At 51.0% G+C, this 138,450-nt stretch overlaps 4 protein-coding genes, 1 long non-coding RNA gene and 1 other non-coding gene across 11 annotated transcripts in view; all 6 read left to right on the top strand.

The window, feature by feature from the left end:
* The window catches only part of RAPGEFL1 (Rap guanine nucleotide exchange factor like 1), an 11,631-nt gene extending 7,573 nt beyond the window's left edge, over nt 1-4,058 (top strand). For both annotated transcript variants that reach the window (XM_058676097.1, XM_058676096.1), the window contains 9 exons: nt 1,203-1,300; nt 1,378-1,500; nt 2,005-2,183; nt 2,281-2,371; nt 2,767-2,817; nt 3,112-3,199; nt 3,389-3,453; nt 3,618-3,672; nt 3,883-4,058. In XM_058676097.1, the coding sequence (XP_058532080.1) occupies nt 1,203-1,300; nt 1,378-1,500; nt 2,005-2,183; nt 2,281-2,371; nt 2,767-2,817; nt 3,112-3,199; nt 3,389-3,453; nt 3,618-3,672; nt 3,883-4,007 (875 nt within the window). In that variant the 3' untranslated portion in view covers nt 4,008-4,058. The remainder of the gene's footprint in view (nt 1-1,202; nt 1,301-1,377; nt 1,501-2,004; nt 2,184-2,280; nt 2,372-2,766; nt 2,818-3,111; nt 3,200-3,388; nt 3,454-3,617; nt 3,673-3,882) is intronic.
* Nucleotides 4,059-20,569: 16,511 nt separating this feature from the next.
* Nucleotides 20,570-69,610, top strand: WIPF2 (WAS/WASL interacting protein family member 2). 4 transcript variants are annotated; one of them, XM_058675223.1, is made up of 8 exons: nt 20,570-20,786; nt 44,911-45,042; nt 49,547-49,679; nt 51,616-51,735; nt 52,615-53,271; nt 61,276-61,485; nt 63,346-63,447; nt 65,986-69,610. In XM_058675223.1, the coding sequence occupies exons 2-8, from the start codon at nt 44,980-44,982 to the stop codon at nt 66,024-66,026; spliced, it is 1,326 nt and encodes a 441-aa protein (XP_058531206.1). In that variant the 5' UTR covers nt 20,570-20,786; nt 44,911-44,979; the 3' UTR covers nt 66,027-69,610. The 4 variants fall into 4 exon arrangements, with proteins under 4 accessions (XP_058531206.1, XP_058531205.1, XP_058531208.1 ...); XM_058675222.1 differs by having other exon boundaries at nt 20,570-20,803; XM_058675225.1 differs by lacking the exon at nt 20,570-20,786 and adding an exon at nt 20,920-21,060.
* A 2,649-nt stretch (nt 69,611-72,259) lies between these two features.
* Nucleotides 72,260-73,493, top strand: LOC131482303 (uncharacterized). Its single transcript, XR_009246887.1, has 3 exons — nt 72,260-72,317; nt 72,779-72,956; nt 73,396-73,493. It is a non-coding gene; the product is annotated as an uncharacterized LOC131482303 (long non-coding RNA).
* Nucleotides 73,494-74,588: 1,095 nt separating this feature from the next.
* CDC6 (cell division cycle 6) lies at nt 74,589-114,463 on the top strand. The gene is made up of 13 exons (XM_004591241.4): nt 74,589-74,693; nt 75,243-75,433; nt 76,274-76,555; nt 76,675-76,874; nt 77,130-77,305; nt 80,077-80,183; nt 81,345-81,484; nt 82,388-82,488; nt 83,651-83,715; nt 86,369-86,571; nt 87,938-88,078; nt 88,364-88,539; nt 114,336-114,463. The coding sequence occupies exons 2-12, from the start codon at nt 75,256-75,258 to the stop codon at nt 88,451-88,453; spliced, it is 1,683 nt and encodes a 560-aa protein (XP_004591298.2). The 5' UTR covers nt 74,589-74,693; nt 75,243-75,255; the 3' UTR covers nt 88,454-88,539; nt 114,336-114,463.
* On the top strand, nt 75,694-75,803 carry LOC118759699 (U6 spliceosomal RNA). The gene has a single exon (XR_004996355.2). It is a non-coding gene; the product is annotated as a U6 spliceosomal RNA (small nuclear RNA).
* Nucleotides 114,464-114,681: 218 nt separating the features above from the next.
* RARA (retinoic acid receptor alpha) lies at nt 114,682-135,820 on the top strand. 2 transcript variants are annotated; one of them, XM_004591173.3, is made up of 8 exons: nt 114,682-114,865; nt 128,723-128,871; nt 130,106-130,247; nt 132,028-132,188; nt 132,286-132,462; nt 133,137-133,341; nt 134,010-134,168; nt 134,332-135,820. In XM_004591173.3, the coding sequence occupies exons 1-8, from the start codon at nt 114,688-114,690 to the stop codon at nt 134,547-134,549; spliced, it is 1,389 nt and encodes a 462-aa protein (XP_004591230.1). In that variant the 5' UTR covers nt 114,682-114,687; the 3' UTR covers nt 134,550-135,820. The 2 variants fall into 2 exon arrangements, with proteins under 2 accessions (XP_004591230.1, XP_004591231.1); XM_004591174.2 differs by lacking the exon at nt 114,682-114,865 and adding an exon at nt 123,733-124,255.
* The last annotated feature ends 2,630 nt before the right edge of the window (nt 135,821-138,450 follow it).

Raw genomic sequence — 138,450 nt, 5'->3', positions numbered from 1 at the left:
ACACTGCACCTGTTAGAGCACAACCTGAGTTTGAACTAGGCTCTTGAAGGATTTCTGTGCATGCTGCACTTCAGGAAACACTGGTCCTAAGCTTAGTGCTGCCTCACCCTCCTGGGGAGGGGACTGTCTTACAATCTTCCAACATGTAAGACACTAGTTTTCTTTCTTCCTTCCTTCCTTCTTTTGCTTCTTTCATTCTTTCTTTGTCTTCTTTTCTTTGTCTTTCTTTCTTTCTCTCTTCCTTTCTAGATTAATTTATTCAAAAAGCAGAGGGACAGAAAGACATGGAGAGACAAAGATCTTGTATCCACTGGCTCACTCCCTCATTGGCTGCAACAATCAGGGCTGGGCCAGATCGAAGCTAGGAACCAAGGAACTCTACCCCTGTCTCCCACATGGGTAGCAGAGGCCCAAGCACTTGGGCCATCTTGTGTTCCCTTTGTAGGTGTTAGCAGGAAGCTGAATCAGAAGTGGAGCACACTAGTGCTCCACTATGTGTTTACTGCATTGCAGGCATCCGAGGCAGTAGCTTGACCTCTTGTGCCACAAGGCTGCATTTTTCAAGTTAAAGACACTGAGTCGGCCTGAAATCCCTGTGGAAAGACAAAAAAAGTCCTGCCTTTTCCATGTCCCAGGGATGACAGAATGAGAAAAAGCTGTGTAAAAATGTTGGTGGTTAAAAAACAAAAAAAGTTGTGCCCAGCTCAGTGGCCTAGAGGCTAATTCCTCACCTTGCAACTGCCAGGATCCCATATGGGCACTAGTTTGTGTCTTGGCTGCTCCATTTCACATCCAGCTCCCTGCTTGTGGCCTGGGAAAGCAGTGGAAGATGGTCCAAAGCCTTGGAACCCTGAACTCACATGGGAAGCCTGGAAGAAGCTCCTGGCTTTGGATCTGCTCAGCTCCAGGCGTTGTGGCCATTTGGGGAATGAACCAGTGGATAGATCTTTTTGTCTCTCTTTTCCGTAAATCTGCCTTTCCAATAAAAAATAAAATAAGTCTTTTAAAAAAAAGTTACAAATGCAAAAGAAATACTCCTTGGACAAATTCCATATACCTAAGGCACACATGACTCATGGGGATCACCTGAGTCCCCCTTATTTCGAGCTGTGAGGACTGGACTCAGAATTTCTGGCTGCCACAGCTGTGAGGGGGGGTATGCAGGTGCCAGCACAGCCACTGAGCAGCCGGCTCTCCTGCAGAGAAAGTCCTCCTCCAGCCCACTGAGGACTGTGTCTTCACCACGCTGGGCATCAACAGTCACCTGTTTGCCTGTACCCGGGACAGCTATGAGGCCCTGGTAAGCAAGAGCTGAGGGTGGGGGCGGCTCTGTGCAATCTCTTACCTGGTCATCCCTGAGACTCTGCCTGCCACCAGGTTCCCCTGCCCGAAGAGATCCAGGGGTCCCCTGGAGAGACAGAGATCCACCGGCTGGAGCCCGAGGATGTTGCCAACCACCTGACTGCCTTCCACTGGGAGCTGTTCCGCTGTGTGCACGAGGTGGGCACAGAGGGAGGCAGGTGCTGTGGGAGAGAGAGTGGGGATGAAGGGGCTGGAGGAAGAAATGCCCCAGTGGACGCGGTAACTGTGGGGACGTTAGAAGGGTCCTCTGGGGCATGCCTGTGGCCAATGCACAGCCAGCCTTGACCTCTGAGTCTTGGTTGCTCTTCTGAAAAACATGGCAAAGGGCTTTGGGGGCAGAGTGCTCTTTACACAGGACCTGGCTCAGGGTCAGCCACGGAGGATTGTGTCTTCACCGTGCTGGGCGCAAGTACTCACTATTAAGAAAATACAAAGAAGGCAGTAGAAATGCTGTGGGTCAGCAGGTTGCCTTGAGGCTAAGTCAGCCTCTAGTGATGCCTGCCTCCTCCCGGGAGGAAGAGAAGGTCATTCATGCTGGCTGTTCTCCGTTGTATCCTGTCCCCGCCTGGCTCTCCTCCGGGCTCTGCGCCGCCGCGTTCCCACCCACCGCGCACCCCTCGTTGACCTCCACCTCGGCTGCAGCTGGAGTTCGTGGACTATGTGTTCCATGGGGAGCGCGGCCGCCGGGAGACGGCTAACCTGGAGCTGCTGCTGCAGCGCTGCAGCGAGGTTGCGCACTGGGTGGCCACTGAGGTGCTGCTTTGTGAGGCCCCGGGCAAGCGCGCTCAACTGCTCAAGAAGTTCATTAAGATCGCCGCCATGTGAGTGCGTGGGGAGGAGCGTGGGGAGGACGGCCGCTGCGGGTGGGGGAGGGCTTCGCCAAAGCCACCTGCCTGACTCCATCTCCCGCCCTCGCAGCTGCAAGCAGAACCAGGACCTGCTCTCCTTCTACGCGGTGGTCATGGGGCTGGACAATGCTGCCGTCAGCCGCCTGCGGCTCACCTGGGAGGTGAGGGGGGCCTGCTCTCTGTCCTGTCCTCCCCCTGGCACCTCTGGGATCTACTGGGACCGCCTCCGGCAAGGCAGGCTCCCTTTTCTGGCAGCTGCCCTCCCAGAGGAGGGGGGTCGATCCTGCCTCTGTGGGGAAAGAGCTGGACGCAGGGGGCTCATACCCAGGTGGTAGGCGTGTCTGCAGGTAGCTGAGCTCTGCCTGCCTTCCCTGAGATCTGGAAAGATCTGGGTTACCGGGGAGGAATTCGTTTCTGTGGGCTCCTTCCTGCCAAGGTCAGACTGCCTTGCCACCTGCCAGCCCCACCCCCCCAACCCCTCCCAGATACACAGGCGCTTGCTCTAGGGACCCCACTCTGACAGGCTTTCCCCTTCTTCCCTTCCCTTCCTCTGTAGAAGCTGCCAGGGAAATTCAAGAACTTGTTCCGCAAATTCGAGAACCTCACGGTGAGTGGCCTTGGTGTCTCTCTCTCTCTCTCTCTCTCTCTCTCTCACACACACACACACACACACACACACACACTGACCTATTAGCTTCCTCTGTAAGTACCTGCGGGGAGCCTGCTCCCCTTCCCAGCCTCCAGTGGAAGGATTGCTATCTTGGCAAGCCTTCCCCACCGCACCCCTGTCCACACCCTTGTCCACACTCCTGTGTGGGGCCAGGAGGAAGGAGGGAATGGGGAACATCTTGGGGTCCAGGATGACTACCTGCTCCTTGACACATGCCCTGTGGAATGCCAGGACCCCTGCCGGAACCACAAAAGCTACCGAGAAGTCATCTCCAAGATGAAGCCACCTGTCATTCCCTTTGTGCCTCTGATCCTCAAAGGTGAGACCAGGGCGCCCAGGGCTCCCAGACATACCACTTTTGGCTCACACCATCCTCCCATGCCCAGAACCTGTCTGTCCCCCTTTCCATCCAGCCCCTGCATGTGCTCCAGGGTGGGGGAGGAGAGCCTGGGGTGTAGGGGGAGACATGGCTGCCTCTCTTACCTTTGGCTCTGTCTCCATCCACTAGACCTGACCTTTCTGCACGAGGGCAGTAAGACCCTCGTGGACGGTTTGGTGAATGTGGAGAAGCTGGTGAGTGGGCCTTGTCCTGGGGGGGAGGGGTCGCAAAGCCGACAGGCCACTGGGGGTCGCTTCACCTGCCCGCGCACCTGGCACCCCATTCCACCTTCTCCCTGGGTCCTTTCGGAACTGGGGCTGCAGGGGATAAAATCAACCCATCCCTTTTCATCTGCCAGCACTCAGTGGCCGAAAAAATAAGGACAATCCGCAGATACCGGAGCCGGCCCCTTTGTGAGTTATGGGGAGGGCGGGCCTGGCGAGGGTGGAGGCATGGGGTGTGGAGCAAGGGAGAGTTCTCCCTGCTCTGGACTTCCTTCTTCTCCCCTTGGCTTCCCGGAGGCTCCCCAGCCTAACCTTTTGCAGGCCAGTCCCTTGCTCAGAGGGTTTGCAGGGGAAGCAGGGTGGCCAGGGACCTAACGGCCTCTTTCTCCCTGCCCCTAGGCCTGGACATGGAGGCTTCCCCCCATCACCTGCAGACCAAAGCCTATGTGCGCCAGTTCCAGGTGATAGACAACCAGAACCTTCTCTTCGAGCTCTCCTATAAGTTGGAGACTAATAGTCAGTGAGGCCCAAGATGCTGTGTGGGTTGCCAGCGGGCTCTGTGGGCACCTGGCACACTCAGTCAAGCACTTTGCTTGACGTCCCAACTCATCTCTGACCTTCTTCCCATCCCTGTGGGACTGGCTGGACGGATGAACCACCTGCCCCCATCCCTGCTGAGGGCTTTGGAGCTGGGTGCCCTGCCTCTGCCAGGCCCACCCCACACTTGCTGGTTCCAGCCCTCCCTGAGGGAGGTGCCACACACCCCCTTGCTCTGCACCCTCCCTCAAAGGACTGTCAACTAGAAGGACAATCCAGGCTCTGTCTCTCAGAATAGCACTGTTTGAGACCTGGGCACTGGCCAGGGCTGGGAGCCCCTGGAATACTGTGTAACCGTGTGTGTGTGTGTGTGTGTGTGTGTGTGTGTGTGTGGTGTGTCCTTGTATGGAGCTTCTGGTACCTGAGGGAGGGTGCTGTTTGAGCTCGTGGGGAGAGAGTTCCTTCTGTTAGGTGCTACCCTTGCCTACCATGCCCCTCCTCCCCCACAGCCCCATCGCTCCCTGCTGGGCTCCTGCTGCCCCACATACCCAGTATTGTGGGGCAGGCTGCTCCCCAGGGCACAGAGCAAACAGCAGGTGGGAGGGGCTACCCATCAGCACTTGCGAGTCCCCCCTCAGGCCTCCTGAAGGTCCCTGAGTGGGTAAAAGATGCTCAGGGAAACATAGACTGAAGCTGCCTGGAGGACCCTCCCTCTGCCTGGTGGGGAGGGAAAAGGGAGGAGGGGTGCAGCAGTATGAGGATTTGGGGTACCTGTTGCCCTCCTATTTTTTTGAGGGAGAGAGTTGTACGTTTATGTCCAATGTCAGCAATATGGTTACTGTACCTGCCCCTTCTCACACTCCCCCTTGACCCTCCCTAAGGAGGAGTGGGAATGGGGTAGACCCATGCACCTGGGGCAGCCTGCCACCCATCTACACACCGCCGCAGTGGTGGAGAGATGACAGAGACCCTGAAGAACACTGGACTCTGACCAGGCCTTGGTTACCTCGCAGTCTCCCCTCCTGCTCCCATCGTGGGCCTCTAGGGTTGAGGTGCAGGGGTTCCCCAGCAGCAGCTCCTAGGTGAGGTTCCTGACCCAACTTCACCTTCCTTCTGGGCGCCGTCTCTTTCCCTCTGGAAGCGGCAGCAGCAGCAACTGAGGCTCCATTCTGAGGGTTGTGTATATTTTGTATCCAAAGCTCTGGAATTGTACATTTATTTTTTAAACCTCAAAGAGGGAAAGAGCCTTGTATCATATGTAAAAAAAAATTGTATCATAGGGTATCTTGTACAGTCCCTTTTATACAGCAGTCTGGTTCCTGTGGCCAAAAAAAAAAAAAAAAAAAAGCAGTCTGGGTCAGCCCTTCCAGCAAGCCTGGTGTCTCCTGCTCTTTTCCGGGTACCTGCAGGTGCACCATCTCTCCCAGCAGCCCCAGATGTTTTGCCCTTGGTTCTGACCCCTCGCAGCACTTTATTGCTTCTCACTCCTACTCCCCTAAACCTCCTTGAATCTTGTAACCTGCCAGCCCAGTCTTGGCTACTGCCTGCCCCCAGCCTTGAAGCCCTATCCCGCTGCCTCCTTGGCCCCCCTCTTCACCCCCATCCTGTGTCCCTGAAGCTTTACCAGAATGCAATGTGTGTGTTGTACAGGTTGTCTTTGCCGACATTTCCGTCTGGGGGAAAAGCTGATAAAGTCCATGGATCAACCCACCTGCTGTTCTCCATTCTGTTTCTTTGAGGTTGGGGAAGGGCGAGCAACAGGAGAGGAGATGGCCTTGCAGTATTGCTCAGGGCCTGCTCACAGGGCTCTTCTGGAATGACTTTGGCAATGTGTTGAGAAGAAAAGCATCACAAGATGCTTCACAGAGCGCCTGGAACTGGGCAGAGTGGATGTTATTGTTTCCAGGTTGCATAAGTATGAGATCCTTTACATTCTAACTTAGGGTGAGACAGAAGAAAGGAGCAAATCTGGTACCCTGACCAGGTCTGTCTGCTGCAGACAGCATGCAGATTCCCACAATCAGTATCATTTCCAGGAAGATATGGGGCGCAGAGAACCTAGCATTAGGCGCTAATAGCAGCTTAAGCTCCAGAGATGTCAGAGATCAAACAGTTACCTGGGAGCCCTTGATCTTCCTGGGTTCTGCCTCTGAAGCATTCCACCTAGATTTCCCTGAATGACTCTATGACACTCCCCATACCCCCCCCCCCCCGCCTGGCCCCTTTACTGATGGCATTAGCCAATCCCATTGCCTACAATTCTAGATCATTTCCTGATTGGTTCACTTCTCTGTTACTCCCCAATGACCACTTCACCCAAACCTTCCTGCATTCCCTGGATGACCACTCTGGTCTCCCAGCTGCCCCTCTCTGCCACCCAGACCCCCTCAGTACCAAACTGCAGCCAGGCTGGTGAGCAGTGGACAGTTGGCCTAAAAGTTAAGGCATTCATATCTCTTATCAAAGCAGCTAGTTTTAAGCCCACCTTCAGCTTCGTGCCAATGCAGACACTGGAGGCAGTGGTCACAGCCCAAATCACTGGATTCCTGGCACCTGCCCATCCACATGGGAGACCTGGATTATATTTGACTGCAGTTGGCATTTGGGTAGTGAACCAGCAGAGAAGAGTTCCCTGTCTGTTCATCCATTTAGATTTCCCTATCTTATTGCCTCTCAAATAAATAAATATTAGAATAAAAAAGACATGGGGCTGGCATCTTGACACTGTGGGTTAAGCTACCAATATCCCATATGATTCACGTGCTTCCCATCCAGTTCCTTGCTAATGGGACTGGGAAAGAAATGGAAGATGGTCCAAGTACCCAGGCCCCTGCCACCCATGTGGAAGAGCTTGGTGGAGTTCCTGGCTCCTAGACTTGGCCGGGCCCAGCCCTGGCTGTTTCAGGCATGTGAGGCATGAAGCAGCTGCTGGAAGGTCTCTTTCTTGTTGTTCTGCCTTTCAAATAAATTAAATATACACATTAAAGAAAAAAGAAATAGGTCCCAGCGCAGTAGCGTAGTGCCTAATGTCCTCACCTTGCATAAATATGGGTGCCAGTTCTAATTCCTGCAGCCCCACTTCTCATCCAGCTCCCTATTTATGGACTGAGAAAGCAATCAAGGACTACCCCAAACCTTGGACCCTGCACCTGCATGGGAGACCAGGAGGAAGCTCTGAGTTCCTAGCTTCAGATTGGCTTAATTCCAGCCATTGTGGCCACTTGGGGAGTGAATCATCGGACGGAAGATCTTCGTCTCTGTCTCTCCTCTCTGTATATCTGACTTTCCAATAAAAATAAATAAATCTTAAAACAAGAAAAAGGAAATATTTAGTTAGGATGTAGAGTAGTTGGAACTTAGAGAAAAAAGATTTATCTGTTTAATTATCTGAAAGTCAAATTTGCAGAGGCAGAGAGAGGAAGATTTTTCATCTGCTGGTTCACTTCCTGGATGGCTGCAATTGCCAGGGCTGGGCTCAGCTGATGCCAAGAACCAGGAACTTCATCTGAGTTTTCACATGGGTGCAGGTGCCTAAGCACTTAGGCCATGTGCTGCTGCATTTCCAGGCACACTAGCAGGGAGCAGGATGGGAAATGAGACAGCCAAGACTTGAACTGGGACCCATATGGGATGCTGGTTCTACAGGTGGCAGGTTTAGCTACAGCACCACAACACTAGCCCTACAATTGGAACTTTCGAACATTATTGCTGGTGTGTAGATTGGCATCACCAATTTGGAAAATGGCTTGGCAGGCCAGGCATGATGGCTTAGTGGCTAAATCCTTGCTTTGCATGCTTCGGGATCCCATATGGGTGCTGGTTCCTGTACCAGCTGCTCCAGTTTCCATCCAGCTCCCTGCTTGTGGCCTGGGAAAGCAGTCGAGGATGGACCAAAGCCTTGGGATCCTGCACCGTGTTGGAGACCCAGAAGAAGCTGCTGGCTCCTGGCTTTGGATCGGCTCAGTTCTGGCCCTTGTGGCTACTTGGGGAGTGAGTCATCGGACGGAAGATCATTCTCTCTGTTTCTCCTCCTTTCTGTATATTTGACTTTCCAATAAAAATAAATAAATTTTAAAAATAAATGAAAATAGCAATTACTCCCCATGGTGGGAGAGGAATTGGCAGGAAGTGGCATGAGGCAGTCCTCTGGGGTGTTAGGATGGCTCTAGGGGCCAGTGTTACTGTGCAGTTGATTAAACCACCACCTGTCATGCCAGCTTCCTATATCAGCTCACTGGCTTGAGTCCTGCCTTCTCTACTTCTGGTCCAGCTCCCTATTGAAACACCCAGGAAAGCAGTAAGAGTCGGTTGATGTCCTTGGGCCCTTGCCACCCATGTGGGAGGCTTGGATGAAGCGGCTGGCTCCTGCCCTCAGCCTGGTCCAGCCCTGGCTGTGGTAGCCTTTGGGTGAGTGAACTAGCAGGTGAAAGATCTCCCTCTGCCTCTCCCTCTCTCTGCAACTTTGTCTTTCAAATATAATCAAAATCTTTTGAAAATTATTTATTAAATTGTTTGAAAGGCAGTTATTTTTTACAATATTGATGGATTGGTTACAAAGTCAGATATACAGAGAGAAGGAGAGATAGAGAGGAGACCTTCTGTCCAATGATTCACTCCCCAAGTGGCTGCAATGGCTGAAACTGAGCCAATCTGAAGCCAGGAGCCAGGAGCTTCTTCCAGGTCACCCATGCAGGTACAGGGTCCCAAGGCTTTGGGCTGTCCTCTACTGCTTTCCCAGGCCACAAGTAGGAAGCTGGATGGGAAGCAGGGTTGCTGGGATTTGAACCAGCACTATATGGGATTCCAGCACATGCAAGGCAAAGACTTTAACTGCTAGGCTACCGCGCCGAGCCCAAGTAGTTATTTATTGGGGAGGTACTATTATGGGATGCTGTGTCACAACAGTGGTTCAACCAGATGAGTTCCAACTAGTCCCCAAATTGAGACCTTTTCGCTTGGGGAGTGAACCACCAGATAGAAGATCCTTCAGTCTCTCCTATCTGTACATCTGACTTTCCAGTAATAGAAATAATAATAATAATACACATCTTTTTTAAAAAATGGAAAAAAATCAGATTGCTTTATTTTGAACAAATGATATATGTCTGAGCAGTACATATACTTATGATCCTGATCCAATCACAGTGTATGCATGAATCCACATGTATGCGTATAGCACATGGTATACATGTGTTAAAATGCCACACTGTCCCCATGAGTACATCTAATTACAATGGAAATTAAAGGATGTAGTGTGAGGGTGGACATTTGGTGTGGTGGTCATGACGTCACTTGGGAACCTGCATCCCATGTGGGACTGCCTGGCTTGGAATCCCAGCCCCACTTCTGATTCCAGCTTCCTGCTGGTTTAAACCCTGGGAGATAGTAGATAATGCCTCAAGTCACAGGATCCATGCCACCCATGTGGGAAATTCAGGTTGAGTTTTTACGTTCTGTCTTTAGTATGGCCCAGCCCTAGCTGTTGTGGGCATTTAGGGAGTAAATTAAAGGTCTTTCTCTTTCTTTGCTTTTTAAATGGAAAATGAATTAAAATGCAGGGCGTGGCATGATAGCTTAGCAGCTAAAGTCCTCACCTTGAACATGCTGGGATCCCATGTGGGCATTGGTTCTAATTCCAGCAGGCCCACTTCCCATCCAGCGCCCTGCTTGTGGCCTGGGAAAGCAGTCGAGGACGGCCCAAAACCTTGGGACCCTGCACCTGTGTGGGAGACCTGGAAGAAGCTCCTGGCTCCTGACATCAGGTTGGCGCAGCTCCAGCTGTTGTGGCCACTTGCGGAGAGAGTCATTGGAAAGAAGGTCATCCTCTCTGACTCTCCTCCTCTCTGTATATCTGCCTTTCCAATAAATAAATACATCTTTCAAAAAATAAAAATGCAAAATATGTAATAATAAAAAAAAGTAGACTCCCTCCTCCTTAGCCACATCTCCTGCTCCCTTGTCCTTGCTCTCTCCCACCCAGCCACACTGACCACTGTACGTCAGGTCACTAATTCTTGGCCCAGAGATTTCCCCTTTATTGCTCCCTGAGCCTCTGCTGTCCACACTGACTACAAGATCCTCCTTTATTTTCTTCCAGCCATTGCCTCCCTCGATCCCATACACTATTTCCCTATGTGTTTGCTTAGCGCTTGCCTCCAGCACAAAACATCAGCTCCACAAAGGAACAGCTCCACAAGCCTGTCTCATTCACCAGTCAGAGTGGAATCCTAGCCTGGAAAAGACATTTGATACATATTTGTGGAATGAATAAATTAGGGCGGTTGAAACAGGAGCTGTAAGAGTAGAATTAGACACAGGATGAAAAGTGCTCTAGACATTCAACCAAGGGGAGCCACGACTGCTCTAGGGGTGCGGGGGAGGTGGCAAAGGAGAATAGGGGAATATTTCTTGGGGCTAGTGCTCTGTAGCCCCACTTTGGCACCAGCATTCCATAAGGAGTCTGGTTTGAGTCCCAACTGCTCCATTTCTGATAGAACTCCCTGCTTACGGCCTGGGACAGAAGTGGAGAATAGCTCAAGTTCTTGGCCACCACCCCCTACCCACAGAAGAGACCTGGAAGAAGCTTCTGGCCGCTGGGAACCAGCAGACAGAAGATCTCTCGTTTTCTATACCTCTGTTCTCTGTATCTTTGCCTTTTAAATAAACACAAGTCAACCATTAAAAGAGTAGAAAAGAATATTTTTTGGATGAGATGACCCAGGCCTCAAAGCAAGAGTAGGGAGTGTGAGGGTGAGGTAGTGGTAGGGGCTTACACGTGGAGCCCCAGTTCGTACAGAGTTGTTCCTGATTCATTGGACAGGGCCCTGGCCATGCGGAAGTGTGGGAGCTGAAAGGCTCAGTCCTTCTCAAAGGGCATCTTCAAGGACAGCAGGATCGTGGCTATCTGACCTAGGACACGTCCCCTCTGCCAGCCACCTTCACTCCTGTCACTGTGGGAGGACCTTGGTGTAGACTGCACTTGGCTCTCCGTGCCTTCTCTCACGGTATCTTCCCTGTGATCCCTGAGGTTGGTTCTGTGAGCTCCATTTTCCAGAGGACATGCAGAAACTGAGTTCTCAGGCCTGGATCTGACCCTAGCCAGGATTCACAGCCAGCGCCCACAGCTCCAGCTCTGTGAATTCCAGGAGCTACTGAGAAGTGCCTGCCTATGCTCCAAACGCTGGGGTCATCTGGCTACGGCTGGGGGGATGTCTTTTCCTACCCCTTCCTTCTCTTTCCCTGTTTTCAGAGACCCCAGTCAGGGTGGGAAAAAGGCCCTGTGGACCATGAGGAAGAGACTAGGGGCTGGTGGAGTAGTACCAGGTCTCTCCGGTTGGGCTGGCAGTGAGCAAAAGGGAGAAATAATCTCTGTGGTTGGAAGGCCGACATGGTCAGCAACCTCCAAAGTGCGGTGGGTGAACAGATTGAGGTAATAATTATTTGCTCCACTAGGTGTCACCAAATTACTCCTTCCTGGCCTTGAGGACGATCCTGAGACCAGAGGGACTTAGTGCCCCTGGGGAATCCAGAAGCCTGGAACAGTCTATGCTTGGTCCCCAGAAGAGTGGTTGAACCAGCATAAAGCCAGGAACCAAGCATTTCATCAGGGTCTCCCAGAGTGGCAGGGGTCCAAGCACTTGGCTGTGATCTATCGCCTTTCCTCACACATGAACAGGAAGCTGGATGGGAAGCAACAGGTCTGGAACTCACACTGGTGCACTGGTATAGGATAAAGGCATTCCAAGTCGCAGCTTAACTGGTTGTGACACAGGTTCACCCAAACTCATTTTTAAAAATATCTTATTTGGGCCCAGCACAGTAAGTGGCTTAGCGGCTAAGGTCCCATATAGGCACCAGTTCTAATCCTGGCAGCCCTACTTTCTATTCAGTTCTCTGCCTGTGGCCTGGGGAAAGCAGTTGAGGATGGCCCAAAGCCTTGGGACCCTGTACCTGCGTGGGAGACTTGGAAGAGGCTCTGGGCTCCTGGCTTTAGATCGGCTCAACTCCGACCATTACAGTCACTTTGGGAATGAATCATCGGACAGAAGATCTTCCTCTCTGTATCTCTGACTTTCCAATAAAAATAAATCTTTCTTCTTTTTTTTTTTTTTTTTAGTTCTGATTTACTGTCAATCTTGACGCTCCAAGCATAATGAAATTGCTCCAGAATCCACTGGTTGACACAGTCCACCTTAGAGTCTCCGTTTGCCCAGTTATTCACTGCCAACACTTGGCTGGGGTAGTTGATAAATTTGTTCTGTCCTCCGTCTCCTGTGTGGTACTTGGTGTCCTCTGCAGACTTCAGTGTACTGCCATATCCTCCATGTACACCTGGATATGCTGTCCACTGCTCCATCTGAGCCACTGAGGAGGCCCAGCTCTGACACATGCACACGACAGTCAGACCATGGAACCTGCAATTCTCTCCATGGTTGAAGTTCTGATTCCAGCAAATCAGCTGGGGGGAATTCCCAAAGAAACTTCATCTGAGGTGATCCCAGACCTGATTCTTGCGTGTGCTGGCCAAGACAGTCTAGCAAGGTCCATCACTCCAGTCAGCTTATGCACATGCTGGTGGTTGCAATTGCTGGGTCAGTTCTGTCTCCAGCCCTGTCTTACACAAACCAATGGGTGTTGCAGCCCAGCATGATCTTGCCCACCATATTCTTGGCCTTCAAATACAGTAATGGGAACTGCAGTCTAGTTGGAGTGACCTGGAATAACCCCTACCAAGTTTACCCTCTGCCCTGGTTCCCATACTTGCCAGTATGTATAGTAGACTGGTCCAGTCTGTCCCATATCCCATTCAGCTTTCATATATGACAATGGGTATTGAAGCCTAGTTCAACCCCCAACCAGCCCCACTATCCAGTCCATATACATGCTGCCACTTTCTGTCTCGCCATGTCTGCCCCAGTCCTGGTTCTCATTCTCACCAACGATAGTGACAACCCAAGAGGGAGGTGCCCGCTGTTTCCCTACTTGTCCCACTCCTGAATCATGCACTCTCCAGATGGTTCTGCAGTTTCACTGGACAGAATTTGTCCCCTGTGCCAGCATCTGCCAATGATGCTACAGCAAAATGTAACCAACCCACACTCACTCTGGCTTATGCATGTACCACAGGAACAGTCAACCCAATCTGACCCTCCCCTGATCCAGCTCACATGAGGCCAGCAGGTGTTGTAGCCCTACCAGGCCTGATCTACCCCCATCCCAACTCATGCTCTCCAGTGGGAATGGTGGTCCAACAGGGGAGCCTTCCACAGCCCGCCTATCAACTTTGCCCACTCCCCCCCTGGGTCTCACATGTGCTGGTTGGGTGCTGCAGCCTAGTCTGGCATGGTCTGCCTCACCTCGACATCTGCCAGTGTGTGCTGTAGCCCGGCTGGGCCTGGTCCACCCTAAATTCCAGCTCACGCTGGTGGGGGCTACAGTCTAGCCCAGACCAGATGCCCTTAGGCCTGGCCCTCATATAAACTGGTTTGTGTTGTGACCAACCTGGCCCGACCCACACTCCATTCTGGTGCTTGGATTTGCCAGCAGGTGATATGAACTGCCCCAGCCTGGTTCGCCTCTGACATGCGCCAAATGTGTGCCAGTGGGTACCATTATTGGACCTGGTCTGGGCTGCTCCCTATTATGGTTCTTGCGCTCACATGCATGAGTTCCCACATGCATGCTCAAACACTGATCTCCAATAAGATGGTCCCAGAACTAGGACTTAAAAGTCCTCGCTAGCTCTCAAGTGCCCCGGGAAGCTTCTCCAAGCCCCTTGTTTCTCTGTGATCTAGCTATGGCCAATAGCGGATCGCTCTCCCTCTGTTCCATGCCTTCCCTGAACCAACATGGCACCCACTGTCTGCTCGCACATGGTATGATCGAGGAGTATGGCTCCCTGGATGAAAAGCCAGTAGGAACAGCAGCCACGGCCCTGCTCAACTCCACTCTCTGCTGAAGAGGGTTCTGAGCACCTGCAGGGCAGATCACCTCTGGATTTTCTGGAAGCTTCCTCTGCTAGAAACTCTCCCTCCTTCTGCCATCTGGCCAAATCTTATCCATTCGTAAGTTCTTCCTTTTCTGTGAAACTTCTTGCAGGCATTTGGACCCCATGGACTTCCTTTCACAACCATAGAGAATTTGCATTCTATGCTCACTCTGTGTTTGACCACCCTGAACCTGTGATCAGGACAGGACCTGTCATGCCAGCAATGACTACTATGTATACGGTGTTGTCTGCAAGCAATGCACTGGTCTCCACACAAACCCACAGGTGAGCTTTACTGTTCGGCATTCAAGGGAGTAGTGTCCCCCAGAGTTCATGTAGCTTGGCCAAGGCCAGGTCACCATTAAGTGGTACAGGTGAGTTTTGAATGAAGGTTCCAGCAGCAAAACTACTGCTGCTCCAAAAAGTATTGCTTCAGCTGTTTTGAACATGCTGTAGGTTATGTGCCTAAAGGCCTACTATGTTATTATTGGACTGTATTTGGACACTGGTGTTTTGGCAGGTCTCTGCTATCTCTGATCACTAACGAGATTACAGGCTTCTTAACAACGGATCCACTTCCTCCCATCCATTCCCTCTTTCCTTCAGCCTTGTTTTTTGCCGTTTATTTCTGTTCTGTATCATGAAGCATATAACACAGATCTACACATCTTGATAGCTACTTGGTGAACTCAGAGACTTCTCTAGTTAGCTGGTTTATCAGCAGTGCTCCTGGTCAGAGCTCTTCCTGTCAGCATTGGACAGACACCGACTCTGTTCCCAGTGCCATGCCAGATCTGTGGGCATCAGCACAGGGAGGAGGCACACAAGTCTGTGACCTAGCAGCTTTCTACCCACACTTTCCATTTTCTTGAATATTCTACAGAGACTGTTCACAGTGACCAACCATATGAGGCATGTACGTGATGTCCAGTTTACAGATGACAAAACTGAGGTCCAGTTAGTTTTCGTGATCAGACTGAGGTTATGATATGTGGCGGCCACAACTGAAACGCATACTCAAGTCTTCTAAACCTTTGCGGCTAGTGTACTACTCGTCAAAATCCTGCATTAGACCCCACAAAATCATTGTTATGCCCTAGTTGCTATCCTTTCTCTAGAGAGAAATTCCAATGGTATGCCTCCTTCTGCTTCCCCATGGGTCAAAACAGTGCAGTTTTGAAAGTTATAACCCCTATACCATGCATACACACGTGCACGCACACCCCCCCCAGAAAGGAGCAATGCCAAGAGAGTGGAGAACCTCTGAAAATACAAGAATCTTCCAAATTCAAAAATGATGAAAAAGGGATTCCCAAAATCATTTTAAAAAAGATTCAGTTTATTCTTGAGCAAGCTTATTCTTTGGGAGACAAAGGGTGGTGGATATGAAGAGTTCCCATCCACTGGTTTCTTCCCTCGATGCCCATAATAGCCAGGGCTGGGTGGGGGCCAGGCCAGGAGCTGGAAACCCCATCCAGGAATACCCTGTGTGAGGCAGCGACTCAACTGCTGGCCTATCACCTGCTGCCTCTCAGGGCTTGCATTGGCGGGAAGCTGGAGTCAGGCACATCAGGCTAAACAGCCACTCCGTGAATGTATCTTTAATGTCATTTGCCCACGGTAGCTGCTGAACATCATCAGCATTCTTCAAGGATTACCCAATTGAGTGTTCGTCTGTATTGTCAAGAACAGAAAAATAACTGTCTCAAATTTGGTATCTTTCTAGAACCTTGCAAAATCTCAACATCTAGCTTTTTTAAAACAGGAAGCCAGATTGTTTACCACCTTAGAAGGGTTCGATGGGGCAGAATCTCCGCCTGGGGGAGATGAGACCTACGCTGCCACTGAACTCACCAAGAACTTAAATCAGCAGGTGCCAGTGGTCTGTCTTTTGTCCTCACGTGGGAGGGAACCGACCGGACCGAAATGCAGCAGTAAGTAGTTGCTGTAGAGAAGATGCTCTGGTCTGTTGTCAGGTGCCCAGGCAGTGTGTGCGGGAGTGAGGGGCCTGGGCAGGCGAAAGGCGGGTCCTCCAGGAGCTCTTGTGGCTCAGGGAGAGGAAGGAGGGCAGCCCACTGCAGCGCAGGGGGAGAATGGGACCAGCGCAGGAGAGGAAATCGCCTTATTCTCGATTCTGTAATTTGATTTTCTCTCTCCATCCCATACTCTGGTATCTTTGTTGCTCGTACTCATCCAAATTTGGCTCTTGATACTTCCCTGGAGCCACATTTTCTTGTTGCTTTTCCTGTACTTACACAAACTCTTGATGGAGCCTATGACCGTTCGAAAAGGATTAAACTTAGTAGTTGGCATTTATAGGTATAGACGTGCACAAAATAGTGAAAATTTGTATTTCCATATGTGAGTGCGCATGCATGCATGTGTGTATATATGAAGTACTTCAAGAAGACTGAGGACTATTCCTGACACATGATGATATGTGTTCTGGAAGCAGTATGCAAAATGCATTAAGAATCTCAGAAATATGATATCTGATAGAAATTGTACTTTGGAGAATCCAAAAAAAAAAAAAAAACTCCAAAAAATTTAAAAGACACTTTAGTAAATTTTTATCTCCTTGAAAGGCAGAGAGAGAGTGATCTCTTCCATCCCGATTCACTCGCCACGTGGCCACAACAGCCAGGGCAGGGGGAGACCAAGGTCAGGAGTCAGGAACTCCATCCAGGCCTCCCACGTGGATGCAGGGACCCAGGTAACTGTGCCAGCGTTTACGGCCCCCCAGGATACATCACCAAGAACCTGCATGGGAAATGGAGGTGCCAGGACTCCAACTGGCACACTCTGACATGGGATGTGGTATTCTAACTGGCAGTTGAACGCATATACCACAACAGCTACCCCAGAAAATAGCTTATACAGACAATAATTTTTATTATCGTATTACTTAAATAGTTCAGTTTGTCCTGTTAGAATAGTATCAAAATAAGGCAATAAAAATGGGGGAATCAGGAGTAATCCTAACAACCTCTTAACAAGAGGTCATGCGCATAGAGCAGGGAGGGGTCCCCAGAGTGGAGCAGGCGGACAGGAGGAGGCTTTTATCCCAAACCTGAAGACTCCTAGATCCTCACCAAGGACTATCAGTATGAGCACCAAGGACTACATCCCTACTGCCAAGGAGACCACAGGGAAATGGAGTGCCTTCGGAGACCAAGAACTCTGAGGTCATCCACCCCCAATTGGATCTACCACATGGGATGGAAGAAGCCCAAATCCTGCCTTGCAGGATCCAAGGACATTGGAACAACAACCAGGATCCCTGAGCGGTCTGCAGAAACAGAAGAACAGTAAACTTCCTTCAGGACTAGGGAGAGGAGTTTTCTCTGGTCCTTGTCTGCTTCCAATTTTGGGTCCCCACCCCCTCTCTTAATAAGCATCAGGAGCGCTCCAGAAACCCTTCAAAACAAATAAACAAAACTAGAATAGATAGACAGAGAACAACAAGGAAAGCTTAGAAACGGACAGGAAACGGTCAGCGGGGATGCACTTATAACTCACTGGGTGGGACATAAAGATTAGTTACTCCTCACTGGGGTATGGAAGATTTCTCTGCACACCCCTCCTAAACATGCTCACCTAAACTGTTGACATATATCCTGTTAGAATTACAGAGTTAGGGCCCGGCGGCGTGGCCTAGTGGCTAAAGTCCTTGCCTTGAAGGCCCCGGAATCCCATATGGGCGCAGGTTCTAATCCCAGCAGCTCCACTTCCCATCCAGCTCCCTGCTTGTGGCCTGGGAAAGCAGTTGAGGACGGCCCAATGCATTGGGACCCTGCACCCGCGTGGGAGACCCGGAAGAGGTTCCAGGTTCCCTGCTTCGGATCGGCGCAGCACCGGCCCGTTGTGGCTCACTTGGGGAGTGAATCATCGGACGGAAGCTCTTCCTCTCTGTCTCTCCTCCTCTCAGTATATCCAGCTTTCCAATAATAATAAATCTTTAAAAAAAAAAAAGAAAAAAAAGAAATAATAGCACAGTAAAATAAAATAAATCTTAAAATAAATAAATATTATCTAATGGGGACTGGCGCAGTAGCCTAGTGGCTAAAGTCCTCGTCTTGAACATGCCAGGATCTCATATGGGCACCGGTTCTAATCCAGGCAACCTCGCCTCCCATCCAGCTCCCTGCTTGTGGCCTGGGAAATAAGTCAAGGACAGCTCAAAGCTTTGGGACCCTGCACCCACGTAGGAAACCCAGAAGAGATTCCTGGCTACAGATCGGCTCAGTTCCAGTCATTGTGGTCACTTAAGGAGTGAACCAGAGGATGGAAGATCTTCCTCTCTGTCTTTCCTCCTCTCTGTATATCTGACTTTGCACTGAAAATAAATAAATCTTTAAAAAAAAATGCTACCTAATGTGCCCACAGCAGCAGCCTAGTGGCTACAGTCCTTACCTTGTATGCGGCAGGATCCCATATGGGTGCCAGTTCCTACTCTGGCCACTCCCCTTCCCATCCAGCTCCCTGCTTGTGGCTTGGGAATGCAATCAAGGAAGGTCCAAAGCCTTGGGACCCTGCACATGCTTGGGTGACTCAGAGGCAGCTCCTGTCTCCTGGCTTCGGATCATCTTTGGATCAGCTCTGGAGCGCCTTTCGTGGCTACTTGGGGAGTGAACCAGCAGATGGAAGATCTCTCTCTCCGTATCTCCTTCTCTCTGTAAACTAACTTTCCAATAAAAATAAATAAATCTTTAAAAAATAAATATAAGTTGTCTAGTAATAGTTTTTGGGTCTCCTTCATGAGTGGCAGAGGTCCAAGTACCCGGGCCGTCTTAAACTGCCTTCCTGGGTCATTAGCAGGTAGCTTAATAGGAAGCAGAGCAGCTGGGACTCCAATCAATATTGGTGTTGCAGCAGCGGCTTAACCTACTGCACAATGGTACTGGCCCAATACTCTGTTTTTCAAATAAATAAATAAACAAATCAGACAAAAAAGAGTACTGGGTTTGATGGGAGTAGAGTCATAATATAGATATTGAGAACAAGAGCTGGGACCCCTCTACTACTCTGTAGTTATGTCACTTTGGGAAAGATAGTTAACCCTGCTGTGTCTTAGATTGTGCCTCTCAAAGGGGTGGGGGGTGGATAAACCCTACTCCAGTCGGTGAGTTACAGCCTGTGAAGTTATGCCTGTCTCTAGTGCCTGGTAAATGTTAGTGTCAGAGCTTACCGTTCCTCCTGCGACCAGATCTACTGCTTCTCCGCCCCGTTCTACCTAGATCAAGTCATGTCAGAATGCTTTCAAGTCTAGGCAAACACAGTGGTGCTTCTGGTTTTCCATGGATGTCCCCTGAAACACACCTTTCTTCTCCTGGCCAATTCCCAGCTACTCATGAAGTGGATGGGCAGCGAGCAGCTAATGGATCTCAGTCACTGTCTTCGTGAAGGCAAGTTTGGGGGAGAAGAGGCTGCAAAGCAGGGAGATCCCAAGTCCCTGGCTGTCTCCCCACCTGCAGGCACACAAGCTACAGGCACTGGACAACTTGACCTCCACACCCACGGATGCCTAGGCCTGGAATGTTTCTTGCCTGCTCTGATTACTGGTAAGATCCTACTCATCCCCTAAGGCCCAGTTCAAAATCATTTGTGAAATCTCAGGAATTAATCACTTCCTTGTTGGCCACCCCACAGCCTGTGTGTCACCTGCTGATTTGTAACTCAGCTAGCTTGTTGACTTGCTACTAGCAGTTTCCTGGGGGCAAGGTTCTATCTGAATCACTCCTCTGATTGCCTCCCGGTGCCATTCCCACAGCAGGTAAGCAATGTGACATTTACTTGGAGTGGGCGGTGCCCAGTATTCCTGGAGGCAGAGCAGAAGGAAAAGAGAAATAATAACAACCTGTGACCTATCACGTGGTTTCCCCACTCCTTACTCGACCGGAGCAGCATCAAGGGCACACAGCTTAGCCAGTAGAGAACTGGATCTGTCCCTGTCCTTCGGAGTCTGCGTTAGGAATGGAGCTGGGAGCGACAACAGTCATCTTCCCTGGCCCAAGCATCACCCTGCCCTAGCCTTGGAGGTCGGGGACCCCCCCACCCACCCACCAAGAAGGAGAGACAGGTGTTGGGGTCTGGTGGCCCAGGTGAAGTCAAGAAGGACGTTAGCTCCCAGCTGGCCTCTCCATTGCTATGACAAACGGAGCCTGACTGCTTGTCTTTGCCAGGTTGTCTGAAGTATGTTAAGGGCATTTGTGGTGGAAGAAGTGTGCGTGTTCAGTGGAATATAGACGAAAATGAAATACATCCAAGAATGACTTCAATGGTTCTTCTAGGCAACACGTTAGAACCGCGTATGCAATTTTCAAAGTCACAATGCATACACGTAAACCCAGGCACTACAGGCTAGGCAAAGTTTTCCAGGTGATTCCAATTACAGACAAACTTGCCAACCCAGCTTTTGGCTGCTTAGCGGAACTCTGGTGACCTCACCAAGATGGTGGCCAACACGCTGCTTCCGCCTTTACGTGCTCCGGCAAGGGGCGGGCTTTGCAGCCGTGCATGCGCCTGGCGTCTCTCCGCTCTCTGCTCCCTCCTCCTCTCCCCACCCCCTCATCCCCGCCTCCATTTTGTTCGCGAACGCTGGGGACGGTGGGAGCATTTCCATTTCCGGGTTGGCAAAAGGGGCGGCGGCGGTGAGGAAGAGCTTGCGGAGGGCCGAGCGGGTCGGCTCGAAACTGGAGCTGAGGTGGTGGAGGCTTCGCTCCTGGAGCGGTTGCGTCCAGGCTGGAAGGAGGCTGGGACTCCTGGGTCGTTCGCCGAGGTGACCTGCAGACCTGAGTGCGAGGCAGCGCCGGGGGATGGGGATGGGAGGCGGGGTTTATGGGGGTGCGGGGGTGTTTGGAGGAGGGACCTGGAAGGGAGCGGAGTCGGGGGGCGGTGGGGTAGGGCTGGGTCCGGAGAGCCTGGAGGAGAGGAGAGAGGGAGAGCGGGGAATCCTGAGTAGGGAGGAGTGGTAGGGGACTGCTGTGGGCGAGCGCGCACTGTGAAAATGAGTGGGAAGACAGGAAATCAGAGATTTGGAAGGGCTGGGTGAGGTGAGTAACGCGGCACCTCGGGGTGAGGGTGCGCAGAGGTGGGAGATGGCCCGGGAAGGACCTGTTGGGATGCTTGTCCGGGTGACATGTTGGGGATGGGGAGGATGAAGCCGCTTGAGGGGCAGTCGGGAGGGAATGGGAGCTTGGATGAGCAGGGTTGAGATGGCGGGGGCGGGGGGCTGGGGGCAGCTGGTGTTGAGGGTTCTGTGGGAGTGGGGCAGCGGGTTGGGAGGTGGAAAGCTTCGGCGTTACCCAGGGGCAGTGGAGTGTAAGTGGAGTGACCAAAGAGGAAGGAAAATTCTGTGTCCTGGAATGCATAATTTTAAAGAGGATTGAGTAAGCTGCTTTGGACTCTCCACTTTCTTTTTGTTTTACTGTTTAGGTTTCTAGATAACCTGCTGATTGGTTTTGGTTGGTCTTCTTTCCTCACCATCCCCCTTTTTTTATATAAACTAGAAAAGAGCTTCGGGGTATAAGGACTGAGTTAACCCACCTACAGCTTGACCAAGTTTGAAGCAAATTATTAAGTTCTCTCTTTTTTGCTTTTTGAAGTATAGGGCTGGCCCCTTTTGCCTGTAACAGATTGTTTTAACCGAGTGAGATCTTGGGAGTGGTTGCAAAGACATGTTCTCCAAAGCCAGCTTGAGGTACCAGTGTTTAGATGACGTATTTCTAAGTGTCTTCCGCTCAGCTATGTGTGTGTGCCATAGAGGAATTTTGTGGTTTTTTAAAAAATCATTTATTTGAAAGGCAGCATTACACAGAGATGGAGAGACCCAGACAGAGAGGTCTTCCCTTTGCTGGTTCACTCCCCAGATGACTGCAATGACCAGGGCTGGGCCAGACCAAAGTCTGGAGCTAGGAGCTTCTTCAGATCTCCCACGTGGCAACAGGGGCTGAAGGACTTGTGGCATCTCCCTGCGCTTTAGCAGGGAGCTGGGTCAGAAGTGGAGCAGCTGGACTGGAACAGGCATCCCATGGAATGCCAGTGCAGTGGGCTGTGCTGTGCTACAGTGCCAGCCCTGTGTGTGTGTGTGTGTTTAAATAATGCAAGGATCCAGTCATGGGGCCATAAATAAAAATTTATTCTATTTAATTTGAAAGTCTTGAGTTACTAGGAGAAAGGGAGAGACAGATCTTCCATCTGCTGATTCACTTCACAGAGGGTTCTGATGGTTGGGACTTGGCCATGCGGAAGTGAGGAGCTGGGAGCTTCATCTCCCACATGGTGGCACTTGGTCCATCCTTTGTAGCTTTTCCTGGGCTGTTAGCATGGAGCTGAGTTGGAAGTGGAATAGCTGAAACTTGAACTGGGCACTCACATAGGATGCTTGCATTGTTGGTGCAAGTATAAGTCTCCACACCTTAATGCCAACCCTAAGCATTTCACTCTGGAAAGTTTTCTTCATGGGGCCCAGCACAGTAACCTAATGGCTAAAGTACTCTCCTGGCATACGCCAGGATCCTATATGGATGCTGGTTTGTGTCCCCGCTGCTGCACTTCCCATCCAGCTTCCTGCTTGTGCCCTGGAAAAGTAGTTGAGGATGGCTCTAAGCCTTGGGACCCTATGCCCTCATGGGAGACCTGGAAGAAGCTCCTGGCTTCAGATTGGCTCTGCTCTGGCTGTTGCAGCCACTTGCGGAGTGAACCAGCAGATGGAAAATCTTGCTCTCTGTGTCTCCTTCTCTTTGTAAATTTGACTTTCCAATAGAAGTAAATAAATTAATTTAAAAAAAAGGTTTCCTCATGAACCCCTTGAGAATTTACTAAGAAATAGTATTTTAGACAGTTTGTTTTTGGTCCAGACAGCGTAGACTTCCTGTCAATTGGTGACTACTGTGTTTGGACAGTTTTCGCTCTTTATTACTGTTTTTCTTTTAACTTATTTATTTGAAAAGCAGAATGAGAGAGAACGTGCACGGAATCTTCCATCCTCAGGTTCACTTCCCCGTGCATGGCAGCAACAGCCAGGAGTTGGCCAGGGCTGAGTCAGGAGTCCACAGCTCCACCTGGCTCTCCCCTGTAGGTGACGGGGCCTAGCTGCTGGGCTGTCCCCTGTGCCTCAGCAGGGTCAGAAGGAGAGCAGTTGGCACTTCCTTGTTGGCTCTGCCCTGCTGCAGCACACTTCACCCATTCCTTGGAAATTCTGACTCCTAACTTCTTTGGAGGCCTTGTACTCTTAATACTTTACCCATGGGAGAAGTGTTTGTCTTTTAAATCTTAAGAAGTGTTCCTAAAAGTCTTGGCATTTCTGAGGTCTGATGTGGATTTGCTAAGGAAGGGGCAGATTCCAACTCTGCCTCACTGGGTATCAGTGGTGTTTGCTGTTCTTGCTGGTGATTAGTTATGCGATGTCCGCACAAAGGTGAAACGCACGGAGGGGTTGGAGTTGTCAGCAACGGTCGAGTTCCCAAGTGTGGGAAGGGCAGAAAGTCCTGTGCTTTGGAACATGGAGTTACTGAGCTTTTCCTCTTGGGTTTTCTGGAGGGTACCCTGGTACGCTGGAGTCTGCCTTCCTGTTGGTGTGAGTTAATTCTGGAAATCAGAACTGTTGGTGGAGGCCAGCACAGAAGCCTCTTGAAGAACTGAAGGCTACAAAGTATATGTAGTTAGATAGGGGCCAAATCTGCCTCATCTGCTGTGGGTATTTCTATCTGCAGTGTGCCTTTTTTGGTTTGTTAAGAGGGTTCTGAGACTTCTTAGGGAAGCTGGGAGCTTCTGGAGCAGGATTTTGCTATAGCCTGCTGCTTCTGTAGCAGTGCTTGTCAGTTCCTGTCCTGTCATGGCTTCCCACTGCACTCCTGAAGCAGTTTGAAGTGGGAAATAGCCCGTTTCACATCCCTGCCCCCCCGCCCTGCTCCTTTTCAGTCTGGTGGACATCTTGTCTGTGTCACAGTTTGATATCAACAAATTGAAAGGACTCTTGACCGCTTCAGCTGGGGAGGGTGACAGAAGCTGGGCCGCGTTTCCTGGCCCGCAGAATAGATTGTCATGGCACAGAATGGCTGCAGGGACACCCACCGGCCCTCAAAGCAGGGACTAGCATTTTGGCAACATGCATCCTTTTGCCAAGTAACTTCTTTTCTTCTTGAGTGTGATTGTTGATCTCCTTCTCAAAGTAGGCTCTTGTTGCTGTGGCTCTGCACACAGCTCCCAAGCAGGAGTTGGCAGTGTTCCGGTTCACTGACCGACTCTCGGGGTATGGACTGGATTAGAGCGGATGGGGCATTCCGTGTCAAAATGGGGTTCGTTGGCAGATGCCGAGCTCTGTGCCCCAGAGAAATGGGATTTAGTGAATGGGCCTGAATCCTTTATTTTTCTACTAAATTCAAATCTGTTTTACTCTTTTCTGGTGATTAATAGCAAAACCGTTGCCCTTGGAGGTCCGGGGCATTGAGGAAGCAACACAGTGTTTCCTTCTCGCTTCCCTCCTCCCCTCCCTCCCGTGCCTTTGAGCCTGAGGGACCACAGGCTCAGTGCAGAGAGCATTTTTTTTCTCTCTCCTCTCCCCAATTTATTTGTTTATTTTAAAGTTTGACAAGATTGAGAGATACTTACAGCCATACATACATACATCTACGCATACATATATGACACCTCTGACTCACTGTTCAGATAGCTGCAACAGCCGGGACTGGGCCACGCCAAGGCCAGGAACTCTGGCCTGGTTGCCGCTTGGGTAGTAGATGCCCAAGTACTTGGGCCCCAAGAAGAATTAGTGGGAAGCTGGATCAAAAACAGAGCAGCCTGGACTTGAACTGGTGCCCTGATAGAATGTGCTGACATTGCAAAGTAGTGGCTTATCGCACTGCACCACAAAACTGAATAAGGAACTTTTCTTCATGTTGTCTTTGGTTGGGTATTTTTCTTTTCTTTAGAGTATTTTCTTTTCTTTTAAGATTTATTTTTTGGCCCGGCGGTGTGGCCTAGTAGTGGTTAAAGTCCATGCCTTGAATGCAGCGGGATGCCATATTGGTGCTGGTTCATATTCCGGCAGCCCCACTTCCCATCCAGCTCCCTGCTTTGGCCTGGGAAAGCAGCCGAGGACTACCTGAAGCCTTGGGACCCTACACCCACAGGGGAGACCTGGAGGAGGTTCCTGGCTCTTGGCTTCAGATTGTTGTAGCACCGGCCTTTGCGGTAACTTGGAGAATGGATCATTGGATGGAAGATCTTCCTCTCTGTCTCTCCTCTTCTCTGTATATCTGACTTGCCAATAAAAATAAATAAATATTTAAAAATAAGTAAAAAACTAAAACATCTATTTTTATTGGAAAGTCAGATTTACAGAGAGAAGGAGACACAGAGAAAAAGATTTTCTATCCACAGGTTCACTTCTGCAAGTGGCCTCAGTGGTTGGAGCTGAGACAATCTGAAGCCAGGAGCCTGCGGTTTCTTCCCATGTGGGAAGGGCCCATCACACTGGGCCCTTGGTTGGATATTTTTAAATTTCTGAAAGCTTTTTTAGAAAAAAATAAAATTAGTAGAGTAAAAGGTGATAGGTTTGCTAATGTCTGTGCTAGCTTTGATGCCTTCAGGTATGGCCTCGCGAGCAGAAAGAGCCTGTCAACGTTTGTCAGCTACTAAGTAGGGTTGACTCCCAGCTTCTGAGGCTTGGCACACTCACTGCAGTTTCTAGTGGCTCTCAAACATTGCATTCCACAGAGTCGATTCCCTTTTGTTCTGCGGAAGATAAAAACTGGGGCTCCCCTTGTCTCTGCTAGGTCTCCAGGTGGATTATGCTGATCATTATGACAGGGGGCCTTGTGACACTGGCGATCACCCTCAGGTGAATCCCCTCGTGTGTGTGTGTGTGTGTGCATGCGTGTGTGCACTAGAAGTTCACTGAACTGCTTTGGATGCTTGAAGAGAAACATGAATCCAGTAATCCCTTTTTAATCCCTTCTGATTGTGCAAATGTTCTTCACTTATCTTTAGAGATTTGAAAACAGATATATTGGGACAGTTGAATGTAAAAAAAGAATTTTCTTCTGAAGTTGCCTGTTCTGCTGTGGGGTATTGTGGATGAGTGGGTGTTCCTTCCCACTTCCTCTTTCCCAGTGCTCAGCCAGTAAGCAGGATATTTGTCATCTAAGGTGAGACACTGGATTCTTTATATCACTGCCTTGGAAGTAGAAACAGGAATGTTGTTAGCATCTTCCCAGAAGCAGCCAGGCAGCTAATATTGCCATTATAAGGTCCTTTGCAAAGATTCCAAATACACACAAAATCAATGTATATTTCTTCTTTGTTGAAACAAATATGTAACACCATTAATACTAGCTTCACTTTTTTTTCTATCTACTTTTTAAAAAAATATTTATTTTTTAAGATTTATTTATTTTTTACATTATTTTTTATTGATTAAATTGCATTATGTGACACTGTCTCATAGGCTCTGAGATTCCCCAGATTTATTTTATTTTTATTGGAAAGTCAGATATACAGAGAGGAGGAGAGACAGAGAGGAAGATCTTCTGTCCGATGATTCATTCCCCAAGTGAGCACAATGGTCGGTGCTGTACCGATCCAAAGCCAGGATCCAGGAGCTTCTTTCAGTTCTCCCACATGGATGCAGAGTCCCAAGGCTTTGGGCCGTCCTCGGCTGCTTTCCCAGGCCACAAGTAGGGAGCTGGATGGGAAGTGGAGCTGCTGGGATTAGAACCGACGCGCATATGGGATCTTGGCGCTTTCAAGGCGAGGACTTTAGCCACTAGGCCACGCCGCTGGGCCCAAAAGATTTATTTTTATTTTTTTTTTTTAAAGATTTATTATTATTGGAAAGCTGGATATACTGAGAGGAGGAGAGACAGAGAGGAAGAGCTTCCGTCCGATGATTCACTCCCCAAGTGAGCTGCAACGGGCCGGTGCTGCGCCGATCCGATGCCGGGAACCTGGAACCTCTTCCGGGTCTCCCACGCGGGTGCAGGGTCCCAATGCATTGGGCCGTCCTCAACTGCTTTCCCAGTCCACAAGCAGGGAGCTGGATGGGAAGTGGAGCTGCCGGGATTGGAACCGGCGCCCATATGGGATCCCGGCGCGTTCAAGGTGAGGATTTTAGCCGCTGGGCCCAAAAGATTTATTTTTAAAACCTTACTTGGAAGGCAGAATAAGGTAGAGAATACAAGACAGGGCTGCCGCTGAGCCAGGCAGAGGCCAGAAGCTCCCTGGGTTCCCAGGTGGGTTTCAGGACCCCAATTGGGCCATCTTCTGTTGCCTTCCCAGGCAACTTCTTGAACTTGAACTCAGATACGAGATGCTGGTGTTGCAAGTGACAACTTAACCTGCTGTGTCACTATGCTGGTCCCTGGCTTTTAGTTAATTATCACCTACCAGCAGTAATGAGATTGGCACTTGTCCTATGCTGATAGACATTTAAACTCTTTCCAGTCTTTTGCTGTTAAAAACTGTGCCCTAGTGAGTAACTGTAAGTATTTGACCTGGCATGTGTGACTGTAGATAAATTTTTAGGAAAAGAATTGTTGAATCTGAATTTTTTGGTTGTATATCATTTATCCAGAATGTTTCTGAGCTCCTGATGTGCCAAGGACTGTGCTAGGTTCAGCTGATAGAGCAGCTAAGGGTCTGACTGAGTCCTTGTGGCAGTTATGTTCTGGTGGAAGACACCCGTGAATGGTGTGAAGTTGGTGTTTGGTGCAGTTTTTGGGCCACTGCGCTGGATGCACACGTCCCATATCAGAGTCCCTGGGTGCAAGTCTTGGCTCCACTTCCTCTCCATCTTCCTGCTAATACACAGCTTGGGAAGCAGCAAATGATGACCCAGGTGCTTGCATCCTGTCACCCATGTGGGAGACCTGGATGGAACTGCAGGCTCTCCCCTGTGACTTAGCCCAGCTCCGCTGTTGAGGGCATCTGGAGAGTGAATCGCTGGATGAAAGATTTCTTTTTTTCTTTTTTTTTTTTTTAAGATTTATTTCTTTTCATTACAAAGTCATATACAGAGAGGAGGAGAGACAGAGAGGAAGATCCTGCGTCCGATGATTCACTCCCCAAGTGAATGCAGCGGCTGATGCTGTGCCAATCTGGAGCTAGGAGCCAGGAACTTTCTCCAGGGTCCCACACGTGGGTGCAGGGTCCCAAAACATTGGGCCACTCTGGACTGCTTTCCCAGGCCACAAGCAGGGAGCGGGATGGGAAGTCGGGCCACCGGGATTAGAACCGGCACCCACATGGGATCCCGGCGCTTTCAAGGCCAGGACTTTAGTCACTAGGCCATGGCGCTAGGCCCGGAAGATTTCTCTCTTTCATATAAGTAAACTAAATAGAATTTATTCAGTATTCAGTCCTGTGGAGATACTTAATGAGAAGCCCATCCAAGTTTGGAAAGAACTGTAGTTACAGAGGGTCTCTGAGGAATTGACTTTTTAAAGCTGAACTATAAAGATTAAGGGAGGACACGATTATTCTAGATGGAGGTGAAGGCCCTGGGGAGGGAAAAAAGGTGGACATTTTGAGGAAGTGACATCAAGTTTCAATGTGGCTGGAGCTTAGGAAGTGAGGAGAAAGAGGCAAGAGGCCAGGCTTCCAGCTTAGGACAGTGACTTGAGCTCAACCTCTGAGGGAGGGAGTTTTAGGTAGTTCTTTCCACTGTGTTAGTTCACCAGTGTTGATGAAAGCTGGTGCCTCCGCAGAGGAGCACGACTTCTCTGAGAACTTCCCTGGGAAAATCCTGTTGTTTTAGTCTTGATTTCTCTTAGGCCTTTCAAATTAAATTTGGCTGGTTGGCTAGATTAGGCCATAACTTTTTTTGTTTTTCTCTTTTGGTAAGATTTATTTATTGCTTGTGTATTTTGAAGATTTATTTTATTGGGAAGACAGATTTACGGAGAGAAGGAGAGAACCAGAGCTGTGGAGCATCTTTCAGGTCTTCCAGGCAGGTGCAGGGTCTAAGGCTTTGGAGCATCCTCTACTGCTTCCCAGGCCATAAGCACAGAACTGGACGGGAAGTGGAGCAACCGGATGCAAACTGGCGCCCATAGATTTTAGCCAATGAATCATTGTTCTGAACCCTATTTATTTGTTTTGAAAGTCAGTGTTAACAGAGAGAAAAGGAGATTCAGAGAAGGTTCTGTTTGCTGGTTCGCTCCCTAGATGGCTGCAAGAGACAGCTCTGGGTCAGGCTACTACCAGAAGGCAAGAACTTCACCTGGGGCTCTCACCTGAGTGGCAGGAGCCTGGACACTTGGGCCATCCTCAGCTAGTTGGGAGCTGAATCAGAAGTGGAGCATCTGGGCCTGCAGCTGCTGTGTCACAATGCTGGCCCCTAGACCTGCAACTTTTTAAGATCCTGGAACTTGGTTTGGAAATGAAAATTATTGTGGGACAGTTCTTAGATTATGAGGGATATTGGGATTGTTAACTTGCCAGATGTGCTACTTAAGAAACAGAAATGTGTTTACTTCTTGGGAATGTTGACTGTTGTTGTGTTATCCTCATGATGTTAGAGAACAGATGTTCTCACTATAAACTAGTCAGTATATATTCTGTCATGCCTGTCATGTAGGCTGTATGTCTTAAGATGACACATAAGTCTTGTTGGATGTGAACATGAATCGGTAGCCCAAGGGTCATTATAGCTTTGAATATATGAAAGTGTTTTTATCTAGAGTCATTATAACTCTGAACATGTGAACGCCTTTTTATCTGCAAGTATGTTGGCTTTTGTTCAGAAATCACAGTATTCAAAGCCCAGATGATCCTGTTTGATTTAGTACATTTCTTATGTAATTGGATCAGCTTGCCCTGTTCCATGCCTTAGAGCAGAGTCTTCCTTTAGCAGCCCATCACTAGTGATCAAGGAATGAAAATGTGCAAATTTTTCCTAGCATTTCAGCAAGGAGCATCTGTGTTGTGGATGGCTTAGGAGAGAACAGAAACTCCTCCACGGTGAAAGTCACAGCTTTGTTAGATTATCTGGTGACTTGGGACTTCATGTATTATCTTTGAAATGAGGCATGATGCGTCTCTCCCCATGAAGTCTGGATCAGCTTTTTATGGAGCATCTGCTGAAGTTTCCTTTCAGGCCTTTTCTTTTTTTTTTTTTTTTTTTTTTTTTTAAAGATTTATTCATTTTATTACAGCCAGATATACACAGAGGAGGAGAGACAGAGAGGAAGATCTTCCGTCCGATGATTCACTCCCCAAGTGAGCCGCAACGGGCCGATGCGCGCCGATCCGATGCCGGGAACCAGGAACCTCTTCCGGGTCTCCCACGCGGGTGCAGTGTCCCAAAGCATTGGGCCGTCCTCAACTGCTTTCCCAGGCCACAAGCAGGGAGCTGGATGGGAAGTGGAGCTGCCGGGATTAGAACCGGCTTTTCAGGCCTTTTCTTAATGGAGGCTGTCATCACTGGATTTTCCTAGTGATTGTTCGCTGTGAGTGCTTTCCTACGTTTTAGGTTGGAAACTGCAAATGAATGGCTCCTGGAGGCGCAAGGCTGGGAAGATGAGATATGGTCGGTTTGCAGTGTTAAGAGCCATTTTATGCCACCAGGGATCAGGTTTTGGTCTGTCTTGTAATAATAGCCTTTTTTTTCCTTTTTTTTAATTATATTTTTGACAATCTTTACATAGTTAATTAGGGTAAAAAGGTTCAAGTGCTATAGGAAAGTAGGTAAGACTATTATTTCCCTATTGTTTCCTTTATGTATCTGAGGTAAAGGGGGATATTAAGGGAGAAGCCCCACCCAATCTCCCACCCACCCCAGGTCCCAGATGTGGGGCATGCTCTGAGATACTTGCTCAAGTGGTTTCGATAGTTCACCAGTTATGAATCTCTGCCAATCTCTCCACTCCCAGCACGATGAGGTCGTTGAAGAATCCACTGATTGACATAGTCCATCATAGAGTCTCCATTTGCCCAGTATTTTGCTGCCAACATATAGCTCAGGTGGTTGATTGACTTGTTCTGGCTTCTGAATAATAGCCTTTTCAGCTAATAAAGTTTCTTAGAACTTCTAAAGATATTTTGACAACAGGTGTTGGTTGCTTTTTGTTTTTTCTACAGTAAATTAAATTGAAAGCAAGGTATAAAAAAGGTAATTGATTTTAAGATTTATCCCTCTGTTTTTGTGCTTGGCAAGTATTTTTGATCTTGGTTTACTTGTAGAGGCCTGGAAGTTGCTCACTGTGCTATTTGACCTCTGTTAGAATCAGCTCTGAGGTTGGTATTTACTGTGTGGTTACACCCAAGCAATGGCTGACATCCAGGTCATGTTAGACAGCTTGTCTCCAGTCAAGTTGCAGGTTCTAGAATTGGGGCTAATGGCCCTTTAAATTTTTTGGTCTAATTTTTCTTTATTAAGATTTGCTGGGCCTGGCGGCGTGGCCTAGCAGCTAAAGTCCTCGCCTTGAAAGCCCTGGGATCCTATATGGGTGCCGGTTCTAATCCCGGCAGCTCCACTTCCCATCCAGCTCCCTGCTTGTGGACTGGGAAAGCAGTTGAGGACGGCCCAATGCATTGGGACCCTGCACCCGCGTGGGAGACCCGGAAGAGGTTCCAGGTTCCCGGCATCGGATCGGCGTGCATCGGCCCGTTGCGGCTCACTTGGGGAGTGAATCATCGGACGGAAGCTCTTCCTCTCTGTCTCTCCTCCTCTGTGTATATCTGGCTGTAATAAAATGAATAAATCTTTAAAAAAAAAAAGATTTGCTTATTTTATTTGAAAATCAGAGCTACATACAGAGAAAAAGAGAGAGAGAGAAGAGAGAGATCCTCCATTCACTGGTTCACTCCTAATTTGGCTCATTGGGCAGGGCTATGTCAAGCCAAATCCAGAAGCCAGGTGTTTCATTTTGGTCTGCTGCATGGATGGCAGGGACCCACACACTTGAACCATCTGCTGATGCTTTTCCCTGGCCATTGGCCATTAACAGAGATGTAGATCAGAGGTGTAGTGACTAGGACATGAAACAACATGCATATGGGATGCCAGCATTGCTGGCCGCAGTTTTACCTGCTGTGCCATAACACCAGCCCTGATTTGTTCAAGTTTTCTGTTTTCCTTAACTGTGTTGATCAGAGATCATGTATTGACCTTCTCCCATTCCCCAAAATGTTGCTTATTATATGGTGCTTTTGCTTATACATTGTTAAGCTTTTTTATTTTACGAATATTTGTTGTCAGTAGAAAGTACACAATCATAATAAAGATAATAAAGCGATTGTTCCTTTTTTTTGTCCTCAACTATTTTTAATACTTCTAATATTTTTCCCTGCTGTGGATTATCTCTCTCTGTTTCTATAGTGTGCCTATGTTGTTATTCTTGATTTTATTATCATAGATAAGTATCTTTTTAAAAAAAGACTTTTTATTTAAAAGGCAGGCTTTACAGAGAGGACAGAGGGGTGGGTCTTCCATGTGCTGGTTCACTACCTAAATGGAAGTTAAGGTTGGGGCTGGGCCAAGCTGAAGCCAGGAGCCTGAAACTCCATCTGGATCTCTCGTGTGGATGTTAGGGGTCCCAGTGCTCGAACTTTCTGCTTTAAGGCACAGTAGCAGGGAGCTTCATTGGAAGCAGGACAACTGGGCTCAAATGGGTGCTCTGATGGTGGGGATGTTGGGCCTGCATGTGGCAGCTTAAGCTGTCATGCCACAGCTAAGCTCCCCAGCTTCACCAATTTTCTTTTTTTAAGATTATTTGAAAGTTGGGCTTGGCAGTGTGGCCTGGTGGCTAAGGTCCTCGCCTTGATCCCATATGGCTGCTGGTTCTAATCCCAGCAGCTCCACTTCCTCTCTATCTCTCCTCCTCTCAGTATATCTGACTTTGTAATAAAAATAAAATAAATCTTTAAAAAAAAAAAGATTATTTGAAAGTCGAAATAACAGACACACATACACACAGAGGTAGGGAGAGAAAAGAGAGACAGACAGACAGGGATAGATTTATTCCCCAGATGGTTGTAGCAGCCAGGTCTGGGCCAGGCTGAAGCGAGAAGCCCTACCCTGGGCTCCCACACGGGCACCAGGGGACATCTGCTGCTGCCTTCTCAGCATGTTAGTAGGAAGCTGGTTTGGAAGCAGACCAGCAGAGACAGGAACCAGCACTTCCGTATCGGATGCTGATGTCACAGGCAGTGGTTGGAACCGATGCACCAGTCTCCATCATCCAGTTTTGAATGAATGACTCCTGTTGGTAATATTTTTTTTTTTAAAGATTTATTTCTTTTCATTACAAAGTCAGATGTACAGAGGTGAGGAGAGGCAGAGTGGAAGATCTTCCATCCGATGATTCACTCCCCAGTTGTCCGCAACGGCCGGTGCTGCACTGATCCAAAGCCAGGAGCTAGGAAGTTCCTCCAGGTCTCCTCACGCAGGTGCAGGGTCCCAAGGTTTTGGGCAGTCTTCGACTGCTTTCCCAGGCCACAAGCAGGGGGCTGGATGGGAAGTAGGGCTGCCGGAACATGAACTCGCACCCATATGGGATCCCGGTGCATTCAAGGCAAGGACTTTAGCTGCTAGGCCATGGCACCGGGCCCAGTTTTTTTTTGTTTGTTTGTTTGTTTGTTTGTTTAAATCATCAGTGTGGTGGTATTTGGAGAAGGGACTTTTTTTTTTCTTTATTTACTATTATTGGAAAGGCAAATTTACACAGAGAAAGATCCTTTGTCCATTGATTTGCTGTCCAGGTGGCCACAATGGCCGCAACTGAGCCGATCTGAAGCCAGGAGTTTCTTCCAGGTCTCCATGCTGGTACAGGGTCTCAGGGCCCTGAGCTGTCCTCAACTGCTTTCCCAGGCCACAAGCAGGGAGCTGGAAGGGAAGTGGAGCAGCCCAGTGCATGCAAGGCAAGGACTCTAGCTATTAGGCCACCACACTGGGCCCCTGTTAGCAGAATTTAAGTGAAAGATTTTTGGGAAATGTTTCTAAGCACCTAGCCTCCACTCCCAAATGAGTTCAGAAAGGAATGGAGGTGAATGTTTTCAAAAGAAGAAAAAAAATCAGCACTCAGTCTAGGAACCAAGTGTGCAGAAATCACGTTGGCTTCTGTATACGGTCCCGTCTATACCGTAATTACTGTTTTCTTCTTCCTCAACTCCAGTTCTTTTTTTCCTTGACTTGCTTAAAATCATTCATTCAGACCTCACATCTGGCAGGATAATAGCCTAAATCTGCAAGACATCCAAGGAGTGTGGGGTGGGTGTTGTGGCTCAGCCAGCCTAACCACTGCTTGGGAGGTCTGCGTCCTATGTTGGGTGCCTGGTCCATGGTTCTGATCCAGAAGGTGGTGATTGATGGCTCAAGTACTTCGTTCCTGCCGACCACACAGCGGATCCAGATGGAGTTTTTAGGTTCTGATTTCAGCCTGGTCTGGTCCTATTGCAGCCATTTAGGGAAATTAATGTGTAAATAGAAAATACCTGTCTTCCACCTTTTCTCTGTCATCCTGCTTTTCCTTTTAAATAAGTATTTTTTTTTTTTTTTGAGGGAGATCTTCCATCTGTTGGTTTACGCCCCAAGTGGCTGCAACGGCCAGAGCTGAGCCAGTCTGACACCAGGAGCCAGGAATCTGCTCTTTTGAGTCTCCCTCGTGGGTGCAGGGTCCCAAGGCTTGGGCTGTCCTCAACCGCTTTCCCAGCCCACAGGTAGGGAGCTGGATTGGAAGTGGGGCAGCTGGGGTTAGAACTGGCGCCCATATGGGATCCTGGCACGTACAAAGTAAGGACTTTAGCTGCTAGGCTATCGCACTAGGCCCAAATAGGTAAATCTTTAAGAAGTAACAACAATAAAATCCAAATGTATTAGGGGAGAACTTTTTCCAGAAACTTAATGCAAAAGAACCCAGTGGGAGACAGTTTTTAAACTGTCATAATTTTTGTTAGTTTGATGTGAAATTGTATATTGGAGATTATTATTATTATTATTTTGAAAATCATAAGCCCTTTGTTGTATTCTATCAATGGTGATATTGTAATGGAATTCTGATTCTGATTATATGGCAACTATTTTTTTCTCTGGAAGATTTTAGGATTTTGGCCCTGGTGTTGTAAATATGGTGATGCTGTGTCTGCATGCGCTTGTATTTGAAGGTCAACCATTATGCTTAGTGAAATAAGTGAATCCCAGAAAGACAAATCTTATATTTTCTCTGATTTGGGACAACTGATAAAGTTAATAAGAAGATTGATTTATCCGGTCAGGCTTTGTGAGCCTTTTCAGTCTGGAAGCTTCCATCCATGTGTCCTGAGGGCTGCTCCTGGATGGATAATGCATTTCCTTTCTGGTTCATTGTTCCCCTTTCTCCGTCTGAGAACCCTGATTATCCAGAGAGTGAAACTCAGGTATTTTAGCACATTTTCTGGAATTGTGTTTTATTTATTGGGTTTAATTGCTGTTTTTCCTGTGGCTGGCAAGGGACTTAAGTGCTTGAGCCACCATCATCTGCTGCTTTCCAGATAGGTAAGTAGAGGACTGGATTGGACTCAAAGTGGGACTCAGATGTTAACTGTAGAATTCGTAAGGGGTAGGTTTATGCACTGTGCCACAACACCCGTGTGTGTGTGTGTGTGTATTTTAAACAAGTACCCTAAATGTATCTTACCCAGGCTGGTTTAGAAACCCTGCTTTAAAGAGTTCTGTGTAAACCATCTCATGTCTGCATGGTAAGGCTTTTGTAGTCGGAATGTGTTTCGCTCTAGCTTCGGGCTGTATTTCTAAATTAAAATACATGCTTTCCGTCTTGTGAACTCCTCTCTAGGTGTAAAGATGGGCTAGTGGTGTTACCTTGTTGGCCTGGTCAGGGAATGTGTAAGTGGGGAGGAAATGGCCTTTAATGAACACTGAGCTGCTCTCCACATCATGTCATTGTCTGGATCTAGGAATCTGTTTTTGGTGGAATTGAAAGTTGATTCAGAATCTGTCCTGAGGACACATGTAGTAACTATCTGCCTTGTATTTATGCAACGTTGCTTCTGAAGATGTTAAGCAGCGATTCGAAGTTTGTTTTTAATTTGGGCATTATGAGAGGGCCTCTTGTCCTTTCCTTTTTGTATTGTGTTGTAGATTCCCTAGGCCAAGAAACGAAAAGCAGGTGTGTGCTTTACTGTTAGTCTGGAACAGCTCTGTAGGAACAGTTCTGACACAGCTTTACAGCTTCCGCTGGAGCGATCTTGGTGAACAAAATCAGACAGTGTTCGATCAAAAAATGTGAGTGTGCAGCAGAGTGGTTCAGTTGCTGCTGAGTCGTCTGTGTTCCCTGCCTGACATTGCTTCCACTTCTGGTCTCCCAAGTGGATGACAGAGACACAAGAACATGGGCCGCCTTCCACTGTCGTCCCAGTTCTGGGTGCTGAATTCAAAGCACCCAGAACTGGAACCGACTTTTCCAGTATGGGATGCTGATGTTGCAGGCGGTGTGACTAAACCCCACTGCAGTGCGACACCAGCTCCAAGTGCAATATTTTCTGTACATGTTCCCCTCCCTTCCAACTGGTACTTCAGAATATTCTTCTCCCTGCAGGGGTACTGAAGATGTAGATGTTGGATGTGTGGAGGTCATTTGCTGATCTCGGTTTTGTGTGATTTTTCAGACGTTAAATTTATAGCTGTTATCTTTAGTCTTTTTTTGGGGGGGGTGAAGCCACTCTTTGCAGCTGTGGTTATTTAACTGAACGGAAGAGTAGACTTCTCATTGATTTGTCATCATTTTAGATGAGAGGGATTTGACTACTGGGTTGATATTTAAGTTTACCACATAAAGCAGTGTGTAACTAAATGGACTCCTGCATTTACATTTTGAGTGCTTCCAATCCAGAGATGGGCATTTGTTGCAGTGAATAGGATGCCATCTGGGGAGCCTGGTTCACATCCCAGCACCGCTCCCAGTTACAGCTTGTTTTTTTTTAAAAAAAGTATATATATATATATATATATATATATATTAAAGATTTATTTTATTTTTACTGCAAAATCAGATATACAGACAAGAGGAGAGACAGAGAGGAAGATCTTGTGTCTGAGGATTCACTCCCCAAATGGCCGCAACGGCTAGAACTGTGCTGATCAGAAGCCAAGATCCAGGAGCTTCTTCCGGGTCTCCCATGTGGGTGCAGGGTCCCAAGGCTTTGGGCCATCCTTGACTGCTTTCCCAGGTCACAAGCAGGGAGCTGCATGGGAAGAGGGCCTGTTGGGATTAGAACTGGCGCCGATATTGGGATCCCGGCGCGTTCAAGGCGAGGACTTTAGCCGATAGGCCACTGTGCAGGGCCCTCTTTTTTTTTTTTCGTGATTTATATTTATTGGGAAGGCAGAACTGTAGAGAGGAGAGACACAGAGAAATATCTTCCATCTGCTGGTTCACTTTCCAAGTAGCCGCAACAGACGGAGCTGATCTGATCTGGAGCCAGGAGCTGCTTCTGGGTCTCCTGCACTGGCGCAGGGCCACCTTGTTCTGCCTTCCCAAATCACAAGCAGGATGGGAAGTGGAGCAGTTGAGACACGAACTAGTGCGCATATGGAATCCGGGCACGTGAAAGGGGAGGATTAGCCAATTGAACCATTGCACCAGGCCACTGGTTCCACCTTTGCATTGATAGACACCCCGGGTGGCTGCAATGATGGCTGAAGTGGTTGGGACCTGCCACCCTTGTGGAAGACCTGCATTGAGTTCCTGGCTTCCGGCTTTGGACTGACACAATCCTAGTTGTTCTAGGCATTTGACAAGTAACCCAGCAGATGGAATTCTGTCTCTTTCCTCTCTACCTTTCAAATAAATGAATTTAAAACTTTATTGATTTTTTTTTTTTTTTTTAATTTGAAAGGTAGATTTTTTTTCAGAGAGAGGATAACAGAGAGAAAGTTCTTCCGTCTGCTGGTTCACTTTTCACAGATGACCACAACGGTAAAAGCTGAGCTGATCCTAAGCTGGGAACCAGGAGCCTTATTAGAGAAAATATTTATTTGCAAGGCAGAGTGAGCCAGCAGACAAGTACCCCTGTGTCTGCTGATTCACTCATCACATGCCTGAAGTGACTGGGCTGGGCTGGGCTGTGCTGACACTGGAGGCAGGGAGCCTGGTACCTGAGCCCAGGGTGTGTTGTCAGGAAGCTAGCCGGGAGCCAGAGCTGGGGATGGAACCCTCACGCTATGGATGGGGGAATCTGAGCATTTGATCTGCTAGGCTAACTTCCTGATCTGAAGAAATTTTGCCATATAGTTCTGTATCTTTGGCCTTCTTCATGTTCTTTTTCAGGGTTGTAGGCTGCGTGTAACAGGGAAAATGATTACTCTAAAGATTGTCCTAGATAGATGTAACTTTTAAAATTACTTTGAGATCAATCATATTTGCTGCGTGGTTGAATTTCCATGATGAAGAATTCTTATAGTGGGGGAAAAAATGTTCCCTTGATGAAGTAACCTTAGAATTTTAATTTCCTGTCAGTACATGATAGAAGTTTGCTTCACCAGAGATTTGATGGAATTGCATTTCAAAGAGGAGATAACACCTGCTCCACTGGGAGAAGAGAGCTGTGAACTATATAAAGCCTCTTTTTTTTTTTGAGTTGTGGCAAATTGATGATGTGAAACTTACTCTGGTCTCTTCCTGTATTTTAGAGAAACCTGAAATAACTTTAGTGTCAATCCTCTATCTGTATTCTGTCTTAGAATGCAGGAGGTGTGTTCTTAGTTTGTGTGGACCTTAGATCCCAAAGTAATTGCAAGGAATCTGTTTGGCTTCTGTTTGCTGTTGGTCAGTCTCCTCTGGTAATGCCTGCTGACTCTTAGGCAGCTCCTGGCTCTTCTCCAGCCTGGGGACTCGATGCTGACACCACGTGCCAGCTCCCCCCTCCCCCTACTGTAGTATTTTGCTCATCTTTTCTTCTCCTCCCTTCCCTTCTTCTTTCCCTTCTTCTTTCTTTCCTATTAAAGATTTATTTATTTGTTTGCAAGGTAGAGTTACTGAGAGAGACAGAGGTTGATAGATGTATCTTTTATCTGTTGGTTCACTCCCACCCAGATGGCTGCAACAACCTGAGCTAGGCTGATCTGAAGCCAGGAACCAGGAACTGCTTCCAGGTCTTCCATGTGGGGGCAAGGACCCAACTAAAGTGGGTCATCATGTGTTGTGTTCCCAGGCACATTTGCAGAGAGCTGAGCCAGAAGGGGAGCAGCAGGACTGAGACTGGTATCTGTGGAAACTGGTGTCCATATGGGATACTGGCACCTTAGGTGGAGGCTTTATGTGCTGTGCCACAGCGCTGACCCATATATGCTTTTCAGGAGCAAGGTTGAAGGACAGGTAGACAGGCAGGCATCACCAGGTGACTTTTAACCCTGGAAGGCTTCTAGTCAGAACCCACGTCTAGAGCCGCACTTAAGCCAGAGGTCAAGTGTGATCTGGAGGGTTAGTGAAATAACTGAATTTCAGGTTTACTTTAAGAGTGACTTTTGATTCATTGTGGCTGCTTGGAGCATGAATCAGAGGACGGAAAGATCTTCCTCTCTGCCTCTCCTCCTCTCTGTATATCTAACTCTCCAATATTTGAAAGACAAATTTACCGAGAGCGCAGTAGATCTTCCTTCTGCTGGTTTACTCCACAGATGGTTGCAGTGGCTGCGATGGCTGGAGCTGGGCCTGGGCCGATCCAAAAGTAAAAGCCTGAAGCTTTTTCTGGGTCTTCCACATGAATTTAGGGACCCAACGATTTGGACCATCCTCTGCTGCCTTCCCAGATTTATTAGCAAAGAGCTGGATCAGAAGTGGGTCCACCACTGGCACAGTGGTGCAGTGGGCTGATCCTCTGCCTGCATGCACCGGTATCCCCTGTGACCGCAACAGCCGTAGCTGCGCCACTCCAAAGCCAGGAGCCAGGAACTTCCTCCTAGTCTCCCAAGACTTGGGCCGTCCTGGACTACTTTCCCAGGCCACAAGCAGGGAGCTGGATGGAGATCGGGACTGCCGGGATTAGAACCAGTGCCCATAAGGGATCCCGGTGCATTCAAGAGGAGGACTTTAGCCAATAGGCCACGCCGCCAGGCCAGGAATTTCGTTTAAGACAATATCTTTAAGTGTGTAGTTGGTTGGTGGTCTTTTCCAGTGGATGGCTTTAGAACAAGGGTTGTCTTGGTAAAGAATTACTGCTTTACCTAAAGAAGCGGAGTTTACCATCAGAGATAAGGTTGTTTGTTTAAGTCATTTCTTATAGCATAAAAATTGCACCATCTTGATTGAATTTGAACTGTAATATTACATCAAGATGGAGGAATCCACCAGGGGGGAGGGGCGTGGGGAGGGGTGGGGGGATTCCCAGAGCCTATGAAACTGTCACATAATGCATAATAATTAATAAAAAAAGAAAAAGAAAAGAAAATTGCACCATCTGGGGGTATAGTAAGATCTAGGGACAAGTTTTTATAATTTTTTTTTTTAAGCTAATTCTGGGAGACCATTCCAACCTTGGCAGTGTCCAGTGGTCAGTGAAATTAGTAATCTGGAAAAGGCAGGAGGTGGGGTAGTTGGAATTAGTTGAATATGTTTCTGAATTTGTTTCCTGCCAGTTTTCTTTGAAAATGCTGTAGGGGCTTTGGAGTGGAGGTCATAGTAAACTCAAGTCAGAGAGGAGTTGATGTTGTTGTTGTTGTTTTTACTATTTTGTGTTGTGTTTCTTCTCTTTTAAACTTAACCCCTGGGGACAGATGTTCTGTTTACAAGGATTTACTGTTTTGATCAATTTTTAAAAGCCTTAGTGTGTTAGATCTCTGGCAAAGAAAAACTAATAGCTTTGAAACTAGAAATGAGAAGGTGTTTCCCCTGGACGTGAGCTGCCTGCTTGGTTTTGAACTGAGTTCAGATGCCATGCCCCTGGGGAACTGCCTCGCTAGAACAGTGTTCAGTTCTTTGTGCTTAAAGTGTACAGCTGTGTTGAGTAGCTGCCCTGTGCTGCCATTGCCCTAGCAGGAGTTGGAGCCTTAAAGCTTTTCAGGACATTTCTGATTAAATCCTGGTCTCATGAAAGAGTTCCTGGTTTCATAGAATACTTTCTTTTCCTTTTATCATTCCCTGGGAATTGAGAGAAGTGTTTAAGCTGCTCCTCTATTCACAGAGATTTTTGACCACCCTCATAAGGAATTTCGAACAAGGCCTGCCTCTGGGTTGCTATACTGGTTTAGTTTTCAGGCTTAGCTAGGCACACACCTGTGTCCCAATTTCATTAATCACTTTGCTTGGAAGCAGCTCATCCTTGGATTGATTGATGAAATTGTCTTCTCTGTCTTGTCATCTCTAAGTTGTAGTCATGGCAGCTGAATTATTTTGACTTCCATTTTTGGAGGGTCAGGAAATAGAATTTGCTCAGGACAGCTGATTGGTGCTGGTTGCTGTCCTTGAAGTCTGGTTTTCCCTTTGCTCTTTGATATCTTAGGGTAAGTCCCGGGTTTTAGTTTAGTCAGTAAAATGAGGATTTTTTTTGCAGACTGTAATAGCGGGATGACTGTGTAATGTTTGAATATTCAGTATTTTGTGACCTGATTAGTGACTGTGGTGTTGATGCTGTGGTCACATTCCAGGGTTAAGACTGAACCAGGGCTCAGTAAGCTATAGCTCATGAATACATGGGCCTCTTAGCATGTTTTTGAATGGCTCACTAAGTAAGATAGATTTTTATATTTTCGGAAAAGTTACAGAAGTGAAGAGAATGAGAAACAGACTATATTCTGGGGGAAAATAGTTACAGAACAGTGTTATCCAAAATACATAGAGATCTTAAAATTCAACCATAAGAAAACGGAAGCAGCCTGATTTTAAAATGGGCAGGCTTAAAACAGATACCTCACCAAAGATGATGAACAGATGGCCAATAAGCAGATGAAAAGATGTTCAACATAAGTCATTAGAGAACTGAAAATTGAGCAAAGATATCATTACAAACCTATTAGAATGGACAAAATCCAAAATAGTAGTTACATCGAATGCTGGTAAGGATGCAGAGCGGTGGGAACAATAGGAATTGCTGATGGGGCTGGGGAGTGATTCAGTCACTTTGGAAGATGTTTGGTAGTTCCAAATAGAACTTAACATATTCTTTTTTTTTTTTTTTAAGATTTATTCCATTTTTATTACAAAGTCAGATATACTGAGAGGAGGAGAGACAGAGAGGAAGTGGAGCCGCCGGGATTAGAACCAGTGGCCATATGGGATCAAGGCGAGGATCTTAGCCACCAGGCCACGCTGCTGAGCCCGAACTTAACATATTCTTACCCTGTGATTCAGCAGTTAGACTCCTTGGTGCTTATCCATTTAAGTTGGAAACTTAGGTCTTTTTGTCTACCCGTGTCAACTTGTAGCAGATTTATATGTAATTACCAAACTTGGAAGCAACCAAGATACATCCTTCAGTAGGTGAGTGAATAAGCAGACTGCAGTATATCTGAACAGTTGGATACTATTCAGTGCTAACAAGAAGTGGGTTTGAAAATAAGAAAAGAACTGTCAGAGGACTGGCATGATGGCTCAATTGATTAATCCTTCACCTACAAGCCCCTGCAACCCATGTGGGCACTGCTTCATGACCTGGCTGCTGCATTTCTGATCCAGCTCCCTGCTTATGGCCTGGGAAAGCAGTGAAGAATGGCCCAAAACCTTGAGAGGGAGATCTGGAAAAAGCTCCAGGCTCCTGGCTTCTGATTGACTCAACTTCAGCCATTGAGGCCATTTGGGGAAAGGACTGGCAGATGGAAGATCTTCCTGTCTTTCCTTCTCTGTAACTCTGCCTTTCCAATGAAAATAATGTCTTTAAAACAAAAAAGAGTTATCAAGACATGAAGGAAACGTAAATGCATATTACTAAATGTAAGAAGCCAATCTGAAAATGCCAAATTGTGTGTGATTTATTTTTTTTTTAAAGATTTATTTATTTTTTAATTACAAAGTCAGATATACAGAAAGGAGGAGAGACAGAGAGGAAGATCTTCCGTCCGATGACTCACTCCCCAAGTGAGCCGCAACGGGCCGGTGCTGCGCCGATCCGAAGCAGGGAACCTGGAACCTCCTCCGGGTCTCCCACGCGGGTGCAGTGTCCCAAGGCATTGGGCCGTCCTTGACTGCTTTCCCAGGCCATAAGCAGGGAGCTGGATGGAAAGTGGAGCTGCCGGGATTAGAACCGGTGCCCATATGGGATCCTGGGGCTTTCAAGGCGAGGACTTTAGCTGCTAGGCCACGCTGCCGGGCCCATGTGTGATTTCTTTTTTCTTTTTTCTTTTTTTTTTTTTAAAGATTTTATTATTATTGGAAAGCCGGATATACAGAGAAGAGGAGAGACAGAGAGGAAGATCTTCCATCTGATGTTTCACTCCCCAAATGAGCCGCAACAGGCTGGTACGCGCCAGTCCGATGCCAGGAACCAGGAACCTCTTCCGGGTCTCCCACGCGGGTGCAGGGTCCCAAAGCCTTGGGCTGTCCTCTCCTGCTTTCCCAGGCCACAAGCAGGGAGCTGGATGGGAAGTGGAGCTGGCGGGATTAGAACCGGCGCCCATATGGGATCCCGGGGCTTTCAAGGCGAGGACTTTAGCCGCTAGGCCACGCCGCCGGGCCCTTTTCTTTTTTTTTTTTTTTTTTTTTAAGATTTTTTTTTACAAAGTCAGATATACAGAGAGGAGGAGAGACAGAGAGGAAGATCTTCTGTCTGATGATTCACTACCCAAGTGACTGCAAAGGCTGGTGATGCGCTGATCTGAAGCCAGGAGCTTCTCCCAGGACTCCCACACAGGTGCAGGGTCCCAAGGCTTTGGGCTGCTCTCGACTGCTTTCCCAGGCCACAAGCAGGGAGCTGGATGGGAAGTGGAGCTGCTGGGATTTAGAACCGGCGCCCATATGGGATCCCGATGCATGCAAGGCGAGGACTTTAGCTGCTAGGCCACTGTGCCAGGCCCCATGTGTGATTTCAACTGTGTGACATTTGGAAAAGGAAAACTATGAAGGCATTATGAAGCTCTATGGTGGCTCAGAGTTGAGGGGAGGGAGCCATGAATAGGCAGGGCACAGAAGGATTTGAGGCAGTGAAACTGTTGTGTTTGCTACTGCAGTGGTGGTTACGTCATATGTTGTGAAGGCCTGTAGCACGTACAGTACCAAAAGTGAGCCTTAGTGTGGGCTGTGGGATGCAGGTGCTCCTGAGGTGCTGCTGAAAAGCCCCGAGTTGTAGCAGTGTATGGTGTGCTGCGGGATGTTGGGCTTGTGTAGGGACAGGGCTAAGAGGACCCTTTGTACTTTTTGTTCAGTTTTTCTGTAAATCTAAAACTACTCTAAAAAATAAAATTCATTCGGCCCGATGGCGTGGCCTAGCGGCTAAAGTCCTCGCCTTGAAAGCCCCGGGATCCCATATGGGCGCCGGTTCTAATCCTGGCAGCTCCACTTCCCATCCAGCTCCCTGCTTGTGGCCTGGGAAAGTAGTCAAGGACGGCCCAATGCATTGGGACACTGCACCCGCGTGGGAGACCTGGAAGAGGTTCCAGGTTCCCTGCTTCGGATCGGCGCAGCACCGGCCCCTTGCGGCTCACTTGGGGAGTGAATCATCGGACGGAAGATCTTCCTCTCTGTCTTTCCTCCTCTCTGTATATCTGACTTTGTAATAAATTGAATAAATCTTTAAAAAAAAATAAAATAAAATTCATTCATAAAACTCAGAGATTAGCAAAACAAAGAACAATAGGTAACAGAAATCCTTATGTCATACCTAAACCTAAAAACATGTACAGGGAGTTTGTCAGTCCTTGAGCTGTACCTCAGTGGAGTAAGGAGAGGCAATACTTACCTCTGGTGCCATGCTCGGCCCTCCTGGGTTCTCAGTGTCTTTAAAGGTAAAGTTGTTCTTACAAATTTGTGTTTTGTTTACAGGTATATGAGTGACCCAAAGCTGCAAATAAAGACGGGGCGAGAGCAGTGCGAACTGGGAGCAGGGCAAGGATGCCAATTCCTCCTCCCCCACCACCCCCTCCTGGTCCTCCTCCCCCTCCCACTTTTAATCAGGTAGGTAGTCCAAGCTATCTGAAAACCTTTGAGAAATGGATGCAGTCCTCTTACATACTTCTTTTTTACTTTGTCTCTGAAAATTGTGGATGTTTCTAGCTGTAGCATTTTTATTCTGAACTAGCCCTTTAATTCTGTTTTTAACATCCCAGATTGTTAGCCATAATACTCATCAGTGAGTACTTAAGAGTTCCATGTATAAGATGTAAGGTCTAGGGAGCTGATGAATTAACAATTCTGTCGGGCCCGGCATTCTTGCCTTGCTTGTACCAGGATCCCATATGGGTGCCAGTTTACGTCCAGCAGCTCCACTTCCCATCCAGCTCCCTGATTGTGGCCTGGGAAAGCAGTGGAGGATGGCCCAAGGCCTTGGGACTCTGCACCTAGATGGGAGACGCAGAAGAGGCTTCTGGCTTCTAGCTTCACATCAGCTTCGCTCTTGCCATTATGGCCACTTGGGGAGTGAGCCAGCAGACAGAAGATCTTTCTCTCTGTCTCTCCTTTCTCTGTGTATCTGCCTTCTGATAAAAATAAATCTTAAAACAAAAAATTAAATCCTCAACTAGTTGATTATTTCATATATTCATTTTTAGTTAGAATTAATTGTGAAAGACATTGTACCTTTCAGGTCTACAGCTTGAATGCTTGACCGTGGCTTTAATTGAATGCTTTAAAAAATTCCATGTTACATTTGCACTGATATTTGCAAATATATTATTAGCATCCCTTAACATTTCAAATCAACCAACTTATGATACATAAGAATTGTTCTCAACTCTTTTGAAGTGATACAAAGACTGAAAGAAGCCAATCCATCTTCACTCAACACTGACTAAGTCATCACTAGTGACCTTGTATGGGGAAACTTCAAGGTTGAGGGATGCAGGCCGCTTCCTGATCCTGCCAGAAGCATCACATTGTGCCCCATGGCCAGGGCGGTAGTAAGCACCACAATCTCCCCCAAAGAAACTTTGTCTGATGATGAGATGATCCCAGACCAGATCCCAGACTAGATTCCTGTGTGTACTTGCCAGTACAGGGCTCAGCACAGTCCGTTGCCCTCAATTCAGCTGGTGGTTGCAATTGCTGGGTCAGTTCTGTCCAGCCCTGTCTTCCACACGAACCAATGGTGTTGCAGTCCAGCCTGATTCTGCCCAGCACAAACCAGTGGGAGCTGCAGCGTAGTCGGAGCAACGTGCAATAACCCCCACTTGGTTCTTGTGCTTGCCTGTGTGTATCGTAAACTTGTCTGGTCTGTCCCACATCCCATTCAGCTCTTCTACATTTCAATGGGCATTGAAGCCTAGTTCAACCCAACCGGGCCCACTATCCAGTCCACATACATGCTGGTGCAAACCAGCGCCCTTGGGCTCGGCAGTGTGGCCTGGTGGCTAAGGCCCTCGCCTTGATCCCATATGGCCGCTGGTTCTAATCCCGGCAGCTCCACTTCCTCTCTATCTCTCCTCCTCTCAGTATATCTGACTTTGTAATAAAAATAAAATAAAGCTTTAAAAAAAAAAAAAAAGAATAACTCCAAAAAAAGAAAAACCAGCACCCTTAATGGGATGCTGGCATTTGGAGTTTGGGGATTAGCCAGTTGAACATTCACATGGCCCAATGTTTTGAACAGATAAAAAATTATGTCCTTAAGAGGAAAAACAACTTGCCTAGCTCATGTGTTTCATAACTAGAATTGTTTCATAACTGGAATTCAGATCTGCCAACTTTAGATTTCTTCCCATATCTCTGCTTTTCAGACATTTTGCAGGTACCCCATGTTAGATACAGTTTTATGTGGAAGCCCATAAGTGAAGTAGATGAAAGCAGAGCTGCTCTTGCTATAGTGGAAGGAAGAAGAGAAGGCAGTGGATGAGAGGAGTGAGTCTGCAGGTGGAAGATTTCTGTCACTCTGTGTCTCTCCTCTCTCTAATTTTGCCTTTCCAATAAAAGTAATAAATCTTTAAGACTTATTTGTTTCTATTGAAAAGGCAAATACACAGAGAGGAGGAGAGACAGAAAGATCTTCCATCTGCTGATTTACTCCCCAAGTGGCTACAACAGCAGGAGCTGAGTCAATCCGAAGCCAGAATCTTCAACCGGGTCTCCCACATGGGTGCAGGGTCCCAAGGTTTTGGGCCATCCTTGACTGCCTTCCCAGGCCACAGGCAGGGAGCTGGATGGGAAGTAGAGCTGCCGGGATTAGAACCGGTGCCCATATGGGATCCCGGGGCTTTTAAGGCGAGGACTTTAGCCGCTAGGCCACGCCGCCGGGCCCTTAAGTTTTTTTTTTTTTTTTTTTTTTTTAAGATTTATTTTATTTTTTTTATTACAAAGTCAGATATACTGAGAGGAGGAGAGATAGAGAGGAAGTGGAGCTGCCGGGATTAGAACCAGCAGCCATATGGGATCAAGGCGAGGACTTTAGCCACTAGGCCATGCTGCCGAGCCCAAGTTTTTTTTTTTAAAAGGCTTATGGTATCCCAGCATATGCAAGGCAAGGACTTTAGCTACTAGGCTACTGCACCGGGCCTTTAAAAAAAAAAACTTAAGGGCCCGGCGGCGTGGCCTAGTGGCTAAAGTCCTCGCCTTGAAAGCCCCGGGATCCCATATGGGCACCGGTTCTAATCCCGGCAGCTCCACTTCCCATCCAGCTCCCTGCCTGTGGCCTGGGAAGGCAGTCAAGGATGGCCCAAAACCTTGGGACCCTGCACCCGCGTGGGAGACCTGGAAGAGGTTCCTGGTTCCCGGCATCGGATCGGCACACACCGGCCCGTTGCGGCTCACTTGGGGAGTGAATCATCGGACGGAAGATCTGCCTCTCAGTCTCTCCTCCTTTCTGTATATCTGACTTTGTAATAAAATGAATAAATCTTTAAAAAAAAAAAAAACTTAAACAGTGAGTTCAGTCAAAACACAGAAAGGAGGAAACTTAATTAAATGGAGGAGGCAGAACCTAGAAAGGGTGCTGATGAGTGAGACAGGTTGCAGAAGTTTGTGTTAGTGTTTGGAGGACAAGTGGTGGGAGATGAAGATAGAGATTTTTGCTAAGGGTTTTCAATGTTTCTTTTTCAGAGTGGTGAGAGATGATGAAATACTTTTAATAGTGGTAATAATTGGTTTGGACTTAGATAAATTTTTTTTTAAAGATTTATTTTTGTTAGGCAAACTTACAGAGAAGGAGATATGGAGGATGATCTTCCATCTTATGGTTCAACCCCCAAGTGGTTACAGTAGCTGGAGCTGAGCTGATTTGAAGCCAGAAACCAGGCGCTTCCTCCTAGTATCCCACATCAGGGTCCCAAGGATTTGGGCTGTTCTCTACTGCTTTTCCAGGCCACAAGCAGGGAGCTTTATGGGAAGTGGAGCTGCTGGGATACTAAACAATGCTCATATGGGATCTGAGCACATGCAAGACAACGACTTCAGCCACTAGACTACAGTGCCGGGCCTAAAAAATCACTTTTTAACAGTATGGAAAATAGACTGGAGATTGAGAAGGCTGTTGTCATTGAAAACTGAGAGTTTCAGCTAAAGCAATGAGGATGAAGAGTGAAAACAGAGATATTCAGAAAGTAAAATCTTGTAAGAGTTTGGTGACAGGTATATGATAATGAGAAAAGAGGAGATTAAAAGGAACAAATTACCTGTAATTCAGCCATTCACAGAGGTTTGTCTTCTCCTTCTTTCCTTGTTTTTTGTGTTTTAAAAAATGAAGGGAATATTCCATATGCAAATTGATCTCTAACTTGTTTTCCTTATGTGTTAGTATACCATGAATGGCTTGTCATTGTCATTTAATGTGTTAGGATTTTACTATCCTGAAAATCATGCATGTGGAAAACTTAGCATCAGTAACAGAAAATATTAAAGTATATGTAGTTCAGCTTTGTTCCCAGTTTCAGAAAATGTTAATAATACCTTTCTCATTGCAAGAATTAATTGAGATAATGCAAGTAATGTACTTGGCACCATGCTTGAGGAAGCCTAGTGTTTGCCTTGGTGGTGCAGATGTGTTTAAGGGCTCTTACACAAAGAACTGTGCCTTATATGGATACTCTGTGCCAGTGCAGACTTCCCATGAGAAACACCTAAAGAGGAGGGAGACCTGAGCCCGTCACAGAATGTAGAGTATGTAGAGAGGAAGACTGGGAGCGAGAATACGTGTTGCTAGTGTTATTTGGTACACATATCTGGTTAGGTTGGAATGGAGTGGGGAACGTCCAGCCTTTTATGAACCAGGAAATCATTCAGTCTGGCTCTGTCAAGGCAACTGTGGGTGCGACTTGAAATTCAATGCATTATACCAGGCTAATTTTTGATTTAATAATTTCATATAGCCTTCAAATGGTGTTATAAATGTCCATATGGCTGTAGGTGGAGAAAAGGTTTCTTCCTCCTGTGTTAGACAGACATCTCCTGAAATCCAGTTCGTCTTAGATCATTATCCTTGACTTCTGAAGGAGGTAGCCATTGGGGTGAACTTAACATTTCCTTCTTCCTTCAGGCAAACACAGAACCGCCCAAGCTGAGTCGAGATGAGCAGCGGGGTCGAGGCGCCCTCTTACAGGACATATGCAAAGGGACCAAACTGAAGAAGGTGACCAACATTAATGACCGGAGTGCACCCATCCTAGAAAGTGAGTCTCGGCTTTGTTTCTCAGTCAACCACCAGGATCCCAAGGTGGACTCAGAGATTGGTTGGGCTATCACTTTTAAAATGTTTAAAATATATTTCGGGAAAGAAGAAGCAGAGAGGGGAGGCAGAGAGAGAGAAAAAGTAAACCCTTCATCTGCTGGTTCACTCCCCACATGCCCACAACAGCCAGGCCTGGGTCAGGCCAAAAACTCAGTCTGGTGTCTGGTGTCTCATGTGGGTGGCAGGGACCCAGCTTCCCAAGACATCACCTACTGCCTCTCAGAGTGCACATCCGTAGGATGCTGGAAATGAGAGTGGAACAGAGACAAACCCAGGTACCCCAGTTTTCTCTAAGTACGGTAAGGTTGACTGCTTGGTGCTATTTTGTCACAGGAGTTTGACAGCATGAAGCTGCAGAGCAGAGGCGCAACATGTTCCATTTCTTAAAGATTTATTTATTTATTTGAGAATCAGACTTCCAGGGAAGGGAAGGAGATTTTCTGTTTGCTGGTTTACTCTGCAGATAGCTGCTGTGGGCCAGTACTGGGTCTGGACAGAGCCCAGGCACTTCATCTGAGAGTCTCTCCTGGGCCCAGGTACTTGAACTGTCTTGTGCTGCTGCTTTTCACAGGCTAGTAATAGGGAGTTGGATAAGAAGTGGAGCAGCTGAGACTCAAACTTCTGCCTATATGGGATGCCAGCCTCACAAGCAGCAGCTTTACTGGCTGTCACAATGCTGACACCAACTGGTTTTTTGTTTGTTTTTTAACTTGAAGGCAGAATTAGAGAGACAGGGAGAGATGGGAGAGAGAAGAGAGGGATCTGCTGGTTCATTCCCCAAATGGACACAATGGCCAGAGCTGAGCTGATCTAGAGCTAAGAGCTTTTTCTAGGTCTCCCACATGGGTGCAGGAGACCAAGAATTTGGGTCATGGTTTGCTGCTTTCCAAGGCCATAAGCAGGGAGCTGGATCGGAAGTGCCGCTAGGACATGAACCCATGCCCATATTAGATGCCAGTGCTATAGGCAGAGGTTTAACCTGATACACTATCACGACAACCCCTACTTCTTTTCTTCTTCTTTTTTTTTTTTTTTTAAGTTTTTTTTTTTTTTTAAGATTTATTTTATTTTTATTACAAAGTCAGATATACTGAGAGGAGGAGAGATAGAGAGGAAGTGGAGCTGCCGGGGCTAGAACCAGCGGCCATATGGGATCAAGGCGAGGACCTTAGCCACTAGGCCACGCCGCCGAGCCCACTTCTTTTCTTCTTAATTGAAGTTTTTTTGTTTATTTACTTTGGCAGCTGAGAGAAAGTTTCAGTTCTCCAGTACAGATGTCCACAGTAGCCATGGGCAGATCAGGCTGAAACTGGGATGTAGGAACTGTGTCTGGCCCCTCTCGTGGATAGAGAGAGGAGCCTGGCTACTTAGGCCACTATCCCTGCCTCTGTGGGGCTGCAGCCGAAAACTGAGTTGGGAGCCAGAGTTGGTCACTGAACCCAGGCACTTTGATTTGGGCTGCAGCCATCCCGACTGTTAGGCTAAACACCTGCCCCAAGTTTACTTTTTAAAATTGAAGGGCAAGGGCCCAGCAAGATAGCTTAGTGTTTAAATTCCTCGCCTTGAATGCGCCAGGATCCCATATGGGCACTGGTTCTAATCCTGGAGGCTTCAGACTGGCTCAGCTCCAGCTGTTGCGGCTGCTTGGGGAGTGAACCATGGAAAGGAAGATCTTCCTCTAACCTCTGTGTATATCTGCCTTTCCAATAAAAATAAATAAATATTTAAAAAAAAAATTGAAGGGCAAAGCCAAAATGTTTTTTTTTTTTTTTTTTTTTTGCAAATTAAAGCCTTGGTAAGGCAGTAGTTTCTTCTCAGGACTAACTTTGTACCAGCTCAGAGCCTGTGAAGTGAAAACTGTAATGATGTGCTTCCAGAGCCGAAAGGGAGCAGCGGTGGCTACAGCGGCGGTGGAGCAGCTGCCCTGCAGCCCATGGGAGGGCTTTTCCAAGGAGGCGTTCCGAAACTGAGACCTGTGGGAGCCAAGGATGCTTCAGGTACCTGATGGATGCTTCCTTAGGCCATTTACTGAGTGCCTTCACTCAGACTTGTCCCTAGTGGGTCATTGTGGATTGAGGCCTATGGTTGAGGTGGGAGGAAGGAGGAGTGGGAGCAGGGGAGGAATTTATAATCAAAAGCAAAAACTGAGGAATTCAATAAAGGTGTATCCAAACTTGATAAAAAAGAATAGGTATAGATATGTAAGAAGAAGAAAAGTCTGTCATTTATGTTAACATGGATAAACCTGTAGGACTTCATACTCATAGAAATAAGCCAGACAAACTGGTCAGCTCTGCGTGATTTCAGTTTTTCATGGGAGTGCAGACAGTTGAAGTCAGCAGAGAGTAGGATGGTGGTTGTCAGAGGCTGGGTGGTGGGGAGGGAGATACTGGCAAGGAGAGGGAGAGAAAGGGCACAGAGCTTCAGTTAGATGGGGGGATTCAGGGTTAGTGATCTAGCACACAGCACAGGAGCGGTTAGTAGTTAACTGAAGGTTTGTTTGACATACATAAAATGATTTCTGGGGGCTTCCATGGGGTAGGGGAATAAGATTTTAAATATTTTCACCACAAAGCATGTGAAGTGACAAACATGCTAATCAGCATGATTTAAGTCATTCTGTGGTATATGTTATATCCCATGGATATATAATTATCATTTGTCAATTAAAAGTAAAATTTCTAAAATAGGGAATAAATGAAAATGTCTGTAACTTGTACCAGCGGTATTTGTTAGTAGGTCATGAGCCTGAGCCCAGGTTGCAGCAGAACTGTCCTTGCTGTTGCGGAGCTTGCCCGAAGCAGGCTCGGTGAAGTGGAGGTGCTAAGACATGCCGAGCTCTGTTGACCCAGTGTTGTCGTCTGGTGTATTTGTAGAGAATCCAGCTGGTAAGCCGGCCCTGCAAGTTCCCAGTTCTCGAGCTGCTGCCCCTAGGCATCCGGGGTCTGCAGCCAGCGCGCGTCCTCAGGATGATACCGACAGCAGTCGAGCCTCGCTCCCAGAGCTGCCGCGGACGCAGAGACCCTCATTGCCGGACCTCTCTCGGCCCACCACCACCAGCAGCACGGGCATGAAGCACAGCTCCTCCGCCCCGCCCCCACCCCCCCCAGGGCGGCGTGCCAACGCCCCCCCTACGCCTCTGCCGGTGCACAGCAACAAGGCCCCAGCCTACAACCGAGAGAAGCCCTTGCCACCGACGCCTGCACAGAGGCTTCACCCTGGCCGAGAGGGCCCTCCTGCTCCACCCCCTGTCAAACCACCTCCTTCCCCTGTGAATGTCAGAACGGGACCAAGCAGCCAGGCTCTGGCTCCTCCTCCGCCGCCTTACCGCCAGCCTCCCGGGGTCCCCAACGGACCCTCCAGTCCCACCAACGAGTCTGCCCCTGAGCTTCCACAGAGACACAATTCTTTGCATAGGAAGACCCCCGGGCCTGTCAGAGGCCTAGCACCTGCTCCACCCTCTGCAGCCTCCCCTTCCTTAATGAGTACCAGGCCACCTCCCCCAGCGCGGGACCCACCGAGTCGGGGAGCAGGTAAGTGCTTGGAAGCCTTTCCTGCCCCCTGTCATGCTCTGACTTGAGTTTAGCTTTTCTGTTTAGCCTTTTCCCATAGCACTCCTTTAGTAATTGGAGAAGATAAAAGGTTCATTCATTCACTGGTTTATTAAGTGCCTTTTTGTGTCAGACTCACTTGTTAGGGAAACGGCCATAAATTGTAAAAGAACTTTCCTATTCTGGATGGCAAACATACTAGTAAAATCTGAAGATACGTAGCACATAGTATACTTCGCAAAAATGCTGGGGTAGAGGTGGGTAATGAGACTGTTTCATTGGGAGGCAAAGCAGCAACTCTGAGCTGTTGAGAGCTGGAGGCAGGAGCCTGAGCGGGCAGTGGAACCAGGCTCTAGGATGTGTGCGGTGTAGATGTTTACCTACCAGGCCAAACCCCACTCTGGAAATGATAGTTTAAAGTGGTGTTGGTGCTGCGGGATAGAATCAAGAAGGGGCTTAATCTTCTGGTGACAGTTGGTTATTTGAAGAGAGTGGTGAGTAACAGAAGTAGTTATTCAGCGGAATAGCTGTTACAAGCAGTAGGAGTGAAGAATGCAATGACTGAGAGTGAGGAGTTTGTTGGTTTTTTTTGAAAGAGTTACAGAGAGGCTGAGTTGGAGAGATCGTTTATCCACTGATTCACTCCCCCGATGGCCACAATAGCCAGGGCAGGACAAGGCCAAAGCCAGGAGCTGGAACTATATCAGGCTCTCCCACTGGGGTGGCAGAAATTAGACATTTGGGACATCTACTGTTTTTTCTCAAGCCATTTACAGGGTGCTGGATTAGAAGTGGAACAGCCAGGACTTGAACTGGAACCCATAAGGGATGCTGGCACCTCAGACAGAGGCTTAACCTATTGTGCCATGGTGGTGGACACCAAAGGGATGAGTAATCTTGACACATCTTAGAAATAACAAGGAGACCACCATGGTGGCAATGAAAAGACTAAGGGGAAGAATGGGGCCTAGCACAGTAGCCTAGCAGCTGAAATTCTCGTCTTACACGTGCTGAGATCCCATATGGGCGCTGGTGCTAATCCCAGCGACCCCTGTGCTCATCCAGCTCCCTACTTGTGGCTTGGGAAAGCAGTCGAAGCTGACCCAAAGCCTTGGGACACTGCATGGGAGACCCAGAAGAGGTTCCTGTTTCCTGGCTTCAGAACCACTCATCTACAGCCATTGCAGCCACTTAGGGAGTGAATCATCAAATGGAAGATCTTCCTCTCTGTCTCTCCTCTGTATATCTGACTGTCCAATAAAAATAAAATCTTTTTTTTAAAAAGATTTATTTATTTTATTACAGCCAGATATACACAGAGGAGGAGAGACAGAGAGGAAGATCTTCCGTCCGATGATTCACTCCCCAAGTGAGCCGCAACGGCCGGTGCTGCGCCGATCCGAAGCAGGGAACCTGGAACCTCTTCCGGGTCCCCACGTGGGTGTAGTGTCCCAAAGCATTGGGCCGTCCTCAGCTGCTTTCCCAGGCCACAAGCAGGGAGCTGGATGGGAAGTGGAGCTGCCGGGATTAGAACCCCATTCCTTTTTTTAAGATTTTATTTTCGGGCCCGGCGGCATGGCCTAGTGGCTAAAGTCCTCTCCTTGAAAGCCCCGGGATCCCATATGGGCACCGGTTCTAATCCCGGCAGCTCCACTTCCCATCCAGCTCCCTGCTTGTGGCCTGGGAAAGCAGTCGAGAACAGCCCAATGCATTGGGACCCTGCACCCACGTGGGAGACCTGGAAAGAAGTTCCTGGTACCCAGCTATGGATCGGCGCGCACCAGCAGTTGCGGTCACTTGGGGAGTGAGTCATCGGACAGAAGATCTTTCTCTCTGTCTCTCCTCCTCTCTGTGTATCTGTCTTTGTAATAAGAATAAAATAAATCTTTAAAAGAAAGGGATGGGATGGGGAAAGAGTGACTGGATACAGAGGTCAGAAAGCTAGATTTCTATGGTAACTCATTAAAAAAAACTGTAAAGCTTTGAGTTATTTTTTGCTTCTTAAGATTTATTGTACTTATTTGAAAGAGTTAGAGAGGAAAAGAGATAAATATTTCATCTGTTGGTTTACTGCCCCAAGTGGCTGTAATGGATAGAGTTGGGGCAAGCTGAAGCCAGGAGCTGGATCTTCAGGGCTCCCACATGGCTGCCGGGGCCCAAGCAGTTGGACCCATCCTCTTCTGCTTTCCCAGGCGCATTAACAGGAAGCTAGATCGGATGGAGCTGCCTGGTCTCAAGCCAGTGCCCATATGGAATGCCAGATCACAGAGGCTTAACCAACTGTACCAAAGCGCCAGTCAGAGTTTAATGCTAAATGAGATGAGAAGTTGCTGAAAGAGTTTTGCAGTTTTTTTTTGTTTTTTTTTTTAATTTTATGTATCTGAGAGGCAGAGAAAGAGATGTCCCGTGCAATAGTTTACTGCCAAGATGCTTTCAACAAAGCAGCCAAAGGCAGACCTCTAGACCTGCCCATCGCCTGCTGCCTCCCAGTGTGCATAAGCAAGAAGCCGCAGCTGGGGTGGAGCAGGGGCCTGAATCCGGGCATTCTGATGCAGTTACCTCGGTGGCATCCTGGTTACAATACCAATTACTTGCCCTACTGAATAGTTTTAGATAAGATTAATATTTTTATTGGAAAGATAATTACAGAAAAAAGGAAAGATTGAGAGAAAGGTCTTTCATCTGCTGGTTTACTTCCCAAGTGACCTCAATGACTGGAGCTGAACTGATTGGAAGCCAGGAGCTGTACCAAGCAAACAAGGGACCACATCCAGGTCTCTCACGTGGTTGGCAGGAGCCCACGTGCTTGAACCATCATCTGCTGTCGCCCATGTCGCTCATTGTATGTGTGTGTGTACATTAGCAGGAAGCAGCGTCACAAGTAGAGCAGGGTTTTGGCAAGGCGCTTTTCTTACAGGATACAACCCTCCAAGCAGCAGTTTGAATTGCTGAGCCATACAGCACGCTGTAGTAAGAAATTACTATTATTCATAAAGTTTAGTTAAAGGGCCAGGAAACCACAGGTACACTTGGGTCATGTTCAGGGATAGAGTGATCCAGGATGGGAAAGATAGGGGAGGGAGAAGTGTGTTTTAACTTGGACCCTGTGTGTGTCGGAAGAGAGACTGCACCTGCAAAGGGGAATGGTTACATAATAACACCCCCAGGGTCTGGGGGAGGGGGACACATATCCTGGGGGAAGCAGAATGTGATTGATGGGTAGGAAGGGTGTGGCTTTAAGTTCCTTACCTAACTGTCCATTTCGTTTCCCCTTTCGGAGATTTCTGACCTTCAGTCTCAATGGGTTGCTGAAAGATGCAGATTCATCACATCTTCTGTAGTCGCTTGTGTGGATTCAGGACACAGGGTTTGCCTGTCCCATGCTCAGCAATCTCCCCCTATCATCATACTTTCCTTAAACTTCAGGTTGTCTTATATTCCAAAAGGCACTCTATTGCAGGGCTTCCTTTGTAATCTCATTGTTTTGTAGGGTCCTTGAATTCCAGCTGTGTCACTTGAAACCTTACAAGTGGATGTGACCGAGTTCTTCCTAGAGCTAGCACTGCTTGTGATGGCCTGTCCTCAGGGAGGAGCCTGGGAAGCCAGGCAGGTTGTTTGGCCTGTCCGGATTGGCGTTGTTCACTGTCACCTGCTCAGTGTCTCATCGTGTCAATGTGAACTTCGTTAACCGTGTCTTACTTCTCTGGCTGAAGGAGTAAACAGACTGTCAGAGCCTAAGAAAGCTGTTTTCTTTCAGAGTGACCTGAAAGAGCTTTCATTTGGGTAGGCTTGGAATGAAAAATGGCTCAGAGATCTGCCAAGCGGTATTGATGAGATTTTTCTTCGGTCATTGCCCTAGCCAAACTTTGCGACTTTAATAAGAGCGAGTCTTAGAGGAAACAAAACTTAACACATTTGGGCCCAGCATGGTAGCCTAGCGACTAAAGTCCTCGCCTTGAGCGTGCTGGGATCTCATGGGATTCCCATATGGATGCTGGTTCTAATCCTGGTGGCCCCGCTTCCACATCCAGCTCCCTGCTTGTAGCCTGGGAAGGCAGTCAAGGACAGCCCAAAGCCTTGGGGCCCTGCTCCTGTGTAGAAGACCCGGAAGAGCTCCTGCCTCCTGGCTTCGGATTGGCTCAGCACTGGTTGTCGTGGTCATTTGGGGAATCAGTGGACAGAAGATCTTCCTCTTTATTTCTTCTGTCTGTATATCTCACTTTGCAATAAAAAAGTAAATCTTAAAAAAAAAGAAAAAGCACCACACATTAATTGGGCCTGCTTGGCTAGGCCACGTTTATGCACAAAATATATCTCATTACTTTACTACAGCAAGCAATTCAGGAGGAATAATACTGTGTTATTAGAACACTGCTACCTACAGAGGAACTTTCCCATACACTATTTTGGTAACAGATGTTGCATATGACTTAGGTACCAAAGACACATTTCTGAATCACTGGGTTGCAAATATAGTTGGGGAGATAAGATGTGTAATATTTGGAATAGTTAAGAAAAGCTAGTGTGTGTTTTGGGGGTGGTAGCTGGCATTGTGGCAGTGGTTAAACTGCTACTTGCTTCCAGAAAGCAGTGAGTGCTTGGGTCCCTCCTGCCCCTGGGAGAGACCCAACTGGAGTTCAGGCTCCTGATGTTAGTTCTGTTCCAGCCGTTGGAGTTATGTGAGGAATGAGCCCTCAGATATGAGATATCTGTGTGTGTGTGTGTGTCTGTCTGCCTGTCTCCCCGCACTCTGCTTTTAAATTAATAAAGTGTGGTCTGTTTGTATTAGATCTGTGACCCTAGACAGATTACTCAAATCCCAGTCTTCTCATTTGTGAGTGGGGATAATACATCATGCTTTATAGGGGTGGAGTAAGAATTTTAAAGATTTAGTAAATATGAAATGCCTGGAACATTTTGGGTACCCAGTGAATTATAACAGCTATTAATTGTCAGTTAATGGGAAGCACAGGAGTGATACAACTCAAGTACAGTATAACCTAATTAATGATGTTGCCATTTCTTTTGATGTTGCTTCCATAGTTTGAAAGGAAGTATGCCCACATGGACCACTGATTGGAACAGGGGGAGGTAGATGAGACAGTTGCTTCCGATTTTTTTTTTTCTACTGGAAGTGGGGTGGGGTGGGTGGGGAGGCAGAGAAGGACAGAAGGCCACTCCCAGTAGCCAAACCACATGAGGACCTAGGGATGGGGAACAGGCACTGATGTCATCCTAGGATCCCCAATGCAGAGAATGTTCCAAGGATAATACTTAAGTGGTTTCAACAGTTCCGAGAGACTGTTGGTTTTGTTGCTCCAAGGTTGAGGAACTCTTTCCAAAATCTATTGGCTGACATAGTCCATCTTCAGTACACTCTCCCAGATACTTGCTGCCAAAACTTGGCCAGGAGAGTTGTCCAATTTGTTCTGCCCTCCATCCTCCTGATGTTGTAGTAGTAATTTTCTGTAGGCCTCAATGAACTGGCTGTCATGTATGGTGACTGTTTTTTGTCTTTTATGTTTGCATTTGATTCTTGAAAATAGCAAAAAGACTCAGACGTGTGTGAATATTTTTGTGGTAAGATGACCTCAGAAATAAAATTTGGTCATCATGTCACGTTCTGTGTGGTCATTTCTGGTAAACTGGATTTAGAGGCACTTCCAAAAGAGGTATTCATAGTTTTTTGGAGCAATGAGATTTTCACTGGAGACAGGTAACTCCCCAAGATGAATCTGTTATGCATACATTTCATTTTTTTTTAAAAAAAAGATTTATTCATTTTATTACAGCCAGATATACACAGAGGAGGAGAGACAGAGAGGAAGATCTTCTGTCCGATGACTCACTCCCCAAGTGAGCCGCAACGGGCCGGTGTGCACCGATCCGATGCCGGGAACCTGGAACCTCTTCCGGGTCTCCCACGCGGGTGCAGTGTCCCAATGCATTGGGCCGTCCTCAACTGCTTTCCCAGGCCACAAGCAGGGAGCTGGATGGGAAGTGGAGCTGCTGGGATTAGAACTGGCGCCCATGTGGGATCCCGGGGCTTTCAAGGCGAGGACTTTAGCCGCTAGGCCACGCCGCCGGGCCCTATGCATACATTTTAAAAATACCTTATGTACCATGCCAGGATAAGTGACATGGCCTGTAGATGCTGTAGGAGACAGGGAGCAGGGGTAGCTCTCAGAATAGTTGGGGGAGTGCTTGGGAAGAGCCATAAGAAGCTGGGGCATGAATTGAGCCTTTCAGGAAAGGTAGGATTTACTGGTAAGTAAAGGGGGATTCTGAGTGTTTTGAGGGGAGTCACAGAAAGTATGTAGTTTATTTGATTTATTCCACATTCATTGAGGACCTGCTGTGTGCAGTACATTTGGCTGAACTATAGAAACTCGTGAAGGAGCTACTCTGCCATTAAGGAGGACATAGTGTGCTGGAAGATGAGCCTACAACAAGTCCTGGGGATGCTGCAGTGGCAGAGCTGCACACAGACTGGCACACATGCAGAATGGGTCCAGCTGCAACCGAGGAGTTTGGGAAGAGGAGATGCTGAGGTCAGATGGACTGACAGTAGATTATCATGTAAGCAGCCGATACGAAACGTGACGATACAGGAGAGGAAAAGCCCTTGAACAACTTTGAGGAAGTAGTTTATGGAGATTAGTAAGGTAGCATGCAGGATGGAGTGGGTTGGTAAGACATTAGAAGCCAGAACATTTGGAAGTAAAACAGCCAAATACGAAAGATCTCGAAAGGATTATAGAGGAAGGCATGGGAACAGCAGGGAAAAATATCAATAACAAATAGAGTTCTTAATTGGAAAATGGGAAAACATTATACATCGGCTGTGAACTTTGGTGTCTGGAAGAATAGTGATGCTGTTTAAGAATGAGGGAAAGGGGTCCCAACGTGGTAGCCTAGTGGCTAAAGTCCAGGCAGCCCCACTTCCCATCCAGCTCTCTACTTGTGATCTGAAAAAGCAGTAGAAGACAGCCCAAAGCCTTGGTACCCTGCACCCACATGGGAGACCCAGAAGAGGCTTCTGGCTCCTGGCTTTGGATCTGTGTAGCTCCAGCCATTGAGGTCACCTTGGGAGCGAATCATCGGACGGAAGATCTTCCTGCCTGTCTCTTCTGTCTGTATATCTGACTTTGCAATAAGAATAAATAAATCTTTAAGAAAAAGAGAGCGAGGGCCCGGCGGCGTGGCCTAGCGGCTAAAGTCCTCGCCTTGAAAGCCCCGGGATCCCATATGGGCGCCGGTTCTAATCCCGGCAGCTCCACTTCCCATCCAGCTCCCTGCTTGTGGCCTGGGAAAGCAGTTGAGGACGGCCCAATGCATTGGGACACTGCACCCGCGTGGGAAACCCGGAAGAGGTTCCAGGTTCCCGGCTTCGGATCGGCGCGCATCGGCCCGTTGCGGCTCACTTGGGGAGTGAATCATCGGACGGAAGATCTTCCTCTCTGTCTCTCCTCTGTATATATCTGGCTGTAATAAAATGAATAAATCTTTAAAAAAAAAAAAAAGAAAAAAAAAAAGAAAAAGAGAGCGAGAGTTACAGAGAGGAGCTATAATAGAGAAGTTGTCTAATGACTCACTCCCCGAGCGACTGCAATGGCCAGAGCTGGACCAGTCTAACATCAGGACCCAGGAGCTTCCTGCAGGTCTTGCACGTGGGCGCAGGGACCCAAGGACTTGAGCTATTCTCCACTGCTTTTTCAGTTCATGTCAGGGGAGCTGGATCGGAAGTGGATTAGCTGGGACACGAACCAGCACCCATACGGGATGCTGGCACCACAGATGGAGGCTTAGTCTGCTATGCCACAGCGCCGGTCTATGCATGTGATATTTTAGCTTGCTACCCAAAGAGGCTCACGAAGCCTGAGTTTTGGAAGGCACCAGAATGCTCTCTCATCTGATGTCTGTCAAAGCCCCGTATTTCTTACCATTTCCATTTTGGAGCCTAATTACTTGGGATTTTAATTGCAGCTCCTCCACCCCCCCCACCCATGATCCGAAATGGTGCCAGGGACGCTCCCCCTCCTCCCCCACCGTACCGAATGCATGGGTCAGAACCCCTGAGCCGAGGAAAGCCCCCACCTCCGCCGTCAAGGACACCAGCTGGGCCACCCCCTCCTCCGCCACCACCTCTGAGGAATGGCCACAGAGATTCTATCACCACTGTCCGGTCCTTTTTGGGTAAGTAGCTGGCTCTTTCACTCCGTCGGGAGCTCACTAACTCTAGTGCCTTGGTTGCCGCCACGTGGATAGTGTGCAGTGGGAATGCTCGTTGGAGTCCCCTTGTTGAGGGCAGTTCTCCCAGCCCCACCCTCAGATGTGCTCCAGCCGTGGAATGCCTTTCTTTGTGTGCAGTCTAGCCGTGGCTGCTTTGGAAGATGGGCACAGGTCTCCCTATGCAGCGTGTTTCTCGTCATCAAAAGCCATTCCCTGAAGTCATTCTGTAAAACAACTAGATTGAAGATTTAGAGTAGATGAATTTTTCCTGGATTTTCGATCCTGAGGCTCCTGCCAAAGAGCTTCTGTAGTTCTTCAGGCCTGGGATGAAGCCCCAAGGGAGGTGATCTGGAGGATGTTGCTGTTGCCCTGCCGAGGACTCCTAGGTAGTGTGGGCCCTTGCTGTCATAGCACTCCGGAGTCCTTAATGGGCCTCCTCCGCCTTTTTGTAAGATTTACTTATTTATGGGCCCAGCGCGGTAGTCTAGCAGTTCAAGTCCTCGCCTTGAACGTGCTGGGATCTCATGGACACTGGTTTTAATCCTGGCAGCCCCGCTTCCCATTCAGCTCCCTGCTTTTGGCCTGGCAAAGCAGTAGAGGACAGCCTAAAGCCTCACATGGGAGGCCTGGAAGAGACTTCAGGCTCCTGGGTTTATACTGGCACAGCTCCGGCCATTGCAGCTGCTTGCGGAGTGAATCATCAAACGAAAGATCTTCCTCTCTGTCTCTCCTTCTCTCTGTATGTCTGCCTTTCCAATGAATCTTTTTAAGAAGATTTATTTATGTATTTCAAAATTTATTGATCTTTTAAAAGGATCTATTTTTTATTTTTTTATTTTAAAAATACCTTAATATTTTTAACACTTTTGTATTTTTTATATTTTTATATTTATATTTTATATTTATTTATTTCAAGATTTATTTATTTACATAAGCAGGACTGCAGGGATTCGAATCGGCAGCCATATAGGATCCCAGTGTGTTCAAGGCGAGGACTTCAGGTGCTAGGCACTGGACCCTTAAGATTTACTTCGTTTTTATTCAGTAGGTTGAGTTATAAAGAGGAGAGAGATCAGTCTTCCATTCTTCTATCCACTAATTCACTGTCCAAATGCCCACAATAGCCAGAGCTTAGCAGAGCTATAACCAGGAGCCTGAAGCTTCCTCCAGGTCTCATGGGGGTGCAGGAGCCCAAGGTTGGACCATCTGCTGCTTCTCCCAGGTCATTAGCTGGGAGTTGGTTTGGAAGTGGAGCAGCCGGATCTTAAACCGATGCCCATGTGGGATGCTGGTAGCACATGTAGAAAGTTAGGCTGCTCTGCTATACCACCAATCCCCAGTAGGCTCTCATTACATTTCAGTCTGCTCATCTTAGGTGGGTCAGGATTTTTCCTGTGATTATATGTTCTTATTGTAGAAACCTTAGGAATGTGATCAAACTACAAGCTAGAGAAAATTTGGGCCGCCTTGTGGAGGGATCCTAGAAAGTAGGAGTGGGGACCATGAGATGGCTGAGCCAGCTGAGTTGCATAGCTGAATGAGGTTTCCTAGGCTGAAGCGGAATGCCCACATCTCTCAGGTGAATATGTCTAAGTTGAGTTGGTTTCCCAGAATCAGCTCAAAAGACTTGTTAATGTAAAGACCCTTGGACCACAACCTCTGTGAAGCACACAGGGAGCCGTGCCAAGAAACCTGGTGTTGGGGGCAAGGCCAGCCCCCAGCACATCAGAAGAAAGGCAGATTGTCATACAGGGTCCACGTGGTCCAAAGTCTGTGGGAGCACAAGGCAGGGTGACAGGAATTAATGTTCTGTTCTTTTCCCAGATGATTTTGAGTCAAAATATTCCTTCCATCCAGTAGAGGATTTTCCTGCTCCAGAAGAATATAAACACTTCCAGAGAATATACCCCAGCAAGACAAACCGAGGTAAGAAGAGTGGATAAAGTTTAATGTAAATTCACCTTATCTGTCAGAAAGCCAGAGACAGTTCTTCCTTCTGCAGATTTACTTCCCAAACGTCCGCAGTAGCTGGGCTGGCTCAGGCTCAGGTTAGGATCCTAGAGCTCAGTTCAGTCTCCCGTTTGGGTTTCAGGGACCCAATTCCTTGACTATTACCTGCTGCTTCCCAAAGTGTGCATTAGCCGGAAGTTGGAATTGGGACATCTCCCAAGTGGTTTGTTTTTGGTTCTGTTTTTTTTTAAGATTTATTTATTTGCAATGCAAAGTAAAAGAGGAAGGGACAGAGAGAGATATCCTCCATCTGCTGTTTCATTCCCCAAATGCCTGCAACAGCCAGAGCTGGGCCAGGTTGCAGCTAAGAGCCAGGCATGCCATCCTTGTGTGTCATGCTTATGTGATGTCCTTGGGCTGTTAGTGTTGTCCCCCTCCCCCGAGGCATGGTAGCAGGAACCTTGAGAAGTTGGAAGTAGCTGAAACTTGAACTGGTACTCAGATAAGGGATATGGGTAACCCAAGCAGTGGCTTAGCACAGCATACAGAACCTACCTCATCTACTTAATTTATTTGTTAAGATTTATTTGTTTGAAAGGCAGGGTGATAGAGGAAGAAGCCAGAGATAGGTCTTTGATGTACTGGTTCGTTCTGCAAATGGCTGCGGTAGCCAGGACCGGGCCAGGCAGAAACCAGGAGCCAGACTCTCCAGCTGGGCTTCCCGTGTGTGTGGCAGGGACTCAAAAGTACATGAAACGTCAGCTGCTGCTTCCCAGGGGTATGAGCAGGGATCGCTGTTGGAAGAGGGGTATCCGGGATTTGAACCAGCACTCCACCATAGGCTGCAGGCATCCCAAGCAATGGGATAACCCAATGACCCCTAGAGGATAACCCTCCTTTTTAAAATTTATTTGAAAGCAGTTTGGGGCCTGACTCGGTAGCTTAGCTGCTAAGGTTCTTGCTTTAAATGTGCCGGGATCCCATATGGGTGCCAATTCTAATCCTGGCAGCCCCGCTTCCCATCCAACTCCCTGCTGGGAAAGCAGTCAAGGACAGCTCAAGGCGTTGGAACCTTGCATCCCTGTGGGATATCAGGAGGAGGCTTCTGGCTCCTGGCCAGCTCAGTACTGATTTTTGCGGTCACGTGGGGAATGAACCCGTGGATGGAAGATCTTCCTCTTTGTCTCTCCTCTTCTCTCTATATCTGACTTTCCAATAAAAATATTAATAAATCTTTTTAAAAAAAGAAGAAGAAAGCAGAGTTTGAGGCTGGCATTGTGGCATGACAAGTAAAGACACTTCCTGCAGTGATAGCATCCGGTGTAGGTAGGTGCTAGGTTGAGTCCCAGCTATTCCACTTTTTTTTTTTTTTTTAATCTGAAAAGCAGATTTACAGAGAGAGAAGGAAATGCAAAGCGAAACCTTGCATCTGCTGATTTATTTCCCAAATGGCCACAACAGCTGTGGCTGGGCCAGGCCAAAGCCAGGAGCCAGCAAGTCTGGGTGTGCCACATGGGTGTCAGGAGCCCACGTGTTTGAGCCATCTTCCTGTGCCTTCCTACGTCCTGTATTAGCAGGGAGCTGGATCAGAGGTGGAACTGCTTGGACTCAAAGTTTCTCATTGGAATGCTGTTGTCACAGGCAGTTGTTTAACTTGCTGTGCCACTGTCGCTGTCCTGCAGCGATGGACTTGGTGCACGGAGCCGATAATAACACGCTTGGACTACTGACTGATGATCAATAGCCAAAATTTATTAGGGGCAACAGACTTTATATGCTGAGGGTCATACAGGATTAGGGTAGAGATACTTAGTTCATCAACAGAACCATCAACTGTTTCTATGCCTTAGTTTGGAAGTCCTTTTGCCTTGTATATTACTTCCCACTCAACTGTTCTTATACAAATGATATCTCATCAGGTATACAAAAGGTAGCCATACAGTTGTTCTCATGCAAAGGATATCCAATCAGTCACACACAAGACATCCATTCAGTTGTTTATCATACAAATATTGTCCCATCAACTGTAATCCCATGCTCGTTGACTACGGTCCGCTGACCTATGGTCACAATGTCCTCCTACATGCCACAACACCCATCTTCCCCACTCCTTCATCTTCTTTAAAACAATAAAAAATATAGCTAGATTTCTTTTTAACGTACATATTTATTTACAAAATAGCATGGCGCTCCCAACTGCTGGTTCACTTCCCAAATGCCCACAGCAATGGCATCTGAAAGCAGGAACCATGAAGTTAGTTAATCTGAGTCACATGTGGGTGGCAGGAATCCAGTTACCTGAGCCGTTCTGCCATCCAGGATCAGTTAGAAAGAAGTCAGAGCAGGAGGAGTGGGTGATGGGTGTGGAATCCAGCTATTCCAAGAGTGTCTTTGCCAGGTTACGTGCAAGTCAGGTACTCACCCCAAGACCCCGTGTGTAAAGCCCAACTGAAATCTGTCTGTCCGGAGTCTGGTGAGTGACATGTATGTGTGCTGTTTATTTCTGTGTTTCAGCTGCCCGTGGAGCTCCCCCTCTGCCACCCGTTCTCAGGTGAAGCCTGGCTTAACTCCTGTTCTCAGGAAAAGGATGGACCTTGGCCACTTCTCAGACGGTCCCTTCCGTTTCCCTGAATCCTGCATGAGAACTCCTAACGTGTTTCCTCAGTGCAGCCAACCCCTAGACTCGAAGCGTCCTCACAGCTCACCTCCATCTATGCATCTCACCTCTGGACTCGGTGATTGGACTCTTTATATTGCAGTAGGGTCTCAAACCCTGCCGCCGTCCCTCCCCTAGCCAGCTTTGCTAGGCAGACGAGGAAGACGCTTCTGTGTCTCCTACTCTCCTCCTGGGGAAAGGTGCCTTGTTGTGATGAGCTAATTTGTTGGTGCAGGGTAGGGAATGGTAGCCCTACTTCCTGTGCCCGCTGTGGAGAAGCTTGTATTATATGTATTTCATCATTTAGCAGGCTGGCATGGCAAGGACTTTTGCGGAAGAGGGACATTTTTTGTGCAAGAGGGAAGCAATTTTCAGAGAAGTGATCTGTTTTAAAGGTCAGGTTTGGAGAATGGGCAAGGAAATGGGTCTGCTTTATTTTTAGAGGTATTTTGGTTTTATACTCACTCTGTTCTCCCTCCACCCGCCAGGGATAATTTGGATATAAACACTAAATACTAATCACTTAAACTAAGCATGTAACGAAAAGAAAGGGTGAAGGAAACTGAGGATCCATTTATTGCTGGTTGGATCCTCTGCAGCAAAGGGACCAGGAGCCACTTCTGTCTCTGGGACTCTGCCCCATTTCCTCAGGGGGCTAGTCTGAGGGGTAGTCTTCCTCTATTCTGCCACTCATCCTCTCAAGAAAAAAGTCACTGCTAGGCAGGGTCATCATTCATTAACAAATCCCAGAAAGCCTCTGTTGAAAGAAAGATAAGGTTGGGCCTGGACCTTGGCTTTGACCTTAGCTTTGAGTCATCCTGTCTCCTGTGACCTTCCCTGAAGTGGTCAGTGAGTCCTTAGGCCCTGGAGGATGTTCTGCAGTGACAGAAAAGGTGAAGTACCTCATGGAAGGGACAGACTTGGTGAAGAGGGGTGGCTGTGAAGGATTCTGTGGTCTGCTCATGCTGACACTCAGAACCCATCTCCCTGGGCAGGCTCCTCCTGCTCCTTTCTCTACTACCTTTGCCTTCCCAAAACTGAATGGGTTAACCCAGCAAGTAGAGAAGGGTGTGGAAGTGAGTACAAGCTTAGGGGATATTCAGAGATTTTTTTTTTTTCCCTGCACAAAGACATCATTGAGGTGTGCCTCAATCCATTAGATCTTCTTGGCAGCCAGCAGTGTGTCATTTCTTTGTCTTCTAGGTCCTGGCTTAATTAGAGAGCACAGAGAAAATGGAGGTTCTCCCTGGGGTTGGACAGTGGAACAAGGACTTAGTTTTCTCGAATAGTAGGGTGGAGTTCCTGCATCCACATCTAAGGTGATTTGGTTTGCTACAGCTGTTGCCACCTTCCAAGGCTGCTCAAAGCCTGGTACAAGAGCCAGGAGACCATGACTATTGGAAAGGGTTGGGGAAATAAGTTTAAAATTTTAATCTGATGCACCACAGGCTTAAATAGGGACCTTTCTGATCTGTTGAATCACAGGGTAAGGATCTGTGTGTGGGGTCAGGTGCATCCCAGGTCTTCCCAGTGCTAGGTGAGGGGGCCCAGCTTGGTTTATTTGTATGGGGTCTGCTGTCCTTTGCATCCCTTGGACCACATTGATTCTGACACAATCCATGATTAGGTCCCTCACCAAGCATTTCCTAATGGTTCTTTTTTTTCCATACCCGTTAGCAGTTACCTCTCAGAAGTATCCCCATCATTCCGAAGTGAAAAGAGTGGAGAAGAGGGCCACTGGTGGAGGGCAAAGTAGAGTTCCAGCATTGATGCTGCTGCTGGGCTCCAGGGTACATGCTGACACGTTACTGAACTTTGACTGTGAAGTCTTCCCATTTATTTTTGAAATGGGAGTGAATGCCTTTTTGTACAATGTTATCAAAGTGTCTTTTCCTTTTTCTCAAAGATAGAACATCAAAATAAGCATTGCAAGTAAAACCAAACCCCAGCTTTTTGTTGGGGCTGCTACTTTCCTCCCAGTGATCTGCTGCCCCTCAGCTCCCCAACAGTTGGACTGTCACATGGGTATTGATTGTATTTTCACTGTCTAGGCCTCATGAGAAAAGGTCCATGTCTAGATCTGGTCATTGGGTTTTCTTTTTCAGTGCATGTTGATGACACAGCATTTGTTTAAACGTCTTCGCCTTATACGTTGTTTGGTTCACTGTTAATAGCAGATTTGTTGTCGTGTATAGTTCCTATTGAAGATGGAAATGTGATCCTCACAGTTATTGGCTTATTTTGTATGTTGTAAAAAGAAGCTTGTAATATAGGTTTAAGGTGGGCTGGCTAAAGAGCACTAAAACTTCTCACCTTTTAAACTGCTCTGTTTATCTGCTTGTGGGAATGTTGTCTCTTCAGTGGAAGACTGGGTGGTCTCATGTTGAGGCTGTTGCCCAGTCCTGTTAGCTCCCTGTGCCCTCCAAAGGAAGAGACGTTGCCCAGTGAAGCATTTGGAAACTGTATTAAAAGCCCCCGTGTGGGCTTGATTTTGTGATTTTTTTTTTCCTAGTGGGAAAAACTCAACAGTTATTTCTTGCTGCCCTGTCTGGGAAGTAGGGCAGCGGCCCCCCGGGTTTTTAAATGAGCTAGCTGCCCCTCTTTCCGTTCTTGTCTGGTCAGCAAACCTGGACCAAAGCACTTTGATATTCCAAGTGTGTTTTTTCTCTGTGGTGGGAACTTGCTTCAGCTGCAGTGCCCATTCCCTTCCACAGCCTAGACCAGCAGAGAAAGAGCCTAGAACTGCCCCAGCCATTGGATGTGAGGCTACTGTCTCCGGGAGTTCCTCCTATCCCTCCCGACCGGCAAAGGCCAGGAGACCAGTCACTGGCCTTCGCACTGGGGGAATCCTCTCACCCTGTAGCTTTCCATTTGAAACCCAGATTTACCTCCCGGGGAGGGGTGAGGAAGAAATTGTAAATAGATTTACTACAGAGCAACTCAGGGTTGGGGTGTGTTTTAATTCTCCTGATCACTTGAAATAATCTGTAAGCCGAGTGTTTATGCAAGTGGGGGAGCAGTGGGACTCCAGGAGCCTTCCTTTCTGCAAAGCTGTAGGGCTGGAGTACGGGGCTAACGCATGGACACCGAGCTGTCTGTCCTTCGGGAAACCCAACCTGCAATCAACTGCAAATTAGACTCTTCCAATTCCAGCTCTAGTCTTTCTTTCCCTATTGAACCTCAGTCCCTGCCTACCTGGTTGAGGTGGCCTTCTGTTAAACCAGCCTACTTTAGGGAATGGGAGGGGAGAAAGGAGGCCCATTACAACTCTACCTTCGAGACTCATCTCTTAGGAACAATGAAATAAAAGCTATAACCACCTTCAGAACCACACACCAAAAGATTAAGAAAAAAAAAAAATTTTGTTTAACTGAAGGAAGGGTTTGGTTCCATTCAGCTCCACCTTCATCGTGCCTTTACTTGTGTTATATTTTTGTGCTTTCTTCCTCTCCCTGTTTGAATTAAAATCTTCCTTGATAATGACTGTTTTCATCTTCTACTCTTGTCTCTGACCACCTGGTGAGCTCCTTCTCTGTCTTCAGCCTCATTCCCCTGACAGCAGAGGGACCATGCTGGCTTTCCCCGTGTCTAACCCTTGTCCTCTCCTACTGACCAACAGGCGTGTCACAGGCAACACTGAATAAAGCCTGGCGTGTGTGTGTGCGTGCGTGTGTCCATCCATCTGCATGTGGATCAGTTGCTTTTAAAAGATAATTTATTGTATGATTTATTTTGGAGTTAATATTTCTGATTAAAAGTATTCTTCCCAAATGGCATTGCTATTATGCCCCCTCTCCCAAAATGTAATCTGGTCTCAGGTTGGAACCCTCGGTACATTTCTTCTGAATGTTGTGCAGTTTAATTAAACCTTGCTTACAAACAAAAACACTAACAAACTTGAAGACTGTGTACTCTTGTCTGGAATACCGCTTCCAGTGATGCCACGGACAGGGGAGAAAATGTGTTGCTCATGGTCCCACCTGCAGCTTCCCAGGGGTTTTTTCTTCCCTTTCCTGCTGCTTTGAAACCATCACAGTTAAGTCACATGCTGACCAGGAAAGTCTGACCATCGTCATTCTGTATTTGCCACCATCACTGCCCTTTGCCCCAGGATTTCAGGGAGCCCTGGAGGCCTCATGGCCTTATGTCCTTTCTCCTGCATTGCTTACAATTCTTTCTGTGCTGTGTGGCAGGTGCTCAGGTTGAATGGAAGAAAAGGTAGGGGCAGGATATACAGTCTGGTGTATCTTCATGTGGGTGTGGGCTATTTTTCTTTACTGCCTTTTTAAGCTGAAATCTTAGCTGGTTTTCATGAACTTTGACTATGTGTAAATATTCAGCCACTTTCTGCTAACTGTGGCCAGCTGATACAATGACCACTATAGCTTAATAAGTTTAACTTGTACTTTCATCACTAGCAAAGGTCTTGAAATTATTTCCCATACTGATTCATAATGGGTGTGTGTATGAATCATTCACATAATTTAGATATAAAAACCTATGAGGGTGACAGAGGGTAAAAAAGGGCTCCTTTTATTTTCATTCATACTTACCAGATTGGCTGAATTCTTGATTTTATTTTTTGACCCACCGTTGTTAGTATGATTAATAAACTACCTATTTATTAGTTTAATTGTTCATCCCGACTTTAAATAGCCTGCAAATGAAGCAAGGCTAAATGACTTTCAGATTTCTAGCACTTTGATTCCTTTCGTCTTGCATCTTATTGGGTTGGTGTTGCTCAAGTGAGAGGAGGTCGGACAGGTCCTTCCACTGCGATTTGATGCCTCTGTGATACTCTGTATGCGCTAGAAGGTGATAAGAGCACTGATTTGCTCACTGTAATTACTACTGAGACACAACTGTTTACCATGAATGTGCCTCTTAAAATATTTCACAACCCAATCCAGCCATGCAACTCACTGGGAGGAAGCTGCCTGTCTGACCTCATAGTTTTCTGCTTACAGGCTAACAACAAACACTAGGGCAGGTGTTGCAGTGTTGCAAGTTAAGATGACCCTTGGGGTTCCTACATCCTGTATTGAGGTGCCTCCCAGAGTCCTAACTACTATGCTTTCAATTGAGGTTCTTGCTAAGGTACCTGGAAGGCAACTGATGGCCCAATGACCTGGGGTTCCTGCAACCCACAAGGGAGATCCAAATGGAGTTCCTGGCACAGCCTCTGCTATTGGAGCCATCTAGGGAATGAACCAGTGAATGAAATGTGTTTCCGTTTTTGCAATACATTCATCTTTTTTAAAAGTGAGGGGGAGGATGAGGGACTAAAATGTCAACTTCAGGATCCTAACCATCCGGAGAACAGCTTTCCCTCAGTCTATACCTTTTACACAGAACTCATCCACTCGTAGGTTTAGTGGGGCGAGATTGGAAGGATTACATGTGCGTTAGATGTCCACAAAAAGCCTTTATGAACAGGGTGGATGTCTACTTGGCAGAAATACGCTTTCCACTCCTTGATTCAGAAAGCAGTTTATTGTTTGACTTTACCCTGAAATGAACAGCAAGACATGGTTCTTGTCTGCCAGCAGCTCATCAAGTGGCTCTCAGGACAGCTGTGAGTACAAATGTGCATAGTGCATCAGAAGGCTGTCTTTGGGATGGTGACTGGTGTCCTACATAGGAAACATCAGAAACAAAGCACTTGGGCCCGGCGGCGTGGCCTAGCGGCTAAAGTCCTCGCCTTGAATGCCCCGGGATCCCATGTGGGCGCCGGTTCTAATCCCGGCAGCTCCACTTCCCATCCAGCTCCCTGCTTGTGGCCTGGGAAAGCAGTTGAGGACGGCCCAATGCATTTGGACACTGCACCCGCGTGGGAGACCCGGAAGAGGTTCCTGGTTCCCGGCTTTGGGTCGGCGCAGCACCGGCCATTGCAGTCACTTGGGGAGTGAATCATTGGACGGAAGATCTTCCTCTCTGTTTCTCCTCCTCTCTGTATATCTCACTTTGTAATAAACTGAATAAATCTTTAAAAAAAAAAAAAAAAAGCACTGAAGTGGCAGTATGGTGGTGTACACATCCTGTCACTGCAGGGTCACTGGTAGAATGGGAAAGCTTCCAGGGACCACATTCTGTGGTTCTCTGCCTGCTATGTCAGCAGTCATTTGCTTTTGTAGGGATTTCTGGATCAGGGCTACATCCCCTAGTATTTTCACAGCATCAGATATGCATGGTAAGTATTTTTTTGTTATTTACAATTTTTTTGTTAGTTTATGATACAGTTCCATAGGCTTTGGGATTTCCCTTACTCCCACCTCAAGTCCCCTCCTCCCCACTGAGTTCCCCTATATTATTACTATAACATAGTTCTTCATAAATAGTCATATGTGCATCATTGCGGATTGGACAGTGACAGGGAGTCCAGCATCCTATTGTCAAGATATAGTTAACAGTTTCATTGGGAGTCCATCTTTGATCTGGAAGTGGAGATGACTAGTGCATTGTATCCTCACGTCTGGACATGATAGTGTCCATTACAGTAACCTTACATCCTATTAAATGAAAAGCCACAAATCAAAATAACAGGAAGAAAAATAGAAATTTATAGTGCCATGAAGTTCTCAAGAGATTTTGGTAGTTCAACAGTCCCGAATAGCTGTCAATCTCACCACTCGAATCATGAAATCTGTCCAGAATCCGCTGGCTGCTGTGGCCCACCTGGGAGTCTCCATCTGCCCAGATATTCACTGCCAATGCTTGGTTGGAGTAGTTGATCAATTTGTTCTGTCCTTTGTCCTCCATCATGGTACCCGGTGTCCTCTGAAGGCTCCAATGTACTGCCATATCCTCCATGTGCATTTTGATATGCATGGTGAGTATTTACAGCTTTCTCCACTCTCCTCCAACACTGAGTCCTGTTCATTACCTGCCAACTCTTAAATGCTGGCTGACCATACATGACCATTTCAAGTCTGTCAAGAGCAATTTTTAGGGGCCCACTGGTAAAGTTAGGAACAGTGAAGGTTACCTCCTGGGTTCTGCTGTCATCAAAAGTGTGTTGGGGGGGAGAGGCGGGGCAGGTTTGTGGCACAGTGTGTGAAGTGTGCACCTGTGGCACTGCCTGCGATGCTGCATCCCATATAAGCACTGATTCAAGATTTAGCTGGCATGCTTCCGATGCAGTGTCCTGCTGAATGTGAAAGCAGTGGGAGGTGACCCAAGACATGGGACACCTGTCTGTTGAGGCCATTTGGGAAATGAACCAGCAGATGGATCTGTCACCTGCTTTGCCTTACAAATCTTTTTAATAGCCCTTTCTGGGCCCAGCGTGATAGCCTAGCAGCTAAAGTCCTCACTTTGCATGCATCGGGATCGCATATGTGTACTGGTTTGTGTCCCAGCGGCTCCACTTCCCTGCTTGTGGCCTGGGAAAGCAGTAGAGGATGGCCCCAAGTCTTGGGACCCTGCACCTGCGTGGGAGACCTGAAAGAAGCTCCTGCTTCCTTGCTTCAGATTGGCTCAGCTCTGACTGTTGCCGCAACTTGTGGAGTGAACCAGCAGTTAAAAAGATCTTTCTCTCCTCTCAGTAAATATGACTTTCCAATAAAAATAAAATTTTTAAACTTTTTTCTTTCATGATGTCTTTAAGAAAAAAAATGTTCACCTTCACCTAGACTTGGGTGTTCTTTAAGGAACCTGAGGTTTAGAAGGATTATTGGATTTGAAGTCTGGGCTACAAATTACTGCTCTAATTTAGATTTTTCATTAGAGGCTCAGCTTGCCTCTTCTCTAATTGTCTTCCTTGGGCCTGAAACCCCAGTGTTTAGCCATAAAAGGCTAAGGGGCCATAATTCTACTTCCCACCATGTGTGAAAGGTTGGTTAAGTACTGCAGAAACTCTAACATTTCAAAATAAAAGCAAGGAGTATATCTCATTTATTACCCTTGAAGCGCAAGTCAAAAGAGGCAGTGTATTCGTTCAGCCCTCGGGTCCCTTCCCGGCTGCCTACAGGCTGAGACCTATGTCCTACTACACATAATTTGTGTTCTGCCTTGTAGGGTGGAGCGTCTGAGAGGCACCTTGCCGCGCAGTCGGCATCGTCCCCTAAACGGAAGGCAACAGTGACCTCACCAGCACGTCCACCGCGAAGCAGAGTCGCCCCAGGAAAGACTACGTGTCCCGGCGGGCTTTGCGGCGCAGCCGACCAGCCGAACGCCAAGCAACCCGCCGCCAGCGCGCGTACTGCCGAAGCCCCGGATGTACAAGCGCGGCCTGCCTAGCGGGCGTGGCTTCACATGGGCCCTGAGACCTGGGGCTCCCTGATTGGCTGACGGTTTTCCAGCTGGCTGGGCAACGGAGGAAGAGGCGGAGACCCAGGAGCGCGGCGCGGCGGCGACAGCCAATCAGAAGCGTTGGCCGGGCTTTGGCGGGAGACGGGAACTCCTGAGCCGACCCGATCTGGCGCGAGAGCGTTTGGGTCTTGCTGCCTGCTGGTGTTCGTTCGGTGTGTGAGGGAAAGCGAGGAGCCTGCGCCGAGGAGACGCGGCCCTGAGGAAGGAGAGGCTTCCTTGCGAGACCTTGGGTTTGGACGGGAGGCAGCGGGACTCGGTGAGGGTCGTGGCTCCTGCGAGACCGAGGAGCTGGGCAAGAGAAGGGAGATCGGGCGCGGCGAGGTGGGCAAGGGCCGAGGCTGTGGGAAGGAAGTGTGCTCTGAGCGCAGGGTGCGAGCGGAGAGCTGAGGGAGACGGGGCGGCTGTGTGAGGGCTTTGGAGAGGCCGCGGGCGCAGCCTCCCTGGGGTGGAGAATCGGGCCCTGCAGCCGGAATGCCTGGGCTTGTGTTCCTGCTTTACAGCCACGTAGGCCTCTGCGCCTCACCTGTCATCTGTAAGACAGGGTTGGTAATAATACCTGGCTCTGCACCAATGCGTTAGTGTGCAAGGGATTGATAGCATTGGACACGTAGTAGGTGGACAATAAATGATACCTGTAAGTTACGCAGAAGAACGGGATATGGAAAAGAGCTGAGTGTTTTCACACTATTTGTTTAGGAAATGAGTGCTAATCACCTGTATAAGCCAGTCCCTGATTAGCTGTTTTCCCTTCCTTGTCACATATATGTTGTTTTTTGTTTGTTTGTTTGTGTTTTCCTGTCTGCAGCGGTGTTGCCGTCATGCCTCAAACCCGATCCCAGGCACAGGGTCAAATTAGCTTTCCAAAGAAGAAGCTCCCTAGGAGCGTGAACAAAAGCAAAAACCCTGGTGATGTCTCACAAAAGCCAACAAGTGCCCAGGCTCTGTCCTCCTCTCCTTCCCTTAAAGTTCTGCCTCTGAGCCCCAGAAAACGTCTGGGTAAGTTTAGATAAGGGCAGCTCTTGGGTGTGTAGGGGGGAGGGTGCATGTCCTGGAGGAAGCCTTTCCAAGGAAGGCTATTCCTTCTAGTGATTTCCTGAGTATTTGCCAAGTGTTTACTGACCTTCAGGGCTAAGCCACTTACAGAGATAACTTTCTGAACTGCTGAATAAGGCTAATCGTGGGACTCCTTAAGACCGAGTTTAGTTGGCATGGTGTTTTCATTGACTTTTCAGTTATATGGTTAAGAAACGTGCCGAGCGCTCGCTTTGGCAGCACATATACTAAATTGGAACAATGCAGAGAGGATTTAGCATGGCCCCTGCACAACGATGATGACAATTTTGTGAAGCTTTTTTACCGTATTTTTTTAAATTGCGTAAGTCTTTGGGAAATTAGGAGAAACAAGAACATGGCACTTGGCATTTTCTGTCCTTTCCTATTGTTGGGAGAGTGGTTGATAATCCTTAAAAATTTTGGAGCATTTTTCAACATGAGGGTGTGACGTGGCTGTATCTGGAGACATTGTTGTTCTGGTAGAAGGGGTGCTGCTGGCACAGTGGCTAAAAGCCAGGGGTGCTGCTAAACATTCTGCAATGTGCGTGACAGCCCTCTATACCAGAGAGATAGTGGCCAGAGGTGCGAAGGGTCAGAAACCCTGTTGTGGAACCATCTTGGAAATTCTTTTGGTTTCCATCCAGTGGTAAGATTCAGTGGCACCCTCTGGTGGCCAATATTTGCTTCTACATGGGATGGCTCTGACCGAGGTAGAAGAGATCTTTGTAAGTCTTCTGACTCCACTGCTACAAATGACCACGGTTTGATTTGAATGTGTTTCAGGTGATGACAACCTCTGCAACACTCCCCAGTTACTGCCCTGTTCACCACCCAAGCAAGGCAAGAAGGAGAACGGGCCCCCTCGCTCACGTACCCCGAAAGGACGCAGATTAATATTTGACAATTCACTGACAACTAAGTCTCCTAGCAAAGGAGAACCAGCCAGAGCTCCCCAAAACAAGATACTTTCCTCGCCTCGGAAAGGTCAAGAGGTCACAGCAACCTCTGAGCAGAGATGTTCATCTGAGAAAGAATCGGCGTGCATGAGGCTGTTCAAGCAAGAAGGTTTGTTCTCTCACAGGACAGCTGTTCGTGCAGCCATTGTAAACAGAACTGATGACTCTGAATAAAATCTGGTGGGTCACCTTCTGCTGTGACTAATTGCCCTTCTCTGTCTGGCGCAGGTACTTGCTACCAGCAGGCAAAGCTCGTCCTGAATACAGCTGTTCCGGATCAGCTGCCTGCCAGGGAGAAGGAGATGGATGCCATCAGGACTTTCCTGAGGGAGCACATCTGTGGGAAGAGAGCTGGAAGTCTTTACCTCTCCGGTGCTCCTGGGACTGGGAAAACTGCCTGCCTAAGCCGGATTCTGCAAGACCTCAAGGTGTGCTGGCAAGCCACATTAGAATACTCTTGCTAAGATGGTTCCTGATCTTTCAGGGTTAAAAAAAAAAAAAAGTAAACATCTAAGAGGTTCAGGGTTTCCTCAAAATAAGACAGTTCTAGTTTCATTGTTCACGTCAAATGAAAGGAAGGCTTTTCTCTTGCATACTGTTAGCTTCTCAAAGATATTTTCATTTCAAATTCCATCAAATCTTTGAGGCCAAAATAACTCTTGTTGGCTTTTTTTTTTTTTTAGAAGGAACTGAAAGGCTTTAAAACTATCATGCTGAATTGCATGTCCTTGAGGAGCGCCCAGGCAGTGTTCCCAGCTATTGCTCAGGAGATTTGTCAGGAAGAAGTCACCAGGACAGCTGGGAAGGACGTGATGAAGAAACTGGAAAAGCATATGACTGCAGAGAAGGGCCCCATGATGTAAGTACTGCTCTGCTGAGCGTGGCTCTGAGAATCGAGGTCTAATGTCCACAAATACAACCTTGCCGTGTGTGCTGAGTTACTCAGTTTAAGGGGGAGAAAAAGAAACCTATACCACTGAAATCTTATTTTATTATTAAATACATTGTATTTTGTTATATTATTAAATTTTTTTATTAAAATTTTTCTTTAACCAAAGTTTCTAATACATGTAAAAAGTAAGCATGCTTATGGGATACTATAAAATGTCTTCATATACACACACACATTGAAGAATGTCTGAATGAAAGTAAACATACCTCTTCAATCATCATCCCTTTATGGTGAAAACACTCACTCCCGAAGTGCCTGCAGCATCCAGGTCTGGGCCAGGCTGATGCCAGAAGCAATAATTTTGTCTAGGTTTCCCACATGATGGCAGGTGCCCAAGTTCCTGAGCCATCAGCTGCCTTCCAGGATGCGTTAGCAAGAAACTGGATTGAAATCAGCATATCCAGGATTAAGAAGTAGCATTCCTATATGAGTTGCAAGTATCCCAAGTAGTGCTTTAATCTGCTATTGAAAAATATACACAGTACACTGCTATCTGTAAATCTAATGTGCAATTTTACACCAGAGCTTTTTTTTTTTTTCTCTTTTCAATTGGAAAGGGAGATCTTCCATCCACTGGTTCACTCCCCAAGTGGCTGAATGGAAGATCTTTATATATATTTGCCTTTCCAATATAAATAAATAAATAGTTATTTTTTTATTGGAAAGTCGGATTTACAGAGAGGTGATAACAAAGTTTGTTTGTTTTTTAAGATTTTATTATTTGTTTTTATTTGAAAGGCGAGTATACAGAGAGGAGGAGAGACAAATAGGAAGATCTTCTGTCCAATGGCTCATTCCCCAAGTGGCCACAATGGCTGGAACTGAGCTGATCCAAAGTTAGGAGCCAGGAGCCTCTTCCAGGTCTCCATGCAGGTGCAAGATGCCAAAGCTTTGGGCCTTCCTCGACTGCTTTCCCAGGCCACAGGCAGGGAGCTGGATGGGAAGCAGGGCTGCCAGGGTGCAAACCAGCGCCCATATGGGATCCCGGTGCGTTCAAGGCAAGGACTTGAACCACTACGCTATCACGCCAGGCCCCTGTTTGTTTTTAAGATTTGTTTATTTTTATTGGAAAAGCAGATTTACCGAGAAGGAAAGACAAAAAGATCTTCCGTCTGTTGATTCACACACCCAGCTGGCCACAATGGCTGCAGCTGAGCTAGCTGATTGGAAGTTAGGAGCCAGGAACTTCTTCCGGGTCTCCTATGCAGGGTCAGGTTCCCAAGGCTTTGGGCTGTCCTTGACTGCTTTCCCAGGCCACAGACAGGGAGCTGGATGGGAAGTGGAGCAACCAAGATGCAAACTGGCACCCATATGGGATCCTGGCATGTGCAAGGCAAGGACTTTAGCCACTAGGGTACCATGTTGGGTCTTTCCCCACCCCACCCACCGCCCACCTGTGTTTTTTTTGTTTGTTTGTTTTTAACATGAAGTGTTTATTTGAAAGACAGTGACAGAGATGGAGAGATCTTTCATGCACTGATTCACTACACAAATAACTACAACTGCTAGGGCAGGCTAAAGCCAGGAGCCAGGATCTCCATCCTGGTCTGCCACAGTTGACAAAACTCAGTACTTGGTCTCACATCTGCTGCTTCAGGAGCAAGATCAGAAACAGTAGACAGGTATCCACAGGGGGTGCTTAACCTGCTTCCCCACACAACTCACCCCAGCAAAACTTTTTAATCCTGTTTAACCATAACTTCTTACCTGCTAATCGACTTCTCCCACCTTGTAATTTTAAATTGGAAAAAAATGTTTTTTGATTAATTGCTTAAAAGTGCCTAGATGGGCTCGAGTGGTGTGACCTCACAGCTATATAGGCACTGGTTTTATTCCCAGTTGCTTGCCTTCCAATCCAGCTCCCTTCTAATGCAGAGGCTCCCAAGTCATTGGGCCTCTGCCATGCACAGGAGAGGCCTGGGTTAAGCTCCTTGCTTCAGCCTACCCAACCCAGGCAAAGAAGAAAATGAATTTTTTAAAATACCTAATAGACTGGCACTGTGGTGTAGTTGGATAAAGCTGCTGCCTGCAGGACCACCATTCCATTATGGGTAGCAAGTTGAGTCCTGGATGCTCCACAGTCCCCTGCTAATGCACCTGGGAAAGCTGCAGAAGATGGCCCAAGTGCAGGGAGAACTTAGTGAAGCTCCTGAATTCAACCTGGCCCAGCCAAGGCCTTTGTGGCCATTTGAAGGGTGAGCGGCAGATGGAAGATTCTTCTTTTCTGTCTCCCTCTCAGTAGCTGTGCCTTTCAAATAAGCCTTGTAAAAATATCTTAATGTTACTTGTTCAAGACAGGTGGAATTGTAACAAAGATAGAAAGGACAAATTATGACCTTCATACTTGTCTAGGCTTTAGGAATACAACCTGAATTCAGCCTGGATCAAAGAGATTGAGAGCTTAAGAAGGTGGATAGTGGGCTCAGTGTTGTATAGTAGGTTAAGCCACTGTTTGGGATGCCTGCATTGAGTTTTGACTACTCTTATTTCAGAGACCAGGATGGTGTTCCTAGCTCCTGGCTTTGGTCTAAGCCTGGCCAGCCCCCAGCTATTGTGGCCACTTGACGAGTGAGCCAATAGATGGAAGAGCCCCCTGTCTCTGCATCTCTCCCTCTCTGTCCCTCGGCCTTTCAAAACAGAACAAGTGATGAGTGATGCTGATTGCTTTTTCTCTGCAGTGTGTTGGTTCTGGACGAGATGGATCAGCTGGACAGCAAAGGGCAGGATGTGTTGTACACACTCTTTGAATGGCCATGGCTGAGCAACTCTCGGTTGGTGCTGATTGGTTAGTACTCCATTTTTTTTCATATACATATATATGAAAAATGATATATATATATAATTTTTTTCTTTTCATTTCACCTGAAAGGCAGAGACAAAGATAGAAATTGTCTGCTGATTCACTCCCTGAATGCCTGCAATAGCTGAGGCTGGGTCAGCTGAAGCTAATAGCTAGAAATTCCGTCTGGGCATCCCATGTGGCTTGGCAGGACCCTACGTACTTGAGCCATCATTGGCTGCCTCCCATTGTGCAACGAAGCTGGAATTGGAAATTGCAGGGACTCAAACCCAAGAACTCCCGTATGGGTTGCAGGCATTTTAACTGCTACATCAAAGCCCCAACCCAGGGCTCAGGAGTTAATGTTACGTGGTGATTCTAAAATGCTCTTGGGGCTGGTGTGGATAATCCTCCATCTGTGAGTGCTGGCGTGCCATGGGTCCCAGCTCATGTCCCAGCTCCTACTTCCAATCCAGCGTCTTACTTATGGCCTGGGAACACAGTGAGGGATGGCCCGAAGCTGAGGATTCCTGCACCCACATGGGAGACCTGCAAATGGCTCCTGGCTCAGCTTTGGCCTTTGTGACCATCTGAGCAATGAACTAACAGATGGAAGATCTTTGTCCTTCTCTCTGTGAGTCTGCCTTTCCAGTAAAAATAAACAAATCTGTAAAATAAATAAGAATGTGTTCTTGGGCAGGAGGAAAGAACTATCATCATGGTCTGAGAACTATCTGCAAATCATATTGAAACTATCAAAAGCTCTTCAATCTATTTCAGCTTATTTATCACTTATTTGATCTTAAATCATCTTTCTGCCTTGTCAAAATACAAAATGACTACTATAATGAGTATTAATTTAAAATATTAATCTTAAAACCAGTTTTGTTGACTCAGAATAGAAATGGTAAGGAGTGGGTTTGGGGGAGTATTTGGTGCTGCTCATCAATGAAAACTTTGAAGCCTAATTTTGAAAGGACATTCTCTGATGACTATGTCCACCTGACTCAGTAGGTGTATACTTGTTGGGGTGGCAGGGGTGCCAGAAGGAAGTAACAGTTGAAGTGCTAGGTTAAACTGGAACTTTTATTTGTATGGCAGAGGGTTTCATTGTACTTTTAGGATGGTCTGACCAACAGTGATGGATGTTATTTATCTTCTCCTCAGGGATTGCTAATACCCTGGACCTCACAGACAGAATCCTGCCTAGGCTTCAAGCTAGAGAAAAATGTAAACCTCAGCTGTTGAACTTCCCACCGTATACCAGAAACCAGATAGCCACTATCCTGCAGTATCGACTTAGCCAGGTGCGTGTCAGGCATTGTGCAAGTTTTGGGTTGCTTGTGTTGCAGTCACCCAACAGTAGTTAAAATGTTGTGCTTTCGGGCCCGGTGGCGTAGCCTAGCGGATAAAGTCCTCGCCTTGAACACGCCGGGATCCCATAGGGGCGCCGGTTCTAATCCTGGCAGCTCCACTTCCCATCCAGCTCCCTGCTTGTGGCCTGGGAAAGCAGTTGAGGACGGCCCAATGCATTGGGACTCTGCACCCGCGTGGGAGACCCGGAAGAGGTTCCGGGTTCCCTGCTTCGGATCGGCACTGGCCATTGCGGCTCACTTGGGGAGTGAACCATCGGACGGAAAATCTTCCTCTCTGTCTCTCCTCCTCTCTGTATATCTGACTTTGTAATAAAATAAATCTTTAAAAATAAAATAAAATAAAATGTTGTGCTTTCCTAAAGCAGCAGGAGTTCCTATGTACCATAGAATATTTTTGTGGGGCTTTCCACACCTGACCCCATTTCTTGGCTGCCTCAGTGTTGAAATGCAAGCAGCAGTTAGAGGAGTCTCTCAGGTGCTTCTTTAATGGCCTTTGAGAAACTCTTGAAAGGAACTCTAAGGGATTCTTGGTTTTGGGTTTTTCGTTGTGTTGTGTGTTTTGATGCTGTTGGGTTGGTTTTTTTGTTTTGTTTTGTTTTTTTTCTTTTCTAAATTTAAGTTCCAGTTGCTTTCTCATTCTGAACCTCTGCCACATTGCTATAAAATGCTTTAGATGGCGTGAAAGCTCTTAATCATGTGTGTTTAAGAGGATCTCTTGGGTATAAAGGGCAGCTGGTCAAGTTTAGGCTTCAGTGTGAAAATATTTATGCGTGTCAGACCCATGTGGTAGAAGGACTTACGCTTGGAACTGTTGTCTTCGTGTCTTGCCCCAAGGCATCAAGAGAGCAGGTTGTGGACGGTGCTGCCATCCAGTTCTGTGCCCGCAAAGTCGCTGCTGTTTCAGGAGACGCTCGCAAAGCGCTGGATGTGTGCAGGTGAGTTATGGCACTACTGGCAGTTTTTATTAAAAAGAAGAAATGCTATTAATTGTCTCATGTAACTCAAGTGAATGTGACTTAAGAGGCTCCATTCTGCTACTTTTTTAAGCTCAGAAAGGCAGGCTTGTTTCTCAGTGGGGAGCTCTGGATTTCCACCGTGTTAATGTCTGAGACATTATCAGTCCATTACCTACAGAGGGAGAAACAAATGAGATGTTGCTGGCATTCCCTGTGGTGATTATAGATTGGTTAATTACATTTGTATTAAAAAAGACTCCAGTTTACTTTTCCATTAGCTGGTCTCAAGCAGGTTTATTTATGGAGCTGAACCGTCTTTGCCCTTAGACGGTTTTCCCAGTCCTTTCCTTTGGTGAACACCCCTTCCCCCTTCCAGTTGGTGGTCCCTCTCAGTGCTGCCCTAGACCTCTTCTCCCTTCCCATCCCCCCCCCGCCCCTCTTGCTGAGGAAAGCCACTGTGCTGACTGATGAAATTTCTTCCTGCTCAGTAGGGACACTGGGTCCATTAAAATGATACTTGCTGTGCTGGCCCGCTGGTCCAACCTCCCCCTGCTGCCATGCATAAGATCCAGGTCTGCCTTTTGGCTTCCTGTGGGCAAAGTGCTTTGGAGAGAGCAGTGGGAGAGCAAGCTCTTCGCCTTGCTAGATTGCATGATCCTGAATTTGAAAGTTCTCCCTAGGCAGCATATGACTTGGGTAAAGACTGCAAAGTAGGAGCAGTAGTCACATGGGCTAGCATGGTTTAGCCTACACCCAACCTAGATATATAAAAAACTGCAAACTTCCCTTTTAGGTCTGTTGTGTGGTAGATGGCGCTGGTTCTGTTAATCAGGCACCCACACCATGTATCTTCCCTCCTTCCTTGACATTTTCTCCTCATCCAAAATGTTAGCTTTGGCTCAATGTAGGACAACCTACTTGGCATCTCCAAGGAAACCATATAGTGTTGAAAATTTCTCACATCCCTGGTCTATGAATTACTTCAAGGCTATTAAGTCCTCTTTTGCTGAGACATAGTTCTGTTTTGTTTGGTGGCTTTAAAATCACAAATCATGTTTTTTTTTAGTTAATGTGTCTGCTTTTGAGCTTGATGGTTTGGTTTGTTTGGCTCAGACTAAATTTTTAAAAATTTTTTTTATAGGAGAGCTATTGAAATCGTAGAGTCAGATATCAAAAGCCAGACTATCCTCAAGCCACTGTCGGAATGTAAGTAGTTTATCTCCTTTCTTCTTCCTGTATAATTGGGAGCTTAACTTTTTTTTTTTTAAATTTTCATTGGAAAGTCAGATATACACAAAGGAGGAGAGACAGAGGGGAAGATCTTCCATCTGATGATTCACTGCTCAAGTGGCTGCAATGGCTAGAGCTAAGCCAATCCGAAACCAAGAGACCAGAGCCTCTTATGGGTCTCCCATGGGGTGCAGGGTGCCCAAGGCTTTCGACCATCTTCAACTGCTTTCCCAGGCCACCGGCAGGGAGCCGGGGTTAAAGCTGACACTCATATGGGATCCCGGCACGTGCCAGGCAAGGACTTCAGCAGCCAGGTTACCGCAATCTGACTTGCCAGTCCCACAGTCCATGTATTAATGGGAAACGAGTTCAATAGGATATTATTACATAATTGGCTCTTGGAGTGAGAACTATAAAGTCAGATCAGCTCTTCTCTGGATGCCTATGTTGACTGTAGATCTAAGGCAAACAGATCAGGAAAGTGAACGAACCGTGAGTTCAGCTTCGGATATCTCCACCCTTAAACCAAGTCTAAGAGGGTGGACATACAGAGATCAAGGCGGCTCCCATACACTGCCGGCTCCTGCAAATGCTAGAAATAATTTTCCTTTCCTTTTTTTTTTTTTTTTTTCTTTTTTTTTTTTTTTTGCCTTAGGTGACCATGAACTATATATGTTGTCAGTGTTAAATGTCTAGTGTTAAATCGTGGAAATAGGACAGTCTAACCTCATTATTTCTTCACTCCTGCAATATTGCTTTTTGGTTTTGTTCTGTTTTTAAATGATTTATCTAGGAGGTCCAGACACAGAAATTCGAAATTCCTCAGTTCGATGGAGCTAAGTCAATCCGAAGCCAAGAGCCTTGCCTTCGTTCATTCCTCAGATGCCCACAGTGGCTGAAGTTGGGAGTTAGGGCGTCCCTTCAAGTCCTAGCTACTCTACTTTCAATCCAGCTTCCGACTAATGCCTTCACATACTCGTGTCCTGTGGGTCCCTGCAATTCACATAGGAGACCAGGAGGAAGCTCCTGGCTTCTTTAGTGGACTCTTGGGACCATTGGGAAGTAAAATGAATGGTCTCTCACCTCACTCTTTCAGATAAATAGATATTTTTAAAAAGCATACACAATGCATATATATACGTATATGGAAGTTGTAAATTTCTGCCGTAAGTTATAGGCTAACTTAATTACTGTCTTGATATGTATGAGATTGACTTTGAATGGTTTCAGAAAGCTGTAGGGAGACTGGCTTCAAGTGAGTATAAGAAAAATTTTTTTTGTTTGTTTTAAATATTTGTTTTTATTGGAAAGGTAGATTTACAGGGAGAAGGAGAGAGAGAAATCTTCCATCTGTGGGTTCACTCCCCAAATGGCTGCAACAGCCAGAGCTGAGCTGATCTGAAGCCAGGAGCCTGGAACTGTTATTCCAGATCTCCTACCTCCCATGTGGGGGCAGGGGGCAGGGTGTGGCATGCTCTGGCCTTTGCAAGGAACTGCATGGGAGATGGAGCAGCTGGCTGGGACACGAACCAGCCCCCATATGAGATTCAGACAGAGGATTAGCCGATTGAACCATTGCACTGGCCGGCCTTGAAGAAATTTTCTAATAAGCACAACTGACTAGGCTTCTTTGAAATGTAGTGTGCTCACACTCTTAGAGATAATCAAAGAAAAGCCAGATTGATGATCACATGTTGGGATTGTTTTAGATGAGACTCGGCTAGGTGTAGGGAGTAAGAATAGACCTTAACATTCCTTTCAGTTTGTAAGATTCTGTTACTTGATCTGTGATCTCTGGTTTCTCCATCAGTCTCCTGCAGCATCCTATTTGTAGTAATGAAATAGAAGCAAATTATCGTGGGGCAACTGCAAATGGTTTCAGGAAGTAACTTTGGGCAAAGGTTGTTACAGAGTAAATCCCTCTTCTGTCTTGCGATTTATGCATCTCCGAACAATGAGGCCACAGTCCTGCACAGCACAGCACATTGGCAGCTTCCCAGCCTCTGGCTTGTGAGATGGTGCTATCTGTTAGGATATCCAGTGACATTTGCTCAAGTGTTGCTCTGCTGAGGATCAGCTTGGGCGAGCGAACTAAACCTCTAAAGTCACATGGGGAAGCCGTTGGGAGGACGGATGTGAAGTGGATTTCACCGGCCACGTTTTATCTACTCATTTGCTTCCAAATACTAAGTATTTGGAAGAAAGTGTTTCCAGCCTGCTTTTATTTTTTCTTTCCTGATTATGGGCACAGTCATCTTTGCTCCAAGGTTCCCTTCTTTACCTCCAAGGCATTAGGAACTCTCAGGGTAGAATACAGTGGCTCTCTGTCTAATCCTTCCTCTTGCAGGAGGTGGATTTTGTCTCCTTGACAAAATTGCATTCCACGAGAAAAATAGCTCCCTCTCTGCCCAGAGAAAGGATAAGTACTTTCCAAGTCATCCCACATTATTCCGGCATCTTTCTAAGGACAGCATTGTCTCGTTGGCTGGCATCTAGTTGGAACTTTAGCGTTGCCACTGCATGACTACTCTTGAATTTCCTTTAACTAAAATGTAATATCTGCTGAAGTAGACGCACAAGGATGCAATATTTTAAAAGTCAAATTAAGCTTGATTCATTTACTTTATAGGTAAGTCGTCCTCTGATTCTCCCGTTCCCAAGAGAGTTGGTCTTACTCACATCTCCCAGGTCATCTCAGAAGTTGATGGGAATAGGATGGCTTTGAGCCGAGACGGGGCACAAGATTCCTTCCCTCTTCAACAGAAGATTTTGGTGTGTTCTCTGCTTCTCGTGACAAGGCACCTGAAAATCAAAGAGGTCACTTTGGGGAAGGTGAGTTGGGCTGGAAGCTGAGGCTAAGGTGACTTTCTCTCAAGTCCTGTCATACTCCAGCTGATGGAAATTAAAAATGGATGTTTTTTAAAGATTTATTTATTTATTTATTTATTGGAAAGGCAGATATACAGAGAGGAGAGACAGAGAGGAAGATCTTCCATCTAATGGTTCCCTCCCCTAGTAAGCACACGGCTGGAGCTGAGCCAGTCTGAAGCCAGGAGCGAGGATCTCTTCCCGGTCTCCTTTGCGGGTGCAGGGTCCCAAGGCTTTGAGCCATCCTCAGCTGCTATCCCAGGCCACAAGCAGGGAGCTGGATGGGAAGCCGGACTGCCAGGATTAGAACCGGTGACCATATGGGATCCTGGGCGTGCAAGAGGACTTTAACCGCTACGCTATCGCTCTGGCCCCTAAAAATGGATTGGAACAGCAAGAATAAACACTAATACTGCCTAACTAGCTATCCTTGAACCATTGATCTTCCCATCCTTCTCCCTCTACAGTTCCCCATGAGTTCATAAAACCCCTTACCTGGGCCCGACCTGATGGCCTAGTGTCTAAATCCTTGCCTTGGCAAGCACTAAGATCCCATATGGGTGCTGGTTTGTGTCCCAGCTGTTCCACTTCCTAACCAGTTCCCTGCTTGTAACCTGGGAAAGCAGCAAAAGATGGCCCATGGCCTTGAGACCCTGTGCCCATGTGGGAGACCTAGCAGAGGGTCCTGGCTCCTAGCTTCAGATCATCTTAGCTCCGGCTGTTGTGGCCACTTGGATGTAGTAAATCAGTGGATGGAAGATTTTTCTGTTTGTAAATCTTCCTTAAAACAAAAACTTTTCCTACATTGCATTATAGGTTTTTGGGAATGCCTACTACTGAAGGATTTTATTGCAAAGAGGAAGAAATAGGATATTCAGACAACGTTTTGCAAATCCAAGTCCATATTTTTTTTAAAGATTTATTTTATTATTTATTTTTACTTTATCGGAAAGCCAGATATATAGAGAGAAAGATCTTCCGTTTATTGATTTATTCCCCAAGTGACTGCAAATGGCTGGAGCTGCACCCATCCGAAGCCAGGAGGCTGGAGCCTCTTCCAAGTCTCCCATGGGGGTGCAGGGTCCCAAGGCTTTGGGTCATCCTCTGCTGCTTTCCCAGGCCACAAGCAGGGAGCTGGATGGGAGGCGGGGCGGCTGGGACATGAACCAGATCCCAGCACATGCAAGGCGAGAACTTTAGCCACTAGGCTACTGTGCTGGGCCCAGATCCATATTTTTAAGCAAGGTTATATTTATTGCAAGGGTTACAACTTTTTTTTTCCCCCCTAGGGGATGTGACTCAACCTGTATGCTTCCTTGTTTTCTTCTAGTTGTATGAAGCCTATAGTAGCGTCTGTCGCAAACAGCAGGTGGCGGCTGTGGACCAGTCAGAATGCTTGTCACTTTCAGGGCTCTTAGAAGCAAGAGGCATTTTAGGATTGAAGAAAAATAAGGAAACCCGGTTCACAAAGGTAAAGCTAACTATTTCTTGCCAACAGTGTTTTTACTTGTTTGCTCTAGAGAGCTTATTTTTGCTAAAATAAAGACTAGAAAAATGACCACAGTAGATCATTTGGTTTGGGCTTGGTAAAGGTTTTAGGTGTAAAAGGACAAATGTGTCAATGATCTGTTGAGTACGTGTGCATATATGATGCCTCCCTTCCCTCTTGGGAGAAGAGTTTGATACGGTAAAAGTTTGTGAAGTGACTTCGCTTGTTGTGATTTCTTCATCATAAATAATACTTTCCTTTTTCCAGGTGTCTTTGAAAATTGAAGAGACGGAAATAGAACATGCTCTGAAAGACAAAGCTTTAGTTGGAAACATCCTAGCTACTGGATGGCCTTAACTTGGACACTTCCAGCGCAGCGGACAGCATTCAGCTGGCAGTTAGAGAGCGAAGGAGTCTTCCTCTTTAGTACTTTATACGCTCAGGTCTGAAAACAAATATGGCCTTTTTTACTTGAAACCAATGAATTTTAGTCTGTAGACTTGTGAACGTTAGCACAGGATAACGTCTTTGGATTTTATTGTTTCCCTAAAGGTGACCAAGTAGACCCTCTGCATTTACATTCACTACCTCTACTGCTTGTCCCTCTGACCAGTTGTGTTTGTGTGGTGGAATGCACATCTACTTACCTCTTATTTTCCTCAAACATACATGTTTTTTATAACAACTTTGAAGTTAGGGTATCGAGATGGTCCTGAAAGCAAGTCCACATGGTGATTTGGAGGACACTTTGATCAAAGAGTTTCTTTGTGGGGAGATTCCAACACATCACATTGTGACATTTTTTAAAGACTCAGTGAGTTCCTTGGGCGGGAGAGGCTGGTAAAGAGAATGAAACTACAAATTGTGAATATATTTATTTTATTTATTTTCAAGTTGTAGTCTTTGGGTTTTTTTACGCAGTCACACTTGAAGAGAGTTGAAGATTCCAAAAAACAATGTGAAAATTCCTTCCAAACTGTTCCGCAGACTCGGCTGCCCTCACATGCCTCAAGATGACTTCTTTGGGTTGGAGTTCCATCTGAATATATATCCACAAGCACAGTCACAGCTCCTCTTTTCTGGGTTTGGTTTCCAGTGCAGCCAATGGCAATTTGTAACTACACCGCCAGAGGGCACCATCACAACACTGGCTGAAACTGTGGGCTTGGTTGGGGCTGGGGTAGTTTTGAGGGGAGGAAGATACCTACAATTTCGGTTTGTTTGGGAGACAGTATTTTTATGGCCCAAGCAAATGCTCAAAATGCAAAGCATGTGATGTGAGCCATCTAAAAAAGTCACGATCAAGTCTCTGCTTGTTCCAGAGTTCTGCTGTCTCCTTGCGCCTTCCTGACATTGGCCTTGAGTTTCGAAACTTGATATGTTACAAATGATCTGTTGGCCACTGTTTCATTCATTCTGCCCACTGTCTCCTTGTAATGTGATCTGAGCCACAGCAGGTGGTATGGGGTAGCAGGGCAAGCAGAGAGAGCCCTCTGAAATGAACACTGCCCTCTGGAGTGTGCAGCGGAGGCCGGCTGTGAACAGCAGTCTGAGTGTCTTGCTTCCCCCACACGCCGGTATTAGAGCATTCATTTCCTCCAAAGGTAATTTGCCAGTGAAGAACACAGTTTCTGGACCTAGAAGGTCAGAACGTGTCTGGGGCTACAAGGGTTAACAAGCGTAATTGTGAAGATTGTCCGAAGGCTGATGGAAAGCAGAGGCTGAATGGGATTGAGAACAGATGCGAGGCTTGATTTAAATTACATTTTATTGGATGCTGCAGCCTTAAGAGACGTGACTGCTTTACAGTTTGTTTCCACTCTGTGGGCAGCTGCTGTCTGCTCTGTGTCCACAGTAGGATCCTGCCCAGAAAGGAGTGGCCTCCCCACCTCGCTGTGTGTGAGGCTTGGCGCCTTCCTCCTGGCTCCACAGTCCGAGTCAGGACCATGGCTTGAGTCGCAGTGGGGCTGCTGTGAGTCCTCTCTGGCTGTCAGCCAAGACTGCATTTCCAGCATCCTCCAAGAGGCAAATCTCTCCCCTTCCTCTGATATTTGGAAATAAGGTTTTCTGTTCACCGATTTGGTAGTTTCCTTTCCTTGAATGCTCCCCCCACTGTCAATTTCTAGGTCATTGCTACTCTTAAGACTTCAGCAATTGGAACAGGGTTGGTTCTGTCAATGGTGCGTGAAGCAGACTTAAAGAGTCCCTGCTTGGCTTCCGTTGCCCTTGTGGAAGCAAAAGCTGATATATGTTCGTCAGTGAAGTCTTAAGTGTAGTTCAGACAGCTGGAAAGAAAGGAGGAAGAAAGTCTTTCCTGACTGGCTTTTTGTCACTGGGACTAAGAGCTACAGGAAGGCGGTGGAGTCACGGGGGAGGGGTTGGGCTCACCATCTAGTTCCTTGCCAGGGTCACAGGTGGAGTAGCGGCAAAGATGCTGACCTAGATTCTTCCTCTTAAAAGTGGTGGGTTATGTGTCTGTATTCTGGTTTATCTTTTAAATTTTTTGTCTTCAGAGAAGCGAACCAATCTTCCTCAGAGTGTTGTGCATGGCTGTGGAAGGAGCAAAGATGCAATAAAGTGGCTCAATTAAGATTGTGGCTGGCTAATTGCAAGAGTGTATGAGAGTCAAGCTACCCAGAGATCCAGGAAGTTGACAGCGCCTATTCCTTTCCTCCCATGCTTCCTCCCTTTACTACATGCCCCCCAACACACCTTTTGTATAAAAAAGAGAGAGACACCAGTAAGAACTGGTAAGGTATGACTTAGGTCATGCTTTAGGAAATACCCATTTAGAGGTGTTACCTTGACTACTAAGGGTGAAAAGGCCAGGGTTGGGCAATAGAGGGATCTTTCATTTGCCGATTTACTCCCCCAGGTGGCTGCAGCAGCCAGGCCTGAGCCGGGCCAAAGCAGTAGTGTGTCTCCAGCACTTAGTAAACTGCTACTGGTAGCTAGTCCGTGCTTTTGCAGGAGCAGATAAATGAACCAAAGAAGACTGTCTTCCTTCCAGCCTGGGGACGGTTCTCACTGGAGAGAAACAGTATTTTTGCCTTGAAGTGGAACAGGCTCCTGCAAAAGAGGGGTGTTCCATCTTGCCAAATGGGGTCCTGACAGTCGAAGGGATCTGTTGTCCTCCCAGGTGTGTCCTGTCACTCCTGATGTGGTTGTGCTCTAGGCAACTTCCATGTTGCTCATTGGGAAGAGGTTCCTGCCTGTGTGGCTGTCACCTAGTGTCCCTGGAGATTGGCCCAAAGCTGCTCCTCCTGTGGGTCAGGGATGAGGGAACAGCCCATCTTTGATGTCCCACTTTTGGGAAAAGCTGTGACCTCAGACCCCTCCTGAAGAAGCAAGGTGCCCTCCAAGACGTAATCTTGAGCCTGGAACAGTGCAGGTCTTCCTCTTAAATGTGCGTTCCTTGGGGGGGTGAGGTCCGGAGGTGGCAAGGCTTGCCCTCCAGCTTCCTCTTGATTTTTCAACCCCAGCCCCAAGGCATTGGCTGTAGAAGCTAATTGGGTGCAAGGGGCATGGGTAAAGCCTGAAAACTGGCGAAAGGAGAGAGCCAACTCCGTTTTTTAAAAAGCTCTAATTGAGTTCTGAATCAGCCTCGCTCCCTTTGATCCCTCCTCTGTTTCCCACACTGCCTGAAAGAGCTAGATCAGCACTTTATAACAAGGGTGCGCCTGCTCCCCGCACCGCCCCCCTCCTGACGCTCTCTGCTGCCGCCATCCACTGCTTGTCTCCTTCAGTTAAGATAATGAAGATGCTGAGAGATAAAATGTGTATTTAATAAGGGTGGGGGTAGGGAGGCAGAGAGGGGCAGCCAGGGCCTTCCCTAGTTTGGGACCTTGCCAAGAAGCTGAAAGCAAAGCTAGAGTAAGACTTGGCCCCAGGGTGTGGGGGTTTCTGGGCCTCCATCCAACTGACTTCACTGCCTGCTGTTTGCCCTAAATTCCCCCACCTCCACCCTCTCACCCCCACACTCTTTCTCTCTCCTTCCCAATGGGAAAAAGAAAGTCTCATTTGGACTTTTTCTTTTCAGCTGGTAACTTAGCTTTTGCCTTGGTCCGTCCCCCCCATACACACACACACACACCCAAACCCCAGTGTCAGCTGCAAGGTCGGGCTAGGGCAGCCCCCTCTAGCCCAGGCCTGTAGAAGCTGTGGGTTCACAGTGGGGGGTGAAAAAGCTGCAGTTAATGAAGACCAGCTGCTTGTCTGGGTTCTGCCTACAGCTAGCTGGAGGCCAGCCTTTGGTGGTGGTTAGAGGTGGGGGGGGAGGGTGACCTCCATCGATGGGCACAAGGATATCCTGTGGCAGCCGGGCTTGCGCTTCTCTCGGGGCTTGGTTTTTGCCTCAGTCTGTCAGAGAGTTGTCTGTTTCCTTCCCCTGCTCTTCCCCACAGGCAGGTAACACTCGGCCCTTATGGAGCTTTCTAACTGTAGTGGTGGCCCAGCTGAGATCTGAGGATCTCCAAGCCCTTTGGTAAACACTCATTAACTGCCTGGGAAGAACCCAGAGCCCTGTTTAACAGCTGGGAGAGAACTGAGGCACGTTAGGGTGAAAGGCTTGACCTAAGCTCACCCCTGTTGGACTCCACCCTGGCGCTCTCCATCCTTAGCTCTCCTTTCCCGGTTCTTCCTGCAAGATGGCAAGAGGTGGAGGCAGTGCTGCCTGGCTCTCCCTTGCCTCAAGTCCCTCCTGGCCTTCCCAGGCCCTTTACCCCAGGACACTTTCCCTGCTCTGCACTCCCTTGCCAGATGTTCTCACACCAGCACTCTGAACTTCTCTATTTGCTTTCCCCTTGCCCACTTGGCCTGCAAAGGCTGAGTGTCCTAAGCTTGAGTGAGTGCCCCTCACACTGATCTGTAGTGTTAAGGGCTTTCTGCTCCCTGTATTTATGCAAAATGGCACCTGCAGAAGCACTGCCTGCCTTTCGCTTGCTCCTACAGAGGGCCAGGAAGGGCTGCCGGTTCACCTCCTGGCTCTGCATCCTGTTCCTCCCTTGGCATTGGCCCTTTCTTGTCATTGGTGTAACCCAAAGCCTGTTTCATTTCTCAGCCCTACCTGCTCAGGCTGGCCTATGGATTTGCATGTTCCATATACTCCCACCAAATGCACCCATCTTACAGTCTAAGAATGTGCAACTACCAGTTTCCAATGGCCACCTAAGGCATCCCCTTCTCTTATTTGCTGAAAACTAGGGGGCTTAGCCGTGGGATGGTTTCCTAAGCATGACAGGGAGGGATAAGACTTTAATCTCTGAGGAAGACGGCAGGGGCCAGCACCTGTTCAAAATGAACATTACTTACTCAGAATACTCAATGGCTCAGCAGAAACGGAAGGAAAGGTATACTAATCTCGTCTCTAGCACCAAAAACTACATTCATCTGCTCAGGGCTAGCAGAAGTGATTTTCTCAGCTTCGCTAAAGGCATCCATGTGCTGTGTATTTGAGACTGGGGACTGTGCCTGGTCTGGTCCCAGCGTGTGACTCAGACCCCTGTCTCCTCCAGCGAGCATTTCTCTCCTGTTAGCTGTGCACCCGCTGACCTAGTCAGGGCTGGTAGAAGAGGGCGGGGAGTGTCTACCATTGAGACAGAGGGCTTTAGGACCCAACGGGAACCCGTGTCTCTTGCAGCAGCCTAACCCAGAAGCAGGGGGGAATCCTGAATCGAGCTGAGGGCTTCCCCGGTTCTCCTGGGAACCCCATCGCCCCCCTGCCAGCACACCTGAGCAGGTAGGATCCTGTACACCCCTTCCCAATTCTCCCTCTGCCGCCTTTCACCCCCACCTCTCTGCTTTGGATCCTGCCGTTTCCCTCTTCGCCAGTTCAGGCTTTCCCCCATCCCTCCTCCCCCATCTCGCCCTGTAGTCCTGGGAGGTGGGAGCAGTGAAACAGCGGGGTGTCTAGAAGCTTTGAGCCTCAGCACCCTCCTGGACCATTCCTGATTTTCCCTGAGGGCATTCCCCATTCTTTACCCAAAAATGGGGTTGGGGGAGTCTTCCCAGGCCCCACGCCCTAGCACCCTCCTTTGCAGTATTGCCTAGTACCCCTTCCCCCACCTCAACCTAAACTGAAGAATTGGCAAGTGATGGGGGAGGGGTGGCAAGGGAGAGCCAGAGGGGAACCTGGCCTTTCCTGAAGGTCTGTGTCCTTGCTGCCTGTCTGCTTCCCATCCCAGGGAGTCCAGGACTTTGCCTCTACTCCTGACTAATATCCCCTTTGAGGTGTGTCCCCTATTTGCTGGAGCGGAGCAGAGGGGAGGTAGTGGGCGTTTGGGTGGCCTTGTCTTCTAGGGCAAGTTCTTTGAGCTTGCAGTCCCAACCTCTGCCAACATCTGCACCAATTGCAGAAAACCCCCCTCTTGTGTGTGGTGTGTGTGTCCATGGGATTGTAAGATTTGTGTCTGGATTGAGGTCACCTCAAGCATCCAAGGGGAGGGATCCCGCAGTGTGGCCCAGAGGAACCCGTGTCTTTGTCCAGATGGCTGGGGCAGGAGCATGGACCAGACTGGGAGGTTGCCCAGGAATACCTACCTCCCAGAATCTCAGGGTCCTGGTTTAACCTTGAGCTGAGAGGTACCCACACTTCTGCCCTCCTGAAAGCTCTGAGGAAGAGCTGGCTGGCACCTGCCACTGCTGGTGGCTTATTTTATCCTCTTGTGGTAGGCTGACGGTCCCTGCAGACCGAAGATGCAGGGCATCTCATTCTGGTCTGGTGGGCCGACAGGAAGGGTGTGTGACTTGCCCAAGCAACTGTGAGTGGGTGTCTTGCCTGGCAGAGTGGGGGCATGAGAGAAGAAACTGATCACAGCTTGAGGGAACCCCTCCAGCTCTCAGTGTGTGACATGTGCCCCTTTGGAAAGTCAGTGTGGGTGTGGAGTGTGCTCTGTGGCTCCGTGGCTCCATGAGTTGGTTTTGCAGGAAGTGGTGGATAAGAGCATTGCTCTTGACTGGAAAAGGAAAGTGCAGATTCCGAGTGTGGCATTCAGAGGCCTGGATTTCAGACCCAGCCCATGGTCCCTTAACTACATGCGTGTGTCATTTCCTTCTAAGTCACAGGTTCTTCGTTTGCAAAAATGGCGATTAGCAATGAACTCTGCTTGTCTGACAGGCACGAAAGGCCCCATGTGAAAATGTATTATAAGCCCAGGGTCCAAGGTGGTTGTGGCTGGGCAGGGAGTGGGGATGTTGTAGATGAGTTCCTTTTCCTAAATCTAGGTCAGTCTCTGCCTTCAGTCTCCTTCCCTCCTCCGTGTCCATGTAGGGAAAGGAGAAACCAGGCAGGACTTGCCCCAGGTACTGCAGAATTCCCCCAACACAAGCTGTAGCTGTCGCCGGGGAGCCTCTGGCTCTTCCACCAGGCTTTCCTTCTTCTGAGGCTTTGCGCCTTGTCCCCTGAGCCCTGTCTCTACCTTCCTTCTGTCATCCCTGCCCTGCCCGGCGTCCTTGTCTCTGTCTCTCCCCTGCCCAGTGGCCTCCTTGTCCGGCTCACTGGGCAGGAACCCTAATCGGATTCGACAGCTGAGATATGTGTGGTGGCTGAGAGGAAGCGGGAGGAAAGCCAGTGGGAGGACAGTGTGAGGGCTGCCCCTGGCACTGCCCGCGCCTCCTGAACACCACCCTGCGCCTGCTGACTCCTCATTTGGTGCAACCCCAAGGGAAGGGGTGCCAGAGGAAGCTCCAGAATAGAGGGGTTGGAGGGGAGGAGGGATGGAGATTTGAGGAGAGGGCAGCATGCCCAAGACCTGAAGACCTGGTTGATATCCCACGGTTTATATGCCGGGGTTTGTGACTCTTGACCCAGCAGGTGTGAGCCAGGCTGGCCCACCTGTCCCCCAGTGCTGTGGCTCCAGTTTCCCTCCTATTCAAAAGTGTGTTCCCTTTCCCCATTCAGCCCCTTTGGCCAGTACCTCCTTACGGGTCACATCTGGGAGCTGCTGGGGATGCCATGTGTCTGCCTTGATCTGGGCTGTTTCCTCTGCTCCGAGGTATTTCTCTCACTCACTCTCTGGGCTGGTCGCCAGGACTCCGGGTTTCCCGCCTGTCTCATGGTGCTGAGCTCCCTTGCAGGCCTCCAGAGAGTCACTAAGCTGCTCTGTTTCCTTCTGTGTGGGGAGGGAGGGAGGGCCTTCCCCCAGGGCTGGCAGGTGTCAGGAATCCCAGGTGGGCACCGCCGCAGTCCCTGGCACCATAGTACTAAGTTTCTCCCTCTTGGCCTCTGACTCAGCTTTGGGGCAGCACATGCCCAGCCTGGCAAGCATGACCTGTTCCTTCCTCCAGACATTCATATCAAGATTTGTCTTTTTTAGCCTTTTTCTCTGTAGGATCTGGAGCTGGCCATTGAAATCTCCATGTCTGCACCCACATATTTTAGGGAGCAAGGGATTAATATGACCGAGGCTGGGGCACTATTTTGTCTTCCCTCTAGCTGGGCCAGGATGAAGAAAACTGGCAAAACTTCCCCATGCCAATTGCCTCTACCCTCAAAAGACTAGTCAGTCGAGCCAGACCCTGCCCTCTTGGTGCCCACAATGTGGTTGGCACTGATTTGTCAGAAATTGGAAAGGTTTCCCTCTAGACCGCTTGCCTCCTTTCTCCTCCCACAGGGTAGGGGCAGCTCTGTGATTGTAGGCACTTATGGGCAAGCCTCCCCCTAGGGAAGGGGTGTGGGATGCCCCTGAGATGGCCAACTTGGCACCAGTCCCAGGCTGGAGTGCTGGACGTAGTTCTGAGCTGGGGGAGGGCAAGGCGTGGGCCTCCCTGCCCCCTTCATTTCCTGCTCTTTGGGCAGCTGTGGGTGAGAAAGGCTGCAGGGACTATTTTTAGTTGGTCTGTCCCCTGGCAGGAGGGACGTGCAGAAAAGCACGGGGCAGGCAGAGGGGCTGGCCAAGGTGAGTGAAATCAGGCAGTCAGAGGAGCAAGGAAGGAGAGAGAGGCATGTTGGGTAGAGGGGCAGGACCTTGCTGAGTGGGGTCTGACCCACATAGACCCAGGTCTCACCCAGATGGGGGCAGCCTAGCCTGGGCTTGGGGCAGAAGAGTCCTGAACCCCTGACCTTTGGCCAGCTGGACTCAGAATGGAAGGAGCTTTTGAGGCCACCTAAGCAGTCCCTTCCCCTTAAGAACGGGCAGCAAAGGTTGTGATCTGCCCTAGGATACTTGGTCAATCACTGGCTACATTACAACCTGAAACCCAGGCCATCCTGCACCACTTCTTTCTCCTAGTGCTGCCTCCCAAGTCCCATCAAGAGGACCTCAGGCCGGGCTCACCTGGTCTGCTTCCCTTTCTATTTGTTTGTGCAGGGTGTCTGGTAAACCCCAACTTGGTTTGTTTATAGGTTCCCACCGTGTGGAGAGAGTCTGTGCCAGGCTGGCTGGAGGTTGGGTTGGAGTTTGTTTGGATGGGTTGTGACCACAGTTGTGGACTGAGGTGCTGAATGCATGGCTCACAAGCTGGTGAGCTGTAGCATGCTGAGGTTTCTTAGGGAAGGGACAGTCAGCTCCAGCTTGGCTAACTTGTTTTAGAGATGCATAGAAGGCCAGGTCTTTGTCCACAGTCCAGGATGAATGGGAAAGATGGAAGAGTAAGGTGCGGGTCTCCAGTCTCTGCAGAGCCCTTTGTAAATCCTGCTGGCCATGGCCGAGACCTGTGGTTCATGCTGGCGTTTGACCAGCCCCTTCAACACAGGAAGAGAGCAGGGCTAAGGAGTGGGCTGGCGGGCTTCTGATCAGTGTCAGAAGGGAGCCTTCTGCTGTGGCCCGAAGACCAAGGCATGTGTTTACGGGAAGTTGGGGGCTGCGTGGGGAGAATATTCAGTGGAGAGTTGCGCCTCTCAGAATGCAGTCTGCATTGTCTCCTGCCTCAGCTTCTCCAGGGCCACCACGATGATGTCCTACAGCCAAAGGGAGAGCCGTTCCATGGACTATCATGTGACTGGTGCCCCTGGAGTTGCCCTAACTACATGGCATCCTGTGGTGCACCTGTTCTCCACTCTCCTTCTTCAAATCAGTTTGAGCACAAGATGGAAGGAGGTGTAGAACACAGGCTTAGTTCAACACCCCATTCCCCAGCCCTGCCTCCTACCTCTCAGCATCTCCTGCCCTACTGTCTACCCCCACCCCTCCAAGCAGGTCTCTGTGGGCCACCAACTGTGATACAGGAGCCCCTCCCCCTCCCTCCACTCAGTTTCTGTATGGGGGGGGGACTGATTTATCATGCCACCCCCCCCATCAGTCCTACTGCAGTGTGTGAGAAATCAATAGTGCAAATGGATTGAGGCTGTTCGGTCTGTCGACTCCCTGTGGGCCCCATCAGCTCTCGTGGGACTTGCAGAGTTACTTAGTCCTCTTCCAGCTCAACCTACACATAAATATACACACCTAGTGCTGTAGCCAGGGTCCTGAGCACAGGAAATGCATTCTCGCTCGCTCTCTGTTTCTCTCATTTTCTCAAATATACTGGGCTGACCTAGGCATGATAAATACTCTTGAACATTTATTTTCTAGTTTGGGTGGAGTGGGAGTTGGAGGGGCTTAAAGGACAGTGGCTATCAGCCAGAGGTGGGGAGGGAGGCAGGTGGGCGAGGGAGGAGGAAAGGATTTGGTGACAGCCCACCCCATCAGCTCTGGTAACTCAATCCCCACACCCCACCCTCCCGATTTCTCTCCTGCTCAACAGCTTCAGCAGCTGCTGGCAGCAGCCTGTATGAGTGCGTTTGTGTATGTTGAGGGGAGGCGCAAGGGGCTGTGGGGGCAGGAGGTGCTGCCAGGACATGTTAAAGGAGACTTACAACCTAGGTACAACCTGGGTGGCAGGAGGAGGAGGTGGGGCAGGTGGGAGAGTGGGAGAGTGGGTGGTAAGTGATGGGCAGGGGGTGAGGTGGCAGGGGGCGGGGTGTAAGGCAGCCCAGGGGTCTCACAAAACTTGTCAGCACTGGAGCAGGGCCTGGAGTGAGGGGGGTGGGGGCTACGGCGAAGGGGCGAGGGGGAGCATGGCCATGGCCATTGCTCACCCGGGATGCCGAGCCCGTCTTCCGCAGAGGGTGCCCGTAAGCAGTGAGGGCACACACTGCCTCTGTCCCTGATCTCTGGGCCCAGCCTTCAGGGCATCTCGGTTCTGGTAGTGACTAAGTTGCTTCAGTCCTGAGGCTGGCAGGGTGCCAGGCTCAGCTCTTCTCAGGAGGTGAGTCACTGCCCTGGCATCTCCCCCGGATGTAGCTGAGTCACCCCATGCCTGCTAGGCAGGTGGGCACCAGTGTGCTGGGGGAGGGAGGAGAGGGCTCTGTGTGTGTGTGTGTGTGTGTAGCCCCCAGTGCCTGCTCAGATCTCTCTCTGGCATGCCCTGGCCCCACCCATAAACTTGTAGAGCCAGGCAAGGATAGTATTTCTTCTATGGGCTCTGTTGAGGGAGCGAAAGAGGTAGCAGGGTACAGTGTGGGGTGGACTAAGCTTGATTTAGAATACATGGAAAGGGAGGAATTGGCTAGGAAACTGTGGGTTACAATCCCAGCTCAGCTCTGCTATTGGCCAGCTGTGTGACCTTGGACAAAGCAATCGCTCTCTCTCTCTCTTTTTTTAAAGATCCGTTTATTTGAAAAGCAGAGAGAAAGGGAGGGAGGGAGAGGGAAAGAGATGTATTCCTTTTGCTGGTTTTGTCCCAAATGGTCACAACTGCCAGTGCCGAGCCAGGCTGAAGCCAGGGTCCCAGGTTCTTGGGCCACCTCCTGCTGCTTTCCCAGTCATGTTAGCAGGGAACTTCTTAAGCAGTGGAGCAGCCTGGACTCTGCTACGGATGTCGGTGTCTGCCATATGCGGGGACACCCCTAGCAGCACCCAATGACAGACCCAGCAAAATCCTTTCCCAGCCTTAGTTTCCTCACCTGTACAGCGGAGGCAGGAGCCCTGCTCTTTTAGGACTGTGGGAATCAGATGGGGTCAGGTCAGGCAAGGACCTGTGGGAGGAGCTCATCCTGGGATGAACTGGGAGGGGCAGGGGAGTGGGCTGGGCTAGTTCTAGCAGACATCCCCCACTCCACCTGCAGCCAGGTGGTCTTGGAGGAACAATTGTTTCCCTTCCTCTCCTCAGACTCCCACTTGGGCTGTTCCCACAGACTGTGCAAGGGAGGCCTTGTTTTGCTGAGAGTGAGCCCCCCTAGGGTGTGTCTCAGGGCTGTTTTGTATCTTCTTTGACCACCAAGAGCAGCCTGCCTTCTGTACCTGTCTGGCCTCTTTCTTCTGGCTTCTACCTAGTTGGAAGATGACTCCTTGTCTTGGGAAACCAGTGACTCAGGCTCCTCCCCTAGTCTGTCTCTGGTGTCCTGCGCAAGGGTAGGAGTGTCTGCTATAGAGTGAAGTGTCAGGGAGCCTGCAGCTTCTCTCCGTCTGCTGGTCCCTTCTGGGTACTAATTCTCTTCTGGCATGGGGAGCCCTTGTAGGGGGGTGGTGGGTGAGGCCAGCACAGCTGGAGTTCAGCTTGTGAATCCCAAGCCAGGGACCTCTCCTGCCCCTGGAGTCCAGCGTGGGTAGGGCTGGACTTTGCCCAGGTGGAACAGTGCCCTGGGTGGGAAGTAGTGCCTGAAGGTGTGCAGGCTCAGGAGGTGCTGGTCCCCTATGAGTGACTTTCTAAAGCCGGTGAGTCCTTGTGTACATATATATTTCTTCCTTTGCAGGCACCAGAACCTACTGCTGTGGCTGTTCAAAAGTGTGCCCCTACCCCCCTGCTTCCTTCCCTTTACACTGCAGACATGCCTGTTGGTCTGTGCTTGTTGGTGTACGGATGTTCACACATGCATCCTGGAGGTACATCTATGTGTACCCCGAGTATGCAGATGGGTGTGCCTGCATCTTGCTGTGCATACATGTACCTCAATCCATGTGCTGGCAGGTGCAGAGAGCATCATCCCACACGGGAGACCTGTAGCTGTGTGCATTAACATTTGAGTCTTTGTGTACATAAGCCTTTCCTCCTCTAACCTCAACAGGACCAGGAGAGAAGACTGGTAGGACCAGGGCCAGGAGGAGCCTTGTGGGGGCTGGAAGTGGGCGGGCTGCTCACCTGGGCGGAGCCCCATACTGTTGGCGCGGGCTCAAAGTGGAAGGCCTTTTGGGGGCGGGGTTGGGGGAGAAGGGGTTAAGCGTCGGTGTCCACATCTGGGAGCCATTGGCGCATTCCTACCCGCTGAGCACATGTTTGCGGATGGATCTGGACGGGACAGGGCGGGAGGGGCTGGGCGGGCAGTTCGCACCGGTGGACGGAAACCCAGACAGGAGCGGGAGACAGCCCCGGGCCAGCGGGCGGGAAGAGGCCTGGGGAAGCTTTGTCCCAGAGTCCAGCATAGGGCAAAATGGTCCTGGCAGTCCGGGACACAGTGTGCAGCCAACCCACCTTATCCACGGATTGGGGTGTGGGTGGGGGCTGCCTCAATTCTGGCCTGGGCTCTGCAGCCCGTGAGACCTCAGATAACCCCCCCACCCCAGAGCCCAGGTGGGGCGTCTCTTGGCAGGTTTCTGTACAGCGGGGAGCCTCAGCCCCGAGGGTCAAGCCAAAAGTCTCACTGGGGTGCAGGCCTGGGAGTGTGGCACTTCCCTTTCTCACAGGAAGTCCTGTGGGGGCACTTGTGGCCACTTTTCTACCAAAGAAGAAGAGGGATGCCTGGGGGAGGGGAGTGTTCTTAGTGATTCTGCAGCCCCAGCCCAGGACTGCTGCGGGCTGGGTCTGGTCCTCCCAACCAGAGCAGCAGGCCAGGAAGGTTCTCCCGGCTGGCTGTGTGGGGGACCAAGGTGGCTGCAGACAGAGGGGGCTTCGGCTCTCGTGCGCTGCACCGGGACTAGGAGCTTTCCTGTTTGAATTCTAATTTTCTAGCTCTAGCTCGGAGGGTCAGGGTCACTCCAGAGCACCACTACTGGGAGATACAATTAATTTCCCTTTCAGGGGAGGGTACTAGGATGAGTGGGGGTGGTCTGAGGGGTTGGTTTGGAGCAAAATTCTTTCAACATACTCAAGCTGAAGAAGTGTTTCCGGAAAGCGCTGATGTGTGTGTGGGAGGTTGTGTGTGTGTGTGTGTGAGTGTTTGCAGAAAATTAAGATCTGAAAAGGGAAGTGACTTGCTCAAGGTCACATAGATCGCAGTCCCAACTGGTCCTTGAAAGGTTATAATTACAGCAGATAGGGGCTTGGTCGCCAGGTAGGAGTCACAGTGTTCCGCATTAAAATTTAGGTGGGGGGGGACCTACGATCCCTATTCTCTGTGAGATTTGGCATGTGCTTGGAAGGAGTGTAGGGTATCTCACAGGGCGCTCGGTTCTCTACCGAGTCCTATTTCCATTCTTTCCCCCAAACTTAACCCTCTGCTCGCTTGGAATCTCCCGTTTGGGGGTTTCTGAGAAGAATTATCCCAGATTCCCACGGTCTCCTCTTGAGCCGGGAGCGGCTCCTTTAAGACTAGTCCTTCCCTGGGTCTATTAAGGAGAGATGGGCGGGCGTGCGCCCCAGAGCACGCTCCTGTCTGGGGATTGGGCAGGGGGCGGGCCGGGGCGGGTCCGAGCGAGAGGGCCTCCCCCTCCACCCGTGCTCCCTACCCTCCGCCCCCCTGCAGTCTGGGGCTCCGGGTAAAGTTTCAGCCTCCACACGTGACTCGCCATGGCCGCTGCCGTCGCCCCGCGCCCCTGAGCCGTGGCCCCCCGGACGGCCTCCCTCCTGGGATCCCGCACCCCTGATGCCACACTGCAGCCTCAAGGTGCCGGGTTAGGGCGGACACCGTACCCGCGGGAACCCCGCATGGGTGGCGTTCCCGAGCTGCGAGGTAACCTCTCCTCGGGGGATTTTGGGGAGCCCTTGGGTCCTGCAGACATCGGGGGCCGTGGCCTGCTGCTGCTGGGAGCTGCGAGTGGGGACCGCGTACCGGGCGGGTTCCGAAGGGAACCCGGGCTTTCCTGGGCTTCCCAGCCCGCCACCGCCACCACCACCGCCGCGTCCAGAGTGGGGGAGCCCCGTCTGTGCGTCTGTCTGCGCCTTTGCGCGCAGCCTGGAGGCGGCGGGGGTGGGGGGAGCCGTCTGCCGCGCCTGTCCCTGCTGCTCCAGCCGCTAGGAACTCATGTTTTCTCTTTGAAAAACAAGCAAAAGAAAAAAAAAAAAAAGACTTTCAAACCTGTTCGGGGAGAGATCAGATGCCCAACGGACTAGACCCCTCCCACACTCCCTCCTGTTATCTGAGCCGCCCTGTGGTTTGGGGGAGAACCAGCCTGGGGAGTCCACCCCCACCAGAGGGAGCCGGCTGGGGGGCGGGGCCGCTTCACTGCTGTCCCCCACTGTGGCGGCGGCATGGAAGGGAGCCGCGGGCTGGACGGCATGCAGGATGGGGGGGGGGGTAACGGGGACGTCCCGGGACTCGGGGCTCCCTAGTGTTGTGGAAGCTGCTGAGGCTGAGGGGAGGACAGACCAAACTGTCCGACCTTGCACTGCGGAGGGTGTCTGGGACGTAGTGCCACCCACGAGGCTTGGAAGCTGCTAGCCAGATGTGTGTGTTGGGCTGGGGTGCGTGGAGAGGGGGAGAGGTTGTGCTGCAAAAATAATAATAATAATCATAATAATAATAGAAGACAAGCTTGGCTCTCTAGGACTCTCCTTTTTGGGCGCTGCCCTGGTGTCGGTCTGTTAGTTGGGAAGTGATATATGTGTATGTGTGGGGGGGACACTGAATACTAGCTTGGGGAGTCGCTGTTGACTCCAGGTCACAGCTGAAAGTGCTCCTGGGCTTTGGAGTGGTCTCTCTCCACCCTCCATCAGGTCTTGGGTAGGATGCTGAATGTGCTGGCCCGGAAGGTACCTCCTCTCCCCACACCTGGTGTGACTCCCTCTTCCATAAAGCAGATTGCCCAGATTGGCTTCTGCCCACTGGCTGCGTTCACATGTGTGTGTCTGTGTCTGTTTTTGGAGGGGATTGTTCCGGGGAACACTCCCCCACTGCTCACCCCCTGCTGCTTACTCCAGCCCTTGCTTGCTTCTGCTCTTGACCACCCCCACACCAGTGGGGGAGATCCAGGGATGTCTCTTACCCTTTTTCTCAGGGTAAGATTCACGCTTAATCAGGCAGGGTTGTGTGGGGGAAGTGGTTTGGTAAGGAACCCCGCCTAGGTTTTGCTAGAAAATTGGGGCTCAGGCCTCAGCCACTCCTCCTAGGGATTAGTGGAAAGGCAGGGGGTGGGGGGAGGCTGGGTCAGAGAAGGCCCAGATTGGAGTAGGGGTGGCTTGGAGCCTTGGGGCTTCCCTTGAAGGGGAGGTATTTGAGATGAGTTCAGGGAACAAAGGAAAAGTAGTTGGAGTAGCAGGTCTTGGTTCTTCTGGGGGACGACTGTTGTGGAGTCAGGGTGCATGGGGAGTGGCTACTACCTCAGTCCTGCTTGGGAATCCTGGCCTTTGGTGACCTGAAACAGAGAGGTCAGTAGGGTCAGGCTCCAGTAGGCCCTTGGGAGCTGAGGAACTTGGATTTGCAGGGACTCTAAGTGCGCCCGTGGTGGCTACTGCAGGGCTTATACCGACAGCCTCAGGAGGGCACACAGATAGTAGCAGCAGTTCTGAAAAGATGTTGGGCTTGGAATGGGCTCTTCTTGGCCACCCCCTCCGGTTGCCCCTGATGTCTGCCCCTTAAGTCAGACTCTCAGTGCCCCCCTGCTGGCACCCTATAGTCCCCCCCTCCTACTCCTAGCTATGGTGCAGCCTGGCAGGAAGCTAGCTGTCGGCAGCCCCATCCTGATTACCCTGTGCCTCCCCCTCTGGGCACAGTCACCCACACGTGCCATGACGTCGTTCCTGTCGTTCCTGCCACCCGTCTAGCGTGTATTGGGGAGGGGGAGATGCATTGTCTGGGTGACCCTTCAGGTCTGTTTGGGAAACAATGACCCAGTTTGCAGTTAATCAGCTCCCCATCCTCTAAAACCATTTGCTTTCTGAAACTGGCTCTGCCTTCTGGGAACCCCCTTCCCAACTCTGGGTCACCTGTTGCCCAAACTCTAGGGTCTCTGATGTCCTGGTCCTCCTATCTTCCATGTGCAGACCCCTGTACCCCAGGACGCATGAACAGGGCAGGACCTAGAAGGGTGGGTGGTCTGGGGACCTCGTGGGATCTTTCTGGGAGCTGTGTCTGGGATGTGACGTGATGGACATCTAGACAAGTTAATCCTATAAATGGGGTAATCTCCACTCTCCTATCACCCACACCCCTGCCTGGTAGTGGTGATTTTCAGAGTGTGGGAAGCTGGCATGGCCCTTGGCGAGATGACTGGGGTTGTCTTAATTTACTGGGTTTTGGGAAAGGAAGTGTGGCAACTGATACCCAGGCTCCCAGGGCTTTGGCTGCACATCCTTTCTGACGCCTGCTGTCTTTCCTCCTGCTGCTCCTCTTTCCACCCTCCGGCTGCTGTCTGGAGCCCACACGGGTTTGTGGGGGAAGGCAGGGTGGTGGGGGGCAGGGCCTGCATCTCCGTGTGTGTCCAGGAGTGTTCTGGGAATTGGCAGAATTGGCTGAGGGTGTCTGGGTGTCCCCGCAGGGTGGGTGGCATGTGGAGACCTGGCCCACAGTGTGAGAATGTGTCAGCGTCGGTGGGTCTGTCCCCAGTTTCCTTGCTTGTCTGGATCTCGCCTCCCGCCAGCTCTGGTCCTGGTCCTTCCCTCCTCCCCTTCTCCCGCCCCAGCTGGGACCGCCTGCTTACTCTCCCTCTCTCCCCGCAATTGGAGCCTCCCTTGCTTGTTCCTGGAATTTGGAAAGGAGGAGGAGGAAGAGGCAGGCAGACAGACCTCCCACACTTTAGCCCGCCTGCCTGGCATCGTGGGGAAATGAAATAGGTGCTATGGAACTAAGTTTTCCCTGGCTTCCTCAGACCCTCCAGTACACGTCACTAGGGCTGGGGGCCAGCTCTTGGAGAAGGTCCATGGGCTGCCTATTCCTCCAGGCAGCAAAGCCACCTCCTGCTTAACATCCTGTCCCACAGGGCCCCTGCTGGACCTTCAGGCACCACTGTCAGTTGGGGAGCCGGAGGAGGGATTAGGCTGCTGCCAGCTTGACCAGCACCTGTTGCCAACTCCAGTCCTGTAACTGGAGCTGGCCAGGGAGAGGGGCTGCAAAATGACAGGTGGAATTTCTGCAGCCAGGCAACTCCTGCCCCCCAACATATGCCGTGTACTTCCGGCTTGCAAGAGAAGAAGCCTGCCCCCCTCTCCACCCCTGCCACCTTCCCCAGAGTCCACCTGACCTCTTGGGTGATGACCCTCCTCTGTCTGATGACTTCCCCACCCCCCACTCTCCATCATTGGCTGCAGAGCTCTGCTGCCCCTAGAGGTGGGGGAGGGGAGACGGGTGGTGAGGGTGTGTGGATGGGGGTGGTTTTCTGCTAATGTTTTAATTGCATAAAAACTGGGAGCTCAGTTCCAGGCCAGTGGGGAGTCTAGGTCTGGCTGGCCGCCCGGTTTGGGCTAAATATAGTCTGGGACATCTGCAGAGAAGGGGAGGGGGAGACGGAGGGAGGTTCCATTCCCCCTACCTCTGGCCAAGGTGCCCTCCTCTGGGCGGGCACCTTGGAGCAGGGAGGGGGGATTCCTTAGCACAAAAGGCAGGGGTGAGGCGGCAAGGGCTGGGCACTGAGAGGACCTTGGCTGCCTGGAGGCGGCTAGGCACCTGAGATGAACCCAGAGGCTCAGCACAAGGAGTCGAGTGTGCAGGCAGGTGCCTCTGGCTCTGTTCCCTCTCCCCCAGTGTTGCCTGAGGTCAGACCGGCTCCATGTGTCCTGTGCCCATCCGGTGGTGTGTCACCATGACCCACTCGCTGCTGTGTGTGCCCGTCTACCTTGGAGTGGCTTCCTCCTGGCCCTTCTCCCATCCCCCCTCCCAGTCTCTCTCCTCCTACCCTAGGTCCCCAGCCCTCCTTCCCTCCGTCCCTCGCCCCACAGTGAAACCTTTAGCCCAGGAATCGAGACTTGAGAAGGGGAAGCTGTGGTCGGGAGTTCTGTGATCTCCAGTCACGGCAGGAAGTGGAGAGGAGGGGGGCTGAGGGGGGACCGTGAGTGGCAGGTGAGGAGGGAGGGCCTATTTGCCCTGCCTCCTACTGACAGCCCACTTAGGTGGAGGGTGGCCGCCTTCCCGCTGGCCCCCTTCCCTCCAGTGGAGGAAAGTAAGGTAGATAGTCAATTCCTCGGGCTGCAGAATAATCTTCACCTTCCCCCCAACACTAAGCAAAAAAAAAAAAATCTTCCTGTCACGTGGCCATCACTTCCTGTCCCACTGTGGTTCCAGGCATGTTTGTTGTTGGTTGCCATGGTGATGACCACCGTTGGCACTACCCTGGTTCTTGAGGGGAAGGAGCCGGCCCTCCCTCCCTACAGCCCACAATTGTCGAGGGGGGGGGCCAGGGGCCCTCTCAGACTGTGTGTGGTCTCTGATGCCCTAGATCCCTTGTGGGGGGGCGCCCAGACTTCTGTGTGAGTCACAGCCACCTCCTCAGACTGAGGCCTGGGGGACTGTGCCCGTGTCTGGCCGTGCCTGACTGTGCTTGTGACTGTGATCTGACTGACTGCATAGTCCTCATTGTCTGGGCCCCGGACGCCGCATTTTGTGTCCCCTCTGATGGCTGGAGAGCACTCTCCTGTCCCGTGTCCTAATGGAGACCACCCTCACCAGAGAGGGTGGCTTCTCTGTGGTGCAGGCCGGAGTGTGGAGGAAGTAGGGAACTATGCATGCCATTCTCGCCACTACACCCAGCTGGAACCAGCATCTTCCCCACTCCACACACCCTGGTCTTTAAGGGGAAGGTCATGGGGCTCTGTGACCGAGCCTGCCCACTGTGTAGGCTTCCTTGATCAGGGAGACTCGATGCTCCTTGCTTTTAGCCACCCCCATCCCAACCAGCAGTGTGTGGAGTAGGAAGTTCCTGGGGGGGGTTGATGGGTGTGTGTGTTGGGGGGTAGGGGAGGGGCACTATGACTCAGGCCTGGTCTGGGGTGAGAGCCAAAAGGATATCCTGAGGCAGGAGGGGGGATTGTTCCTGGCTTCCCTGCAGCTTGGGTCCCCTGGGAAGGCTGCTGGGAAGGCACTGCCGTCTCGGGGTGTGGGGCTGGGTGGAGTGGCCAGCTGGGAGGTGTCTGTGGCCAACCTGGGCCCCCCGTGGCCACCATGCACTGCTGTGAGTGTGCTGTGCTCTCTGCCTGGCAGAGGAGGGGAGGCAGTGGTGAGACAGGCAGCTGCCAAGGTGAAGGTGGGGAAAGCCCCGTGCCAGGCTGAGTATGAGAACGGTGATTTCCAAGCTGGGGGGGTCCCCTTTGGTCCCTGCTCCTCCTCCCCACGTCCATGCGAGCACGCGCTACACACACACACACACACACACACACACACACACACACGGCTGCCTCTGTTTGGTCCACACACTCTTGTGGTCTGGCTGTGGCCTAGGCAGGCTGGTCTCTTCCTCTTCCTGTTTTCTTCCTTCCCTATGGGTTGGTCCCCCTCCCTGAGGCTGGACTGCCCCATGCCCTTTCACCTACTCCTCTTTGCCTCTAAAGCAAGACCCCATGGAAGGCTTCAGCTATGGTTCTGGGTGGATTACCCCGCTACCCTTGCCCTGAGCCGTCTGGGCTCTGGGCATCTTAAACAGAGGCCTCTGGGATGCCATCCTTTGGGGTACAGAAGGTGGGCATAGTACCTTCCCAGAACAGGTACCCATTTCCTCTCCCTGTTACCTGACCTGTCCTGGGCCTGGGTTGTCCAGTTGTCCAGTTACTGCTAAGGTGGTGGTATGTGTGGGATCAGGTAGTTCTGTATACTGGGGTCCAACCTTGGGCTGGGTAGAAGAGTAGCATAAGATGGCTTTGTGTCTCAACACACGGGCAGCGATAGCATCCAGAGACAGGTGCTGGACTTCGGGGTCTTCCCTAGCCCCTTTGAGGGTATGGCTGAAGACCTGCAGGGGCTGATGTTTGTATCAGTTCCAGCTCCAGCAAGGCAGGTCTGGCGGAGGCGAGTGGGGGTGTAAGGTTCTGTCGCGGTGGATGCCCCCACCTGTGCCAGCCTCTCCCAGGGGATTCTTCTCCAGTCCTCCTAGGGTGGTCTCTTTCAAAATGAGGCTGGGCTTGCCTGCCTTCCTGCGGTCCTGGTCCTGGTGAACAGATGGGAAACAGAGAGCAGAGTGGCAGAGTTGTGGGCTTGCCAGAGAGGAAAGGAGCGAGAGCCTCAGCCAGAGGCGGTGGGGGGGAGGGGCTGGAAAAAGGGGAGAAACGGGTTAGTAGTGGTCATCACTGCTCTCTCCTCTCAGCAGATCTGCCGCGCATGGGGGAGGGGCAAGGTTGTGGTTAGTGTGTGCATGAGTCTGCTTTCCTGGAAAGTTTATAAATAGTTCCAGCCCACTGTTCTAGTTTGAAATCTGCCTTGCCCCGCCCTCCTGGGCCAGCTCCTGGGAGGGTAGGGGTCCAAAGGCGGGACAGGTCTTGGTTGCTGCCAGGATTAGAGTCCATCTTTACCCAAGCTTGAGCTCTGGGTGGCATTTGCATATGATTCACTAACTGTCTCCATTGCTTAGGAAACCCCCGTCTCCCCCATTTCTGAGTGTCCCCAGTCCTTTGTCCTCTTCTCACAGCCCCTCCAGGACTGCCTGACTTCTATTCCTTGGGAACCACCACTGTTTGAGGGAACGGGGAAGCCAGGGAAGCAGAGGGCAAGCCTGAATGAAGAAGAGGGGGTCTAGGTCTGCTGAGTTTTTTTTTTTTTTTTTTAATTTTTTTTTTTAAAGATTTTATTATTATTGGAAAGCCGGATATACAGAGAGGAGGAGAGACAGAGAGGAAGATCTTCCATCCGATGTTTCACTCCCCAAGTGAGCCGCAACGGGCCGGTGCGCGCCGATCCTAAGCCGGGAACCAGGAACCTCTTCCAGGTCTCCCACGTGGGTGCAGTGTCCCAATGCATTGGGCCGTCCTCAACTGCTTTCCCAGGCCACAAGCAGGGAGCTGGATGGGAAGTGGAGCTGCCGGGATTAGAACCGGCGCCCATATGGGATCCCAGGGCTTTCAAGGGGAGGACTTTAGCCGCTAGGCCACGCCGCCGGGCCCAGGTCTGCTGAGTTTGCCAACCCCCTTGCTCCTCTCCTCTGAGAATAAGAGAGAAAATGGTCTTATTTCTCTTCCCCCTCGCCCCTCCCCAAATCCAAAGGTTTCCCTTTTTTGGTGTGTGAGATGAAAAGGGAATTTGGGAAAGGGTTGTGGTCACATCTCCGCCTACACCTCAAGTATCCTTCTCCCCACATCCCTTTGCTTGTCTGAGGGGAAGCAGACCCTGGGAAATGGGTAACCCTCCTTCTGCTCCTGCCCACCTTTGCTAGCGCAGGTTGTGGGGGTGGGGGAGGGGAGGCAAGCAGTGCCAGCTGGGTTGGGGGCCCCACACTCGGCCCAGGTGGAGGGGAGAGGAGGGGGAAGGATCCCGATGGCCTGGGGCCTCCCACAGCCAGACTAGGTGCTTTCCAGGACTGCATCTGCAGTGGCACTGCACTTGTGGAGGAGGTATGTGGCTGTCAAGTGAGTAAACAGATGCTTAGAGAGTTGAATGACTTGCCTAAGGTCACCCAGAGTGGCAGGGCTGAGATTCGACCCTTCACACCTCTGGGTTTGCTAGCCTCCTCAGGCCTCAGGCAGCTCTCACTTTGCTGTCTAGGTGTGTAAGTTGGCAGCTGGGAGACAGGATCCTGGCATCTTCTAGGGATGTGGGAGGCTTGCCCAGTTGGGGCACAAGGGCTCAGGGCCTGGGCAGGCCCTCCAACACCTGCCCCCCGCTTTTTTTTTTTTTTCCTGCTGTGCTTGGGCTGGGCTCCTAATGCTGGAGGTGCAGGCCTGTGGTTTACTATCAAGGGAGGGTGTCTGCGGGCAGTGGAGGTGGCTGGCACAGGGTGGAGGTGGGATGTGGGTAGTTTATTTCCCTCTCTTTGGTGCTGGTTTCAATTCTCTGACGGGGCCTTCTCCACCCTGGGGTGTAGCTACTGGGGCCCAGGTACGTCCCTGAAGGTCATAATTTCTCAAGTTTCTGAGACAGGCCCCATGTTCTTTCTACCTCGCCCTGTTGTCCCTGCCTTTGCCCATCCCTGTTCTCTGGTCGACCTGGCCCTTGGCCCTTGGCCCATTTCTATGACCTTTACCCTCTCTGGCACTCACGGCTCTACACTCTCCCTCCCAGGAGATCAATAGCTTTGCACTGAAGCTTGCAGGTTTAGCTGGGTCAGACTAGGGGAGGCTTCCCTAGAGGGAGGGAAAGTATTCTAACTTCTGCAGAGGTGTCCATTTGCTGGCGAGCTTGAAGTTTGGTCCAGTTACAAACTCCTCTGGGAGCAGAACTGAGCTGTTAAATCTAAGGTAGCTGTGGTTATTTCTTATCTGGGGGCAAGGGGTAAGGCTGCAAAGGAGCCACGCAGGAGTGGCTGAGCCCATCCCCAGCCGAACCAGGAACTGGGTTAGGAGCTTGGGGTCGAGTGAGTGGCTTTCTGGGCCTTGTGTTGGATCAGCTGCCTGCCAAGCCTCACCTCTGAGGAGGAGGCAGTACTGTGTGTGCATTTGCATTCACCTGAGTGTTTGTGGGTCCTGGTGTGTGCTGTTGGGCGCTGTATGTGGGCTGATCCATAGGGATGGCCTTGGAGTGTCTTTCCTGCAAGTGTCAAGGGCAGGGGCCTGCAAGGGTGAGGGATTGTGCCATGTGGCAAGCCAGGTGTCTGCAGGGGGCTGTGGACAAGGGCCCATACACACAGGCCCTTAACTGTATTCATTGTGTGGAGCCCAGGTGTGGAGAGATGCTATCTGCAGGTTCCCTCTCCTCACGTGCATGCCTGCACACACACAGACTGGGGCTGCAAGCATGCTCTTGCCCACCCAGAGATGCTTTCTTTAGATCTGCATATGGGAGTTTCTGTGTGTGTGTGTGTGTGTGTCCAACTAGACATGGATGAGATTCAGCCAGCCCCCTCCCTCCTCTGCTTGGCTTTCCCAGCTCAATTTCCTATTGTGTGGGGCCCCACAGGGGTGTGTGTGTGTGTGTGTGTAGGGGGCAGGGCAGCAACTGGTCTGGTGGGTGGGTGGGGCCGCTGTTCCTCTGAAATCAGCCTGGGAAGGAATGTGTTGGGAAGAGAAAGGGGCACCTCACTCAGGAGAGAGGCCCCATGGCTGTCAGGGTATACCAGTGGATATCATGGTCATTAACAAGGCCCTGGGGCAGCTGTCTTTTCACTGGCCCATAGCTGCCCTTTTTTCCTCAGTCCAACATGGCCTGACTGGCTGGCCAGCCCAGCTCAGCTGAGCCCGGTCCAGGAGTTCTGGTCTCTTCCACAGTGGCCTGGGCAGGAGCTCCCCTCCCCCACCGTCCCAGCCCAGTCCTCCGCCACAGGCTGGCCTTGTGTGGATCCCCTGAGCTCTAGGTTTGAGCCTGCAGCCTGGTGTTGTCCTGAGCTTGGGGTGCGGACCAGGGTGGGGTGGGCGAGGATGTTGGTAAAGGTCATATCTTATTTTGGGTCTCTTTGACCCTGTTTTCTAACAGCCTTATTGAGATGTAATTCACATGTCATAAAACTCACCCATTGAAGTAAATAAGTCAGTAGTCTTAGTACAGAGTTGTGCAACCACCACCCACAATCAATTTCAGAACATTTTCTATCACTCCAAACAGAGCCCCCAGGGCGTCAGCAGTCTCTCCCCATTTTCTTGCATTCCCCCTCACCCCTCTCCCCCAAGCCCCTGCTAACATGAGTCTCCTTTCTGTCTGGGTAGGCTTGCTCCCTGTGGACCTGTCATGTAAGCAGAATTGTGCTTGATCTCCAGTAACTAGTGTAGGGTTTTTAGGTTTTGTCCATGCTGTAGTGTGTCACTACTTCATTCCCTGACACGATCCCATTCCTTTGGGACGATGCTTTGTTTACCAGTTGGCAAGATTCGGGCTGTCCTACCGTCTGGCCGCTCTGCCCCTTCATGTGAGGACTCTTCTGTTGCCTGAGCTGTCACCTGCCAGTGGACTTGCTGGGTCCCCGTGGGGACTTTGTTGACCCTTCTGAAGTGCTGCCAACATGTCACCCAGAGCAGCCGTACTGTCTTACCCTCCCGCCAGCAGTGGTGAGGACTCAGCATTTCCCACTTCCTGGCCAGTACTTATTACCTGTCTTCTTGATTATAACCATCCCCGTGTGTGTGACGTGCCGCCTCATTCAGGTTTGTTTGTGGGTTTCTTTGTGTGTGTGTGTATTTATGCAGAACGTGTGCCTCAAAACAGATCTGAACTCTCCTCCTGTGACTCTCATCTGCTCCTTTGCTCTTGTCACTGCCTGCCTGTTCTCAGGGCCATGGGGTCTCTGGGCTCACGTGTCTCTCTCTTTCCTGGTGTTAATTATGTCTGCTGAAATAGGGTGTAGGGCTGTCCACAATGCTGAGGTGGGCTTCTGGCCTTTCATCTCTGCCTACCTCCTAGCCTGCTGGGCATGTTGCTTCTGCTGACAGAAGTGTGCCCATAAACTCTGAGGGCACCCCCTCTGGCTCCTTCCTTGCCTGCAGATGGCAGGCCCCTGCCCTGGGAAGCCCCAGCCTTCCTGGACCTGCCTGTGCACCATGAATGCTGTTGTGCTTTGGAGGCGATAACCTGACAGTCCTTACTTTCCATTTCCCTGTTGGTCTATGTGTGCGTATGCTTCCTCCCCAGGCCTGTGGGACCAACCCATCTTGAACGCTGGGGCTTGGATGGGGGGGAGGGAAGTGGTGTAAGATGTACCCCCCCACCATCTAGCAGTCATTTTTCTGAGAAGTGCCAGTGCTTTAGGGAAGCGGCTTGTCCTCCCACTCCCTCCTCCCTCCCCACCAGCCAAGCACACGTTCCCTGCATCTTGACCTCAGGTAACCTGCACTGGGGGAAGGAGGCCAGCTGCTGCCTTCTTGGGCCGTGCTACTGTAGGGTGGCACCGTGGACCCCTTCCCCTGCTCCAGGTTTGTGAGTGGGAGGCCTTCCAAGGCTTTGGGCTCTGTCCTGCCTCCCCAGCCAGGCTGTGCTTTCCTGCAACCCCCCTGCTGTGTCTGGGCCCTGCTCCCAGGCTGGGCCAACTCTGCCAGCCAGGCCCAGTGCCAGGCGTCTGCTCAGCTGGGGGCCACAGGAGGCTCTTGGGCCGCCCAGGTCGGGGAGCTCCATGGGGAATGCCCGAGTGCCTGCTTTTTAGAGTCTGCTCACCTGTCTTTCCTCTTTTCACAGTGTCACAAGACATGCCCCCCGCAGCTGCCTAGCCGGGACCCATTCAGGACCAGCATTCTCTTTTGGCATCCTGAAAGCCAGCTCTGGACCTTCCCAGGCAAGCTCTCAGAACTGTTTGACCAACGGACCAGCCTGTGGAATATCCCCAACCCACGTGGCCCCCAGCCAGGGGGCAGGGAGCTGCAGAAGGCTGAGATTATTAGCCTGCTGACCAGGACAGAAGGGGGTGGGGTGGGTTGACCACCCAAACCCCCTTCGGGCCCAGGCCCCATGCCCCGAGGAGGGGCGGCCTGAAGCCCGCCAGAGCCTACACCGAACTGTTTGCCTGCCTTTCTGACGGTGGTCACTTGGCATGGCCAGCAACAGTAGCTCCTGCCCGACACCTGGGGGTGGGCACCTCAATGGGTACCCAGTACCCCCCTACGCCTTCTTCTTCCCCCCTATGCTGGGGGGTCTGTCTCCACCAGGCGCTCTAACCACTCTTCAGCACCAGCTTCCAGTTAGCGGATACAGCACACCATCCCCAGCCAGTAAGTCATGGGGTTGCGGGGTCAGGGAGGCGGGCAGCAGGCCTGGGGGCTTGGGCTCCAGGCACATGTGTTCCGCTGCATGTGTAGCAAGTAGCTTTCATCCATACAGAGAGCACTATCACTTTGGGGGCCCAAAAATGGGAAGCCTAGGGGCTTGTGTTCCCAGTCGGCCTGTTTGATGGGGGTGGGGTAGTAGAGGGAGAGATGAAGTATGTATGCTGTTTTAGCGGGGGGGGGGGTGCCCCTTGGGGCCCCTCTCTTGGGCTCTGCTGTTGAGGGCCTTATAAATAGCAGCAGGCACTGGACACAGAGGCCAGAGAGCAGTAAACAAACCTCTCAACATTTGGTGGAAATGGCAGCTCTGTGGAGTGCACCTCCGGCTTTGACCCCCATCCCCCACCAGCAGAGGCAGCACAAACCCACCCCTGGCTTGGCCAGCCCTACTCCCCACCCCCTGCTAGGATGTGTTTCCCTTTAGCCTGGTGGACCCTGCGAGCATTCCAGGAGAGGGCGCTCAGCTTGGATTCTGTCCTTGGAAGCTTGCACGGTCTTGGCAGGGTTTATGTTTTCTTTCTGCCTCCGCCTGCTGCCATGGGGGTCACCCTTTGGCTGGGCGGGGGTCTCAATACCCTTTCCTGGCTGGCCAAGCCAGGTAGTGGGAGGTGGCGGCAGCTATGGCCAGCTGGCAGAGTCCAGGCCTGGGGCTTGCCAGGCCGCTTACAGTAACTCTGGCCCCCAGGGCCCAGCTGGGCTCTCGGCCAGGGCTGGGGAGGAGGGAGCCGGGGCCTGGCCTAGGGCGGGTGGGGGTGAAAGCAGTCGAAAAGGCGATGGCCAGCGGCTGGCTGGTCAGCTGCTGACCTGCGAAACATGTCCCACCTCTGCTGGCCAACAGGGACTGAACACCCTGCCCTGGGCACCCACCACCCCCTCCATGGCTGTTGGCAAGCCGCCTGGCACCACTGCCCTGTGTTCCCTGAGTCGGGCTGGGTCAGTGCCCCCTTCTTGGTGCGGGGGCAATGCTCTCCCTCCCCGGAGCCAGGGAGTCTCTTTGTCCCTGGGGCAGGCCCTGGCCGGGCGCCTCACTGCCCACACTGGCCGCCTGCCCACCGCCACCACTGCTTCCTGGATCGCTGCCTCTGGCTCTGCCGCAGCCCCCTTCCTCCTAGCCCCGCCAGCTGCCAGGAGCAGGAACTCCATGTCTGTGTTCCATGAGCTGCCCATCCTATATGCACCCCTTCTCCTGGGTAATGGTAGTTTTTTGGGGGAACAGCAGGGGCTACCTCAATTTCCCCTGCCATCTGGTTTCAATCCTTCCATCTGTCTGCTCTTCCCCTCACCTGGGAGTGTGAGGCTGATGGAGGCTGGCAGCTCTGCCTTGGGCCCACTCGGGACTAGTAGTGGCAGAGACCAGCCTCTGGGGTGCAGGTTTGCTGGAGTGCAGGTTTGTGAGAGCATCTGAGTGGAATCCTCACTCATGGTGTTTAAAGGGACTGAGATTCCTATCCCAATCTTGGGGCCCTGGAGCCCCAAGGGCATCTGCTTCCTGCCAGAGGAGGAGCCAGAGCCTGCGACCTGGTACCTGTGGACCACTCGTGCTTCCGCTGGTGACTGACACAGAGCTGCCACACACTGCCCACCTGGGGCCAGTGCAGGGTGGGACTGCTAGGACCTGGCCCCAGTCTTCGCCCCTGCTGGGCCAGATGAGCAAATGCATGACCCTCCCCTGAGTGTTGCAAGCTTCTTCCTCTTTCCTAGAGTTGGGTGGAGAGAGCTTCCCACCCTGGTAACCTTCTGCCCCCCCCTCCAAGGGTGGGGTGCCCACATTTCGGGCAAGTGTAGCCTTCTTGGCTTTCCCCACCCAGGTTAGGCAATGCCCCTTCCGGCCCCTTCCTCTGGGAGCTCCTCCCTCTCCACAGTAAACAACAACTCTCTCACAATCTGCCTCTGAGGACCCTAGGACCAGAGATGCTGAGGGAGACAAGCATCTCCTTCCTTCCAATTAAAAAAGTTTGTCACTCTGCCTGTTAAATAAATCAATAAATGGAAAAAGGGAATGTGTGTGCTGTGGGTTAAGCCACTGCTTGCAACGCCCACATCCCGTATACCAGATCACTGTTTCCAAGTCCTGGCTAATCCGCTTCTGATCAAGTCTCCAGCTAATGCATTTTGGGAAGGCAGCCCAGGATGGTCCAAGTCCTTGGGGCCTTGCCACCTGCGTAAGAGACCTGGATGGAGCTCCTGGCTCCTGGCTTCAGCCTGGGACAAACCCTTCCATTGCAGCCATCTGGGGAGTGAACCAGCAGATGGAAGATCTTTTCTCTCTCCACATGTCAGATGAATAATTTCTCTAAATAAAAAATTTATTTTCATCTACTTGAAAGGTGTGTGGGGGGAACTGGATCTGAATGTCTCATGTGCTGTTTTGCTCTCCAGATGCCTGCAATAAACTGGGCCAGACGTGTATGGAATAGAATGGTTGGATCTCGAACTAGCACTTGAATATGGGATGTAGGCGCTGCAGGCGGCAGCTTAATGTGCTGCATCACATTGTCCACCCACTCCCTTCCTTCTTGTGCAAGGCCCCTCAACTTCTAGGAAAGAAAGATAGGCCAGCCACAGAAATGGGGGCAGCTCGCCTCCTTTTTGCTGGGGTTCAGGCAGTCCCTGGGAGAGGTAGGGTGGAAGTGGGTGGCCCTTCATCCCTGCAGGGAAGAATGGGGTGCTTTAGTCCTGTCTCCTCACCCCTTCCCCATCTTGTGGGAGTAGTCCCTCCTTCCCCCTCCCCGCTGCTTAGCTGTCCTGGGGGCATGGGCAGCAGAAAGCCCTTCTTCCTCCTGTCCCTGAGAAGGGGGGAGTATCTGCCCTGCCCCAGAAAAGGGACTGGATTTCCATTTGTGCCCCCGCAATAGGCCCTGGAGCACGGCCTCCAGGGCCTGGTGTTTACCTTACTGGTTTGCAATCCTGTGTGCATTGTGGGGAGGGTCAGGGAGGTGTGTGTTTTAGGGGTGGGGGGTCAAGGCTGTGTGTGTGTTGGGAGGGGTGTTAATGGCTTGTGCATGTTGGGTGAGAGGGTCGGCTTGTTTGGGGAGGATCTAGAGCTGGGAGCGGCCTAGGGCGGGACAGGATTTAGGGCCCTAAGTTGTAAGGGAGGGGGCTGTGTTCAGTTTGCTTTGTTAGTTTGGCAGTTGAGTGTCTCTATTTCCTATCACTCTCTGGCTGGAGGGAAGAACCTCTCTGCTTTTTTTTTTTTTTGTCAAAGTGAAGGGTTGTGGAATAGGCATTGTAGCTTGGGTTCAAACGTGGACAGTTGTGCACCTTACTGTGTCTTCAAAACCCCTCTGAGAGGCCCATTTCCTCATTTGCAAAGCAGGGACATGAAAGAAGCTGCTTGAGAGAGCTGACAATTAGGTAAGATCATCACCACGGTACTCTAGGACCCAGGCCCTCAGCAGATGGGAGCTGGAGAGAACAGGGCAGGGGATCCTCTGTTTAAAAGGCCTTAATTTCTACAGTCCTGGGAGAGGGACCTTACCCCACCCCCAAGAGGAAACAGGGCTGGGGAAGTGCAGTAGCAGCCAGGGACTGATGGGGGCTGTTTTCCACCATTCCCATAGGCAGTTTTGTCCTGGGGCTCTTGGTGTGCCCAGTCAGGAGGAGAGGGTTTAGTGCCAAGGTCAAGAAGCCCCCCTCCCCTATTGTTCAGGTTCTGCCCGCTGCCACGGGAGGTGTCCTCCTGTCTCCAGTAGGGGGCGCAGGAAAGACCCCCCCCCCAAGCCACGCCCCCTCTTCTGTGTTTTGAATCCTGCAGGCTGAGGAAGAGAGAGATAAGAGGCCTGGGCCCCATCAGCATCCAGAGCTGGAAGCTGTGGATACAATCTGTTCACACCTCTCCCGCCCCTGCCCGCCCCTGCCCGAGGGAGCCCACAGCGCCCGGCAGGCCCCCTTCCCCCACCTGCAGACAGGCACTGAAGGAGCAGAATGTAAAAGCCACATTCTTAGCCTCCAGTCTGTGCGGTGGGGACAGGGAAGCCGGCAGCCATGGTAGAAGAGATTGGAAAGAGCAACCTCAGATTTTCCCATCTAACCATCAGCTTTGTGCACCTAGAGAACAGGCCGTGGCCTGAGGGTTGGGGTGCAGTCTGGCAGGAGATGCAGCCGAGAGGCGAGACTTTTCCTCTGCCACTTCTGTCCCTGTGTAGTCTGTGTGTCCTCTGTCCCTCTCTTCTTTCCACTCTGTCCCTGGACAGCCAGAGGGACAGCCCAAGGGAAAGGGATGCTGCCAAGCCCAGCCTTTCCTGGGGTCCAAAATGCAGTCGACCAAGAGACCAAGAGACAAAAACCTCGGGGGTTTTCTGTGAAGATGGGCACCTGCTCCTTGCCATCTCCCAGCATGCATCAGGTACAGACCCCCTCAGGCCAGGAATCGGGGTGGACTGGGTGAGGGGACGTGGGGGAGGAAGCCTGTCCTCAGAGGCCTTGCGTCCATTGCATGCCCAGCCATGGTTGTCCTCAGAGGCCCTGCCAGGGCAGGCCTCATTGACTGCACTTTGCAGGGTAGCATCCGAGGAAAGAGGAAGTGGTTGTCTTCTGTCAATCATTTTAGGGTGACACCCTCCTTCTCCCCCTCCATCGCATAGTGGGGTACAGCCAAGATGGGTCACCCTGGAGACAGACTGGAGGCTACTCAGCTCTGGCTAGGTCAGAAGTAGAGGTTTTTCCTCTACATTTTGTCTTCTGTGTTGCTGGAAACTTCTACCAGCCCAAAGACAATCCCCTGCCTCTTCAAGCCTTGTCAGGTAGCTTCTCGTGGCTTTGGGCAGGTCCTCCAGCCTCCCTTTGAATCTGTTTCTTCCTCTTTAAAGTTCCTTAACTGTCCTCAGGCATAGTGACCCACTTGCTGGAGGTGGCCCCCATGAGCTCCATGCACCCTTCCAGGGCAGAGGTAGTGAGGGATGGAGGGAGCTGGGCAAGAGTCTGGGGGAACTGCCACCCTCTCCTGGGACACAGGTTCTACCTGGTCCCAGACCGCATGCTTGCTATTGTCCCGCTCTCTATGGGTTTGGGAATGTGCGTGGCACAGAGGGATTGATTCAGCCCATACCTGCTGTGGGCTCGCTAAGTACAAAGCCCCAGAGTTTGGGGGGAATGAGGGTGAGTGTTCAGCCCCCAGGCTTGCAGACACAGCCACCAGCAGGAATTCCCTGGCTCCAGCTGCTGGCCAGGGCCTTCATCCCCCCCAGGACACCGTGTCCCGCCTTGACCTTCCCCATGGCCTTGCCACTGCCCAGAATGGGCATCTGACCCCAGCTCCCCTACTCCAGCTCCGGAAATCCTATCTGTGCCTCCAGGAACATCTTGACTGCTGCCTCATCTCAGAAACCCTCACAGATGTTTCCCTTCTTTGCTGTTCCCTGCCCCCACCCCACCCCCGCCTTTGGATGCCTGTGACTCCTGATTTTTTTCTCTTAGAACACTCATCTGTCTTCCACAAAGTGCATCATTTAAGGGATCTTTCCTTTATTATAAGGGAGAAGAGTCTTGGGTCCCTAGGCACCTGGTGACTGGAAGCATGTGTCTCATGTGCCATGTCACTTTGGGGGAGAAGAATATATGGGCATGGAAGCCCTTGGTATGCTGCCCATGGTCTCATCCACTGTCAAGACTCTGCAGGCCTTCCCTTGCTTCAGACCCCCAGCAGCCAGTAGCTTTGCAGTCTTGGACCCCTGCTATTGTGTAAGCCACACGAGTCCTCTCCACCACTGCCTTGCCCGTTCCATTGATCTGCCTTCAGACTATCTTGTGAATCAGCATTCTTCTATTGACTGCTACTACCAGTTTCCTAGAATAAGCCACTCTGCTGTTGTCAGCCCAGCTGCAGGAGTAGCTTCTGACTGGTCCCTTGCTCCCCTGTGATCCACTCTTCACACAGCTTCTGGAAAGGGCTCTCAGTGCCTTAACTCAGACCTTACCTGTCTTACGCATGGAACCTTTCCATGGTTTCTCCTTGAACTTAGGATGAAATTAAAAAGCCTTACTGAGACCTACAAGCCTGCCTGCTCTGGTTTAGCCTTCCCTTTGAGCTTGCTCTTGTGTGCCTTCTCCTCTGGAATTTTATGCTCCATTCATTCCAGTCTTCTGTCAGTTCCTTGAATGAACTCAACCAACTTCTGTAACCCCAGGACCTGTGCACAGATTTCTTCGAAAAGGATTTATTTAGGGGCCAACATTGTGGTGCAGCAAGTTAAGTGGCCATCTGCAATGCTGGCAACCCACATAGCACTGGTTTATGTCCAGGCTGCACCACCTCTCATCCAGATGCTTGCTAATAGGCCTGGGAAGGCAGCGGATTATGGCCTAAGTGATTGCACCTCTGTCACCCACTTCGGAGACCTAGATGAAGTTCCAGGAGCCTGGTTTCAGCCTGGCCCAGCCCTGACGGTTGCTACCATTTGGGGAGTGAACCAACAGATGGAAGATTCTCTCTCTCTCTCCCTCTCTCTAGTTCTGCCTTTCAAATAAAGTAAATCTTAGCTCAGTGGATAAATCCTCACTGTGCAACTGCCGCATGGGTGCCAGTTTGTGTCCCAGCTGTTCTACTTCCCATGCAGCTCCCTGCTTGTGGCCTGGGAAAGCAGTTGAGGATGGGCCAAAGCCTTGGGACCCTGCACCCGAGTGAGAGACCCAGGAGAAGTTCCTGGCTCCCGGCTTCAGATTGGCTCAGCTCCAGCTGTTGCAGCCACTTGGGAAGTCAACCAGCGGATGAAAGACCTTTCTGTCTCTCCTCTCTGTAGATCTGCCTTTCCAATAAAAATAAGTAAGTCTTTATAAAAAAATAAAATAAAAAATAAGGGGGAAGGGAGAGAGAGAGAGAGAGCAATCTTCTATTAGCTGTTTTGCTCTGCAAATGGCCACAACAGCCAAGACTGGGCAAGGCTGAAGCCAGGAGCCTGGAATTGCATCCTAGTTCCCAGGTGGATGGCAGGGGCCCAGGTATTTAAGCCATTTTCTGTGGCTTTTCCCAGGCACATTAGTAGTAAGCTAGACCAGAAAGTGGAGCAGCTGGGGCTCTTTTTTTTTTCTTTAAAAAAAGATTTAGTTTTTTAGGTGATGGTGGCAGAAGGTGGGAGTGGCAACAAAGATAAAAAAAAGATTTATTTATTTTTATTGGAATGACAGATTTACAGAGAGAAGGAGAGACAGAAAGATCTTCCGTCCATTGGCTTACTCTCCAAGTGGCTGCAACAGCTGGAGTTGAGCTTCTTCCGGGTCTCCCATGCGGGTGCAGGCTCCCAAGGTCTTGAACCGTTCTCCACTGCTTTCCCAGGCCACAAGTAGGGAGCAGGTTGGGAAGTGGACAACCGGGGCATGAACTAGTACCCATATGGGATTCTGGTGCATGCAAGCTGAGGACTCCTTCAGAGCCCACTCTGTGTATGTATGGCACCACTGCCCTCAACTTGCAGTTACCTGTGTGTGTGATTGTTACTTATAAGACTTCGGAGCACAGGCCCCCGGGGGCGTCCCCATGGAAGGCGCTCTGAACATTTTCCTTGAGTGGACGCAACTTGATGAGAGCATGGCATGGATGGCAGCAAAGCTCACATAGCCGCTCTTTTCTCTCCATGTGCGTGCAGGTTCTCCGCTCTGCTTCTGAGAGAGCGAAGGCTTAGCATACCCCCTCCTCCCTCCGTGCCCCTCCTTCTAGACCTACCCAGCCTCGACTTGCCTTCCCATAGAATAGACATCTGAGAAGAAGTAGTCAGCTGGAAGGCACCAGGCTCCTTTTTATCTTTCCGGAGCCGGACCATGCTGAGGGGTGCTGCTCGTGCTTCTCTAGCTGGGAGACACCCTGGGCGGGGCTTTGCGCGCCGGAAGCACGCCGCACGTCAGGAGGAGAGCCCCTTTGCTGTGTGTGTGTGTGTGTACGCGCGCGCGTGTTCCGGCGGCCGCAGTCCCACATGATATCAGACGGGGACACGAGACGCTTGTCTCATGCCGGCACAGCGCCCAAGCTGCTCAATGTCAGTCCTGGGACACCCGGCGCACCACGTTCGTGGCGCCAACACTTGGCCACGTGCACCCCGGCGCTGCGCCTTCTGCAGCATGCTCTCTAGATTTTCCGGGGAGCTGGCCCGATCCGGCTGGGTAGGGGGCCTGGCCGGCGAGCCCCCGTGGGCGGGCGCTGGCGAGCGGGTGCTGTGACGGGCAGTAGTGGGTGGGTCACCAGGAGGTGAGACGCCGCCAGGCGAGTTCAGCGAGAGTTCAGCCGCATTGCATTAGGCAAATGAGGCCAGGGCTGGGTGTGGGGTGTGTTAGGGGGAGGACACCGGGACCACCCCCCTTTCTCCCCGCCCCACTAGCTCCCCAGCCGCCGGCTTCACCGCGTCGCGGACCGATCAAATCCTGGGGGAGGCAAGGAGCCGGAACTGGGATGCGGGAAGACGCCCACCCCGCTTCCGTCCTTGCCTCCGTCTGCGCCCCACTCTCCCCACACTCTGCCTCCATCCCCTCTGGTGCCTTTTTCTCTTCCTCTTTTTTCTCCTCCCCTTCTCAAGCTCTCCCTCATTCGCCTGTCTGCATGTCGGTTCTCGCTTGGTTCGGTGCTTTTTACCAAGGCGGCTGGAGCTGCCAGGCAAGGGTTAAGGCCGGGGCGGCGCCTGGACGAGGCGGGGCGGAGGGAGGGGGCGCGGCGCGCCTGCCAAGCCCCGGCGAGCCGCTGCGGCCCCCGGCTCTGCGGAGGCGGAGCCCTTGGGGTCCCCACCCCCACCCGGAATCCTCGCCTCGGAGAAGCCCGGGAGCCCCGGCCGGCAGGAGGAAGTGTTGGGTGACACCCCCCCCCCTGCCGTGCGCCAAGCCCGCCCTCAGGCTGCAGGGTTGGGGACATCAAGACGTGGGGAGACCGGAGCGCCCCTCGAGGTGAAGCCACTGGGTTGCAAGACCTGTGCCGGGCGTTCCCTGGGAGAACCAAGGGACTCACCTCTCCCCCACCCTCCGCCGCACGCACAACTTCTCAGCTTTTCACCTGGACTGGCGCACGACGACTGGCGGACTCGGGCGCGGGGCCTGCAGGGCAGCGGGGCGCCCCCTGCCCAGGTCCCCAGTCGGGGCGAGGGGACAGTGTTGCACCCCTCGCCCACACCTGCTGTGCCTGGATGGCTCCACTGGCTGAGTGAGCAAGGCGGCACGCACTTCTTCCCAAGGACCCCTCGTCGTGGGGGACGATGTACGAGAGTGTGGAAGTGGGGGGGCTCACCCCCACCCCTAACCCCTTCCTAGTGGTGGATTTTTATAACCAGAACCGGGCCTGTTTGCTTCCGGAGAAGGGGCTTCCCGCCCCTGGCCCCTACTCCACCCCGCTCCGGACTCCGCTTTGGAATGGCTCAAACCACTGTACGTACCGGCCGTCCCTCTGCCATTGTAGGAAGCGGGATGAGGGTGGGCAGTGGGCGTTCCCGTGCCTATGTTGGGAGACGTGGGTCCCAGAGTTGTGGGAGCGAGGGTGTCGTGTGTCTGCCCTTCACCTCCCTGTCTTGCAGCGGGACCCTCGGGCCCCCTCCCCCTGCTCCCGTAATCCCGGCAGCTATTTCAGTTATGGACTTTGAGACTTCGCGCTTTTCTTCTCCCACTCATTCCAAGGGACAGGAGAGCCCAGTCCCCAGCTCCCTGTCTGGTTTCTGTCCGCCTGGCCTGGAATCTAGCTGCTTCCCCGCAGGCTGGGGGCTGGGTGAGGGTCCTCCTAGGGGGAGGGCCCACTTCCCCAGACCCCACCCCCCCGCATAACCCTGGGGGAGAGCCCCCTCCCGGGTGGTGGTGACAGCTGCTGTGCCTGCGTCATCACAGCGGGTGTTGGGGAGCTCTCCCGGTCTTTGGTGTTGACAGTGGGGTGTGGCAGAAAGGAGCAACTTCACCGGACACCCTCACTGTGCGGAGGCCTTGGGGAGGGGTGTTCGGGAGTTGTCCTGGGACGACACTCGCTTGGCATCTGGGTGGCTTCTGTCCTATAAATGGTCCAGTGGGAAAAAATCCTCCCTCCCTCTAATCCTAATCCGTTTTTTTCTCTTTCTCCTCTGGGGGTGAGTTAGTTCCTGTGGGTCTAGGGCTGCCCTGAAATAAGGAATTCATCTCCCAGCCCAGCACTGGTGTCCTTTTGTTACCCCGTCTCCACCTGGGGATAGGGCTGGTACTGCACTACCCCTCTTAGGAAGGGCACTGAGGAGAGAGCCCTGGTACCCCCAGTCCCCCTGGGAGGGAGGGGCTCTGTGCACAGCTAGGGGCCCTGAGGCCATGGGGTGTGTCTGGGCCTGTGTTTGCCCTGCTTTGGGGCTGTCGGAGTAGACACGGGGAGAGGTTATTGTAGGGTGCTCAGGTTGCTAACAGCTCTGGGCTCAGCTCTTCCCCAGCTTCTCCCACCCCCCTGCTGGCTAGGGACTGGAGTAGAGTGACCCTGGGAGATTGAAGAAGGTCAAATGGCAAAGGATTCCTCTTCCCCACCTCTCTCTCCTGGGTTTAGGAAGGGACTGGAGGTGTGCTGACCCACTCACCTCTGCCTTCCCAGAACCACCGGAATCTCAGCCTTCCCTATGGTCCTGCCTCCTGACCTTTACCCCCAGGGCAGAAAAAGCCCACAAAGCAACACAGGGGAGAGTGACTGTTCCTCTGCTGACTTTGGGAAAGGAGCCACAGAATTGGGGGGGGGGGGTGGTCACACCACGACCATTCTCTCAGCACTGGAGGGAAGGGTCCACCCCTTCTGTGCTGGCAGGGCTGTACCTTCCACTACCGGCTCCATTAGACTGGGTGGAAGCTGGGATCCCAGCCCCTGGGGCTGCCTTAGCTGTAGGATAGGGACAGCTCACTTCTTCCTGGCACTGGCCAGAGAGGGAGGAGGAGCAGAACGACTAGAACTCCTCCAACCACTGGACATGGGGAAGTGGGGTCTGGGGTAGGGTAGAGCTGGAGACCTGGGCTTCCTGTTCCTTGAACCCCTTGGTAGGTGCAGGGTGTGGGGTGGGGCAAAGCCTGAGTGGGTAGAAAGCTGCTCTGAGGTACCGGAAAAATGCCTATGGAGTTTGTAGGGGCAAGGCCAGCCTTGCCAGAAGGGACTGCTTGGCGTGGGTGGAGGCCCCTGGTGACTGGCCCTGCCTTGCAGCCCCCTAGCAGAGAATTCTCTGTCCCTCCATCCTCCCACCCCCAACCCGGTCCCCTCCCGCCAAAGTGGAGAGAGAGGACAGAGGCTTGGCTACTGGGAGGAGACCTCCTAGGTCTTGCAGAGCCCTGGAACCTTGCCTCCCCTTCCCTCAGCACCCCCTCTTGCTGCACGAGAACAGGGGGTGTACAGGATGTGGCTCCCCATCTGTCCCCCACCAGTCTGCAACATTCACGCCTCCGCCCGCTCCCAGACGTCCAAGAATGTGAAGCACGTGGATGCCCGTAGTAGGGGGAGGGGAGAGATGCTTATCAGGCGGCTAGGGGCCTGCTTCCGCCGGGGCTACACCCAGAGCTGCTGCCCCAGCCCCGCCAACCCACACCCTCTCTCCCTAAGAGGAGGAAGGGCGGTGGAGGGCCCGGAGCCCCCCTTTCCACCCCAGGGGCTGTGAAGGGAGCTGCAGAGGGGCGGGCGCCAGCTGGATTGGGAGGGGAGTCGCTGGCCTGGGGCCCGGCTGGTTTCCTGCTGATCTCCACCAGGAAATCGGCCCCTTGTGCGAGCCTGCGAACAGCTCTGGGGCGTGGGGAATGGGGGGGGGGCGTGCGCCCTACCGCCCAGGAGGGAGGGGCGGAACGCTTGGCTTCCTGGGCTATGTCCAGCCCTCCATCAGGCTCTGGAACTTGGAGCCTGAGAAGGTGTGGTCCGTCCCCTGCCTGAGCCCTTCTGCAGTGGGCCAGGGCCTGTGGGCAGTGAGGTCAGGGGAGATGCCAGATGGGGGCAGCTCCAGCTTTAGCTCGGTGCAGGAGAGGTGAGAGGCATGCCTGGGGCATTACCACCCCCCTACCACACACACACTTGTGCCTTGGTCCTGCCGCTGGTCGCCCCAGGCTGCTGGCTGGAGGCTGAGGCCCCCAGTCCTGGGTTCAAAGGGCAAAGCCAGAAATACTAGAGCTGGGTTACCTGGGACACAGGTCGGGTACATTCTCAAATTGGGGTGTTTCAGTCAGTGGTGCCGTCCCTGGGCCAAATGTTACCCCTGAAGTGGGTCATCTCTGCCAAGAACCATTTTCAAAAGCACTTTTCTTCCAGTTGCACACACACCCTCAGGACTTTGCCTGGGCTCCCAAAGTGTGGGAGCCTCCGCTGTGGCCCCAGCGCCCCGCCTTCCTCCTCCCAGCAGGGACCTGCCTCCTTTTCCAACCTGGCTTACTTTAGGGGTGGGGCCTTGGGCAGAGGCGGGGCGCAGGGCAAAGGGTGGATGAGGTGGGGAGGGAGGTCAGTGCCTGCTTCCTCTCCTTGGAATGCTGACCAGGCTTCTAGGCCATGCCCCCCATTACCCTCTTGTCCTTGGAACCCCCCCCACACACACACACACACCAGTCTGGCTTGTCTATTGTTACTGTTTTTTACATCTTGGAAAAAGTTAGCACAACAAAGAGCTTCTTTGTGGCTCACCCCTCTGCCTCAAGTCCTCCCCCATACCCCCCAACCCCTGTCCCCTCGCCCCCAGCAGCTGTCCTCAAGCCTCCCTGCCTGTCTGTGATTTGCTCATCTGGCCTGGGGAGAGTGAAGTGTGTGGGGGGGATCAGGGATGAGTTTGCTGGAACAGCAGTGGTGGTGGCGGACACTGACTGTCCCTTGGCCGGAAAAAGGGACATGGGGCTCCAGCAGAGCTTTTAACTCAGGCTGACCAGGGATGCCAGGGCTGCCAGAGCTGGGAGCTGGGTGCGCTGAGGGACATGTCTGCAGAATGTTTGGGCCAGCAGCTGTGCACGGGGTGTGGAGGCGGCCCATCAGAGTTGCATCCTTGCCCATCCTTGGCCTTGGATAGGTGGATGTGGCAAGGGCCCCTGGAGATGGCTGGATAGTTCTCATCTAGCACACTGTACCACTGACCCCAGCCCAGCCCTGGGCTGTCTGGATGGCATGGCACCAGGCCCTGGGGAGCTATTGGTCAGTGGGGACAACTCCGGCTTCCTGGGTCACCCCTCCTGGCTGTCCTCTGGGAGGGGAGAGGGTGGTTACCCAGATGTAGTGTTGAAGCCAGACAGACAGACCATTGATGGGAACAGACTCCCCTTTGTCACGCAGCCTCCCTTGGGCCGGGGGGCACTTGGAGCAATCAGCTTCTGGGACCCTGATAACTGTGTCTTCAGGTGGTCTCACTACCTCTCAGAGAAGCCCCCACTTGCTGGGTCCCAGCCTTCCTGATTCTGCTTTGCACACCCTCCTGGGTGCTGAGGCAGCCTGGGAAATTGGGTGGAGAAGGGTTCTGGCTGCTGACAGAGGGGTGGAGGGCGGAAGCAGAGGGGGTGAGGGAGTAGCTGGCTTTGAATATCCTGTTGACCCCCATTTCCTCTGCCCCCAGCTTGTGTCTTCTTCCCTCCCTCCTCATCCAGCCTTAACTCCTTCCTAACTTGGGGGGCGGTGTACTGCCACCCGAAGGCCAGGTGTGAGAGAGAATGGGCATGACCCCCTCCCCACCAGCCCTTGGCATAACACGCGCACACACACGCACGCACACACACACACGCACACACACACACACACGTGCACACACACACGGTTTGATGGTTCATGATCTCCCAGCTTTCTGTGTTGGAGATGGAGTCCTGCGTGTATAGACAGGAGTGATGGGTGCAGGGGCCTTTCCTGAGCAGGGCACAAGGGCTGGCACCCCCCAACCACCCCCTCCCCTCTTCTCTCTGCAGCCATCGAGACCCAGAGTAGCAGCTCGGAGGAGATCGTGCCCAGCCCCCCCTCCCCACCTCCCCTTCCCCGCATCTACAAGCCGTGCTTTGTCTGCCAAGACAAATCCTCAGGCTACCACTATGGGGTCAGCGCCTGCGAGGGCTGCAAGGTGAGATGGGGAAGCCTGGGGAAGGGCCCTCTAAGAGCAGATGTGATCAGTGGGGTGTCCCCGCCACCAAGTGCCAGGAGTATCTGGCTGAGGGCAGGGACGGTCCCTGAAACCCCTCCTGCTTCTCTGTGGACATGGGCCTTGGAGAGAGGGCGTGCCAGCAACAGAACACCCCCCAGAGATGAGCAGCCCCACCCTGTCAGAAGCACCCCAAGAACCAAAGGTCCTCTCCTGCTTCAGCTCCTTCCCCTGGCTCTACGCTCCAGCTGGCAGGGCGTGCTCTGCTCTGCCACCGCTGCCCAGGTTGCCATGGTGAGCTGGCTGCAGACTGGCTCTTGGCTGGAGACCCAGGAGGCCTGCCCCCGGCGGCCCTGCCTGAACCTCACCATGGCGGCCTGGCAGGCAGCAGGCGGGAGCGGGCACTCTGCCCTGGCCTTGCCTTCAGGTACTGCGGCTCTGGGCTCCCCAAGCGTCTGCATTTTGCCGCCCTGGGTCGGGCTCTAGCCCTCCCAGCAGCTCTGAGTCCAGATCTTCTTTCTCCTTGCTAGCACCAGAACCTCACTACTGGTTTCTATCTACTGGGGTTCAGAGGCTGTACAGTTTGGGGCTCTGGGCTGCCCTCCAGCCTAGGGAAGCTCCCCTTGCCCCTGCCCTTGTCCCAGGTATGGGACACAGGTTAGAGGCACAGGCATAGGCCCTGGCTCGCTCCTGGTCATTCTGCCTGGTGTGTGGAGCCTCTGCCCAGCCCAAGGCCACCCTGGAATACTTGGTGCCCATCTGGCTGGCTGGTGACTGTACGTCTTGCCGCCTGGCTCCCGAGGTGCCTTGGCCCTGGCCAGCCTGTGCTGGGCCTCTCTGCTTCCTGCATTCTGAATGCCAGCTGTACGTTCCAGGGTCTCACCTCTCCCAGCTGGTCCCCCCTCCCATGTATTCCCATTCCTGCAGCCCACGGCCATTGTCCCTCAAGGGGAAGAGGCAGGTGTGTGCGGATGGAGGCTGGGAGAAGACTGCCACCCCACGGCATTGAGGCAGGGACCAGACTTCCCAGGGCGGGGTAGGGGAGGGGTGGCTCAGCTCCCCAGCTTCCCTGGGCTGCCCAGGTGGGTGCTGGGAACCAGCCTGGAAGAACAGCTGCTGACCTGGCCCACCTCCCCTAGCCGAGACTCTGGGCCGGGCGCTGCGTGCACTGGGTGTCGGTGACCTGGCTAACCGCTCATCTCCAACCCCTGCCTAGGGCTTCTTCCGCCGCAGTATCCAGAAGAACATGGTATACACGTGTCACCGTGACAAGAACTGCATCATCAACAAGGTGACCCGGAACCGCTGCCAGTACTGCCGGCTGCAGAAGTGCTTCGAAGTGGGCATGTCCAAGGAATGTGAGTGGTGTGGGGATAGAGACCAGGCTGGTCCAGGTGGGACCCTTGGTGTCCACGCAGGCCGGGCGAGTTGGGCTGTGTGGCCATGTGTGCACATGTGTTGTCTGGGCATGCGTGTGTGTGTGTGCCTGCAGGGATCTGAGTCCCTGAGTGTGAGCAGGTCTGGCTGGCTGCATGTGCAGGCTGACAGGAGAGTCCAGTGTGTGTGTAACTGCTCCCGTTTGCACATTGGGCTGTCGGTGCATGTGTGTACCCGTGTGTTGTTTTCTTTCAGAGTCGCTTCCTAGCCTGTAGTCCCAGAGGTGCTGGCTCAGTGTCTGAGGATACATGGGTTTCCGGGGCCAAGAGTGGGGTGGGGAGGGCCTGGGATCTGGTTAAGCTGGCGATCTGGAATTTGAAGAAGGCATTGGGACCTCTTAGGTCCCCCAGGAATGGGGCTTTCTAGTTTGTGCTCAGCTGAGGCCTGAGGGAGGGAGGGAGGAGGAAGGGCTGGACAGGGAGACCCTCTTGTGTTGAAGCATGGGTGTTGCCGTGGTGACCAGTGATTGATGATGTCAGAGATAAATGATGCTGACAGACGCCTCCTTGTCTGCGTGGCCGTTGCCATGGAGCCCGAGCCTTGGGGGATGAAGAAGGGGGAGGGGTCTGCAGGACCCCCTAGCCCTTTGTGGGGAGGGTGGTGCAGGAGGAAGTGGGTTAGGGGCATGAGGGGGCAGAAGTGGTTTCTGACTCACATAGAAGTGGCACATCCTGCAGCATCCCGCTTCCTCCTGCAGCCGGAGACCAGGGCGTCTTGTCCCGTACCCCAGAAGCGGTGGCTTGCTAATGCCCAGTGGGGTGACAACTTGGGACCCTTTTTTGGAGAGCCTTCACCTCCTCCTCCTCCTCCTCCTCCTCCCTCTGCCGCCACCGCTCCACTCCCTTCATCACAGAAGGACCAGGGTGGGGACCCTTCTCCCTTCCCCCCAGCAACCCCCCTTTTCTCTCCCTCCTCCCCTTCTCCCGGCTGGCTGCTCTGTGCCCCGGAGCTGAGCAGCTGCCATTTCAATAGAATTAAAGCTTCCGAATGATAAACGTCTTGTCACAGCTGCAATTTTCTCTTCCCAAATTATCCCCCCACTCTCCCTCTCCCTCTGCCTCCTCTCCCCTGCACTTTATTGAATTTGCAGAATCGACATGAGTGATCTCCAAATTATGCCAGCACCCCCTCCCCCCTCCCCACACCCCTTCCCCCCCCAACTCCCCCCTTCTTCCCGTGGCAGCCGCCGCCACCACTGGCCCTGTGAGTGATTGTGTGTCTGGGATAATCGGCTGGTAACGACCCCATCGCTTCTTTAAAGCCGAGTGGTGTGTGCGGCTCAGCGCCCCTGGTGATTTGTCAGCTCCCCGGCTAATGGGCCCAGGGACTCTCCTGCCCTGTGCCCCAACTCTCAGCTTGGGGAGCCCCATTCCCTGCTTGCCCAAGGGGCTTCTCCTAGTGAGTCCCAGGCATTCCCCAGGGCTCCAGAAGGCAGGAGCAGGGTCCTGCCTGGGGGTACACCTTTCCAGGTTTGTTGGGGGGACAGCTCAGGCCCCTGGGGCAGGGCTGTGTGCAGGGCTGGAATGTGTGGTGATGCTCACCTGGCTGTGTGCATGGTGTATATGTAATATGCCTGTGTGTGCGTGTGTGTGTGGACGGCCACGGTGACCTCCTTTGATGGAAGAAGAGTTGCGGCTGGGGCTGGGCCACTGCCACAGCTGTCCTCCAGCCTGGCCCCTGTCCCCACCCCCCCATCCACAGCTGTGCGGAACGACCGGAATAAGAAAAAGAAGGAGGTGCCCAAGCCCGAGTGCTCTGAGAGCTACACACTGACGCCCGAGGTCGGGGAGCTCATTGAGAAGGTGCGCAAAGCGCACCAGGAGACCTTCCCCGCCCTCTGCCAGCTGGGCAAGTACACTACGGTACGGCCTGCCCCCGGGTCCTCGAGCGGGCTGGCCCGCGGGGGCTGTGGCCGTGGGCAGTGCGGCAAGGAGGACCTCACTCTCCCCCCTCCCCCAGAACAACAGCTCAGAACAACGTGTCTCTCTGGACATTGACCTCTGGGACAAGTTCAGTGAACTCTCCACCAAGTGCATCATCAAGACCGTGGAGTTCGCCAAGCAGCTGCCCGGCTTCACCACCCTCACCATCGCCGACCAGATCACGCTCCTCAAGGCAGCCTGCCTGGACATCCTGGTGAGGGGCAGAGCCTGGACCCCCAGCCCCTCTCAGCTGCCCCTGGCCCTGCTGTCCACCTGTGCCTGGGTGTGCATAGCCTCTGCCAAACATGCATCCCCCAGCCTGAGGCGTCCTAGAGGAGGCAGCACCCAGGAGTTCCTGAATGAGGAGCAGGAGGTGGACGGTCTGCTGCTGGGAGGCCTGGCCTGATTCGCTGGGGTTGGGGGAGGATTAGAAGAAGCTGCTGTGTGCTCTGCTTGGCCCTGGAAGGACTGGTGGGGTGGGAGTGTCTGTTTCTGCAGGTAGCCTGCCAGTGTCCCCCTCCCCCTGCCCGCCCTCCCTCTAGAAGCAGGAGAAATGGTTAAGCAGGTACGCATGGACATGCGTGTGTTAGGGTGGGCCTGGGAACTGGAGCATGAGACCCGCCATATTCCCTACTTCCTGGAAACCCCAGGGTCCCTACAGGCTCCCCACATGGAGGCCACACTGCCCAGGGCGCCTGCCGCTCTCACATGTGACTGTCCACGACCACATGAATTAGCACCAAACTTAGTTCCTAGGTCGTGTTAACCGCGTGGTAGGTGCTGCCTGGCCGCATGTGGCTGTCGCAGTGGAGGTTTCCATTGGGAACACTGGACCTGGAGAGCCAAATGGGGCCCGTGTCCTTAAACCTGTGTGTCTTCTGCCCTCAGATCCTGCGGATCTGCACGCGGTACACGCCTGAGCAGGACACCATGACCTTCTCAGACGGGCTGACCCTGAACCGGACCCAGATGCACAACGCTGGCTTCGGACCCCTCACCGACTTGGTCTTTGCCTTCGCTAACCAGCTGCTGCCCCTGGAGATGGACGATGCCGAGACCGGGCTGCTCAGTGCCATCTGCCTTATCTGTGGAGGTGGGTAGGGTGGGCGCTGAGGGGCCAGGCCCAGGGGTGGGTGGGGTGGGTGGGGTGGGGTGCAGGCAGGCTCTGCAGCCCTGGGAGGACTCAGCTATCATGCATTCAAGGACCCCGAGGCCCAGAGGGGCAGGGTCCAGGTGCTTCCTGGAAGTCCCCCTGCTGGTGGGTTTTGGGAGTGAGGGTTGGAGTGAGCTTTCCAGCCTGACTGGCCGTGTGACCTTGAGCTGGTTGCCAAACTTGTCCCATCCCAGCCTCTGTTTCAAAAAAATGCAGGCAGTGCTGGCTGGAATTAATGGGAAGATGAAATGGGGGGCAGAGGAGCTGGTGAACAAGGGTGCCCAGAGAAAGACCCCATGGCTATTACTCTTGGCATCCCTGGCCCTTAGCTGCTGATGGGAGGCTGGCCCGGACAGCCCCACTGCTGGACCGAGGTGCTGCCTTGTGTTGGGACTTGGGAGGACTCTGGGCCACACCCACCTGCAGCTTTTTCATCTCACATTTGAGGGCCCCTGGGCGGGGATTGGCAACCCCAGGACCCCCAGCCCAGCCCTCCCTGCCTGAGCCCCTGCAGGGCGGCTCTGGACTCTGGTCTGGGGTCAGCACGCCCCCCGGTGTCCGCGTGTGGAAGTGCAGCTGCTCAGGGAGGGCGGCCCTGTGCTCCGCAGACCGGCAGGACCTGGAGCAGCCAGACCGGGTGGACATGCTGCAGGAGCCGCTGCTCGAGGCGCTGAAGGTCTACGTGCGCAAGCGGAGGCCCAGCCGCCCCCACATGTTCCCCAAGATGCTGATGAAGATCACAGACCTGCGAAGCATCAGCGCCAAGGGTGAGCACCTCTTGCCCCCCACTCCCTAACCAGGCTGAGATCCCACAACCTGTCTCCACCCGTGCTACATCAGGGCCCCCCCAAATCCCTCTTAGCTGCCCTGAACAGGCCAGGGCACAGTGGGGTCCGCTCACTGACCTCCGCCCGCCCTCCCTCCCTGCAGGGGCCGAGCGAGTGATTACGCTGAAGATGGAGATCCCGGGCTCCATGCCACCCCTCATCCAGGAGATGTTGGAGAACTCAGAGGGCCTGGACACTCTGGGCAGCCAGCAGGGCGGCCCCGGAAGGGACGAGGGCGGCCTGGGGCCCCCGCCTGGCAGCTGTAGCCCCAGCCTCAGCCCCAGTTCCACCCGAAGCAGCCCGGCCACCCACTCCCCGTGACCACCCCTGTGCTCTGTGGACATGGCCCTCGCTCCCACGCCACCCCGGCTTCTCTCTGCCTTTCTGCCGACCGACCATGCGACCCCTGCCAGCCCTGTCCCCCACTGTGGGGCATGGGTTGGGGTGCCTTCCCCGGAAGGCAGGAGGAAAAAGGCAGCAACTCCTCGGACCAGACCGAGGCCTGTGTCCCGGACGGACGGACGTCAGGGGCGAAGCTGTGAGTGGAGCCCCGGGCCTGGCCCCGGGATGGGGGTGCCTCATGTGGCTCGGGACAGCTGCCTGCCCACCTTCCACGTGTTCATCACCAGCAAACACCCAGACCTGGCTCCCTGCCTGCCCAGCTCACAAAGCCATCATCACCCCCCTGGCCGGGGACTCGTGGGGTGGGCCGGGGTGGGCTTCCCTGTACATATCGTACCAACCCCAGGTATTAATTCTTGCTGGTTTTGTTTTTATTTTAATTTTTTTTTGTTTTGATTTTTTTTAAATAAGAATTTTCATTTTAAGCACATTTATACTGAAGGAATTTGTGCTGTGTATTGGGGGGAGCTGGATCCAGAGCTGGGGGTGCGGGTCCTGGGGGAGGGGCGTGGCTCACAGGGGCTCCTGCTCTCCCGCCCACTCCTCACGCCCCCCCAGACCTCCCCCTCCTTTTCTCCTCCGTTTTCTCCTTAAAACTGTGAAATGCTCGCTCCCCGAGGCCCAGCGCCTCTCCTCCATGCCCCCTCCACCTCTTCCCAACCACTGAGTGGGGGCAGCCTGAGCAGGAGGGGCTCCTGGCCCTTGCACCTGCTGCACCCCCTGTGGTCTCTGGGTGACCCCCCCACACCCCTCCCCTCAGGACCCAGCTTGTCCACGCCCCTCAGCCCCACTGTGAAGGGGCCAGCTGGGGGTCAGGGGAGGCCTGAGCTGTCCCATGCCCTCCCTCACAGCACCAGCACCCCCGGGGTCCCCAGACACACACACACACACACAATACACACACACACTGTGGACAGTAAATGGCCCACACTTGGCCTGAGTTCCTTCATTTCCCTGGCCTGCCCCCCACACTCCCCACCTGCGCCCCCTCCTTGCCCCGCAGGACGGGCCTACAGGGGGGTCCCTCAGCCCCGTGTCCTTGCACCCCTGGGCTGGGAGGAGCTGGCTGTGCCCTGCCCTCCTCGCCCGGGGAGTGGGGTCTCCTGCCCCTGGAGCCCGCTGGTGCACCTGTTACTGTTGGACTTTCCACTGAGATCTACTGGATAAAGAATAAAGTTCTATTTATTCTACCTGTGCCTTGGCCTGCTGCCTCCGCCCTCTCTGTCTCTGGGTTGGGGACTTGGGGGATGGGTGGGGTGACGGCCCAGATCGAGTGTGAACACCCAGGGGCTGAGGGTTTGGCTAATGCTGCTTGCCCTGGGCCTGACTTGTTGGGGAGGAGGTCCCCGGGGACCCTGAGAAAGGGGAGCAGGCCCACCCTGCGGAGCTCTGGCTCTGGGGCTCTCCCCTGCCCATACCAAGGAGCCCCCATGTGGACATGGGATGGCAGGGGAGAAAAGGCCTCTTCCCTCGGGGACTGTAACCTCTGTCCCTGCTCCCTGGCCCTTAGGAAGCTAGGGGCTGGGAGCTGCTTCCTGGCAGAGTGACCACAGACTTGGCTTTCGCAGCGTGAGTGGGGTCAAGGGCTCGTGACAGCGTGGCAACAACACCATCTTGCAAGGACTCAGGAGGCCAGGCCACCTTGCGTCCATTTCTGGAGATGCTCTTATGCCACTTGCCCTGTTATTAAGGTCACCGTGTGGGCACGAGGCAGAGGGCAGGTGGCAGACAACCTGGATGCTGCCGACTGGGAGGGCTGTGTGACAGGCCCCGGATAGCCCTCACAGGCCAATTCTGCCCAGAAAGCGCGGTGGATTTGCCCAGGATCACGCGGCAGGGTGCAGGCTGATCTAGAACCAGCACTCAGGGCTCCCACCGCCAACCCAGGGATCTTACCCGGATGTTTGAAACCTCAGAAGTGGCTTCAGTAGAGTTACCAAACAGCCTCACTGGGGACTGCACTGCAGGTCATTGGCCATTCCTACTTCAACCACCAGATGGCGGCAGTTCCTCACATAAGCTAGAGCGCATGGCTGGAGGCACCTCAATGTATAGTTTCTTCTTTTAAAAAGCTTATTTGAAAGGCAGAGTTACAGAGAGGGAGAGAGAGAGAGAGATCTTCCCATCTGCTGGTTCACTCCTCAAACAACAGCCAAGGTTGGGCCAGATAGAAACCAGGGGTCCACAGCGCCATCTGGGTTTCCTACATGGGTGCAGGGGCCCAAGCGTTGGGGCCATCTGCTGCCGCCTTCCTCGTGTAGCTGAGGGCCTGGACTGGGCGATTCTCCGATGTGACCTGCGCACCGCCCCACGTGCAGCCATATCCTGGGTCTCTGCATGGCAGGAGCTGCCACTGCCACTTGCTTAGCTGTGACCACACCCCCCAGAGTCTCCTATGCCCCTGAAAAAAATTTTTTAAAGATTTATTGATTTTTATTTCTAAGTCAGATATACAGAGAGGAAGATCTTCCATCTGATGATTCACTCCTCAAGTTGCCATGATGGCCAGAGCTGGGCCAATCCGAAGCCAGGAGCTTGGATCCTCTTCCGGGTCTCCCACACAGGTGCAGGGTCCCAAGGCTTTGGGGCGTCCTCGACTGCTTTCCCAGGCCACAAGCAGGGAGCTGGATGGGAAGTGGGGCCCCCGGGAGTAGAACCAATGCCCATATGGGATCCCAGCACTGTGTTCAAGGCGAGGACTTCAGCTGCTGAGCTACTGTGCCGGGCCCCCTGAGAACTGTTGAATCTGCTCATGGGTGGCTCATAAGGACTTTGCAGAAGAACCTGGCCAGAGATAATGCCCAGTGTGCAGCCTGGAGGGCACTGACCGAGTCCTGCCTGCCATGGCCGACGGGAAGCTGCCTCCAGCTGTAACCAGGCTGGGGTCAGAGCCCAGGAGGTTTTCTGGAGGAGGTGGCTCAGCTGCAACTCTGAGGGCAAGAAGTGTGAGCAGGTCAGGGCGTGGGGAGAAGTAGCTTCCTGGGACCAGAAGCCATTAGCTGCCCCAGCACTTTAACCATTTTCCACTTTGGCTCTGCAGGCTGGGAGGGCTCAAGTGAGCGCCAGCTCCGGAGCTGGACCTGGGCTGGACCTGACAGGCAGGAGTGACAGCAGTTTCAAGGCAGGTGAGTGAGGCATGCGGGGTGGGGCGGGGGGGCTGTGGCGGGGCGGAGGTCGGAGCAGAGTGGCAAGGGGAACACATGCTTGGGTAGGGAAACCTGGATGCAACAGGTTTAAGGAGTGGGCACAGCAAGCTGGGCACGGACAGGGACTCAGCTGGGCGGAGGCAGGTGAGCGGATGCAGGTGCCAGCCAGTGGGCCCAGCAGCGCGGGCAGCTGGGTGGCCCCTCAGCAGCCTCCTGTTGGCCTCCACCGCCCACCTGCCCTCCCTCCACTTGCAGCTTCTTCCTGAAACTGCTTCCTGGCCAGGCCCTGGTCACCTGTATTCAACAGCCACTTCTCTGGGGGGGCTCTCCTACCCCTCACCACTTGCTGACGTAGCTGTTTCTGTTTCCCATGAGGCCTGGGACAGGTGCTGTCCCCGCTGGCCACAGCAGCGGGAGCCTTGGAGGCGTGGCTGGTCTGCAGTGAGGTGCACTTCCAGGCCTGGAGGCTGAGGGTGGCTGAGACACAGCACAAGGCAGGCTGCTTGGCCTTGAAGGCATTGGCTACAGCAACATTTAGATACACTGTGTCAGGGAAAATACAGGGGCATGCATTTCATGTTTTATTTTCCCTTTAAAAGTCTTTTTTTAAGATGAATTTATTTTTATTGGAAAGTCAGATATACAGAGAAGAGGAGAGACAGAGGAAGATCTTC

Source organism: Ochotona princeps, chromosome 17 (assembly GCF_030435755.1).
Source record: "Ochotona princeps isolate mOchPri1 chromosome 17, mOchPri1.hap1, whole genome shotgun sequence".
Classification (NCBI taxonomy): domain Eukaryota; kingdom Metazoa; phylum Chordata; class Mammalia; order Lagomorpha; family Ochotonidae; genus Ochotona; species Ochotona princeps.
Note: the sequence above shows the minus strand (reverse complement) of the source record. Positions and strands in the feature narration are given on the sequence as shown.

Excerpts from the sequence above, each read along its gene's own strand:
- WIPF2 (XM_058675223.1), top strand. The coding sequence starts at position 44,980 with ATGCCAATTCCTCCTCCCCCACCACCCCCTCCTGGTCCTCCTCCCCCT. Across the intron at positions 45,043-49,546 it reads CCCCTCCCACTTTTAATCAG|GCAAACACAGAACCGCCCAA; the intron begins GTAGGTAGTCCA and ends TTCTTCCTTCAG. Across the intron at positions 63,448-65,985 it reads CCCCAGCAAGACAAACCGAG|CTGCCCGTGGAGCTCCCCCT; the intron begins GTAAGAAGAGTG and ends TCTGTGTTTCAG.
- CDC6 (XM_004591241.4), top strand. The coding sequence starts at position 75,256 with ATGCCTCAAACCCGATCCCAGGCACAGGGTCAAATTAGCTTTCCAAAG. Across the intron at positions 77,306-80,076 it reads GCAGAGAAGGGCCCCATGAT|TGTGTTGGTTCTGGACGAGA; the intron begins GTAAGTACTGCT and ends TTTTCTCTGCAG. Across the intron at positions 86,572-87,937 it reads AAGAGGTCACTTTGGGGAAG|TTGTATGAAGCCTATAGTAG; the intron begins GTGAGTTGGGCT and ends GTTTTCTTCTAG.
- RARA (XM_004591173.3), top strand. The coding sequence starts at position 114,688 with ATGGCCAGCAACAGTAGCTCCTGCCCGACACCTGGGGGTGGGCACCTC. Across the intron at positions 128,872-130,105 it reads GCGCCTGCGAGGGCTGCAAG|GGCTTCTTCCGCCGCAGTAT; the intron begins GTGAGATGGGGA and ends ACCCCTGCCTAG. Across the intron at positions 130,248-132,027 it reads AGTGGGCATGTCCAAGGAAT|CTGTGCGGAACGACCGGAAT; the intron begins GTGAGTGGTGTG and ends CCCCATCCACAG.